Raw genomic sequence first — 121896 nt, forward strand, 5'->3', positions numbered from 1 at the left:
TTCATCGGCCTTATTTTACTTTATAATGGACCCAAAGCACAGGAGTGGTGGTGCTGGCAATTCGGATATGCCAAAGAGAAGTCGTAAGGTCCTCCCTTTAAGTGAAAAGGTGAAAGTTCTTGAGTTAATAAGGAAAGAAAAAAACCGTATCCTGAGGTTGCTAAGATCTGTGGTAACTTTTAGTATGGTACATTGTTATAACTGTTCTATTTTATTAGGTTATTGTTGTTAATCTCTTACTGAGCCTAATTTATAAATTAAACTTTATCACAGGTATGTCTGTATGTATAGGAGAAAACACAGTATATATAAGGTTCAGTACTACCCATGGTTTCCGGCATCCCCTGGGGGTCTTAGAAGGTGTCCTCCGTGGATCAGGGGGGACTGGCGTACTGCAGAGCTGACAAGACGTGACTTCCAAGGCTGCATCATGAAAATGCCAGCACTAGAGGTGCCTGTCCCCTCATGCCCCTCACTCCGGGAACCCAGCCCCCATGCTGTGAGGAAGCACAAGCAGGACGGAGAGGCCCACACGCAGAGGCAGCAGGGCCACCACCCCGACCCAGCCAAGCCCCAGCCGACAGCAACCGCCGGCCTCGCCAGCCGTGGGGCAGCCATCTGTAAGCAGCCCAGGTCGAGCAGCTCCAGCTGAAGCCACACGGCAGAGCTGAGCTGCCCCAGCTGAGCGCTACCCAAACGGCAGACTCCTGAGGAAAATATATGATAGTTTTGTTTTGGCCACTAAGTTTTGAAATGGCTTAAACAGCAATATATAAATAGAATAATATTCTCCTCAGGAAGTTGGAGAGTAATACAAGATCCTCCTTGTCGGGTTGCTGTGACAGTTCCGGGAGGTAAAGTGTGTGAGTGCCAAGCCCAGCCCCCAGCTCCTGGCAAGTCCTGGCAGACACTCGTCCCCTCCCTTCTCTCCCCTGCCCTCTCCGCCCAGCCCTCCAGGACTCCTGTGTGCAGCCACCCCTGAGTCCACCAGGCTTGACTGAGGGGGATTCTGTCCTAGGACAAGATTCAGACTGTTCTGCCCTGGGCCGGTTAATAATACACCCTTGTCTTTCAGAGACAGAAAGATCTCGGGGATCTCCAGGCCGGTCAGCTGACCAGCTGCATCAGAATGCAGTTTCCTGCCCAACCCTCACAATCAGAACCACAGGAGGGCTCAGGAATCTGTATTTTCCATGAACCCCTCCCACCCGCAGCAACTCTGACACGCTGGCTCCCAGTCTACCCTCCACTCAAAGCCGGGTGGGCTCAGCTGTGTCAAAATTCCACTGCCCTGGGGCCACCTGCACTGGGGCCCAAACCCAGAAACAGGGAGGAGCATCTGGGACAGGTCAGGTGTGGTGACAGCCCAACCCTGGAGTCAGGCCAACCTCAGCTCAAAACCAATTATGCCACATGATGTGTGTCCTTAGGCTTCTTGGAGCCTCGGTCTCCTCATCTGTACACTGGGACAATCCTCTTGGAATGCCCATTAAATGAGGTAATGTGTAAACTTCCAGGCTCAGAGAGGACGTCCAGCAGATACTGGGGTCTCTGTCCCCATCTTACAGGTCTCTTCAGACTCTTCAGAAGACTGGTCATTCTAACGATCCCTGTTAGCAGCTTTGGCAGACAGGCTTGTGTCTACCTCTCTCCTTAGAGCCGAGGTTCTCAGCCTAGCTGCACGTTAGCATTCCCTGGGCTCTTTGAAAATGCCACCACCCAGGCCGACCGCAGACCAAGTGAGTCAAAGCGTCTGAGGAGGTGGGTGGTAAGGGGGGGCGTGGTCTGTTTGTGAACACTCAGGTGATTTTAATGTGTCCCCAGAGTGACCCTAAGCTGTGACTGGTAAAGAGCAGTTGCACAGTTTGTTCACCCTACATGGCTGTGCTAAAGCTTGGCACCACAGTCGGGGCCGCCTAACCAGTTCTGGTCAACTATGGGGCGGGTAGAGCACGGTGTCCCTGTAAGACTAATTAGTACCACACAGCCTAGGTGTGCATAGGCTACACCGTCTAGGTGTGTGTAAGTGCACTCTGTGATGTTCGTACAAGGTGAAATCCCCTAATGGCGCATTTCTCAGCACGGTCCCGTTGTCACGCGATGCATGGCTGTGTATACAAAAATAGTAGCTTCGATTAGCTGGGATCAGACGCCAGTAGGTTAGAAAGCTGTACGTTCCCAGCGCTCTGTAGAGGCGCCCTTGGCTTCCTGCGGGTCTCAGGCACTCCACACCCCGGCTCAGGGGACCTGAAGCCGCCCCTCTTCCCTGCGGCCAGTGTGCCCCGGCAGCAAGGGCTCTCCCCGTGGGTCTGCAGTGCTGTCCGCCCAGGACCCCACACAGGGAGGCAGGCCGCCAGCCTGGGCCCAGGCGGCGCTGGGTTCTCCCGGCGACTGCGGCGACCACACGAGGACACCCCCAGCCCCACGCCCGCGGCCCCGGCGTCCGCGCAAGGAGCGCCCCGCCCCCCCGCCCCCACGCCGGGGGCCCCCGAGTCCGCACGAGGAGCGCCCCCACCCCCATCGCCCGCCGGCTCTCCTCTCGGGCCGTGGCCTCGCCTTGAAGCGGACCTAGGAAGAGCCCAGCGAACAGCGATGGCCGTCCTACCCGCTTCCCCTTTCCTGTGGGCTCCGGCCCGACCGGAGCACCTCTTCGCGGGCATTGCGCCCCCCGGAGCGCGGGCGCTGCCCCGTGGTGGCCCTGAGACGCTCCTGCGCCCATCCCCGGACCCGTCCGCCCGTGGCCGCCTGGAGGCTGCTGTGTGGGGCACGATGGCAGCGCCCAGGTGGAAGGCTGATCAAACGCTTTGGGCCCCTGAGTGACCGAGAAGGATTGTCCCCCGGTTAGGCCACCGTGATTGGATGCAGCTTTAGCACAGAGTGTTTCCCTAACTCGCACAACCCGGCCGCCAGCACCAGGGTGAACTGGACTGGACGGTCAGTCCCTGCACGGGGGTCCCGCAGCCACCGGCACAGGCCTCACTCCTGCGTGCCCGGCCGAGTCTTCCCCAAGGCGTCCCGAGGACTGAGAAAAGCAGGGTCGGCCTCTTGAGCGTAGAGGATGGGGCGGGACAAGCTCATAGGTGTACAGGAGTCGAATGCTTCTGGAAAGGCCGGGAGGAATCGGTGACCGGCACGGGGTGGGGGGGGGGGGGGGCACGGCGGGACTGGCCTCTCCTCGGCCTTTCCACTGCCCTGCGCTTCTCCTCACCGGGGCTGGCCTTAGCCACTCCAGATAAAACAAGTACGTCTTTTAAACAAGCAATTTCTAATATAAAATATATAAAAAATATATTTTAGAATTTTTGAACAATAAGAAAATCTACCATTTGAAGGAAGTATACAATACATTGTTCAGTAGAACATTTTAAAATAAAGGGCATGTGGGAAGAGATGGCTTCCCCACGTCTGCCCCCACCCAACACCTGGAAGCACTGCCTCCAGGCAGAGATCCTGCCCCAGCCCCTCCCGTGCCTCCCACCAGCGCAGCTGTGTAGACCCGGCTTTTCTCGCCTGATCATCTCAGACGTTCAGGGCCCATTAGCACATCCAAGAGCCATTTCGTTCATAGAAAAAACATCCTGAGATTCTGGGCTGTGGCTGCACATAAGCAGGACTAAGTGTTTACAGCGGCTCAAGAACTAAGCACTTTCTACGTAGTACCAGGTCCTCTTGTAAGCACTTTACGGGTATTAACTCACGTAATCCCAAACATCCCCAAACCGCCGATGGAGGAAACGGAGGCACAGAAAGGTTAAGTAATGTGCACGAGAGCCCACAGCTGGTGAGAGGCGGAGCCCAGCTCCAAACCCCGGCCCAGGCCAGGGCCCACACTCAGCCGGCTGGTCACGGGTCAGGACCGTGATATCGAAGTTCAAAGATGCCTAAGTAGATGAAAGGTGAGGCGGACATGTTCAGGATCTCCAGAACCTCACCGTGCAGCGTCCTGGTCAATAATGATGAGCTCTGTTTAAGTCTCATCTCCATCCGTGAGTAGCTATGGAGCCTTGAAGTTCCTCAGCCTCTCTGGACTTTGGTTCCCTCATCCATGAAATCGGAAGTATGATAGATACCTAGTCAAACTGTTGTGGGAACTAAATCAAACAAGGTCAGGCATGAAATGAGTCAGCGTGGTGCCGGCACACAGCAGGTGTTTAATGAGTGCAGGTTATTTAGTGTGGTGCCTACTGTTTTCAAACAGGAGCTGTTATCTGTGTCTAAGAAGCTCTCCCCCAGCCAGAGAGCCCACGTGCTCAGAGTCGTGGGGACCCTCAGCACTGCCACAGGCAGCTCAGCCTCCACACGACAGGGCAGCAACAGCGTGCAAGCTCTGGGTGCCAGGCAGAGGGAAGAGAAACGAGGGGCCTGCCAAGCCAGAGGAGCAGCTCTGTCCCAGCAGGGGCTCGCCAGGCTGGCTGGGCTGGGCGTCCAGGCCCCCAGGGGCTGCCAGCCACTCCTTCCCTTCTTGCCAACATCCCACCCTGCTCACGGCTCTGGTGGGGCTGGAGTTCTGACCCCTGTGCTGGCACTGCCCACCCTCCTCAGGCCTGGTCCTCAGACATCGGGGAGGATAAACAGTCACCCACATGGGCGCTCTGGACGGGCCTCAGGGGACAGCTTCCCTGGACTCAGGGGCCTGCCCAGGCCTGCAATGAGCCGCCCCTACACCCGAGCCTGGTGGTCTGGGTGCCCATCCCACTCCACGCTCATCCCCTGCCCCCACCCCAGGGCTCACTTCCTGGGACCCGGCAGGGGTTCCCTCCCAGGGGTGAGCACCCTCCCATGGGGCTCTCCTCCTTGGATTCAGCAGGGACACACTCTTGGGCCGTTGTCAGCATCATGTGTTAGGGTCAAGGACCCATCATCCCCCCACCCAGGCCTGTCTGAACTGGCCCTGGGCCCACAGCTGGGTCCCAGGCCCTCGTACGTGTTTGGGATGAACCCCCGCAGGATGAGACACCTTGTGGACTGGAGAAAGAGGGAGGGGGCAGCGGGGCCCACCAGCCTCTCACCTCAGAGCCCACGGAGGAGACATATTGCACCGTGGATGGGGGAGGGAGCACAGAGGGAGAGGCCAGACTGCATTTTCAGGGTGACATGCACACACCCCGAGGAGAGGGAGGTCCCCCCTGCACACTCACCCTGATATGTTAGCAGCCGGCCAGGCCCTTGATGCCTCCCAGATTCTGCAGATGTCAGAACGCTGTTAGGATGGAAAGGACCCCCCTGAACTGTTCTAGAGAGACAGCAGGGCAGCAGGAACCCAGGCCAGGCTCCAGGGGGCTGGACAACCTGCATGTTCCTCCTCCACTGACAGGCGGGTCCCTGGGGTCCGTGATGTCATCTAGGTCTGGGAGCACTGTCCTCTGCTCGGCATCCTCGCCATGCGAGCCGTCAGCTGTCGGGGCTCTGGGGCTCACAGGCTCACGGAGCTCCGTCTCCCCAGGACTGCCGCCCCACGGAGGTGTGGTGTGGCCCTCCTCTGTGACAAACTAGGCTGGGAGGGGGGTGCAGTGCTCCCGGGGACGGGGACTTGCTGATGGCCACCCACACTACCTACTGAGTCCACAGCCCACAGCACAGCCTGCGCCAGCGGCAGACGCGGGAAGGAGAGGAACAGCACGTGCACACATGTGAAAGAGGCCCAGAGGGAGGTGCAGGAGGAGGGGCTGGGGACGCAAGATGGGTCCCAGCAACCATGTGGAGTGTGCAAAGCTCAAGTCATAAGGTGGCACAGGACAGTGCTCCGGCCTGCCCCCAGCAGCCCAAGTCAAGGGAGCCTGCCTGAAGAGGTGACGAGACTTGCCAGCACTGAAGCAACTGGAGCGCCCAACAATACGGGCTGGTCAGGATGCTGTCGTGTGGTCCTGGGGGGAATATTATGCAGCCTCTAAAATATTGTCTGATGAGTCCTTAATGACACAGACCATGCCCCTTCTGCACCCCACACGGCCTTTCCCCACAACACCTGGCTACCGGCTGTTTGGAGAAAGACCTGAGCAGCATAGAGGGAGACCCCAGGATCCCTCCTGCCAGCCCTGCCCTTCCCCGGACCCTAGTAACATGTCCCTCCCCCGGAGTGAGCCACAAGCCAGCCTCCACGGGGCTCAGGGAGGGACTGTGCAAGCCAAGGCTGTCCGGGGCTCCCTCCAGCCCTCAGACCTGACGACAAGGCTGTGAAAGCCGGGCCCACTGGCAGAGAGAGCAAAGCTCCTCAAAGGCTGCTGGGAGGTGTTCCTGTTCGTTCCCACCACATGGCCAATTAAGTTCTATGTAACATCTTTCCAGAACATTCTCTCTCTTGACTGAACAAAGCTGGAGCTGTGCCATTGTTCAGAGACAGGCTGGGACCCAGCCCAGGGAAGGGGCGCAGGCAGCCTGTGCCCCAGACCAGGCATGGACGGCTGCCCGCTCCAGATTGCAGCTGCCGGCTCCAGATTGCGGCTCCCCGCAGGGTGCAAGGAAGGGAAGAGCAGGATGTCCTCCCCCAGCGGTCGTTTTGTTCTTCCTTTTCTCCTCTTCCTTTTCTCCCCCTTCCTTTTCTCCCCCTTCCTTTTCTTCCTTTTCAACCTTCTTGGAACGCATTGGGGTGGAGAGAAAGGAGCGCAGCGACGGAAGGCACTAACTGCCCTGCCCCAGGCCCAAGCTCAGGTAGAGGCCTCCACACGGCGCACGGTGGACACCCCACAACAGCCCTCCTGCCTCCTGGTCCAGCCACTTTCCCGTGCCTAGGATGGCACCCCCCAACTCCAGGGGGGTTTTTATTCAAAAGGTGAGTCTTCACTCCTGAGCAGAGGCTCAGGCGCCTGGTCCCACCACTCGCCTGTGACAAGGGACAGCTCCTTATCCACATCTTACTGGACCCTAAGCAGCAATAAACAAGATGGACCCCTTCTTCCTTCTGGAAGCACACTGACCACACAGACACACACACCCCGCCCCGGCATCTGGAGAGCAGATCTTCACAAAGCTAACGTGCTCAGCCAGCTGCTGGGAAGACGGCTCAGAGCTGCGTCTTCCACCGGCAACTGCCCCCAGCCCCAGAGAGCCACTCCCCCAACCCACACCCCCTCCAGGGCTGGTCTGCAGGGCAGTCCTCCTGATAGGGAGGACCAAAGGCTCAGCCCCTTGCCTCCATTTGGGACAGCTCTGAGGGCCGTCCCTGCCCCAGAGTGCCCTCAGGATGGGCCCAGGCCTCAGTTGCAACCAAGTTGCCATCAGCGCCTCCCCCTGCCCCCCTGGAATCACTCCCCAGTGGATATCCTGCACCCAACTCCCCAGTTCAAAATCTGTTTCTCGAGAACCCAACCTGAGACGGCTGGGGCCGGAGCAGTCCCGGGAGGCAGACAGCAGACAGGATTTTGGAGCCGGCTCTCGGTGGCCCTGGCCCTGGGCCAGCGCGGTGGCGGGTGGCGGGTGGAGGCCCTGCTGGGGTGCTGGCATACATGTAAGCCTGCTGGCGGGAACAGGGACAGGAGGTGTGCAGAAGAGGACACAGAGGCCAGGCAGTGCCCCGGGGCCCTTGAGAAGCTGAGAGAAGCGGTTTATACAAGGACCAGGGAGCGGGTGGCACTTGCTGAGGTCATTGATTCATTGAAGAAAGAAAATGAGAGCTTCAGGGTGATGAATTACCAACTCGAGGCAAAATGTGAGCGCTAAAGGGGCCTCCTCGGCAGCTTTTAAGGAAACTCTGATCTCCCGGAGCTGAGAACAGAGAGTGGAGACCAAGCTCAGCCGTAACTGTGAGCGTGCAGGCCTTCAGAGAGACGGAGTCTCAGCCCGGCAGGCCCCCAACACCAAGGCCAGGGCCCCAGTGTGCGAAGAACAGGACCCAAGACTCAGGAGCAGGATATCTTGGGGTGCAGCTCCCAGGTCCCTGAGCCTGCGGAGAGGAGAGGACGGGGCAGCCCACTCCCCTCTGAGAAGAAGGCGCCCGCCTGACAGAGGGCCCTGCAGCGGCTCACACCAGGTGTCAGCGCACAAGACGACGCCTCGAGCTGAGAACGTGCCCACCTCCCTCCTGGCAACGGGCCCGAGCGCCAGGACCACCGCCAGCACAGCCTGGCCAGGAGGGCACGGGGCCTGCTCAGGCAAGGAGGAGACGGCGTCCCCAGCGACTGCAGGGCCGGCCAGCAGCGCACAGCGGCAGCCGGGCTATGCGTGCGGCTGAATTTGGAGTGCCGGGTCAAGGACAGAGAAGCTGGATAAAGCAGGAAGTGCTGATACGGGAGGGCTTTCCTGGGCACAGGTTTAGCGCTCTGCTGAGGAGCTCACACCCGTAGCTCTGGAAGCTGGCAGGAAGCAGTGGCCCACACCTGGGGAAGTAAAAATGCCAGAGCCACCACAGCAGACGGTGGAGGAAGAGCATGAAGGACTCCAAGAGTGGGCCTGCTTGAGTGGACAGACTATGAAGGAAGGAAAGTCACCAGGTGCCCATGTCCCCAAGAGGGCTTGGGCACACCCCATCCGCTAGTGATGAGGACCGGGATGGCAAGTGGAGACGGCGGCCTGAGGAGCCCAGTGCTACCTGTCCTCACAGGCTGACGGGGCAGGCGACGCTGCTGCAGAAGGGGCTCCCTCGCAGCAGTGGAGAGACGGGAGCGCACCCTGACCGGGCCAGGTGGCAGCACCTGCCTGCCGTCAGGAGCCAGGCGAGCGTGTTAGCATAACAGACCACAAGACCTGAGGGGCAGCCGGCGGCGCCCACGGGCGGAGCGGTGCAGGTGGCCAAAGAACATGGAGTTAGTTCCTATGGGCAAGAGAAGGGCTGAGAACAGGGCTTGCTTCATTCACAGCATCAGAATACTTCAGGCTGGGGCATCAGAAGACAGGACGGAGGCTTCCCCAAAGAGCCCCAAGCCCTGGCCCAGGGCCACGTCCTGAGCTGGCTCTCAGTCTGGGGGCCACCAACTGGAGGAGAAGACGAGAACCCAGGAGGAGGCCCCGACACATCCGGGCTGGCATATGTACTCAGTGATCTTCCTCAGTCCCTCCCCAAAGGGCCCCAAGGCCGTTTACACAGTAACGGTGGCTGGGGAGATGGGAATGCCCAGGCCTCCCCGCTTTGTTAGACCGGGTGTGTAAGGACCGGGTACCAACAGAGTCCTGGCCCCACTCAGCTCACAGTTGGTCCACGGGGTCCCTGGACTGGCCTGTTGGTCTCCAACTCTGAGTGTAGGGGCCCCAGGGCCACTCCAGACCCGTGTCCTTTCTCTCCAAGCCCTCCGGCTCCCATCCAGGCCGATCTGTATGTGCTGATTCCCAAATATGTCTGAGCCCAGCCCTCCCTCCAGGCTCTTCCCCACCCTCACTGGGCCTCTCTTCACCTCTCGCAGGCACCTCCAAGGGAACACGTCCGGACTCTTCCTCCCCCCGCTGCACAATGAGCCGCAGCCCACGCTGTTTACCCCACGCTGCTTACCTCGCTCCCGCTCTGCCTGCCTTCCTAGACCAGGCGCCTCTGGCGGGGACAGCCGCAGAGGCCCCCTGCTTCCACACAGGCCCCTCCACCCACCCACCCACCCACCGCAGGCAAAGCACAGGCCAGACCTCATCCTTCCCTGGGGCCCCATCCAGGCGGAATGAGCTCCGAGGCAGGATGTGGCTTTCAAAGCCCTGCCTGGCCCAGGCCCTGCGGGCTCCGGAGCCCGGGGAGCTGCGAGTGCTGAAGATCCCGCAGACTGCCCTGGATAAAAGCCAGGTCCCCTGCCCGTCCTGGATGGCCACCTCTCCTCTCTGCTTCCTTCTTCTCCTTCTCAAGAGCCACACCTGGAAGGCCCACCTCTGCTTCTGAGGAAAGCCACCCAGGTGTGGGCACTGATGGTCTCACGCCCTGCATTGTAAAAGACACATAAAGAAAGCAATGTTCTAGCCTAAGAAAGACTTTCTAATGATGCGATTTCTGGCAAAAAGGCAGGGAGGGCCATGAGGCAGTCAAGTGCTGTCGGCCAAAGAATTGCTTCCATATTTCTTTCAAAGGGCAACAAACCAATATTTGTAAAAAGAAATAAAAATTTTTAAAAAACACACAACTTCCCTTTATACTCTCCCAACAAGCTGAGCATGTCTCTAGCACCATGCTATTTAAAAGTATCTTACTTGTCACCTGTCACCTGTCTTGCTCCCTTCCCTAAATTGCGAGCTCGCTGAGGTCAGGGATGACCAATTATTCTCTGAATCTTTAACTTCCAACTGGGTGCTGAGCAAGTGCCTGGGGATTGGATGAAGGGACAGGAGGAGGAGTCCGGCATCTCCGGGCCTCCCTCCCAGCCCTGCGCACACAATGGAATCCCGGGGCGAGTTTGCAGCTCACACGTCTGTCTCCCCCTCGTCCCTCTGCCAGCCTGTGAGCCCTCCGGGGCGGACTTGCCCAGGCCAGCCTGGCTTCTGCGCCAACCCCGGCCCAGGCCCTGGCACCCAGAAAGTGCCGGGTGAAGTCTAGCTGGCAGGGGCCCTACCCAGTGAGTAAGGAATTACTCCCTTCCCTGAGGCTTCATTTGAAAATACGTTTAGTAACTTCTAAACAAATCGCACAACCCTCCCAGTTTTATTTGTTTAGTTAAATTAATTCTATTTTAATATTTCCATTAGCCATTTAATTTATTCTAAAACCTGGCACTGCAAAGTAATAAAAGCTCTCAAATATTGACAGACAGTAAAGTAAATGTCGCCCAGCTACAACCATCTGTTTTTCCTCCAAATTCCTCAAGATGGAGAGTGCGCCGCCATCATTTATTTATGGGCCTTCCTAGGCCTGTGGAGTCTGCTCTCAGCTCTCCCCCACGGAACCGGGCTGCTGGATGTCAGGCTCTGGGCCTGGGCAATAGAGCCAGAGGGGAAGAGCCTGGAGGGAAAATGAGAAAATCTATACAGCAAAGAGAAATGAAGTAAGCTGGAGTGAAATTTAAAAGCTCACTCTCCCCCTGCCGCCTGCCCCCACATCATTGGCCCTCTGAGGTCCTTGGCGAGCTGACCCCTGCTGCCCATCTCTCTCCCCACTCCTCCTCGCCCTGCCCCAGGGATGACAGGGCTCTCTTCCTGCCCCCCGGCATTGGGTCCTGGGCCGGGGAGCATCAGGCTGGACAGCCAGCACTGGGGGCCCTCACAGAGGCGGGGTCAGGCAGGGCCTGGATGGGCTGACAGCTCGGAGCCCCTCAACTCTGCCCGCCTCCAAGGGTCTGCTCTAGCACCAGGGTTGACGATGGAGCCCAGCCCTGAGGTCATCTCCCCATGAGCCACATGCAGTGCAGCATGGTCTGAAGGAAAGTCCTCAGGCATGTCAAAGCACAGAGCCGAGTTCCCATCTTGGTCCCACCCATGAGCTGTGGGAGCTTGGCCACACCCCCTTCACTAGAGTAAGAGCACGGGATTCCTGGTGGGATCCAGGGTAGGTACACCTGGCAACACTGCCCACTCTCCAGATGCCCAATGTCCCTCGAAAGGAAGGCTGTGGGCTGAGCCACTGCTCTCTGAGCCATGGGTACAGGTCAGACTTCCCCTGGGGCCAGGGACCAGAGGGGGAGCCACACAGCCTGGCCTGGCACTCGACACACGCCAGTGCGTTTGAACGTACCTGGTGTTTCCACGGCACACATACTTACAATTCCTCTCCTGCTACCACGCCAAGCCAAGGCAGCCGCAGACATTCCCAGCCTGACGGGGCCCGCAGCCAGCCCGCTGAGCCCTCCCCTCCCTTATGGCCTGGTATTGCTCCCTCCCAGCTCCCACCCATGCTCCAGCAGCCTGGCTGCGTGCTGTGTCTTCAGTGGAAGACCCAGGTGGACAGGGGAGGGGGACGCCCCCCACGTCCAGCCCTGAGCTCCTGCTGGAGTCTGGAAGGGGATGGAAGGCCAGGCCCTTTGTTTGTCCAGCGAGCAGGTGTGTTGACTTGCTCCAGGACGCCACATGCCTGAAGGTGCCCAGAGCCCCAGCGAGAGAGACCAGCAAGTGAGGAGAGGCGCCTCCGTGTCCTGGGCTGAAGTAGAGTTTGTGTGCACAGCAGGCCCAGAGGCGCAGGGCCCAGCGGCGGGCCGCCTGCTCGGAGGAAGGAGAGGGATCTGAGGGAAGGCAGCCCCGGAGAGGAGGCCCGCAGGTTAGGAAGTGTTCCAGGGAGAGAGGGTGGCGTGAGCCAAGGGTCAGAGGAGCGGGCATCCCCGGTTCAGAGACACGCCCCCCCCCCCCCCCCCACCGCCGTCTCCGCCAGCTCTCTGGCTGAAGCAGCAGCAGTGAGGAATGAGCAAGAAGCCAAGACCCATGGCTAGAAAGAAAGCACAGACTCTAGCCTGAGGGCACTGGGGAGCCAAGGCAGGTTTTAGCCTTGGGGAGGAAAGCTCCAATTTGAAACCAAGACATATCGCTGGGGGCGCCGTGGAGGGTTGGAGGAACGCAGCCAAAGAGGAAATGCTGGAGAGAGTCGGGAAGAGCAGACTCGGAAGGGCCTGCAAGACTTTCTCCAAGCAAAGTCCTGCCCTGGCCTTAGGTCTGTGTGGTCCCACAAGCAGGGTCTCAGGGAGGCAGAGTTGGACAGCCAGCACCCTGCAGCCTGGAAGGACCAAGTCGGGAGGGAATGACCCCCCGACTCAGGAGGGCCCGGCAGCCTCAGGAGCCCCCAGGGGTTGTTGTCAAGGGGAGCGGGGTTCCTGGAAGGCCTCTGACATCTGGTGCCATAAATGTCATTGAGCAACGGCTGTGCACAGGCAGAAACCTGCCGGCCGACCCACCTGGAATGATTACACGGATTGCAGGAAAGAGAAGCAGGGTGCCCAGAGGACATGGGGATGAGTGACTCAGGCGGGGCAGGGAGGACGTCCCCCCCAGCCCTGGTCCTGGTGTCATTACAGACCCCCGACAGGCCCCAGGCTCGAGTGGCTCTTCCTCCCTGGGTTCTCGAAACCCTGCCTCCAGAGACCAAAATTATGAGTATCAGATAGCAACACTGACCACAGCGTCCTGCCTGCGGCCATCATTTCTCTCACTAAGCCTCCCGACAAGCTTAGGTGTGAAGAACGCAGGGGCAAAGGAAGGAGGTACAGAGATGCCAGGCACCTTGGGCAGGAACACACAGCTGGAAACAGTGGGAAGCTCCAGCCCAGATCCGCCGGGCAGTGCCACATGCTCTGCAGCACGTGGCCCAGCTCTCGGCCATAGGACAGCCGTAAGGATCCTGCGGCTCCATGGTGACGCCCCTGCCCTGCCCACAGCGCAGTCTCCCCAAGACACGTGTCTCCCCAGACCCACCTCGCCCCTCCCCACATGCCGCCTCCCAAAGAAACGCTGCTAACGTGGCTCGGCACCCCTTCCCCTTGTCTACATGGTGGTCATGGGTCATTGCACAGGTTCTGCGGCTGCCACCCCAGGAGCTGACCAAGCCAGGGCAGTGGCAGTCCCGAGCACAGGAGGAGGAAGAGAGAAGTCGTGGGTCCACGGCCAAAAGGAGCTCGTGAATGTCCACGGGCTGCCTGGATGTGCGTACTTTGTGGCCACGGCAAGGCTCTTCCAGCCCAGGAGGAGCAGGCGCGTCTGCAGAGAGGTGCCTCGTGGAGGGAGGGCGGCCAGTGGGCCCTGAAGGAGGGTGGGCCTGGGGGTGGCAAGCAGCGTGGGGAAGGGCTGGCAAAGGCCCAGGCGCGCTCAGCTCTCAGCTGGGTGTCCAAGAGTCACTCAGGAGCACCTGCACAAGTGACCTGCAGAAGGCGCAGGCCCCAGGCGCTGCCCAGGGAGGCAGGAGCCGCTGGGGAATCAACACGGCCTTCTTGCTGCAGCAGAAAGCTGGGGTCCTCCTGACAGGGACATCCGCAAGGCTGGGCTGAGGCCCCTGGGCCAGGGCGGCTGTGGGTCCTCAGGTGACAAGCACCCCATCAGCCACCCAGCTCCCACAGCTGAGCGCCGTGGGCATCCGCTGGCGGAGTGTGGCAGCTCAGAGCTCGTTCTTGGTGGAGGACCCCCAGAAGAGAGCCAACATCAGTCCTGCTACCGGGAGTAGAAAGCAAGCAAAGGAAGAGCCGCGGGAGAGTTCCTCAGGGCGCCCTGAACCTTTCATCGACCCAGTTTTCAGCTGGACACGCTGAGCTCTGGGCAGCTGTGACCTTTCTGATGGTGGAGATGAGTTTCAAATCCATATCTGATAGCCCAACACCCACATTCCCACCAACCCATCCCTGCTGCCCGGGTGACCATCAGGCAAGGGTGCTGGGTGGGTGCAGATACGCGTATTCATTTCACAGTTGTCCTCGCACGTGCCAAACATTTTACTTTAAAAGATCATGGAGGAAAGGTCTCAGAGCCAAGAGAAAGCAGAGCCTTGCTTTCCTGTGCTCTTCGTGCGGACAGGCAGCCACACCTGGGGAGCAATCTCCAGGGCAGGGCGGAGGAGTTTCTGGATCTCCCATCCCACCAGCCATGAGCTGGCCGTGACCCTGGACCACCAGGCTTTGGGGGCGCTTTCCAGCACCAGCACGCTCAGTCTGTCAGGGAGCTGCCCCAGAGGCCATGGGACCTGGGCGCCACTGCCCTTGGGCCTGCCGACTGGGGTGGAGACTCCGCCATCGCCAGATAAGGTTCCCAGCCCCAAGGAGCTGTGATCTGCCGAGAGGCTGTGGTTTCCTCATCACAGCTCCTGAGGCGTCTCAGGGTTGGGAAGAAAGCGGTCTTGGAGAGGGCAGAGAAGGACGCCCAGCGGAGGCGGCTCCTGAGTCCCAGCCCGCCCACCACCCATCAGGAGAGCTGCCCTCAGGACAGCCGAGGTAGAGATGGTTTAGGAACGGAGGGGTGGGGGACAGGGAGAGGAAGGAGGACAGCGAGCTCGACCCAGAGCCGCACTCAGGGACATGACCGTGTGGCCTGTCACGGCAGAGGGACAGGAGGACGGAAGCTGCTGCTGGGAGAAGCTGCGCAGGGAGAGAGGTTCTTCATTACCCTGCAGGTCAGCCTGGACGCTGGAGGCCCTGGAGGGCCATCTCGGAGGCCAGGCTGGCCAGAGGCAGGGGCTGCTCAGTGCACAGGCCGGCTTGGTACTAGATAGGACGCAGAGAAGTAAGATTCAATGATGGTGAGACCAGAGGAGCCCTGGGTGACCAGACCATGTCCGCCTGACTGTGGAACCACTGGCTGTCCGCTCCAGCTCTCCAGGACTGGCTCTCCTCGTCCATCCAGTGGAACTGAGAAGCCCTGGTGGGAGGATTCGAGAGCCTGTGTCTGCACAGGGGCAGACGGATGACAGTGTAACCCCTGGTTCCTGCAGCCTTCTCTGGTGGCCTCCTGCCTGAAGGCGCACGGGAGGCACTCGCATTTTACAGTTAAGACAACTGGGGTTCCGAGAGAGAAACCACTCACCCAGAGCGCGGGGCTGATAAGCGGCGGTCGGGCCTGGAAGACAGGTCCCCGGCTCCCAAGACTCTGCCCGTCGCTTATACCAGCCGCTTCTTCAGCACAAGCCTGTTTACTCAAATCTCCCCACAGAGATACTCAGTGGGGTCATTCTCAATCCTCACATTTTCATTCCTGGAAATTCTGAGAAATTCTTCCAAAACTGCAGCAGCGCAGACAGAAGGCTGGGAGGCCAGGGCGAGGTGTAGCCTCGCTGAGAAGGTGGCGCTCATCTCCCCAGATGTTCTCGGGGAGTCCCTCTGTGCCCCTTGAGCTTCCCCGCAGTCCCTATGTGCCCCTTGACCTTCCCCTCAGGGGAGCTGCAAGAAGAGAAACGTTTCATCATTCGGAGCCGCCTCCTGCCCAGCAGATCCAGGGCCGGCTCTGGCCTCTGGCCACCCCTGACCTCACATGTCGCCTTGAGGGGTGACCCCAAATCCCCTACATTCCTCCTACTCCAGGTCAGGAATGGCATTGGTTTTGCACGGGACAGTTTCAAAGGCTCCCCCAGGTTGTCAGGGGACTTAAATCACAAGTGTCCCAGACAGGGACAGCTGACAGGCGCCAAGTCCCCATCAAGCTCCCCACGGGACAGTGCAGGCTCCAGCTGAGAAGGATTTACGGGATGGGAGGGACGGGGGACAATGCCACCCCACCCAGGCCCCGCAGCAGCCTTTTCCCACGGTCTGGTGGGCTGTCCCTCATGGATGGGTCAGAAAGGCAGCTCACGGGGCGTTCACCCCCTGTGTGCAGGGGTTGTTTCCCCCGCAGCCCCTCAGGCCGGTGGGCTTACTGATGGCTTCACTTGCTTTTTATTCTCTTCTGTATGTGCCCAAAGTCTCTGCAGAAAGCGTGCGTTACTTTTTAACTCAGGGGAGGAAAGAAAACAGTAAGGTTGCTTTGTTTTGTTTTGTTTTGTTCAAGTTGTTCTCAAGTGGTAAGGCCCGAACAGGCATCTCCCGCCAGCCCGCGGGGCACGGACACCCAGCGGGGGGCCTGGACAGGTCCGATTTCCCAGGAAACCCACATAAAAAGCCTGTCTCATTCCAGAAACAATGCTGTGCCGGGAGCAGGCAGGAAGTCCCCGAGAGACCCGGGCGGTGCTCCGTCCCAGCCCAGACACACCGTGGGCCCCCCGCCCGCTCAGCCAGCCCCCTCTGCCGACGGCCCAGCAGCGGCTCTGCACCCTGGTCCTGTCTCCCCTGCCCAACAAGCGACAGACAGTCGGGGCCTGTTCACCGGCTCTGGCCCAGGTGGACGGGCCAGTGTCTGCCATTTTGCTCAGAAAAGTCTGGGTGCTTAGAGAAGGCCTTGACGGCCTGGGGCAAGCACAGGCGGGTGCCCCCCAAGCCCCTTCCCTCTCTGCCTGCCCTCCTACCTGCCCGCATGACCTTGGCAAGTGGCCTCCCCTCTCTGTGCTTCAGTTGCCTAATCTCGAAACACCTTGTGAGTGGAGTCAGAGACAAGTGCTCAGGCAGGCTCTGTCCGGTGGTGAGCGCCCCGTGCACTCACGGTTCTTGCTCTCAGGATGCACACTTTCCCCTCAGCACACGGCCCCGGCCGAGCCTCCATGCTGGAGGCAGCTCGCGCCTTCCTTGCTGCCTTCGAGTTACCCTTATGTTCTTGGTGTAGCGAGACCGGCACTATCCTCACCAGGTGAAAGATGGGAAACCTGCCCAGCCCCCACCTCCTCATTCACCAGAGCCTCTGCAGGGCCCGCCCCATGCCAGGCAGAGGGCCAGGCTGGCAGGACACAAAGCTGAGAAGGCCCTGCCCTGCCTCGAGCGGCCTCATACTTTAACACAAAACAAATAGGTTGTTTTTAAGTCAGAGGCCACCTGCAGCTGGTTGATCAGAGCTGCCTGGAGCAGTATGTTGAGAAGGATTGTGAGGCTGCCTGCCAGTTCAGAATGAAAGTGTTCTGTGGTGGATTGGTGATGCCTGCCTTGGGTACAGGAGAAGCCTAAAATAGAAAACAGATGGTGGTTTAAGGTGGAGCCAGAATTAGAACCCAGATCTCTTGACCCCAATATGATGATCACAGGCATGGAACCACCAGAGTGCCCAGAAATTACTCATTAATGTTTCATTTTTTCTATTTTGATGAAAAAGTCACCATTTGCTATTGACTGAATTGTAACCCCCCCACCCCCCAATTCCTATATAGAAACCCTAACCCTCAGTGTGACTGCATCTGGGCATAGGGCTTATAAGGAGGTAATTAAGGTTAAACCAGGTCATAAGGGTGGGGCCCTGATCTGTAGGTTAGTGCCCTTATAAGAAGAGACACCAAAGAGCCCTCTCTCTCTCTCTCCCTCTCTACTGCTGTGTGAAGACACAGTAAGACAGCAGCCCTCTGCAAGCTGGCGAGACACCCATCCCCAGGATCCCACCATGCTGGTGCCCTGATCTCGGACCTCCAGCCTCCAGAAGTGTGAGAAATAAAGGTGTGCTGTTTAGGACACGAGTCTACAGAGTCTAGTCATGGCAGCTTGAGCAGATGAATACACCATTTTTACAGGTTCTGAGCCATCAGAACCATGGAATGTATTCTCTAGGTCCGTAGCTCACCCTCCTACTGACGATTCTAACCTGTCCCCAGAAGTGAGCAGTCACTTCTCTGGGAAGCTGAGGGACGTCCCAGCCCCACCCCCACGCCTCCTGGCCTGCCCGTGGCCGTCCTGGGCAGGATGATGCCCTCAACAGCCTTGTTCTCTGAGAATCTCGAGGGAGGTCAGAGGCACACAGAAGCTTTGATATAGCCCCCATTTCACCTCTGCATCCTCACAGCCTCCCCTTGGGCTCCCAATCCCAGGCCCATCTCCCACCGCCCGCATCCAGGCTTTCAGAACAACCAGCAATCGTGAAGGACCCCACACACACACTTTCCCGCTGGAGAGACAGAGCTCCTGGCCTCCCCGGTGGGTGGGAAGATCGGCGGCACCAGAGGCAGCCCCAGTCCTGTGAGTGTCTGCGATGAGTCAGCCAATGGGCCTGGGGTGCTGACCATAACTGGCATCCAGCAACGGTCACTGAGCACCTAGTCAGGATAATTAATGCTAGCTCCGTCACTACCGCCGTGTGCCCGTGGGCCCCCACCCTCTGCACCTCACAGAGGCATGTTCCCTGTCTTCACTGGGGCTGCGCATGGTGGGCCCTGTTCTCTGGGCCGTGGGAGGATGCACGGCACAGACACGGGGCAGTGCCAGTGCAGGTAGGCATTCCTGATAAAAAGCGCTGTTGCTCTTGTCGTTTTGCACTCTTCACACACAGCCTCACTGAATGCTTGTGTGATCTCTGCAAAGTGGTATCATTAACCCAGGAAATGAGAAACCCGGGCTGCAGGTGGTCAAGGCCATACGGGCAATCTGAGAACCAGGAATGAAGCCCATCTCCAGAGCCCACTGGGCAGCACAGGGGCAGGAGGGGCGGCTGCCCACCCTCCCCGAGCCTCCACTGTAGGGGTGTGCCACTCAGGGGCCCGGGAGAGAAATGCGGCAGGGGCCGAACAGGAGCAAAGGAGGGTGTGGTGAGAATTAGGGAGACAGCAGCTGTCTCAGTAGACAGGGCAGAGTCCCTTACAGAGAACCTAAGTGCCTGGCCGAGGAGGGCGCAGGCCCAGGACCAGCCCTCACTGTGCAGGGCTCCCAGCCAGGAGCACAGGGAGCGGGAGGAGCACGCGTTTCCCTGGCTCCTGGTGCCAGGCTCTTCCACATTCTCCTTGACAAAGACACCATACAGCTGGCAAGGCAGGATGGAAGCTGTCAGCTTCCAGGCTGGGCTCCCCTGAGTGGCCCTCTGGGGGGAGTGCTGACCGCCAGCCTGCTGGCCCTTCCCTAAGGAGCTAGGGAGAGCCAGATCAGGCCATGGTCCCAGGGAGGACAGCGCCCGGGCAGGCAGGCCCAGCCTCCCACCACAGTGCAACAGTCTCCATACATCCTGGGGCTTCAGCTGCCACGCTTATGCCCTCCCGCCCAGGCCTCGGTCCAGCCAGCCCATGAACCATATACGAAGCACAGCCGTAAATGCTGCCTATGAACTCTGATCATTCAATATAGTCCCTGTTTTGAGGACATTTACCCCTTTCAAAGTATTTTCTCGTCTGCCTTTTCAACAGCCCTGTGAGGCGGTTTGGAGAAAGTGTCATCCTGTCCATTTGGCAGGTGGGAAGGTTGAGTACCCATGTATGGGTGCGCTCCCGTCTCTCCACTGCTGCGAGGGAGCCCCTTCTGCAGCAGCGTCGCCTGCCGTCAGCCTGTGAGGACAGGCAGCACTGGGCTCCTCAGGCCGCCGGCTCCACTCGCCATCCCGGTCCTCCTCACTAGCGGATGGGGCGTGCCCAAGCCCTCTTGGAAACATGGGAACCTGGTAACTTTCCTTCCTTCATAGTCTGTCCACTCAAGCAGGCCCACTCTTGGAGTCCTTCATGCCCTGCCTCCACCGTCTGCTGTGGTGGCTCTGGCACTTTTACTTCCCCAGGTGTGGGCCACTGTCTTCGGCGGTCCTTGGGGCCTTTTCCTGGACCCTGCACATCGTGCAGGTCAATGAGTGCAAATGTGGAGAACCGCGCAGGATGTGGTTCCCAGGCCTGAAGGGTGACATACCCCTCATTTCAGTGCACATCCCATTGGCCAAGACAGTAATGTGACCACAGCTTTAGTACAAGGGAGGCTGGGAAATGTAGTCCCAGTGACCCCAGGAGGAGGACCTGGGATTGGGCGTCGGGCTGGACCCCACCTGCCCAGGTCAGATGCCCAGGCTCTAGCTCCCCTCACACCACCACTCAGCTCCCCCTGGGTTCCCCCACACATGGCCTCTCTGAGTCTCCTTCTGCAACAGGGGCTGAACCAAGACTGCTCAAACTGAAGCGCCTACATGTGGCTTTAGCTGCAGGATGTTTGATCAATTAAATACCAGAGAAGTGTAGAGCGATGGGAAGACATTTCCACTCAGCTAAGAGGAAATTGCAAGAAGGGAGACTAAAACCACATTTTAATTATAGAAAAAATAATTGGCAAAGTTCCTGAAATCCAAGTACGTTCCTGTAATGAGTTGCTAGGAACGGAATTCTTCTCTCCCCAGCTGCAGAGAAAGGCGCGGCTGATCCGGGAGGCCTGACTTAATTACAATCTAGGTGAGTATTGAAGTTGCAGCCACTCAGGCGCAGCAAGAGTTGCCCAATTACCAGGTCTCAGGAGGGAGTCTAGAAGCAGGTTTGAAAGAATGTCTCCTACACCTAGTACCTTTCCACACGGGGCTCCTGGAATCTGTCCAAACGTTAATTAATGTCCCTTCAGGAGGTCCCAGCCGTGGGGACTTTGGTGATGGACAAAATTTGGAGTCTCTGTCAGCAGAATAGGGTGTGACTTGGACACAGAACCATGGGGACATGGGTTCAAGGTCCAGACTACAAAAGGAGAGGAGAAAGTAAAGGTGAGGCGGGTAGAGGGGAGTGTGTATCTCGGGGGGGCAGGGTGGGGTGGGAGTCAGGAGACCTGGAGGCCTATGTCCATTCCAGCCAGCTTCAATTTCCAGAACACTCTGTGTTCATGCAAAGAAGTGCCTCAAAATGAGTCCCTGGCAGGTGCCCTGGTCAGGATGTCTGCACAGCCCAGCTAGGACATCAGGACACAGCGAACTGGGCTAACGGCCACTGAGCACTAGCTGAGAGGCCCTGGGTCTGGAAGGAGAGCCTAGCAGGGCGGGAGGTAAGCTGGGGATGCAGGGGGTGGAGATGCGCCAGACAGAGAGGAAGGGCAGCAGGACCCGCTCGACCTCAGAAGGGAGGAGACACCTGAACAGGTCACAATAGCAAGCGGGGAAGGAGTGCTCCAGGGATGGGGGAAGCATCTTCGAGGAGCATCTGAGACAGCCTGGCCACTCCAAGTGCTGCACAGGTTTCAGGGTGACGAAGTGGCGGCAGGTGAGCGAGAGTGGTGGAGGCTGGGGAGGGGCTGGCGCTGGAGCATCAGGGCCTCAGAGCCAAGCCCGGGGGTGTGAGCTTCCCCTTACAGGGGAGACAGTCCCAGGACTAGCCCTCCCCTCACAGCCTCCCCCACTGTGGAGAAGAGCTGTGGCCCTGGCACCTGCTCCATCCTCACTCTCCCGTGACAACCTGTGACACAGGGCCCAGACCAGCTGCCAAAACTTCTCCAAAATCGTCACCTCCACTGCAGGCCGGAAAGTGTGCCTTCAGCTCCCACCCTTGCTGAAGGAAGGCAGGTCCCGGGAAAGTCTCAGCCCCCTGCCTCAGCCAAGCAGCGAGCAGTGAGTCGTTCCTCCCCTCCACTCCAAGCCTGACCCTCCCTCCCCGAACCTCTCTGCACACCTGTGCCTCCTGGCAAGCCCACTCAGATGTCCCTTTTCTGTGGCCTTTCCCCCAGACAAGACTTACAACACTTTCCCTCCTGCAACCTTGGCCTGCCCCACACAGGGCTTGTGCGTCTGTCGCGCCATGGGGCTGGAGAAACGTGGGTCTCTCCCCAGCACCCCATGGCCCAGGGGTGCACCCAGCAGATGTTGGGTGGATCACGTGGATGAACTAGGGAATTCACGGAGAGCTGGGAGTTTGGCAAACCCTCCTTCCTGATGCAGAAACTGTTTCACCAAAACACCGTTTTCTTCCTTCCTTCCTTCACTCTTCACTCAAACAATTTTTAGCTGCTGTCACTATGATCCAGTTTACTTAGAGCCGTGAGGCAGAGCAGAGCAAGAGAACATCAGGAGAGGAAATGGCCTTCATCTTCTCCAGCTGAAAGGACACGTGAGTGTACCACGGGTTCAAGCTGCTTCTGTGGCAAAACCATTTGTGCTGTCTACTACCATGTAACCAATTACCCCAAAATTAGCAGCTAAAACAACACATCTTTATTATCCCACAGTTCCCGTGCGTCAGCATCTGGACTCGGCTCAGTGGGAGCCTCTGGCAAAGGGTCTCTCATGAGGATGCAATCAAGACGTAAGCCGAGGCGACAGGCTCATCTGAGGGCTTGACTGGGGAACTCTGCCTGCGAACACTCTCGCAGAGTTTTGACAGGCCATGATCCCTTGCCACGTGGGCTTTGCCACAGGGCTGCTTCATGACATGACAGCTGGTACCTCCCACATTAAGTGATCCAACAGAGAACAAGAGAAAGCACCCAAGACAGAAGCCACAGCCTCTTCATAATCTAACCTCATAAGTGACATCCCTTCACTTCTGCCATATTCTGTTCACCAATAAATCCAGCCCACATTTGCAGGAGGGGATTACATGAGGGCACAAATCCCAGGAGGAGGGGGTTCTTGGGGCCATCTCAGAGGCTGCCTACCATGTTTTATTCCTGTGGCAATGTTATCTTTCAAAACTGGCTGCAACAGTGTCTCCCACCCCACATGCTCTTCTAGAACCTTGCCATTCACCTGTCAAGAGGTGGAGCCAATGTCCCTATTCTTTGCATCTGGATGAAATTTTGTGACTATTTCAATCCATATGAAGGGACAGAAGTGATGTGATGTGACTTTTAAGGCTTCCACCTTGTTTTCTGGATACGCTTACTTTTGGAACCCAGCTGCCCTGCTTTAAAGAAGCCCAAGCAGCCCATGGAGAGGAGCCGAGACCCCAGACCCACAGCCCAAGCTGAGCTTCCAGCTGACACAGCACCAACCTGCCGTGTGATTGCACCCTCTTGGAAGGGACCCCTCAGCTGACGCCATGAGCAGCCCTAATTGAAGATTCATGAGAAAGATAAATTATTGTTATTTTTAAACAACTAAATCTTGGGGTGGATTGTTACCCAATGATAGGCAACCAATACAATTCCCACAAGTCCCCTCTCAGTGGAGGGATGAACCTGAGGGACTCCCAGTCCACCACCCCCAGGCCAAGGTTGGCAGGAAGAACTCACAAGCCTGGCTGGGAAGAAGTGAGCATGTGGAGTCCCACGGGTGCCAGGCTGTGGCTCTGGTGAAGATAAGAGAGTCTGCTGGAGTGGAGAGTGAGACGTCCCCCAGCGTCTGCGACCCTGGGAAGTATGAGGCTGCAGCAGGGCAGGGTCACTCAGGCAGCAGTCTGAAGCCCAGAGGAAGGCCACGACAGGCGGCCCTGCCTCTCTTCCGGGGACTCATAACAGCTCCCCTGAGGACGTGTGCCCAGTGAGAGTGGGCAGGACCTGACTCGGAAAGCACGCTTGATTTCAGCAGCAGACAACCATCCCCAGACTCGCTGGCAGGAGGGGGCACATCAGAGTTCCCACACCGAGGGCACTACCCGGGGATGGCCACCACGGAGAGCAGCCACATTCAAGTGGGGACTGAGCCACAAAAGACTCCAGCTCTGGGGCTGAGAGGATGGGGTGGCGGCCCGAGCGGCAGCGCAGCCAGGTGCCAGCCTAGCCAGGCACGGGGGCTGGAGAGCCTGGAGTCCGGGAGGAGCTGCCGGTCCCAGGCTGCTTCACACAAGCCTCCAGCATTCCCTTCCCTGTAGGCGGGCGGGAAACCAGGTCGTATTCAGGAACCTTCTCACAGAAGGACCTCTTGTGACCAAACGCAGCTGTCCGTGGTGTCTTAACCCTGGGTTGTCTCCTGCCCATCTCAGCAACACACACACCCGTCAGAGACTTTGCACGTGGAAATGGCAAATCCTGCAAGAAAAACTCAGAAGGTGGTGAAGGCAAGGAAAGATAGTGGAGAGCTGCTGCCCTCACTCCCCAAATCCTCATAAAGAGGGGTCAGCAGGGTGGGCAGGTAACCAGCTAAAGAGGACGGATGCCCCCCATAGCCGGGAGGAGCGGCACCAGGCCACCCATTGGGCGCCGTGGCTCACAGGGTGCCCAGGGAAACTGCTGAGCCAGCAGATGTTGCTTTTCAAGAGCAACCTTTCCTATGATCACATCACAGGAGCCGGATGTCCAGCTCTGTCGGGAAGACCATACACACAGGCACACTCACACACATATCATCTTTGCACAGGAGTAATCAGAACCAAAATTTAAGAATTAGGTAAAAGTGAGTTTTTTAAAAAATGTTTTCGTTTAGCATTGCAATATGATGTCCCATGTAAACCCCTTTTTAAAAAATTTCCCCCGATCAAAAAATGGGCAGAGGATATGAACAGACATTTTCCCAAAGAAGATATACAGATGGCCAATAAACACATGAAAAGATGCTCAACATCACTAATCATCAGTGAAATGCAAATCAAAACTACACTAAGATATCACCTTACACCTGTTAAAATGGCTATAATCACTAAGACTAAAAATAACAAATGTTGGAGAGGGTGTGGAGGGGAGGGAACCCTCATACACTGCTGGGGGGAATGCAAACTGGTGCAGCCACTATGGAAAACAGTATGGAGATTCCTCAAAAAACTAAAAATAGAACTACCATACGACCCAGCCATCGAAATGATGCGGGGTTGGTGAGCCGAGGAGTCGAAAGAAAGATTTCTTGGACTCTCAAGATCTGGCAGTAGTGCTCTTTTTATTTAGAGAATAGTGTGGAATAGCATGGGAACAGGACCCATGGCCAGTCAGAGCTGCTGCTGCCCTGAGTTGACGGTTAGGACTAATTTTACAAGGCATGGGTACGTGACTTATTTTTACTGGAAAAAGAAAAGATGATGTAAAAAGTCATTAAATGATTTCAGTGCAGATGGGGTCTGGTTATTGTGCGGTCATATAACTTTTAGATACGAATCTGGTCATATAGATTGGCATGTAGCTGAGGATGCCCTGGGCTTCTCTCCCTGGGGCAGCCCTAATTCATACCATAAAAATCCACCGGGTCATATAGTTTGGCATGTAGGCCAGGTCACCTTGGGCTTCTCTACCTGGGGCAGCCTTAATCCACATCACCACTACTGGGTATCTACCCAAACAACTTGAAATCAGCAATTCCAAATTAACATATGCACCCCCATGTTCATCGCAGCACTATTCACAATAGCCAAGACATGGAAACTACCCAAGTGCCCATCAACCCATGATTGGATAAAGAAGATGTATATATATATACAATGGAATACTACTCAGCCAGAAAAAAAGACAAAACCATCCCATTTGCAATAACATGGATGGACCTGGAGGGAATTATGCTAAGCAAAATAAGCCAGACTGGGAAAGACAAACACCAGATGATTTCACTCGTATGTGGAATATGAACAAACACATGGACAAAGAAAACAGTTCAGTGGTTACCAGGGGAAGGGGGTGGGGAGTGGACACAGGGGGTGAAGGGGACCACTTATGTGGTGACAGTCAAGAAATAATGTACAACTGAAATTTCACAATGATGTAACTATTATGAGCTCAATAAAAAAAATTTAAAAAGAAAGTTATAAAAAATAATTAAAAAAAATATATATATATATACATTTGATTACATAAAAGCTAAAAAAAAAAAAAAAAAGTCTGCAGACCCAAAACTACTATAAGCAAAGTAAAAAGAAAAAATGTCCCTATGACATTTTGGTCCCTAAATTAAGTGATAGCATTTTCTATGGCCTTTTCCTATTACCCCCTGGAGCAGTACCCCACCGCCATCCCATCCAGCTGCTAGAGAGAGGCTGAGTGGTAGGGCTCCACCCCCCCCCACCTCCCCACCCCCATTCCCCTCCAGCAGAGGCGGTAGGGAAGATTCAGTAAAGCCTGGCAGGCGGATCAAGTTTCATCTGGCAACATTTAAAAAGACCCAGCCCCCAGCCCCTTGGGGCAGGACTAAACAGGAGCCTGGAGCCAACTGCTCTGCACAGCTCCTGACTTCCAGGCAAAGCCCGGCCTGAAAAGGAAGCAGACATGCTTGGAATTCCAAAAATGCACCCCTGTCTCAGGCCTCCGCCTCCTCCCCCTGGCCTGGCCTCCCGGGACTCAGACGGTGAGATGGGGAAAGCAAACCCAACCCCCACCCCTCCCGCTGACGCGGGGAACTCACACCCTAACCCCAGGCTAGCCTGGGGATTTCCTCTGCACACCCCCAAGGCTCCCTGTGTGCCCAGTGGGCCAGCTCCAAGGAGGAATGCTGGTCCCTGTCTTCCTTGATAATGCAGCTCAGGGACCCCACCCTAGGGCCGTGATCTTTAGGAGGGGCCCCCACCCAAGTGAGCCCCAAGAAGTCAGGGGCTGGTGGAAAGAGGGGTCTCACCCACCAAAAGGCACACGTCCCTGATGAACCCCCAAGAAACTAGTCTGGTTTTCGAAGTGGGAAAGAACAGATCTCCAAGAATAGATGATGTACCCAAGACCTGTCTGTACTACCTCTGCAGACAGGTGTGTCCCCACAACAGCGGAGAGGGGACAGCAGACAGGACACAACAGACAGAGGACTGCAGATGGGGGAAGTAGACAAGACACTGCAGACAGGAGACGGCAGACAGGACACGGCAGACAGGACACGGCAGACAGGGCACGGCAGACAGGACACGGCAGACAGGGCACGGCAGACAGGACACGGCAGACAGGGCACGGCAGACAGGACACGGCAGACAGGGCACGGCAGACAGGGCACGGCAGACAGGGCACGGCAGACAGGACACGGCAGACAGGACATGGCAGACAGGGGACAGTAGACAGGGGACAGCAGACAGGGGACAGCAATCAGGACACAGCAGACAGGGGACAGCAGACAGGGGACAGCAGTCAGGACACAGCACACAGGGGACAGCAGTCAGGACATGGCAGAAGGGCACAGCAGACAGGACACAGCAAACAGGACATGACAGTCAGGACACAGCAGACAGGACACAGGGGCAGACAGGACACAGCAGACAGGACATGGCAGACAGGGGACAGCAGTCAGGACATGGCAGACAGGGGATAGCAGACAGGACACAGCAGACAGGACATGGCAGTCAGGACACAGCAGACAGGACATGGCAGACAGGGGACAGCAGACAGGGGACAACAGTCAAGACACAGCAGACAGGACACAGCAGACAGGGGACAGCAGTCAGGACATAGACAGGGGACAGCAGACAGGACATGGCAGACAGGGGACAGCAGACAGGACACGGCAGACAGGATACAGCAGACGGGACAGGAGACAGGACACGGTAGACAGAACACAGCAGACAGGACACGGCTGACTGGACGACAGCCATGTTTCTGGCACCTGCACCTGTACAGAGACCACCTCTCCCCACGCCGGCCCCGGCCCCGGCCCCTGGCACTCTTCATCTGTGCCTGGGAGGTGGGACAGGAAAAGCTTGTGCACTGAGCTGACCTATGAGGCTGATGAGTGGTTTGAATGCAAAATGGTTTTATTTTTCCTCCAATCACTACTTTCAGCCCTGTGTGTCAAATCTCTCTTTGGGCACATTGAAGTATTAAAAAATCCAGTCCAGAAGAATAGTGTCCGTGGGTCAGTCTGGTTAAAACTTGTTGCACTCTCCCTGCTCTCCGGGCAGGCAGGGTGGAGGATTAGGGCTGAGCGAAAGGGCCTCCCTCACGAGGCATGGCTCCCCTTCTGCAGAAGGGCCCAAGCAAGGCTCCTCCCGGGGTCTGGCTGCTCTCAGGTGGGGTGGTCCTAGGGGATCCTAGGGGATCCCCCTGCCCTTGTCTACCGGTCTGCTCCTACCGGGAGCCCAGCTCTCCTGGGTGGGAGTCCACAGTGGGGTTCAAGGCCAGCCACACTCTGTGGCACGCTGACTCACACAAAGTCAGGCGCCCCCCCCTCTCCGCCATGCCAGACAGGCAGTATCCAGGGGCCAGCCCCTCGTTAATCTTCTTCCTGCTTAGGGAAGCTTGGGCCAATGCCTCAGCCTGCTCAGCCAAGCTCTGGAAGGCCCCTATGCCCTACCTGTAAGACCCTCCAAGTTCCGGGAAGGACCCTCTTCCCCTCCCGGGGCACTAACCATGGGGAGGCTCCAACAATTCTCTCTCCTCTTCTACCTGCCCCGAGGGTTCAAGCAGCCACTGCTATCCACACCACCTGGTTAAAGGGCTCCTGTCACAGTGTGCTCCCAGGGCCCGTCTCAGTCAGCCCCAGCTGGGGGTTAAACCACAGACCGTTCTGGAGGCTGAGACGTCCAAGATCAAGGTGCCAGCAGACCCTGTGTCTGGTGGGGGGTCGTCTGCCTGGTTGGTTCATTGATGGCTCTCTTCTCACTGTGTCCTCACATGGCAGAGCAGGAGGGGGAGAGAGAAAGAGCATCTCCTCTTGTCTCTTCCATAATCTTATTCATAATCTTATTCCTGAGGGCTCCACCCTCATGCCCTAATCGCCACCCAAAGGCTCCACCTCCTAATACCAGCAAGTTGAGGGTTAAGATTTCAACATATAAATTTTGGGGGACACCAACGTTCAGCCCAGAACAGGGACAGACATCCACGGTATCGTAAAAATTATGATGGGCACAGTACTAACGATAATGCATCACACTTGTATTACCTCCCGCACACCCAGCCAGGCTTTGCGCAGCCAGCCGCCAGCCACCGGGGTAGGAGGCTGGGCACCTCTGAGGGCTGAGCTCCAGCTGCCTGCTTTCTGATGTCTTCCTCCCAAAGACCTCAATGAACTCCCATTGTCCCTATTTCACAGACAAAGAGAAGTCAAGTGACTTGCCCAAGGTCACTCAGCCAGTACCCACATCTCACTCTACACTAGTGATGCTCAAAGTATGGCCTGGGGACCCCTTTTCAGGGGGTTTGAAAGGTCAAAATTATTTTTTATAATATTGAGATACTATTTGCCTTTTTCATTCTCATTATCTTACTAATATAACCAGGAGTTTTTCAAAGACTAATGGCGGGCATGTAACACACCCTCACTCTGATGGCTGATGAAATGTACACTGTGTGTTCCTATGTTTCACAAGCTTCTCCATTTTAAATTGTACGATGGAGAACGCAGATCGATAGAACCATGGTGTGCTGGTAAATGTTAACCAGGTCTACAAACAAGAAAGCCCTGCCATGCAGCATTTACCCATTTCCAGGGTATAAACGTTCTCGCCATGGCAGATTTTCAGCTACCAAGGTAACGTCACTGAGCACAGAGTTGGAAATGTGTGCACAGTCAGCTCTCACCAGCTGGTGAGAGACAGCTCCAGCACAGCACACCACTGGAGCGGACACACATAGACAGGGCTCTTTGGGGTCTTCAATAATTTTTAAGAGTGTAAAGGGGTCCTGAGATCAAAAAGTTTGAGAACCACTGCTGCCCATCACCCCTGACGGAAAGCTGTGCAAAGCACTGCATTAGGCAGAATCGGGACCCGAGGCAGAGGACCCCACCTTCCAGAAGCTCCAAGCCGACGGGGAGTCCCTGGTGGAAGCCTCACACAAGTGAAGGGTCAGTTGGAGGGTCAGACAGAAAATGTGCAGGCGGGCTGAGAAGGGGTGGTGATTGTGTGGTCTGGAGAGGCAGGGGGCGGGCCCTCAGCGGGGGCTCTGTCATCAGGCAGACCGGGTTTCTGACAGGCACAGCCGTCCTGGACTACTCTGAGCCACATTCCTCACGGAGGACCCCAGGGCTCCACTGCCGATGGGCGTGCTAAGCAGAGACGCAAATGGAGCAGCAGGAAGCCTGGTGGTTTGAAGAATGATAAACAGGGGAAAGACTTCTCCAGAAGGTCACCAGACTGAGCCAAGCAGGTTAGACGTGAGTTTACGCGCTGAAAAGAACCTGTACACTAACACTAGCCTGCCGCAGGAGTGGAGCTGCCAGGCCCAAGGCCCAGGGGGCCCCATGACCATCCTCAGCTCACCACTGCTCACCAGGCTTTTTCCTGCCCAGCTCTGGTCTAGGATCTGGGAGACCCGAGAAGAAGAAGACTGCCCTGCCCTTAAGCTGGTGGGGAGACAGACAGGGAAACTCAGAGGGCAGGGAGGGGCCACAGGGTGCTGACAGCAGCAGAGCCCAAAGGAGGCATCAGCCAGTCCATCAGTCGGGTGCGGGTGGAAGGGGGCTCTTCAGGAAGGAACACGTGCCAGGATATGGCAGCGCAGCAGGAATGCCCCCGGTCCCCGGGGACGAACAAGTGCCCCAGGGCAGGAAACAGCAACGACTAGGATGTGAAACTGCCTCGGGCCTGTGAGGGAGGATCTCTGGGCATCCGGAGCAGGTCAGGCTAGAAAGGCACTGAGGATGAACCCACAACGGCCAGGCCCTGAGGGGCACCCTGTGTAGCAGACAGCGGCTACAGAGTGCAAATTCCTTTTGATCACTCAGCTAGAAACCAAGCTGCATGGTTTCCTGTCCCAGAAGGGCCGGATGACCTGGTCCTTGTTAGCCTCACATTATCTGCCCAGGAAGTTCTCCCGTGCCCCATTTCTAGTACCACTGGGTTGGGCGTGACCCTCCCTGCTCCATGCCCCCTCCCCTGCCCTGGGACTTCCTGCACAGTCTCTCCTTGTGGGTACTGGGGAGGGGGGCGGTAAGCCTGGAGCTGCTGAGATCCCTCTTCCCCAGCTCCAAGGAAAAAGTGCGAGATGAGACCAGCACAAGGGCTAGAACGAACCCAGGCCCCTCACTGAAGCCGCCTGACCCAGAGTCCTAGGTGGCCCAGGGGAGGGTCATTAAATGCCCTTTTTGAGCAAGCAGTGTGAAGGCGGTTTGGTTTCGGTGATCAGTAATTAAGAGTTACATTTTCATTTGCAGGAGCATAGTCAGCAACGGGGAAATGAGGAAACAGATCATTGAACAGCACGAATCAGCAGCTTTCAGGGTTGAGCGTGAATGAGCAAACAGTAAACGTTTGACATAGCATCACTCTCATCTTCGTCCTCATCACCTATCTACTGACTTTAAAATGTGCCAAGTGCCTTTCACGTAAACCATCCCATTTAATTTTCCCAAGCCCTGCAAGATAAGCAAGACTCACCCCCGATAAGCAGGACTCACCCCCCAACATATATATTATAATTGAGAAGACAAACGCTTAGAAAGGCTAAGTAATGTGCCCAAGGTCCCCCAGCTGGTAAATAGTGGGGCCAGAAGTTGCCCGAGGGCTGCCGGACTCCACAGCTCTCAGCCACCAAAATCTGGAGGGTGAGTGTGAGAACTTCTGAGTCACAGACACACAATCACAAACCACACTAATGCACCTCTAAAAAAGCTGAAAGATGGAAAAATAGAATGGGTTTCCAATTCCGCAATTACATATGCATTTCACTGATCAGGTAAAATAACACACTGCCGTCAATGCTTGTCTCAGGCACACTGAACTTTGGGAACCCTCCGCATTGTCCCAGGGCTGGGCAGTGAGAGGGACGGCCAGACCCCTCTCTGGGAAGGTGGAGGTGGAGGTGAGGGCCCACAGAGCAATGGACCTAAGCCCACCAGCCTTGACGGCCAGGAAAGGGAAGGAGGCATGACTGCCAGCTGCGCTCATATGCACAGTCAGCCCCCAGGTTCTCCTTCCTGATGCCAGACTCACAGGAGTGGAGTGGACACACAGGGACCAACATCTCAGTTTGCCCCCAGCTCCAAGAGGTGGAATGTGTGACATAGGCTGATCCAAACAGCATGTTCCATCCACTGGGCCTCAGAGACTCGTTCAGGTGTGAGAATGTGACCATCCACCTAGACGGACTCTCAGGATACGCCGGCAGGAATTCTCAGACACAGGTGCCTTCTCTAGCTCCCAAGCCTGTAACTGTGCAGGAGTGAGGCTTGGAACTGCAACAATCACTTTGCTACCATCACAGAAGTCAGCCTGAGGTGCCTGGCCACAGAATTGAGCACAGAAGGAGAATCACAGACAAATGAAGCGAGAGGTCGTGAATTTTACTTACAGGTGACAATGTGTCAGGGACCACTGGCTGCCTACGAAAATATCCATTCTTTCTTCTATTCTTCTTAGTAACACTTTGATTTTGCTCAACAATGTGCCCATGAGAAAAACTACATTTCCCATCCTCCCTTGCAACAGAGGTGACCATGTGACTAATTCTGGCCAATGGTACGCAGGTAGAAGTTCTTGGGCTGGACTTCCAGTAAAGCTACTTTGAAAAGAATCAACAGTGTGCTGAAGGTTCCAGCCAGGGCAACTAGGCAAGAAAATGAAATAAAAGGTTACCAGATTGGAAGGGAAGAAGTAAAACTATCTACTTGCAGAAGACATGATCTTGTACATACAATACCCTAAGGAATCCACACATGCACACACAAAACATCTATTAGAGGTAATAACTAAGTTCAGCAAAATTGCAGGACACAAGATTAATATACAAAAGTTAGTTGTATTTTTATACACTAGCAATGAATAATCCAAAGATGAAAGTAAGAAAGCAATTCTATCGACAACGGCAGCAAAAATAAAACAAACTACTTAGGAATAAATTTAACAAAAGTGTTAAGACTCGTACATTGAAAACCACAAAACATTGGTGAAAAAATTAAAGAAGACCTAAGTAATGGAAAGACACCAGGCATTCAGGGATTGGAAGACAATATAGTTAAAATGTCAACACTCTCCAAATTGCTGTACAGATTCAATGCAATTTCTAAATTCCAGCTGCTTTTTTCACAGAAATGGATAAGTTGATCCTAAAATTAATACAGAAATGTAAGGGACTCGGAATAGCCAAAATAATCTTGAAAGAGAACAAATTTGGATGACTCACACTTCCCAATTTCAAAACTTACTCAAAGCTACAGGCATCAAGACTATAGTACTGGCATAAGGGTGTATATAAAGATCGATATAATAGAATTGAGATTTCAGAAATAAACTCATACGTCTATGATCAAAGGAGTTTCAACAAGGCTGCCAAGACAATGCAGAAAATGGTACTTGGTCAATTGGATATTCACATGCAAAAGAATGAACTTGGATACCTACCTCACACCATATACAAAAATTAACTTAAAATGGATCAAAATCCTAGAGGCAAGAGCTAAAACCATAACAGTCTTAGAAGAAAATAGGTGTAAATCTTCATGACCTTGGATTAGGCAACAATTTCTTAGATATGACACCTAAAGTATAAGCAACCAAAGGAAAAAAATAGGTAAATTGGACTTCATCAAAGCTAAATCTTTCGTACATCAAAGGGCACTATCATGAGAGTGAAAAGACAAAGCATAGAATGGGAGAAAATATTTATGACTCATATAACTGATAAGGGTCTATACCCAGAATATAAAAAGACAACCTAATTTAAAAAGAGACAAAGGATTGGGGCTGGCCCCGTGGCCGAGTGGTTAAGTTCGCGCGCTCTGCTGCAGGCGGCCCAGTGTTTCGTTGGTTCGAATCCTGGGCGCGGACATGGCGCTGTTCATCAAACCACGCTGAGGCAGCGTCCCACATGCCACAACTAGAAGGACCCACAACTAAGAATATACAACTATGTACCGGGGGGCTTTGGGGAGAAAAAAGGAAAAAAAATAAAATCTTGAAAAAAAAAAAAGAGACAAAGGATTTGAATAGACTATTCTCCAGAGAAGATATGCAAGTGGTCAATAAGTGCATGAGAAGATGCCCAACGTCACTAGCCATTAGGGAAATGCTAATCAAAATCACAAGGAAATATCACTTCACATCCTCTAGGTTGGCTCTTATCAAACAAACAGACAATAACAAGTGTTGGTGAGGATGTGGAGAAATTGGAACCTTCATATACTGCAGGTGGAAATGTAAAATGGTGCAGCCACTGGGAAACAGTCTGACAGTTCTTCAAAAAGCTAAACACAGAGTTACCATTTGACTGAGCAATTCCACTTGTAGGTATATATCCAAGAAAAATGAAAACACATCTACACAAACACTTGTACAAAACTGTTCATAGCAGCATTATTCATAACAGCCAAAGGGTGGAAACAGCCCAAATGTCCATCAACTGATGAATGAATGAACAAAATGTGGTATATCCACTCAATGGAATATTGTTCAGCAATCAAAAGGAATAAAGTACTGATACTATGACACATATGAACTTGAAAATTTAATGCTAAATGAATGAAGCCAGAAGTCTTCTATTTTACATGAAACATCCAGAATAGGCAAATCCAAAGAAACAGAGAGTAGGTTTATAGTTGCCAGGGGCTGAGGGACGAAAGCAATGGGAAGTGACTGCTAATGGGTACACAGTTTCTTTGGGGGGTGATGAAATATTCTGCACTTAGTTAGTGGTGATGATTGCATAATTCTGTGAATATACTAAAAACAACTGAATTGTACACTTTAAAATGGTGAATTTTATGGTACACGAATTATACCTCAATTTTTTTAAATGATCCTTATTGTTTAAGTCAATTTGAGGCAGATTGCATTTCTTACAAACAAAAGCTGCCTCTGTGGTACTCGGTAGGACCGCCCTTCCCTGCTTTCTGCCTCACTCCCCTGCCAGGAAGGCAGTCTGCTTTCTCTCGGAGCGTGGATGGGGATGAGGCCTGGCTGTAACTGCCGAGGCCACTGAGACCAGGGACAGGCTGAGAGAGCTGTGTGCAGGACCAGAGATACCCCCCAACTCCTGAGATGGAACAAATTCCCAAGCTCTTGCTCAAGTTTCCTGGGTCTTGCCGCCGCGGGGTTGACCCCTCTATGGCTCTGGAGGAGCAGGGACTGCGGGGGATCCCATCAGATTGGCTCATGAACCACTATCCTCCCTCCAGGTCACTGGTCAGCCCCCGTGGCCAGCTGCCCATGTGCTACTAACAATGGCCTCCCCTGGGCCAGAGCAGCTTGTGCTCCTTTTATGAACAGAGGAGCATGGGACGCTACTGAAGCCATACAGATACAAGCCACACTGTCACCTCAGCTCACTCCACAACTTTATCCTGAAGAAGGCCCATTACACTGTTTAAATACATGACGGGGCGTGTATTGAGATGTTTCTTTGGCCTTGGGGCAATTGGTGACTCCAGTTTTAGAAATGTCCAGCCTAAGTCCCTCCCAGCCATGTTTCATGGTGGCAAGCTTTCAGATCCCTCATCCACAGTGTGGGAGCGCACAACCCTGGGAACATCTGGCCCACCAGCAGAGACATCCTGGGTGGCTCTGTCAAGGGTGGGAGGGAGATGTAGGTTCAGATGCGGAGCAGACTGAGACTCCCTGGCTTTCTTAAGATGATGTCAGCCTATCATCACACCGCTCAACATCTAAAGGGGGTGCCTTGGCCTCTAGTCGGCCAAGCGGAGGAGCTGTACTTCAGGCTCTCACCAGAGAGCAGACCTCAAACTCTCTGTTCTCTAGCTTACATCAAAAGAATATTATTCCTGGAGGACTGCCCAGAGAACACACATTCCATGGACTCCTAGAGGTCACACCCAAACTGCGTGGTTTGGCCCATAAGGATTGTCTGCTGAGCCGTGCTGAGGGCTGTTAAGACAGACCCACGAATCCAGCGTTTTGTCACTATTACACTGTTGATTTCTTGGGTTTTTAAAAATCTTTTTTAAAGTATACATTTACACAGGAAAAGGCACAAAGCAAAAAATGTGTGATAATCTAGTAAACACCCATGTAACTACCACCCAGATGAAAAAATAAAACATTGCCAACTCCCCAGAAGCCGCAGGGCCCCTCCACGTCACCGAAGGTGACTTCATTTAAATGGAATTAGACAATTGTACTCTTTTGTGTCAGGTTTGTTTCATTCAAGGTTACCCTTATGAGACCTATTCATGTTATTGCACGTAGCCATAATTCATTAATTTCCATAGCTCAGAGTATCCCACTGTGTGAAAGAACTGTGAATTGACTTTAGGGGCCATTTCCTGCTTGGGGCTGTTACAAATAACGCTGTTAGGAATGTTCTGTGCATGTGTCCTGATGTGCACATTTACACACATTTCTGTTGGGTATATTCCTATAAGTGGAATTGCTGGGTCATTGGGGATAGGTCACTGGCAGTGGAGGCCTTCAATTATGTAGAAAATATTAGAAATAGAAATAATGCCAAATTGTTTTCCAAAATGGTTGTCCCAATTTACACTCCCCCCAGCAGTGTGTGTGAGCTCCAGTTGCTCCACATTCTCCTCAACACTTGGTATATCAGTCTTTTTAATATTAACCATTCTGGTGAGTAAAGGTGTTATATTAGTTACCTATTGCTATCTAACAAATTACCCTAGAACAGCAAACATTCATTATCTCAGTTTCCGTGAGTCGGGAAGTCAGGAGTGGCTGATCTGGCGGCTCTGGTGAGAGTCTCTCACGAGGTTACAGTCGAGATGTTGGCGAGGGCTGCGGTCATCCGAAGGCTTGCCCGGGGCTGGAGGATTTGCTTCTAAGATGGGGCGCTCATGCGACAGCGGGAGGCCTCAGTTCCTCACCACATGCGCTTCTCCATGGGGCTGCTTGAACACCCTCGTGACATGGCATCAGGCTTCCCCCAGGAAGTGATCCCAGAGAAAGAACGAGAGAGGTCACGTCGTCTTTTATGACCTAGTGTTAGACGTGACGCACCATCACCTTTGCCATAACCTCGCCATTCAAAGCGAGTCACATAAGGCCAGCCCACACTCAAGGGGAGGGAAATTAAGTTCCACCTGCTGAAGAGAGCAGTACTAAGAGTTTATGGACGTATTGTAAAACTACCAGTGGTATCTCATTGTGGTTTTGATTTGCGTTTCTCTAACTAATGAGGTTGAATACCTTTCCATGTGTTTACTGGCCATTTATGGATTAATTCTTTTATGAAATACCTATTCAAGTTTCTTGCCCAATTTCCTTTTGGGTGTTTGTGTTTTCTTGTTGATTTGTAAAAGTTCTTTATTTATTCTGTATATGAGCCCCCGCTCAGTTATATGTGCTGCAAATACCTTCTCCCAGCTTTAGCTTGCCTTTGGATATTCTTAATGGTATCTTTGATGAACAGACATTCTTAATTTTAACGTAGCACAATTTATCAGTCTCTTTATGGTTTGTGCTTTTCCTATCCTGCTTTAAAAACCTCCGGCCACCCTAAAATCATAAAGCTATTTTCTTGTGTGTGATGGCTTGGCTGGGCTGAACTGCAGTCCTCAGAACACCCTTTCTAGTTAGGCTTTCAGTTGGGGGGGTCCACAGGGGTGACAAGGGATAGTCTCTCCTGGGAGCTGGAGGACAGAAGAGAGGCAGCAAGCACGGAGCACTCACACCTTCCCCAGTTGTCCAAACGCTGGCCCGGTAGCACTGGGAAGGGATTCGCAGACGTGACTGAAGCCCCAAGTCAGCTAATGCAAAGGGAGCGTATCCTGAGGGGCCGGACTCGATCTGTGGGAAGGCCCTTACAAAGGAAAGGGCTCAGCCATTCCCTGCGCCACACTCCACAGCCACTGGGTCTTCCTTCCTGACCAACTGCCCGGCAGACTTCAAGACCTCAGACTTGCTTCTCCAGTCCCCACAACTGTGTAAGTCATGTGATAAAGACACACACACGCACACACACATGCACGCACATGACCACCTACTGGTCCTGCTTCTCTCATTGAACCCTGACTGATACACCCGTATTATCTTTTAAAGATGTGTTGCTTTGTCTGAACCCAATCCACTTGATTCTTTCGTGTCTGGTGTCAGATGGGGGTCAACGTTTGTTTTCTCCCATTTAAACACTCAATAATTCAGCTCTGTTTACTAAAAAGCCCTTCCTTTCCTACTGCTTTGCCAGCTTTGTCATAAAGGAAGAATGCATATATTCACGACTCTGCGTTTTCTAAGCTGATCTGCTTTGGCCACCATGAAATTCAGTTTCAAATTTGCTGCCCACTTTCAAGAATATGTCAGACTTGATGACATGATTTCTGAATACCAATTTACCACTGACTTTACCCTCTAATTCAGCCCCTTATTTTCCCTGCATTCTGGTGCCCAGTAGATGCTCATTAAATCTCAGTTTCCTCCCTTTCCCTTGCTGTGGAAAACAGAGAGCCCTGGAACTGAGCTACAGGACGGCTGGCTCTCTGTGAGGGGCACGGGGGTAGTGAAGTGGTCCCACAAGCCCTTGTGACTTTGTTGGGAGAGGGATGGGTGGTGGAGGTAATCTGAACATGAGACCTGTCACAGTGCACACTGTCTGGGTGGCCATGAAGCAGGCCACACAGACGGGGCATGGAGGCGCAGGGCAGGCACAGTCCCCATCCCACAGGGACAGGGGTCAAGAGGGTGGGCATTACACATGTGCTTTACATTTTAACATGTAGCTTGTTAAAATTATAAACATGGTATAAAAACATTCCTTTGCTATCTTGACAACAGTTGCTCTTGAGCGTGGGTAGGACAATCCCCCAACCTAAGCCAGCATCGTTTCCCATTCGTCTGCGTCCTGTCGGATCCCGTCCACACAAACGTGGGGTCTTTTCCACACGGCGTCACCAGCCGAAGCGATGCAGCCAGTCCTGCTCTTCTTCCTGCAACATCATAACCAATGGCCTTTGGCCCCTGCCTCGTTCTGGACCTGGCCACAGCACTGGCCCGTGGGGGGTCCACCCACAGAAGTTTGCAAGACTGGACCCATCACTGGTTAAGTAAATTATGACTCCTCCATACCGTGAACTACAATGCAACTCCAAAAACGGATATGCCCCGACACCAAGTGGACTCCTCCGTAAGACTGTTGAGTGAAAAAAGCAACGTGAGGAACAGTGTGTAGCGTTCACTGCCGTTTCTGCAAAAATTGAGGGAAAGGGAGATTTACACACATATTTGCTTGAATACACAGGAAATATCTCTGGATATACATCTGAAAGGACATACAAGAAACGTGATACTGGCTGTGTAGGGAGAAAGGGTGGTGGGGCCGGGCACGAGTGAGCCTCCACCCCAGCCTTTGACAGCTCTCGCCATGTGAGCCATGAGGAGACTCTGCCTTCTCACAAAATCAAAACAACTGTTCCAAGAAAGAAAGAAAAGAAGGAAGGAGGCGTCAAAGGCCTAAACGAGCACGGCTCCCCAGCTGGGCCAGGACCCGGAGACCTGAGAGCGGGAGGAGCGGGCTCCGGCACCCTGTGCAGGAGGCCATCGCCGCCAGCCTGCCAGCCCCAGGCCAGATGCACCAGCTCCCGGGCTCCCCGACGCTGCTCTGGCAGGAGCCCCGCCCGAGGCCCGCAAAAGGCGGCTGCCACGCTGCCAGCATCCCCGGGGCTTCTCCTCCCCTCGGCTGCTGGCAGAGGCGGCCCTGTTTCTTGGCAAGGCTCCCAGTGTGAAGAATGCCGTGGCCGCGGGCCGCATCTACATACAATGGCTCGGACATGGTTCGAATTAGGAAAAAGCTCTCTGCACCTCTGCGCGCCAAACCCCATTCCCTGCCGCAGCCGGCAGCCGGGCGGCGAGAGGAGCCCGAGGCCAGCGTGGGACAGGGTGGGGGGCACGCATGGGCTCAGGAAACAGCCTCGTGAGGGGTCAGGCGCCGCGAGCCCGTGGGCGTGGGTGTGAACAGGCAAGTGCACGCGGCTATGGGCAGGCGTGCATGTGCACGTGTGCACACCTGGGTACATGTGCGCATGTGGAACAGGCCCTGTGTGTGTCAGAGAAGCCTGGCCCTGCAGCAGGGTATGCAGCTAGGGGCCATTCCCATGGGCTTGCAAGGCCGGGGACAGAGGCCAGCGTGATGTGACCCACCTGTGGATTCCAGCCCCTGCTTCCCTACTTGCCAGCTGGATCTCCAGAAAATTCCCTGAGTGCTGAACTTCAGTGGCTTTGTCTATATAACACAGGTGAGCGGTGAGGACTCAGTGAAGCAACATGTGTGAGGGGCCCCACACACCTTATGGACACCGACACTCAACAAACGCAGCCCCGGTCCCTGGCCTTCCTGCCAAGAGTGCTCTGAGCGGCCTCTGTTTCTGGCTTGGACTCTGGACCCCACTGATGGGGTTTTCCGGTCCTAAAAGTACACGGCTTTCCCCACAGGCCAGCTGAGGTCAGAGCTTGTAGCCCAGGGCCGAGGGTAGGGCCTGGCGTGAGGCAGGTGAGAGGCCCCAGGCTCAGGGGACAACAGCCCAGGTGACCCCCTCTGGACTTGCCCAGCCCAGCGAGGACGACCATCCAGGCATCTGCGCTGAGCCCACAGAAGGCCATGCTCCGAGAAGGCCCCACCCGGCCACAGCGACCACAAGACCCTGCCTGCTCTGACTCTCTCTCCTCCTGGCCCCAAATGCTCAAATGCAGAGGCAAAGAGCCCACCTCTGGGCCCCAGGCCAAGAGAGCAGATCTGCAGGGAGCAAAGGACCAAGCAGAGACCCTCCCCAGACGTGGCAGCCAGCGTGCCAGCCTCTGCCGGCTGCCCTCCTGATCACCCCCCTCTGCCCACTGGACGGTCTCAGCAGGCCTCCTGTCACCTCTAGCCAGCGGGAGGCACCGGCGGATCTGGCAAACAGAGGTGGGCCGTTGATTCCGCCAGCCCCTTCCCTGCCGCGTCCCTGCAGCTTGGCGCCACCACTGGGTGCCCCCCATGCCAGATGCTGTGTGGTCTCCTATGGCTGCCCCCAAGGTTTGAAGGTGCCAAGCTTTGCTCACAGGACTCTGACCAACACACTGGCCCAGACCTCCCCCCTGAGCTCCAGTCACAGGACCAGCTGCCCACTGGCCATGGCCACAGGTGGCTGCCCATCGGCTGGTGTGAGCCCCCCAGAGGCTCTGCTCATCAGGGTACGCCAGACCTAAATGGTGATGGCAGGAAGCAGCCAGCAGACACTTGTCTGGTCTCCTTCCCTCATCCCACAGAGCCCCAGGCTAACCACATCCTCACCTGCACCCCCAGGCTGCATGGCCATCTTCCAGCTGGACCACGACCTACCGGCCACAGCTCCTACTTTGTTGCCCTCCCTACCCCGACGTAGTTTCCACACAGCAGCCAGAGGGACCTTTTGAAAGGGAAAAAAAAGGAATAAAACAGGAGAGAAAGAGAGTCGCTCCTCTGCTTAAGCCCTTCCGTGGCTTCTCTCCACTTCAAACAAAACCAAACTACTTACCACGGCCTGGAGGAAGGCCCCACAGGAGCTGAGCCCTAACCCCCTCCCTGCCGCATCCTTTCCCTCACTGTGCTCCACATCAACAGGCCAAGTTTGTTTGAGCCTCAGGACCTTTGCACTGGCTGCTTCCTCTGCCTGGTGATCTTTGAAACACTGCTCTCTGCTCCTCCTCATCATTCTGGACTCTCCTGAAACATCACCTCCTCAGAGAGAGGCTCCTGATTCCCTCCATGAAAGAGCCTGCCTCTGCCCAGCCTCTCTGAGCCTGACTCCACCTGCCGTCTTTATCAAGTGGATGGTGCACTGGCAGCTGGACCGACAGGGTCCAGTGACGAGCACCTAGTATTCACACAGCTGCTGGCCTGGCACTGCCCCAGGGGAGAACGTGCTGTGGACTTACTCTAGACTGGACCCTGAGCAGGGCTCCGTGCATGCTGACCGCACACAGCCCGACAGCCTGCACTCAGCCTGCTCTGCTCAGAGGGGATTTTTAAGTAGTCAGCATCATTATCTTTCTCAGTTGAATGACAAATAGGAGGGTGCCAATCTGGGCAGGGCCCTGGTCTGCCTGATGCTCTCAGGGGGCTTCTCAAGAAGGAGCCCATCCTCACAGGCGCGATGTGCGGGCTGATGGCTCCAGGCCTCCAGGTCTCAGGACAGGGGGGATGGGGGCAGGAGATGTGGCTCCCCACGCAGCTCCCACCTTGGCTGGCCCATTCCACAGGGCCTGTCTTCTCCTGATAGCCTTTCCCGGCTCCTGCTGCCCTCCAGCCCTGGCCTGGCCTCGCCTCTTGCCCCTCTCCGCCACAAGGGCCTCCTTCCATTGCTCAGGTGTGGCCCCGCCCTGCCCCCCTAACCCAGAGCCTCAGGGCTGTTCCTGGGCTGGTCGTGCTTCCTTACCCCACACCACACCCACTGGCCAGCTGCTCAGCCTCCTCCTCAGGAGCCCCCTGTCCCCACCCCCTGCCAAGCGGATGCCAGAACCACACATCTCACCCCCTCCCACCCAGCCCCACGGCAGCACCTCCAGTTATAGAGTTACCTGCTTCTCCCAGGAACTGTTTAGTGCTTGTCCACCCACCACCACCCCCACCAGACCCGGAGCTCAGGAGGACAGGAACCATGGCTGTGCATTCAGCATGAAATCCCCAGCACCCAGAGCAGATCACATGCTCCTGAAAGCTTCGTGGAAGGAAGAGACAGAAGGAGAGGAGGAAGGAAGGAGCCAGCTGAGGCAGAACGCCAAGTTCTTGTCCTGTTCTGTCACTAACCTGCACCCGATCCCACAGTCGGGCAGGAGGGACCCAGGATCCTGAGGAGAGGACCGGCAGGGACAAGGCGGGACAGGAGACCTGGAATCTTTCTCCAGAAGGTCCAGGTTATGGTCGGAAAGACATATCCCCTCAGCGGTAAGCACAGACCAAACCTCACGCAGCCGCTCCTGGACGCAGGGAGCCCGCGGTCTTGCAGGGGGACGCGGACCCAGCGGCCGCATGCTGCAGCCCGGGGCAGCCCACCCTGCGGAGCCTGGGTCTCCCCTGCTGGGGCGCGGGGCGTGCAGTCCTGCCCATCGCGCAGGCAAGGACGCCGTGTTCAGGGCTTGGCGCTGTCGGAGTGTGTTAACGCCGGTGTCCCCCTTCTCTTGGGATCCCAGCCCACCCGTTTACTCTGGCTGGAGGCGCTTCTCTGGACCCCAGAGGCCCTATCCTGAGGTGTGAGGCCGGGCCTCCATCCGAAGTGCCGAGGTTTGGGGTGCCCCTTCCCTGTGGAGGGGTCCACACATCTCTGCCAGAGCCCACCCCGCCGGTCAGTCTCCTATCCACCCTTCAGGGTCCTAGACACCGTGACACCAGCAGGGAAGGGCTCTGGGCAACTTGGGTACCTCCTGAAGATCCCCAAGCCTCCAGTGTCTCAGCCAAAGGCGGCCACCGAGCCTGCGTGAAGACCTTCCCGGGCTCCCGGGCGCCGAGGATGCCCAGGAGGGAAACCAGGCGCGGAGGGGCCCCTGTGAGCGCTCCCGGGAGAGAGAACAGTCACCGTGCGCGCGCGGCGCGTCCCCGGGTAAAGAGAGGCCCCCTCACCGCCCGCAGAGGACACCAAGTGGAGCGCCGCCGACGAGGACGCTGGACTCTGTGGGGCAACCGAGGGGCCATAGGGCAGGGGCTGGGGACCGCCACCGCCCCACAGATTTCCTTCTGGAGGGAGCAGTGAGGCCGGGTGCCGCCCGCCCCACCTCCGCTGGACACGCTCCCCACTGCCCGTCCCTGGAGCTCACACTCCTTCTCTCCCCCTCTCCTCGTCCCAGGTGGGCCGCACGCTCAGCCCTCCATTCTGGGCAGTAGTGGCTTCCTTTGCGTCCTCCTGCAGGGACCGGCGGACGTGGGCTAGGGTTGCTGATGGATGGTGATTGTCCGGTGAAAACTGAGCGCCCTGCGCCCGCAGGGAGGACGACGAGGGCCTTCCGGCCGGCCGGGTCTGGGAGGCACTCGGTGGGGCGATTGCCCTCGGCTCCATTTGGTAGTAACGGTAAAAATATCAGCCGAACTTGGCTCCCTACTTTAAAGAAACGTTAGACTCACTGACTAGACACAACTTCTCAAAGTTCGACATGTGTACGTGTATCATGAGCACCTTTTTAAACCCGCATTTTCTAAAATGCTTTTAGCTTTTTAAAACACTTTTACACTTAGGATTATATGGATATAACTGTGCTGAGAGAAGTATAGCCACTACTAATTCCACAGTGCAAATGAGAAAACGAGGGATTCACATCAAATAACCATGTGAGTGGGCACAGGAAAGACTGATGCTCAGGGAGAGGCCAGGCGTGCCAGGACTAGGACGCTCTCTACACTTGCTGCCTCGTCTAACTTTATCTCACGAGGACCCTTGGAAGTGGGAAGGGGCATGAGGCCCACTCTACAGACGAGGAGACTGAGGCTCTGGGGTCAGGAGCTCCCCCAGCTCTCACAGCCAGAGGAGAGTGGAGCTGAGCCACGGTTTGGTTTATGACATTGTTAAGCCAATTATTAAGCCAGTCGCCTCTGGGCTGTGAAAGACCACTGCCGCTTCACTCGGGGAAGTTCTGGCTGCTTTGGGACCTCCCTTCCAGAATGAAGGAACTTTCAAGAGTGAAAGAACAGATGGTACGGCCCGTCTCACGGAGACTCATGTAGGGACCTTAGAACCTGGGCATTGGTCCCATGCCCACCCCTGTCTGGCTGGGTCCCCTTAAGAAGTCCCCTCAACTTTCTAATCTACAATAGAATAAACATCATCAGATCGCGTGAGGGTCAATGGACACAACCGAGGTAGTTATGGGTCAGGTTGTCCTTCCAGGCATGGTAGGAGGCTGTGGCCCTGGCCTCCTGGAGTTGGGTATGCTTACATGGCTCACTTTGGCCAGGGAGCAGACGTGACCTATGTCACTTCCAGGAGGAAATTCTAAGAGCCGGTTCACAGTAGTCCCATGGTCCCTTTTGTCTTGCCTTGGTGATAACAGAGACAAGAGATGGAGCCCAGGTCCTTAAGCAAAGAAGCTCAGTCCCCAGCTAATCCACGACAGCCATGTAGTAGAAGGGAGCCATGTGTTGCTTTCAGTTGCTGAGATTTGGGGGATGTTTGTTACAGCAGCAAACTCTAGCCTATCCTAATTGTTACAGTAATATATTTGAAAATAGTACATGTTCTAGACAAATGCTTCATTATAACATGTATTTGCCTCACTCTTCTCGTCTATAAAGTTGGGCTCATCCGCCCTGAGGACTAAATGAATAATACATATAAATGAGCACATACATGCTTGGCATAGAGTATGCGTTATATTTGTTAACTCTTATTATTAATGTTATTATCCTTGCTCTTATTTCTTTTTTGTCTTTTCCTCCATAAGCCCCAGCTCTTAAGCAGGACCAGCCCAGAGGTGTGTAAGAAAAGGTCACGGGCCTGCACAGGGTGAGAGGCTGTGGCTGAGATCCTGGCATACAGCGTCACCTCAGGAAGCTCCATTCTTGGTGGAAGGGCACATTGTACTGTGCAAAGAGGGATAACGAGGACCCTTGTCTGTTTTAGCTCAAAGTGGGGGAAAACGATCGCTGAGAATTTGTAAACTCAAGACTCACTTCACATAGGTTTAGGATTCAAATGTATTGTACCTCGTGGCCTGGGTACCACAGTGAAGAGTGTTCTTGAGATGAGCACAGCCCGCGGACACCCGGCTCAAGTAGATGCTAATCCTCTCAACCCAAGTCACAGAGGAGCAGCACAGAAACAGCCCCAGTTCACTGGCCAAATGGCAAAGCAGTTGAGGAAGTGGGTCCTCAGGAGCAAGAGTCAAAAGAAACGACAAACAGAATCAGGCCTCCACATACTTCATACGATGGGATTAGCTAATAAGGACTATAAAATGTAAAATTATTAAACACATGAAGGAAGAAATGGAAATTATTAGAAGAGCAGAGTATTGTGTAAAAACAGAAGGTGGTTGCTCAGATAAAATGTCATATGCCGACGTGTTGGCCTCAGGCACTTCTTGTTTCCCAGGATTCCTCTATCAGTGTTGCGTTTGACTGCAAGTAAGAGAAAACCCAACTGACAGCAGTGGTTGGTCAGACCAGGAAATTTTTCTCCCATCACCACAAGTTCAGAGGAGGGCTTCTGTTAGCACTGGTTCAATTACTCAACTGTAGCATCTAGCACCCAGGCTCCCATCTCTCCTCTTGGCTTCCCTTAATTCATTTTTTATCCTCATTCTTGCTGCCTCATGGTTACAAGACAGCTGCTGCCACTCCATATATCATGTGATTGAAGAAGGGAAGGGGGAAAAAATGTGAAGGGTGAAAACCAGCTACATCTGTCCTTGCTTCCTTAGAACCACCACCAACATCAGCATCATCACTACCCTCACCATCACCTCCACCACCACTTCCACTACCACTGCCACAACCACCATCACCATCGCCTCCACCACCATCACCACTGACACCAGCACCCCTGCAGACGTGTTAGCTTGTGTCTCACTGGTAGGAACCGTGACGTATGTCCACCCAGCCTCCAGGGAGCCGAGGAAAGAGCGTGTGCACCTGAGGCTTGGCGTATCACTGACTCAAACAACACTGAGATTCCTTTAGCAGGGAAAGGTGAGAGGGAAGAAAGTTGCTGAGGTAGGAAGCTGATAGTGTCCCACAAGCCCCCAGTTGGGACCCCCGACACGCACATATCGTAGCTTCTTCTGGTGATTGAGGTGGAGGGAAGAGGCATGGGGGTTCATATCGAACTTTCAGGAGGAATTTTTCAAACTACTCTCCCCACCCCCTCAACACCCACAACTCCACAATGCCCCCTGGGGTGTGTTCTCCACGCCCTGTAGCCTACACATTGAGTCACTGAGACCCCGAATGTGTGGTGCCCCTCACATGCGCCAGGGCTGGCGTGAAGTTCAAAGCTGCGCCCTGGGACAGCCAGCCCAGGGGGCTACGGCCCAGGCCCTCCACGCCGTCCTCGGTGACCTCCCCCGCACACTTCACTCCATCCTGGACTCTTACAGATACCCTTCTCTGCTCAGGGGCACTTGCTTCCGGAAGACTCCCGTGTGGCAAGAGCGGTTGGGCAGGAAGCTGCTTGACTAAAGGTGAATTTAGAATCTTGCTAAAGAAAGAAACAGCATTATTAAAGATAAAACAGCAGGAGGGAATGTCTAACCAGCTCCAGAAAGCACACTCTTTGATCATGTTCCCAATCGCCATCAAAGCACAAACTTTATAGGAGGTTCATTCAATTACTATAGAAAGGGGAACTGAAGATAAAATTTCTGGTGAGAAATCCTCTGTTGGCTATTAGCTTGGGAAGTTGTCCTTATTTGAAAGTAATAAAATTTTATAAATAGTTAATACTTCAGGCTTGTCACAAATGTCACCAGAATTGGCTGAAAGTCACAAGGTTTTGCTGACTCTGGGGATGATATTAAAAATCACCATGAGAAAGTTCCAGAAGCTGGGCCACAAGCATCACTGGTGGCACAAGAGCTGTCCACGCTAACCTCGTGTCCAGGCTGTAGCCATGGTGGGGTTTGACTATGAAACCCAAGGCTATTTTGAGCTGTGTGGGAGCGTGAAATCTGCATGGAATTAAGCGATGCGCCAGTGGGTCGTTAACGGCAGTTTGATTTTTTTACAACGCGCAGAGCTAGCTCTTATTAAAGGCAGGACAGCAAACGAAGTTCACGTAGGAGCGTTCACTTGCTGAAAATGCCAGAAGTCTGTATTAGAAAAAACAATACAACTATATTTGCTGGCTTAAATCCACTAACGATCCAATTCCTTACTAGTTCCACTTTTTAATATAAATTTCATGGTATTCCAGTTGGTGATGAGTTGAATTTACTTTCTTCAACAACTGAGAGCAATTAAGACAGTTACTCACTTTGGATGCCGGGGAATTCCAAGAACTGGGGGCTTCTCTTCCATGGCAGGTGGTGCCAGGGCTGGTGAGCACACAGAGTCCTGCCCACTGCGGGAGGCACGAGGGACGCACAACAGCTCCAAGCTGATGGCAGGATACGTAGTGCTGCCAGAGAGGGGCAGGTAGAGGGAATCTGAGGAGTGAGCAGAGAGGGACTGAGGTACAGGTGGAAATGAGGACGTTGGCCTCCCAGGGTTGGAACTGGTCTTAGGTATGGCCCCTAGGCACCGGGGTAGTCGTCCGGGGGCCTGAAGGGGTGGGCCAAGGAAGAGCAACCTGGTGCGGTGCCCTGACTGCCGTGTCCCAGCCCCCTTTCCCTAGGCAGCCTGTCCTTTTCCCCACAGAGGGCGCCTCCCCATCGCCCCGTCCCAGTCTGCAAGAGGGCCTGAGGGCGGGCTGGGGACCTACTCTCAGACATCTGATGGAGTGCAAGGGGCACAGATAGTCCTGGCACAGTAGAGCTGGGTGACCTTGGCCAGGGCACCTGACTTCTCTGAGCCTCAGTTTCCTTATTGTAAAATAGGGCTAGAAACATTCCTTAGCACACAGTGCATTTGTGTGGTACACAGAGAACCTAGCTAGTATAATTATTATTGTTAGCCTCATTTACAGAGGAGGAAACTGAGGCAGATAGCAGTTAAGTGATTTGTCCAAGGCCACAGGGCTAGCAAGTGAAATCCAGTCAAATCCAGGCTCTGTGCTGCTTTCCCTGTGGCGGGGAGCATGCATGGGGTGCCTCATGGGCCCTGGAAGCCTTGTGTCCCTGCTGCCTCGGGACTCTGTCAGTGGCTGGGGTACAGAGGGAAGCCCACAAGGCCCGGGTGAGCAGGGCAGGTGTGGTGGCTGTGGTCCCACACATACTGACTCTTGGATCCCAGGCTCACCTGCAGCTGGGCTCTGGGGCTGGCCCAGGAGGCGCCCTGGGGAAGGCCAGTGGCAAGCACCCACTTCCCCATGACCCCCGGCTCACCTCACAGCAATGCGCTCAACTGTGCACAGTCCACATTCTCGCACAAAGCCACCACAGGCCAGCACCTCATGACAACACTCGAGATACAGGCTGTGCATGTGGGCCAGTCACTCCACGGCCTCAGTGTTCTCCTCTCTAAATGGGGACAACAGAAGTTTCACCGTAGAGGGTGCTGTGAGGATAAGCTGATGCTCTTAAGGCTGCCGAGCGCAGAGCCTGCCCAGACTAGGGCTCAATAAATCTCATTCCAGCTCCCTCCATCATCTCTTGTGTCACCACCTAAAATACTTAGGTGCATTTCCCCAATTTTCCTCCACCCAGGGCTTTTCCAAGGATTCCCATAGCTCAGCGGGGTGCTGGGGGGGGGGGGGCAGGTTCCACCAAATGCCTCCAACCAGTGAAGAGGACATGGCCAGAGTGAGCAACCATCACTCCCCTTACCTTATGGTGTAGACATTGCCCCCAGTGCCAGTGGCCAGGAGAGGGGTAACAGGAATGGCACCTAGCTGGCGAGTGGCTCTGTGGACTTAATGAGCCGGACCATAGAAAGCCCTTGCTCAAAGCTTGTTGGCTAGGATGTACAAGGCCTGCCGTCCGGAGCAGACGTCCACTGCTGTGCAAGGCACCGGGGCGTGCACGTGCTCAGCGAGCCTCCTTCCCAGCCTGTCACAGCCTTTTCAAAAGTTTGTGTGTGTGTGTTTTAAGATAACCACGTGCTTTTTCTCCTTGCATTCCTAGAATAAATCCTATTTTGTCATGGTGTAGTGTTATTGGATTTAATTTTCTACTATCTAGTGTTTTTACATTTATATTCAAAAGTGAACTTCATCTCTAGTTGTGTGCTTGGGTGCATGCATGTTGTGTGTGTGTGTGTGTGTGTGTGTGCGCGCGCGCACATGTGTGCATAGGTGCCGACTTTATCAAGTTTTGGCATCAAGAAAATTCTATGGAAAACACTTACTAAAAGTTTGGTGGACTTTGACTATAAAATTGTTTGGAGCAGTTAGACAATATAATAGAAAAAGTATTATATTTATAACAGCAATAAAAAATAAATATCTAGATATAAATTTCCCTTCACAGGACTGTTCTTTTGAATAGATGTATCATTTACTTACAACAAAATGCACCTATCTTCACTTTTTAGTTGAAGAATTTTGACAGGTGCAAACACCCTTGGCCCCAAGATCCAGAATAGGGGCCACCCCATGGCTGAGTGGTTAAGTTCCCTCGCTCCGATTCAGCAGCCCAGCGTTTCACTAGTTCGGATCCTGGGCACGGACCTAGCACACTGTGGTTTTAATTTGCTCTTTCCTGATGACTGCTAATATTAAGCATCTTTTTATGTGCTCATTGGCCATTTATATATCTTCTTTTGTGAATTGTCTATGAGTCTTTTGCCAATTTCTAGTTGGGTTGTCTGTCTATTAATGATTTTTAAGAAATTCTTTACAGATTATGAATATAAATCCTTTATCAGATACCTGATTATGAAGATATTTTACTCTTCTGTGTCTTGCCTGCTCATTTTTTCTTCATAGTATCTTTTGATGAGTAGAAATGTTGCTCTTTAGGATGCACAATTATTATTTTTTGATTTATGTTTCATGTTTTTTGTTCTAATTTGGTCAGTGTTTTTGTCTTCTGCAAAATTGCAAATATTCTTTTATTTTCCTCTATAAGATTTTTAGTTCTAGGTTCACATTTAGATGAGTGATCCATCTTGAATTATTTTCTTTGTGGTATTACTTATTTTTTATGCAGATATCTAGTGTGTTTCAGCATCATTTGTTTAAAAAGTGTTGCTTTCCCCTATGAATTAACCTGGTTCCTTGACCAAAAATCAATTGAAAGGAAGACACATCTGGACTCCCGTGTGCACTGCAGCATCATTCACATTAGCCAAGACTTGGAAACAACCTCAAATCCGCCAACAGACGAACAGATAAAGAAAATGTGGTGGGGCTGGCCCAGTGATGTGGAGGTTAAGCTGGCGTGCTCTGCTTCAGTGGTCCAGGGTTTGCAAGTTCAGATGCGGGGCGCGGACACAGCACCGCTCATCAAGCCTTGCTGTGGCAGCATCCCCATAAAATAGAGGAAGATTGGCAACAGATGTTAGCTCAGGGCCGATATTCTTCACACACACACACACACACACAAAAGAAAATGTGGTATATACAATGGAATATTATTCACTCTTAAAAAAATGGGGAAATCCTGCCAATTGCGACAACATGGATAAAGCTGGAGGACATTATGCTAAGTGAAATAAGCCAGACACGTAAATACAAATACCACATGACCTCACTTATATGTGGTATATTAAAAAAACAGCCAAACTCACAGACAGAGAGTGGAATAGAGGTTACCCAGAGCTGGGGCATGGGTGAAAGGGAGAGATTAAAACACTCAGCTGACCATATTGTGCAGGTTTATTTCCCGGCTCTGCTCTGTCGCGCATCCACTTGTCTACGCTTATGGCAGGGCTTTACCGTCTTCGTCATTGGAGCTGTATTAGAAGTCTTAACACCAGGTAGTGCACTTCCTCCATTTTATTCTTTTTCAAAGTATTTTGGCTCTTCTATATCATTTACTTTCCCATATAAATTTTAGGATCAGCTTTCTTCAGAAAGACCCCTGAAATTTTGTTTGGGATTTTGTTGAATCTATAAGCCAACTTGGAGAAAATTGACATCTTCGCAATATAGTCACGTCTCACTTAATGACAGGGATATGTTCTCAGAAACGCATCTTTAGATGATTTCGTTGCTGTGCAAATGTCACAGAGTGTACTGAAGGGGAACAAAATTTGCCACCCCACAAATGCGTCCCTAACGTGAAGATTATTTTAGGCTGATTTCTAAGAAACAAAAGACTCAAAGTTTTTCTTTTTACCTCCCCCTTAACTGCCAAAAAGAATTCAGCTAAAGAAGCCTGTCTCAGGAAGTGAGCTATCACCTTAGCTTCACATGAACTAGGTGGTAGACGGGGAGGAACCTAGGACAGTCTGTTTGTTGGGCTCCCTCTGTGTTCTGTTTCTCTGCTCCCAAACACTTGTTTTCCAAACATTTGCTCCATTTCACCTCCCTGTGAATTGCCTTCCTTCCCTTTGAAGTCCCTGACTCTCCCCACCCCAACAGCTGCTTTTGTCTGTAGCTGAGGATGGTATTTAAGGTGAGGGCCTCAGCCATTTTGGCAAGTTACTCAGTTTTCCTGGGATTCTCCCAGGTATACATGTTATTAAACTTTTATCTTTCTCCTATTAATCTGTCTCACGTCAATTTAATTCTTAGACAAGCTAGCAGAACCTAAAAGGGTAGAGGAAAATTTCTTCATCCTCGATAGTACTTACACAAACCTAGCTGATATAGCCTACTACACACCTAGGTTGTGTGGGTACTGATCTTAAGGGACCACCATCATATATGTGGTCCATCATTGACCAAAACACCATTATGTGGTTCATGACTGTCCTGTGAACGCCAGTCCATGAACATGGTGCATCTCTCCATTAACTTGGCTCTTAGTAATTTCTCTCAACAATGTTTGTGCAGTTTTCAGTACGGAGGTCTTGCTCATCTTTCATCAGATTTGTTCCTAGGTATTTTTAATGTTATTAATGTTATTTTAAAAAGTATTTTTGATCTCACTTTTGTAGGTTTTTGTATATCTCATTTATAAGATTGAAGATATTCTCTTCTATTTCTAATTAGCTGAGGTTTTTTTTAAATCATGTGTATGTGTTGGGTTTTATCAAATACTTTTTCTGCATTTATTGACATAACGACACGCTTTTTCTCCTTTAGTTGTTCAGTCTCCTCTGGTGGTGAATTACATTTACTTTGGAATTTTAGATGAACTTTTCATCCCTGGGATAAATTCCACTTGGTCATTGCATATTATTCTTTCTATGTATTGCTGAATTCAATTTGCTAGGATTTTGTTAAGAATTTTTGCACATATGTTTCTGAGAGATATTAGTCTGCAGTTAGTCTAGAATTTTCTTGTCAGGTTCTGGTATCAGGGCTATGCTGGCCTCATAAAATGAGTTGAGAAGTGTTCTCTCCTCCTCTATTATCTTCAAAGAGTTTTGTTGGCTTGGTACTAATTCTTTCTTAAATGTCTGATAGAATTTCCTGGAGAAGCCATTTGGGCCTGGAGTTTTCTTTGTAGGAAAGTTTTAAATTATAAGTTTAATATCTTTGATAGACATGGAGCTATTTAGACTTTCTATTCTTGTGTGAGTTTTAGTATTTGCTATTTTCAAGGAATTTGACAATTTCATCTAAGTTGTTGAATTTATTGGCATAAAGTTGTTCATCATATCCCCTCATTATCACTTTAATGTCTGTATGATCTGAGGTGGAAGGTTTTTTATTTTGTTTTTATTTCAGCATTTAATGTTGTTCCACTGTCACCTGCCCTCCATTGTTTCTCATGAAAAGTCAGCATACTTTGTTTTTCCATTGTCCCTTTGTATAATGTCTTTTTTTCCCTGTCTGCTTTTAAGATTTTGTCTTTATCTTTGGGTTTCAGTAGTTTGACTATGATGTGCCAAGGTGTGGTTTGATTTGTGTTTATACTGCTTGAGGTTCACTGAGATTCCTGCATCATGGGTTGATGTCCTTCATCAGTCTTGTTAAATTCTCTGCCGTTATCTCTGCTAAATATTTCTTCTTCCCCAATCTGTCTCACATCACCTTCTGATGCTCCACTTACACATATATTGGATCATTTGATATTGCCCCACAGATCTTGGATATTCTTTTTTGTTTTTTAATATTCTTTTCTCTTTGTATTTCAATTTGGAGATTTTCTCTTAACCTATCTTCAAGTTCACTGATTATTTCATCTGCTGTTCGTAAGCTCAGGAACTAACGGTTGCAGTTTTGACAAAGCGTTTTTCATTTCTAGAATTTCCATTTGGCTCTTCAATCTGGTCTCCATAACTGTTGGAATTCCCTGTATGTGTCCACAAGTTGTCTGTCTTTTCTGGTGCATCGTTTAACAGATGTGTCACAGCATATTAAAGTCCTTTTCTGATAATTCCAACATCAGGGCAATATCTGGGTCTGCTTCTATTGGTTACTTCCTCTCCCGACCATGGGTCACATTTTATTGCTCCTTTGTACGCCTCATCACTTTCCATTTTGGTTTGGTTTACTTTGCTTTTTGGGTGTGCCAGATTTTGTCTGTGGGACAAGCATCGAGACCAGAGTTAATGACCTCTGCTCCCCAGTCAAGGACGTCCCTGCCGCCATGGAGGCCGGGGCCAGGCCTGGGCTGCAGGCTGCTCTGGCTCACAGACAGGGGCCGACTTGCTCTGCAATTGGGCTTCTCAGCCTTCTAATCCACTCTACCAGCCCAGATGCTGTTTCCTTTTTACCCCATTTATTTGTTTTCTATTTTCTATGTATCTGTATTTGTTGTTCTATTTCACGTTTGTATTTGTGTGGCTGTTTTCTTCCCCCTCTCATTTATAGCAGCTGTCTCCCTCTCCCTACTCCACCAGGGATAAAAGCAGTTGTCAGCCTCTTCCACTTTCTGGAATTTGGTACATTTAAGTTTCTTTATAACTTTAGTTCTCAGGTAGCTTTCTTAAAACAATAGTTTTTGTAGCTTAGCAGCTTGTTCTCACAGTTAGGATGAATTACTCAATAAATGTTACTGAGAAAATTGACTTACAATTTGAAAAAAGTTAGCTCTATTCATATATTATAGCAAAATAAATTCCAGGTGGATTTAAATTTTAAATATTAAAAGAGATACAATAAAGGTACTAAAAGAATTTATAAGGTGACTTTCATATGATCTAGAGGTGTAGAGAGACAGTCTAAACACAACATCAAGATAAGAAAACAAAGTAAAATAGATGGATTTGACTAAACAGAAAATTAGAACTTATGTATGGAAAAAATAAATGAAAATCTGTGAGAAATTATTTCTAAAATCTATGGTACACAGGGGGTTAATACTGTTGACACAAATAATCCATAATCAATTTATAAATCACAATTGGGGTGAGTTTGTTATATGAGCCAGGTTGAGGCCTAGAGCCGGGAGAAACTACCTTCACCAAGGAAGGAAGCTCTCCAAAGAAGGGTATACAGAGTGTTATATACTGTCTTGGCACAAAGAACATACATCACATATGACAGGAATCTCTCTTTTACTGCTGTCAAAAGATGCTAGCACAGCAGGTCAGTGGTCACAAGATCAGCACCGCAGGTCGGTGGTCAGCAGGTCAGTGGTCATGAGATGAGATAAAGCAGGTCAGTCATTAATCCTTAGTTTTGGGGAAGAGATGCTTATCCTTAAAGAAATGCCGATATGGGAGGAGGCAACATCCCTATCTTTGAGGGCATCACTCTTGGCTCTGGGACATTGTAGATGTTTAAAGCAGGTGTGCAATGCACGCTCAACAGGCCACATCAGGCCTTTCCAGAAAAACAAGTTCAGGCCAATTGGTTTTAAACCAAATGGCTTCCTCACATACTCCAGTACATCCTATTGCTTTTCATTTATTTGTCAATCACATTAATATTTAAAGAACTATTAAAAATAAAGAGATAGACACCTCAATAGAAAAATAAATTAAGCAACTGAATGAGTAATTTGCAAAATAAGAAAAACAAATGGTCAAAAAGAGAAAAAAGTTCATTTTAATTAGTGACTGAATAAATGCAAATTGGAACAATAGTGAGATACCATTTTTCACATGTCAACCTCCTACAGCTTAAAAATAACAATAGTCGTCCAAGCAATGGCTGCCTGTTCAGCATCCTCCACACGCAGGATCAATGGGAGCTGTATGCAACCCTGGGAGTTGGAATCCAGAGGTGAATTGACAGTCTCTGCCCTTAGGCCCTAAGGACCTAGTGTGCGCGAGACAAGGTGACAAGTGTTAGGGAGAAATATAAGGGAAAGTAAGGTGGCTAGGAAGTAACAGGGAAGAGGGGATGGCTCTGTTCCCTAAGATGAACAGGCAAGGCAATTCTAATCAAACAGTATCTGAACAGAGACCTGAAGAAAGTGAGAGCTGTTCGGATGTCTGGGGGAAAACGTTTCAGGTGGAGGAATCAGCAAGTCAAAGGCCCTCGAGGGGAGAGCACGCTGCGCACACTCAGGACAACAGTGGGGAAGCCACCCCATCTGGACAGAGGGGAGCATGCAATGATAGGGTCAGAGGCCCGGTATTCCTGGAGACTAGCATTCTCACACACTGCTTGCAGAAGTATTCACTGGTGAACCTTCTGGAAGGACGACTTGACAATGTTTATCAAAAGCCTTAAACCACACATATCCTCTCACTCCAAAATTCAAAATTTCTGAATTTATCCTGAGGCAATAACCAGATGAGCGCACAAAGATATACATACAAAAATGTTCATCACAGCATTATTTACAACTTGAAAAAGGTAACCTAAATTTTCAACATTTGTGATTATTGAAATTGTGATATATTCATACAATGGAATTCTACACAGTCATTAAGAATAATGATATATTTGTCCATTTCTTGACAAGGAAAGATGGTCACAACAGGTTTTAAAATGAAAAAGTAGGTCATAGAATGGTATGTATTCTACAATTACATTTTAGCTAAAATGCTTGCTCACATGCACTTGCACACATAGAACCACGTCTGGAAAGACCAATACCGGGATGTTAATGGTAGAGTCATCTGGGCAGTGGGATTGCAGTAATTTTTATCTTTTTAATGAATAATGTGTTTCATTTTTTTTGCAATCACCATGTATTACTTATGTAATAAATAATGCTGTTGAAATCAAATGGCACACCAATGATAAAGGGAAATTTTTTTTAAAAACAGTAAGAACAGTCTTAGGGAAACGCAAAGGAAAAGAAGGCAGGGCTCTCTGTCTGCTGTTACGAACTTTTTTCTGTCTTTCATTTTCACAAGCTTAATTACAATGTCTTGACATGAATTTCTTTGGGCTTATCCTGTTGGTGGCTCACTCAGCTTCTTGAATCTGTAGGTTTATGTATTTTGCCAAATCTGAGATATTTTCAGTCATTATTTCTCCAAGTCCTCTTTCAGTCGCACTCTCCTCCTCCAGCTGGATTCCGATGACACATAACACAATTGATGGATCTCCTGTTGTCCCATGGGCCCCTTGTTTCTAATCTATTTTCTCCCTGATGCTCAGATTGGGTGGACTCTATGGTTCTGTCCTCAAGTTCACTGATTTTCTATCCTCTGTCGTCTCCACTCTATTACCGAGCCCAACCACTGGGCTTTTTTAAAAAACTTCTGTTATTGTATTTTTCAGGTATAGTTTTTATAACTTGTTTCTTTGCTGAGATTTTCTATTTTTTAATTTGTTTCAAGAGAATTTGTAATTGCTTGTTGAAGCATTTTCATGATGGTTACTTTAAAACCCTTGCTAGATAATCCCGACATCTAATTCATCTCTGGGTTGGCATTAATCGATTTTCTTTTCATATTCAGGTTGTGATTTTCCTGGTTCACCGTAAGATGGGCAATTTTTTGTTGGACTTCTGACATATTTGCTACTATGTCTGGAGACTGTGCGCGCGGCCATACGTTTTATTTTAGCAGCCAGTCACCAGTTGAGGGTTAGCACACAGGTTCTGGCCTGCTTTGCAGTGTGTTTCCGAGGAGAATCTCATTGTCAGGGCCTCACAGCATATCTTGGTCCATCTCTTGTGGCTGGGGCTCCCACTGGCCCCTGCTGATGCCTGCGGGGCAGATGGGATTCCCCAGGCCCAGCCTCCTGGTGCCTCTAGGTAGGTGGAGGGATTCGCCAACCCCCAGGGGAGGAGGCAGGCCCAGCAGGGAAGGAGAACACTGCCCCCGGCCACTTACTGCCGTCAGACCTCGCACCAACCCTGCTGCTGCTGCTGCTCCGCTCACCTGTTTTCAGCAGCACTGCCGGTCCACGGGGTGGGGGGGTGGGGCATGGGGTGGGAATGAGCCCGCCTGGGGCTCCTCAAGCAGCTCCTTGGGGCTCGGGAAGTGCCAGGCCTGGGTCCCTCCTTCTGTCAGGTGGGGTCTGCAAGCAGCCCTGCCACTGTGCTGTTCCTCCAGTCCCAGGGTCTCACGCCAGCATGCCGTCCTCTTCCACCTTCCAGAGTCCTCTGTGGGCCGTCTCCTGTGCCATCTCCAGGGTCCGTAGCTGTGCTCAGCAGGGAGGAGCAGGGAGGGCAGGTCTGTGCCACCTCGTCCAGCCCAGCAGTTGAAACACTGCTTTTTATTTCTCTGTCTGCTCCAATCTGCTCGGACAGACCCGTCCAAGGGTTACCACAGACAAAACCCGAGAGTCGCATCCAGTCATTCCAGTCTGACCCAATAATTAAGGCTTTATTTCATTTCTCAGCTTCCGTCTATGAAAAGTTTAAATTCACACAGAGGTAGAGAGGGTGGCAGAATGAACCCGCAGCCGCTCCTCCCCGCATCAGCAGTTAGCAGCCCTCGCCCCACTGGAGCATTTTAAAGCACATTCCGTAAGTGCTTCAGATTTTGTCCAACCAGGAGGGATCTTCAAACCCTCTCTTTGGACAGCCCGGTCCCTACTTGTACAGATCAAGTAAATGTTTGGCCTTTCAGGATTCTGAATTCTTTAGGAGTCCAGAGGCCCCAAGAGCAGGAGGGCAGGTGAGAGCCGTGAGAGATGGGCTGGCTGCCGGGCGTGAGCTGGCCGCTGCCCAGTATTGCCGGCTGGTAGAGGCCGCGGGCATGCACCGGCAGAGGCCTTGCTGCAGCCCCCAGACCTGGCTGGCAAGGGTTTAGCCTGGTGCGGGGGCGGGGGGCCAGCACACAGGGAGCCACCCTGCCCCAGGATCGGTTGAGTTCTGCGTCCCTACTTGGGGCACAGCGAGCCTCTGGGCCCCATCTTAGCCAGCAAGAAAGCAAAGCCTGCCTGGGAGAACACACAGCCCGTCCACGCTCCTGACCGTGTGGCCTACCATGTCTGTCCTGCTGGGGCCTCCCTCTGTGGGCAGAGGCTGCCCTGCAGAGCAGACTCCACCCAGAAGCTCCAAGGGGGTTGGGCCACCACTGACAGTGCTGTGTTCAAGAACTTCTATCTTCAAATGTTAAGAGAGAAAAGATCTAGAAAATCTTTGACTCTCAACAAAGCCTGCCTTTCAAGCCTACTGGCCAGGTGCAAACTCAGAAGGCCTGATTTGGAATTCTGAAGCTGAAGGTTCGCTCGTGCAAGCCCAAACCACGGGGGCGAATGGACGCCTCCAGCAGGAGAGGGAGTGGCCAGGCTGGGAGATGCAAATGAGACGGTGTACTAACATATTTCAAAAAACATTACTCCCACAAAAAAGTGAAGAAGGCTGTGTGAGGGAAATAGGGAGCTTAGAGGCACAGGCAGGAGGGTCCCAGGGTGGGAACACAGAAGCCCCAAACCCTGCCAGGCCAGGGAGAGTCGGGCCAAGCCAGGGATAGCGGAGGCCTGGACTCTGCCCCAGAACTGGGTTCTCAGGTTCCCCAAGAGCTGGGCTGTTGGGAAGAGGGAGGGTGGAGAGGACCCTCAGTCAAGGCTCTCGCCAGGCAGGGGACAGTGTAACCTTGGCCAAGTCACTTACATTTGCTCAGCCTCAATCTCCCCACCTGTGATGGGGGAATGATGCCCAATGGGCAGCTGAGAGAGCTGAATAAAATAATGCCCAGAGGAGCCCAGCACAGGGCTTGACGTTAACACAGTGCTTCCTGCGGATCAGCAGTATCTTTAGCCCTTTACACGCGCCGGCTCACTTACTCCTTACGCTCACCTGATGAAGCAGTCCTACTATGATCCTCATCTTACGGATGAGAAAACCGAGGCTCAGAGAGGTTAACTTACCGCTAACTCACACAGCTGGTTAGACAGAGCTGGGATGGGAACACAGCACCCTCCCTCCCAACAGCCCCAGGAGTTGCTGTTTCGTGAGGCCGAGGCCCAGACTCTCCTCTTTGGTCCCCAGCCCAGGTGAGCTTCAAGGGACCAGCGTGAGGAGGGAAGGAGCACCCCAAGCTCCAGCGACCCAAAAGCCAAAGTCAGGCAGCAAACAGCCACACGGAGGCCCTGGCTGCCCGTGGTGAGCGGGGCACTGAAGGCAGCTCAGAGCAGCCCCTTCCCCTACCCTCTCCCCCTGGAGGCAGAGGCCTCCTCCCCCAGTGCCTCGCCCCCAGCTGGCCCCCAGGCCTTGGCAGTGACGTGGCCTCCCTGATCTCGACTTCCTCATCGGTCAGGAGGGGCTGCAAGCAGAACTGCCCATGGAGCCAATTAAAGCGCCTGAGAAGCCCTTCACCAGCACCAGCCAGGAGGCTGGTTCTTGTCACAGATGAGCATGGGGCTCTGCCTGAGCTGGGCTCACCATCCCACTGCCCAAGGGGAGCCCCCTTGCCAGAAGCCATGCGGACAGGGCCACAGCAGGGCCTTATAACCAGCCCAGGCCGTCAGGCCAGTGGACACCCTGGTGTACCCCACACTGCAGTGTGATGTGCCCCATAGCTGTGGGATTGAAGCAGCTGTGCTGCCGTGGGCAGCCTCCCTGCATGCCACCACCCTTCTGTGGAGCCCAGAGAGCTCCCCCACCCCAACCCGCTGCTCAGAACCCCAGGCTGTCCGGGCCTGCGTCTAGTCACCACAGAGGGTCCTCTTTAAAGGCGGGAGGTTAGAAGAGATGGGACAGAAAGGAACAGCAAGAACATTCCCATCTGGAGCAAAGAGAAATGTGGTCACTGTAGAGCTGGGAGAAAGCGCCGTGGCCATCCTGTGGTGGCCAGCCAGGTCCGCAGGCACTGGGGGACGGGGACAGGGACGGGGTGGGGGGCGGAGGGCGCCTTCTAGGCCCTGGTCTCCAGGACGGACAGCCCCTCCCCACAGTGCCGCTGGGGCAGGCAGGTCACACAGGCAGAAGCACTGGGGCCGCTGGCGCCGGGACCCCCTCTGAAACCAGGCCTTCTCCAAAGCCGCCAGTCCCAGCTCCGTGCACCTGCCGGGGCCCGGACCCCCCTGAAGGTCCTGTGGCCCTACCCAGGAAGGGCACTTCTGTCAGAAAACCAACCGACGGGTGCGCCGACTTTCACCTATCAGGAGGGCGAATCTCAGTAACAGTCAGGAGGCATGAGTCAGAGTGGGGGTGCCGGGCGGCTGTCTTCCAGGAAGGGCTGCAGTGGAGAAAAGGGGGGAAGGCACCGGAGTGAGTTCTAGAGAGAAAGGCGTGGACGGGGCAGGACACCCGGGAGTGGGACCAGCTGGGGACAGGAAACAGAGGAAGAGGCATGAGGTGGTCACAAACCCCAACAAGGAGCTGAGGCTGCTGACCGCGCCCCCACCCCCTCCCCCCAGCTTGGAAAGGCATCAGGGCCCTGGACGGGCCCTCCTTCATCCCACAGCCTGGGGCTTCAGGGAGCCAGGGCGGGGCAGCGGCAGCAAGTGCCCAAGGCCCTGGCGGCTTACGTCAGTCTGTTCCACCCAACCCCCAAAAGGGTCCTATTCCCCCCAGGGAACATTCCCACCAGTGCCTCTTCCTGAAGCGCCCCCACGGCACTCCCTGGCAGCTCCCCCCACCCCAGTGGGTTGGGGCCCTTTCTTGGCAGATAAAACAATGACATAGATCTGGGGTGAGGTCCCGCCGGGAGCTGGACACAGCACAGACACTTCTCACCTCACCCTGCCTGTGACGCAGGCTCAGCGCCACGGAATTTCTGAAGGCGCGTCCCCGAGAAGTTCCGCGATGACGAGGAGGGCACTGCCCTCAGGACAACACTGTGCCCCTCCATGCAGCCCCAAGCTGGCAGAACCCGCGCCTGCCCGTTCCGGCCCTGCCCTGTCAACAACCTGGTCAGCAGGGACGCCCCCGGGGAAGAGGCTGGCCTTCACTGCTCTCTGCGTCCAGGTGGGGAGGGGGACCCAGGACACGGCCTCCACCACAGCAGGAGGGGTCCCCGCCACCCACCATCAGCCCCCTTTACACAGGAGGCACGCGGGCTAGAGAGGGCCAGGCCGAGCTCCGAGGGGTGAGTGGTCACCCAGGCCAGGCCGGCCACACCAGTTTCCCCATGGGCCACAACTGGGTCCCACACCTCAGCTCTTGGGGGGTGGGAGATCAGAGCCACGCTGTTTCCACCTGAACTGCTCAGGTTCACTCATCTGTTGAGACTCCCACCTTCTTCCCAAAAGGATGCAAGCAGGCCTTACAACCCAGCCGGAGAGGACAGGAAGAGCGAAGAGGAGAACAGCAATGGGGCCAGAGTGCTCAGCAAGGCGCCCGCAGGGCCCTGCTCAGGGTGCTCCGCAGTCAGGACAGGCAGAGGGAACGAGGGACGGCCGGCCCCTCCACATTCAGGAGGTAGGGCAGCAGGCGTCCCAGTGGCCCTGGTGGCCTCTTCACGCCTGAGTCCTTCGACCCACGGACGGCTGCTCTGGGGAGACCTTGGGCAGGCCTCTGTGCGGGGCCGGAGCAGAAGAACGGGGCCCCCCGCAGAGCCTGCAGTGCCAGCGGCTGCTGCGGGGAGCGGCCAGGCCGGGGCGCAGCTCTGCGGTGGGAGGGAGCGGGTGGGAGGGCTCCCTGGAGGAGGAGGCCTCAGACAGGAGGGCGGGGCCCCCCTCGGACCCCGGGGCTGGGGGGGAGGAGGGCAAATGCACGAGGCGGCAAGCGCGCAGAGCCCAGGGGAGATGTGCTCCTCCGGGCCCGGCCCCGCGGGGTCAGGGCAGCCGCTCGTCCCCAGGCGGCCCCGCGGGCGTCTAACCGCAGGCGACGCCGATCCGCCATCCGGAGTCCCCTTTAAAAGTTTGTCCTTAAACAAACCGCTCTCCGCCCGCCGTAGGAAGCGGGGCCGTCCCCGACGAAGCGCTGAGGACAGCGGGCCCCGCGCCCCCCACCCCTTCGGAAACAACAATGGGCGGCCGGCGACAGAGAACCGGGGCCCGAGCATGGAAACCCCCCGCCCGGCAGTGTCGGCGGCGGCGCGGGCCCGCTGCTGCCCCCGCGCGCCCCTCCGCGGCACTGCGCGCCCGGCCGAGGGCGCCGCGGTTGATCTCCTGGTTCTCAGACCCTGAGGACGCACGGCGGCGAGGGCGGGAAAGCTTGCGTTGGGGTTCTGAGACTATTTTCGGTTCAAAGGAAATTACATGTCATTCCTAAAGCCGAAATCTTATCGTGGCTTGCACTTTCCCGAAGCAGAAGCACAATGACTTGTTTTTATGTGATCATCTCATTCTACCACTAGCTATGTTCTTTTCTTTTTCTTCCACATGGAGTCAGAGATCATAGCTAAAGAAATTATGAAGTGGATATTCAGGGGACAAAGACAGTCACGGAGCAAAGAGCTGCGATTGCTTTTTCCTGGACTCTGAAATCACTCAGGGCTGGGCCCTGCCTTCACCAAACAATTGGCCCTCCTTATATTCACATACAAACTTAGGGCTGTGGGGAGCCTTGGCTCCTGGGCAGATCCAGTAGGGAGAGGAAGGAAGCACAGAGCAAAGAGGACCTACTGAGTGCCAGGTGCTTGGCTGTGCTCTGCCCTCACTTGAAATCCACACCTGCCCTATACTGTGCATGTTTCCGCCAATTTTTTGCGGGAGGACACTGAAGGCCCCACACAGGGAGCAGCTTGAGGAAAGCTGCCCAGCCAGCAAGGGGTGGTCTGCATTCCACCCTGCTCCCAAATGTAGACTGCCTCAGTGAAGCAGCTTGACTCAGGATTCGTGCTTCATCTGACTCGACTTTGAGATACAAGAAGCTCACCTAAAGCCATGGGGTCTCACAGTGCATGCGCCACACTTCAAGGGGAAAACTGAATAAAGGCCTGTAGCCAACCAAGAAGATTTTCTTCCTTCTGAGAGAATTCTGGAAAGAAAGGGCTTCCTGGCTAACTAGGGGTTCCCTAGCAGCCGTTCTGGCAGGTACGAAGCTGGATTAAGCCGCTTCCCTGGGAAAGCCGTTTATCCCCCGGTCAGGCCGCTCTGGCTCCCCTCAAAGCCCATGGAAGGGGCAGCCACCGAGTGGGGTCCCTGTGCTAGGCCCTGCTTCCTTGTCTGGGCCTCAGTTTCCCCACTGGGAAAGTGAGATTGTCACAAGACAGAGCCACAGGCCGAGCAGAGATGGTTCTGGCTCAAGCTGGCCCTTGAACAGCCTGGACCCACGTTCCTACCTGGCAGCAGGGATCTTCATCCAGGCCTTCTCACTGCCCCCGACCCCAGCCTTGGCCGCTGGCCTGGGGGAGCTGAGGGGAGTGCAAGCGTGGGTGAGGGCCGGCTCTGGAGCCAGCCAGCCCAGGATCAGAAGCCCAGCTCTGCTGACCCATGAGTGAGAGGAGCTGGGCCAGCCCTGGAGGGCCCCGTGGGCTCCAGCTGGGCCCAGACACCCAGGGCCGAGGCAGGGTGCCCACTGGGGAGGCTCCTGCTCAGGCTTCATCCACTCTGCTCTCGGGGCAGGAAAAGGAAGCACCAGAGGGAGGGGACCAGCGGCCAGCCACACGACCTTGGCCAGGGTCTTCGCCGTCTGAGGCTCAGTTCTCTCTTCCATACAATAGTTATCACAGTCTACCCCAAAAGCCTGCTGATGGGAGTGGAAATGGTGCAGCCACGATGCCTGGCACCCGGCAGTTCTGGGTAAAAATGTGCCTTAATTATGATTTACCACTCCGTAGAGGATTGTCATCTGGGTAAAGACACTTAAGGGGGTGACCCAGGGCAGCTCTGCCCACCAGGTCTGGGCTGCTGCCTCAAGGCCCATGAAGGATGACAATCCCGAACTCAGCCGGAAAAGGGGTTGAGCGACTGCAGGCAGAGGCGGGCAGCTCCAGGCACAGGGCGTGCCAGCCTAGTCCTGGCAGAGTGAGTCATCACTGGGAAGTCCGGCCTCCCCAGGCCAGGGACGCCTTAAGGCAGCTACAGGCGGAGCTTTGGGGCCCTAGGGCACACGCCTGGCCTGCTCTGGGTCGCCCCCTCCTGCGCTCAGGGCCCTGTGCTCCCCTGTCCACAGTGGGTGTGCCTCAGCCCCTTTTGGAAATGGCATGCTCCCCTCTTGGCTGGGTTTTGCGGTGTTAGAGGTCGTCTTTCCAGTTCTCCAGGTTTGCTTCCAGGAGGGCTTTCTGGTGTGATTTTATGTATTTTTAACAATTATAATTGACACGATAAACCCTCACAAACCCTCCCCTACCCCATACTTTCAGGACCCCCAACAGAAGGAAACCAGGGAGCCCCTGGCAGAGGGTGACGGGGGCGTTTGAACCCAGGCTGTCAGCCGGCCTGCCTCCCAGAGGCCACTCCAGCCTGCGTCAAAATACTAAGATCCCCTCGCGCCTCTGGCCCCTCACGTCAGGGCAGGGTGGGGTCAGGGCAGGGTGGCGTGGGTACGGGCCCCGGACCTTCTGACCCAGCCACCAAAGCCAGAAGTGGGAATTTCTTTGTGGACTCTCACAATTTCAAATACTATTGGCTCCAGTTTCATAACTTTTTCATTGGGGTTATAATAAACACAGACAAAAACCGCACATTGGCTGAAATGACTTTCAAAGAAGGAGGGACCCCATACAGCCAGGCCGAAGGCCTCTGCGGAAACTTCCGCTTCTCCCCACTACGGGCTCGGCGTAGCTGCGCGCCCCCGACTCCCCCTCCCTGGCCGGCCGCGACTGCTCCCGCCCCCACCGCCCCCAGGGCCCTGCAAGTCCAGCCGGGCCCCCTCGCGTTTGGAACTTCCGAGCGCCCAGTGTGCAAGGTCAACGCCTTTCGGGGTTACTGCACCCGCAGCCGGGACGTGGGGGAGGGGACCCGGGCCCCCAGAGGCGCCAGCCGCCGCTCGCCCTCCTCCAGCCCAGAGGGCCCGCCCGCGCCGGCTCAGCGTCTCCGCAGGCCTCCCCACGCCTCTGCGGACGGGAATCCGCGCGCGGCCCGCCTCGGAGAGGCCTCGCCACGGCCCGAGACCCGGCCCCGGCGCCCAGCACCGGCCTGGGGCCCCGGGCTCTGGGGAGGAGCCGAGGGCCGGCGCGGGCGGCGACGGCAAGAGGCGCCGCGGGGGCGGGCCGGGGGCGGGCCGGGGCGGGGCGGCGGCGACTGCGGAGACGCGGCGGCGCGCGGGGCGGCGCAGAGCGTTCTCGGCGCGGAGCGGAGCGCGGTGGCCGGCGCGGGGCCGCAGGGGGCGCGGGCCGGGGCCGGGGCCGAGCCGGAGCCGGGGCCGAGCCCGGGGCGGCCGGGGAGCCGGGGCCGGGCGGAGAGCAGCCATGGCGCCGCGCAGGGCCGGGGCGCGCGCCGCTGCGGGCGGCCAGGGCGCCGAGTAGTCGGGCCGGGCCGGAGCGCGGGCGGCGGTGGCGGCGGAGGCAGCTGCGCCCGCGCCCCCCGCCTCCCAGGCCCCGCGCCCGGGCTGCCGGCGATGGTGACACATGCGGCGGCGGCGCGCCGGCGGCAGGACCATGGTTGAGCGCGCCAGCAAGTTCGTGCTGGTGGTGGCGGGCTCGGCGTGCTTCATGCTCATCCTGTACCAGTACGCGGGCCCGGGGCTGAGCCTGGGCGCGCCCGGCGGCCGCGCGCCGCCCGACGACCTGGACCTCTTCCCCACGCCCGACCCGCACTACGAGAAGAAGTACTACTTCCCGGTGCGCGAGCTGGAGCGCTCGCTGCGCTTCGACATGAAGGGCGACGACGTGATCGTCTTCCTGCACATCCAGAAGACGGGCGGCACCACCTTCGGCCGCCACCTCGTGCAGAACGTGCGCCTCGAGGTGCCCTGTGACTGCCGGCCCGGCCAGAAGAAGTGCACCTGCTACCGACCCAACCGCCGCGAGACCTGGCTCTTCTCCCGCTTCTCCACGGGCTGGAGCTGCGGGCTGCACGCCGACTGGACCGAGCTCACCAACTGCGTGCCCGGCGTGCTGGACCGCCGCGACCCCGCCGCGCTGCGCACGCCCAGGTGAGCGCCCGTCGCGTGGCCGCGCTGTCGGGCCGAGGTGGTGGGTCCCAGCTCGCGGCTGCTCCCCCGGGCCCGGCCTGCCCTCCCTGCCCTCTTCTCCTGCCCTCTTGGGCGTCCCCCCCCCCCACCACCTCCCCGCGCCGCAGAGCCTCTGGACCCACTCCTGACCTGCTGGGCGCCCGAGGCCCCCAGTTCATCTCCTTGGGCCCGCTGTCACCCCTGCCCTCTAACGTCGCTCTCACCTCCTCCGTGCCTCTGCTGTCCCCACCGCCCGCCAGGCTCCGTAGTGCCTGGGCTGCCCCCGGTCACCGCCCACTGTCCTCGGACCTGCACCTGCCGGTATGGGTCCGGGCTGGCCTTCGGTGGTCTGGCGGGAAAGCGGGGTCCCGTGCGTGTGTAGGCCACCTGGAGCGTTCGCCTCCCTGCGCGGCTCCCTTACCCAGAGCGGAAGTGAGGGGAGGGCTGGGCCTCGCCCCCTCACCTGGGGCCCCCGCGGGGAGGAGCTGCCGGCGCAGGGGCTGGCTCTGCCCGCCGTGTGCGCAGGTAGAACAAAGGCCGGAGTGTGACCTGGGGCAGGGGGAGGCAGAGCTGCCTGCCGTCGTAGTTGGGCCAGAACCAGGTGCAAGCCTGCTGTGAGAGAGGGACGAAAGCCGGCCAGCAGCAGCTGGTCGGGGGCACCTGTGCAGCCAGACACCTTCCCTGGGGCTCCCTTGTCTGTGCAGGTGGGGCACAGGACTGTCTCGTGTGTGAGGCAGCTCTCTTGGGAATCACTTTGTAGCCAGAACCGGAGCAGTGCTGGGTTTCGGGTGGTTAAAAGTTGGGGTTCTTTTCCTCTTGGCGGCGGTGGTGCTCTATGGGCCCTCTCCCGAGGCTGGCTGGGCTGCGGAGGGCCGGAAGGGACGTCTTCTGTGTGCCTCTGCTTTATCTTCTGTATTGGCCTTAGCACTGCATCTGCAGACAGGCTGGGATTGGGGGAGCTGGTGTGACCCACATCCTGGTTCTCCTCACCGCCACTGTTTGGGGTCAGGAACGTGCAGGGTCTCTGTGCGTTTGTTTGGGGGATACAGCTCAGGTGTCTGGCCAGTTCATAGCTGAACGTGGTCCGCGGCGTTGCTGTGCCGGCTGAGCCCTTTCCTGTGGTCTTTCCCAGACTGTCAGGAAATTGAGGCCCCACAGCTGGGGGTGGGGGGGGCATCCCACTATGCCTTGTTTCCCAGCCTGCACCCTGCCCCCACCCCAGCAGCTCCCAGCCTGAGGGTGATGTTCCGGGTCCCCCTTAAGGCCACAGTGGTTACAGGTCTGCCTGTCCAGCACCCTTGAAGTATTGCTTCCTGCCCAGGACTGGGTCTGCTCCCACAAGCCCTTTTCTGGTTTAACGCCATCTCTGTTGTCTAGCCACTCTGAGCTAGAATGTGCTGGACCTGGGGCCTTGCAGCCGCCACCCACTCTCCTGCCCACCAGAGCTGTAGGTCTTTGGAACTGGGCACTGACCAACCCCAGTAGGCAAAGTGGGTGCCTCCCTGCCTGCAGGGATGGGTGGGGGGGCACCATCCTGTCTGTCAGAGGGAATTGGTGCAGGAGACCCAGTAGGGGAGAGTGTGCACAACCTGCTCTGGGGGCTGCCAGCAGGCCCAGAGCCTTTGAAGCAGGCTGCCTAGCAGAGGTGGCCTTGGCCCCACTTTTCAGCCATGCCACTCTTACTGCACCCCTGCCTCCTGGGGCTGGTTTTGTCTTTGGGTCACTAGGGGTGAAAGGCCTCTGGCCACCATTCTCTGGAATTTGTCCACCTGAGTAGGAGGCCCAGCTGCCCTCACAGCCAGGAGAGGGAGGACCAGGTGGGGCAGATGGGGCCCCCACCCAGAGTGGGTGTCTGTAGCAGGAACAGAACACGCCATGCCTGGCCAGCCGGATGCCTCTCGCCCCAGGCCTGGAAGTTGCTGAGCTCAACAGCGTGAGGCCAGGTGGAGGAGGGGTTTCCAGGGTCCTCAAGAGACCCTCCCTCTGCTGGCCAATCTGGGAGTGGGGCTGTGCACCAGGCAGGTGACAGAGCTCTGCCCTCTCTGTCACCTGCTCCCACTCTCTTCACTTCTGTTCCAGGCACTCAGCGGGTGGTTTTTGAATGAGCTTCCTCAAGAGGCCAGGGAACCTTGGCTTCGTGCATTTATAAGCCTGTCTGCACTGAGTTTACTTGCTGAATGCTCCCCTAGTCTGGGGCTGGGGCTGGGCCTGGGTGCTGTGGAGGTCCCATCTGCCCAGGGACCCAGCACCTCTCCAAGGCAACAGTGGTAGTGCCGGCATCTGTCTGCTGGATGCCTGGGGTTGCGTGGTGCCTGGTTACAAGAGTCTCAGATGTCACCCTCGCCGTCCTTCCAGCAGGCCCAGGTCCTACCCTCCCCCAACCGTGTGGGTGATAGAGTGACCGCCTGGCTGGTGAACTGAGAAGCAGGTGAACCCGGCTGCGCTAGCTGCCCTGACGGGGCCCTCTGCAGACTGGAGCTGGGGCGAGGACCCTTTCTTCCTCCTCCCTGTGTTCCCGGAGCCAAGCACGCTACGGGGGCTTCAACAACGCCTCCCTGCCGTGGGGGCACTTCTGGAGCCTCTCCACCCAGCTCTCCCAGCTCGGCCGTATTGGGGGGCCTAGGAGTGGGGGGCCTTGTGGTGCGGGAGGTGAGGGTTTTCATGGGGTCTGCGTCTCCGCGCCTCACGTGTCAGCCTAGGTCGTTCTCCGCTGGCCATGCCTTGAGGTGACAGGTGGAGATGGACGGGTGTTCAGCGCCTTCCCGGATCGTGGTTTGGAACTCCTTGCAGCTGTTAGTGCTTCCTGACTTGGAAGTATTGGTAGGTTCCTCTTTTCTTCTGTGTCCGCTGAGGGGGCTGCCACACCTGCTGGCATCAGCTTGTAAGGCCCTCCCCAAGAAGGACTGGCCTTGGAGAGGTGGGGCTGCCCGCGGATGGCCAACTGTTGCAAAGACCCCTCTGGTTAGTGTCTCAGCACCTTGTGCTCCCTGTTGCTGCAGAGTCAGAGGGGTGCTCCCAGAGCCACAGGGTCTCACCCTCATCTTCCTGTCTCCCTGCGGGGGACAGAGAGGAGCAAGGTTAGGGTCTTGCCTAGATTGCCCTGGAATGTCCCTGAAATCGTGTAGCTTTCATTTGGAGCCGCCAAGGGCATTTGGGACCTGAGTGTGGCTTCCAGGCCACCTTTGTTGGAGTCCTGGTCTCAACCCGTGTCTTCTCTGCAGCAGGGCCCCCAGCATCTGTGATGGTGCCCTGTAGAGACTGTGCTTCTTGCAAGAGGCACAGAGCCAAGGAACCCTGGCGTGGATGGCATGTGTCCTCTCAGTCCTGCAGCTTTGTCTCCGGTCTCGCACCCTCTCCACCATCCCGAAGTCCTCTCTGGTTCCAGAAATCTGTTGGTGCTCTTGGCTGAGCCTGTGCTGTCCCCTGCCCAGCATGCCTGCTTCTCCTCCCACTGCTTTGCCAGCTCCTCCTCTCCTTTCAGCCTTAGCTCTGCTGCCCCTTCCTCCAGGAAGCCTTCCCTGGCAGCGTCCTGTTGCCTTAGGTGCCCTTGACTGCTCTCCATCTGCCATCCTGGCATGTCCACAGCGTGTTGGCACTGGCTGGATGCTGAGCGCCTGCTGCCCACATGTTGGCACCAACCAGAACATTTTCCTGGTCCCACAGCCTCTCCAGGAGCTGCTCTCAGCCCCTTCTCCCAACATGTCTCTGGCGAGTCCAGGTCAGGGAGCCAGCCTTGAGTGCAGTGCCAGTCCCAGAGAAGCTTGGGGACTCCGACCAGGTTGGGGCTGACTTAAATTGGAGCGTTTCTGTGGTGCTTGACAAGTTCCAAGTTGCCTTCGTGATCACTTTGTTCTGTACGCTCGAGGGACAAAACCCGCATTAGACCGCAGAGAAGCAGATGTTACAGAGCCCGCGCCTGGGACCCGGGAGCAGGCCCGGCCACCAGAGGGCCTGGTTGAGGTGCCACCATGGCCTGTTTGTCCTGGGGAGGCCTTGGGCTGTGATGAAGGGAATCTGAGGTCAAGCTGTTTAGAATTAGATTTTCAGTAAAAACAAAAACAAAACGTCTTGTTTTTAAGCAAATGCATAAAAAGGCAAGCTTTCAAATGGCATACTGACCATCACTTTTTTATCTGTGCGTGTGAGGAAGACTAATTGAGCTAACATCTGTGCTAATCTTCCCCTTTTTGCTTGAGGAAGATTGTCGCTGAGCCAACATCTGTGCCGATCTTCCTCTTTTTGCTTGAGGAAGATTGTCACTGAGCCAACATCTGTGCCAGTCTTCCTCTGTTTTATGTGGGATGCTGCCACAGCGTGACTTGACAAGCAGTGCCAGGTCCATGCCCAGGATCCAAGCCTGTGAACCCCGGGCTGCTGAATCAGAGCACATGAGCTTAACAGCCACGCCTCCAGGCGGCTTTGCCGAGCGTTGTTGAAGTGGTGCCTGGCTTGTGGGATCCTCGTGCTCTGTAACTTGTGTTGTCTTTACAGCACCACAGAGCTTCCTGTCCTTCCAGGCACTTCACCGGTCAAACCTGGGGCCTCGCACAGGGCGCTGGACCACTGGACCGTGCCGGCCAGCTCTGCTCTAGGGTCTTGTCTGCTCCTGGGTCAGAGAGCCTTTCCCAGTGGGTATAGCTCGCAGCCCTGGGACCCAGGGGCCAGTGCAGCCCATCATCTCTGGGTGGGAGGTTTGAGAGAGCTGGGTGCTGCCCTTGGGGAGTGGCAGATGGTGCGTGAGGTCCTAGCTTTGTCGTCCTTACAGGATCCTGAGTCTTTCTTTCACATCTCTCCCCCCCACCCAGTTTATTTGTTATTGTTGTAAAGTAATGATCAGGGTAGATAATTGGGAGGAAAGTGCAGATGAGAAAAGCAAAGTCACTGTATTCTCCATGCATACTTTTTTTTTTTACTATAAAATTGAAACCATAATATAAGTTCTTCGTAAATGCTGTACACGTCATTAAAAATTCAGTCCTTGAGTGGCCGCGGATGCCGCCCCCTTTGGGAGCGCTGTGCTGGCTCTCTGAGCACGCAGGTCCCCGTTTCTGGCTCTGAGTGGTGCCGCAGTGGACCCCTGGAGTGGAAGGATCTGCGTAGCCTGACTTCTTCGGCGGTTCCTGGGAGCGGGATTCTGAGCTGGGCGCCCTGAGTGTCTCATTGATCTCCATGTCAGCGCTGAACTGCGCCTGAAGGGCTGCGCCTGGGGCGTCCGCTTGTCCGTCCCAGCAGCGCCCTCCTTGCTAGTGCATGTTGGGGTGGGTTTTAAAAGAGTTTACTTTCTTAAATCAGCAGAACATGTCTATCTGTGGTTTTTATCGGAAAGTCCCGCCTAATGAGTGCACTCTTGGAGGTGGCCTGTCACTGTAGAGGGGTTTGGGAGGGGCTGTGCCCGGTCCCCCCAAATGCCTGCCCATCTGGTCACGGGAGTCTGTTTCACCCCCACCCAGGGAGCAGCTCTCTGCCATCTGGGGTCTGAAGGAGACAGGTGACCGGCCATGGGGGCCTGAGGTCCAGAGAGGGGAGGGTGCAGACGGGAGGCTGGCTTTTGTCTCCTGAGTGCTCTCTGGGTACTTGGAGTGGGTCCTCTAGTTTGGCACCACCACCTCCGCAAGGCAGGTGTGTGACAATTGTCCCCATTTTCTGCACAAGGAAGTCAAGACCCAGAGATGTTGGGGAACTCTTTACAGAGTCCCTCAGCCTGGAGAGCCGGGAGCTGGCATTCAAGTCTGTCAGTCCTGAGGCCTGCGTGCCCCGCCTGCGGCCCACCCCCCAGCTGAGGAGGCTATCCATGGGCGAGAGCAGCAGCCAGCCGCTGGGTCGGACCTGCCAGGCTCAGAGCGTGCGGGCTCTCGAGACCCTGGGCAGACGCAGGCAGTGTCATGCATGGACCTGTGTCGTCGGGTTTGCTGGGAACATCTGGCAGCCTTCACTGAAGCGGCAAGACGAGAGCCAGGCCACATCCTCCTGACTCTGGCAAGGTAGCACCCAGGCTTTGCTTGTGGCGGCACTCGGGGGCTTCTAGCACTGTGTGGTCGGTGCCCCCCACCGCCTCTCCTCTCCCGGGGGGTCGGGTGGCTCTCAGGTGGTCCTGAGGGCCTGCAGCCGCCAGCCCCCTCCCCAGCCCTGTCGGAAGGGTTGTGTAGTTTAGGCAGGAGGTGCTTCAGCTGGTCTGCGGAGCAGAAGCAGTCAGGGAGGGGCTCGGGCCCTCCACAAGATGGGTTTTGAGCACTTTCCTCAGGGATCGTCTCTGGCCACGTGGATGCTTCCTGGTGGCAGCCCTGCGCCCCTTTTCCTTGAGGCTGGTACCTCACCTCGCTTGCCAGCACTCACAGGTGAAGAGATGTGTTTGCAGGTTTTCGTGTCTCAAGACTCTGTTCTTGCTTCTTCCAGAACTCAGTTGGCTCTTTCTCTTCCTATTAAATTTTTGCTGTCTGTTTGAGGTTTTATTTTTGAAGGGGGGCCTATAATGCAGGAAAAAAGTCCTGAATTTCCAGGGCCCCATGGGGTGAGATGCTGCCCCAGCCACAAAAATAGGCAGGCGTGTGAGTGCTGACAGCAGGAGGTACGAGCTGTAGCACCTGAGGGGCTGGGAGAAGCTGCCTCCACACAGGGTTTTGCAGGATGAATAGGAGTATAGACAGGAAGTGGCGCTCTGGCACCGCAGTTGTCTGAGACCACAGTCAGTCACAGGGACAGATGAAAGCAAAAGAGGGCAGTGGGACGGGGGACAGTGTGAGCAGAAGAGGGCTCTCCCAGAAGGGCAGACAGAGGCCCGGGCCTTGGTGTCCAGTCTGCCCCTGGATGCAGGCCCGTCACTTTCTGCTGTGGGATTTGTGGCCCCATCTCCGTGTTCCTCCCTGGGTGAAATGCCCCATTCCTGGTGTGGCTTTTCCCAAGTCCCCAGCCACACGACCTGTTATTTTGGAAAAGCATGATATGCACATACCCACGCAGCAGAGAGAGTTCAAATGCTGATCCCAGGCTGCCCGACCTGGGTGGACACTGTTAGAGGACGTCAGAGTCAGCCGGGCGGGCATAGGAGGCTGTCCAGCCACTGGAGACTACACAGATCCTACTCCAGCCTCGGCGTGGGCCTGGGGCCTGTTTTCCTTGAGCGGGGAGCAGAAACCAGCCAGGGCATCCTTCTCTCCCACTGCCCCTGGCTGCGCTGGCAGGGCTCCTGGCCAGCCCTGTGGTGCTGGGAGCATAGCCGAGGACCCGTGGCCATCCCCACAGCCCTGCCTGCCTGCACCCTCTCGACGCTCCTTCCAGGGTGGCAGGGCTGTTGGAGGCCCCACCCCACCCTGGCTGTTGGTCAGTTCCTTCGCTCAGCCGAGACCCTGGTACTGCGGCCTCAGCTCACCCAGGGCTGCCTGTAGAGACGGACACACCCGAGTCCCACAGGAGCACAGGAGCTCGTGGGCCCCTGGTGTGGATGGGGTTCTGAGACTCCAGGGGAGGCCTGAGCCGTGTGGGAACTTGGTCCCTGGGTTCCTTTCTGGAGGCAGGCAGCAGCTCTGGGCCTCAGCAGGACCTGGAGCAGAGAGAGGAGCCCCCTGGGCAGCCCCTCTCACCTTGTGTCTGGAGCCGATGGGTCTCAGGCATGGGGGAACAGCTCTCTGAGCCTCGGTGTCCCTGTCTCTAAAATGGGGATCTGGAGTTTGTCATTTGATTCTGTAGGGGGACTAGGGACTGTTACCCGTGATCTCCTGTGACACTGTGGTCCCTCCAGCCCCAGATTGTGTCCACGTCCTGCAGAGCTGTGGCTGCTCATAACCTCTAAGAATTTAGCAATCCCAGGGTGGAGCACAGGCCTCGCCGCCCCAGAGTGGGGTCCAGTTCCTGATCTGTAAGGCGGGCTGCGGTGGTGGGGATGAGCCTGGTGCACGGGCTCCCCAGCAGCCGCGCATCTGGCGCATGGCATGTCTGTGAGAACCCAGCGTGAGCAGTGCAGCCGCCTTGGTGTGTTTCCATGGGACGTGTTTACATGGGGAACATCAAAAGGCCCAACGGAGGGAATCAGAGCAAATCAGCCATTGTCTGGGAAGACAGTAACTAGAGAGATGAAAGCTCTGGAGTTAATTGCTCACAAAGCTGTAGGGTCAGGGGGTCAGTGTCCGTGGGGGATCCACTCCCGTTGGTCCCAGGAGGAGCTGGGGACCCCAGTGTCTCTGGAGCCCGCCCATCGCCACAGGTCCATCGGCGGAAGTCGCGCTTGCCCTGGTGCCCTAGGATGGACGTCTGAACAGCTCTGCTTCTGAGTCAGACCAGTCCAGGTTCCAGCTCTGGCCCTGCTCCACACCGAGGCGTGCTCACAGCTCTCTGAGCCTCGTTTTCCTTACCTGCCTGGTGGAGCGATGGGAGGACTCGGCGAGAACATGCCAGTAGTGAGCTCCAGAAGCTTCCCTCTGTGCTCCACGGCAAGTGAGGACAGAGGCTATCCACAGGCAGCCCGGCGGCGAGGATGCCAGCCTGGGTGAAAACAGCACCAAGCCGATGGGAGAGCAGGAGCAGCGGGCAGCCGTGGCCCACCTTGGAGCCGGGGGCCCTGGGACATATGAGGGAGCAGCAGCAAGCAAAGGTGGGGACAGGGAAGGGCCCTTCTGAGCTAGCCAGGAGTTCAACTCCTGTCCCCACTCTGAATTGTTCAGCTCGAGGACCAGCAGGACGCTTCCTGTAAGCAGCTCAAATCTCCAGACATCACTGGCCTTCCGACGTAGTGACCTGGGACAGGCCATGCTTTGGCCTTGGGAGCTCCTATTCTCCCTAGGCTGTGGCGTTGAGGACTCCTGTGTTCCCTCCTGTCCATGCCGACTTGACAAAAGGGCTTTGCTGTGTTTGCTCCCTGCATCTCGGAAGGTCCCCACCCTGCTGGTCAGCTGCAGGTGCAAGGGGCGCTGTGATCATGGCCTGTGGGGCCAGACAGTTGGTCTAGTGTCTGTGGCCTGTGTCAGCAGCTTGCTCACCTGTCCCTCTGAGAACCCTCGAGACCCAGCCACTAGGAACTCGATGTTGGGGGGAGGAAGGGGTGAAGATGTCAGGTGACTGGCCGTGCACAGAGAGGCCTGCCTGGACAAAGTCCTGTGCTTTGTCCTGGGAGCAGAAGGGAGGGTGTTTCACAGACCAGCTGAGTCCTGAGTCCTTGCTCTTCTGTCCCCCCAGCCCACAGAAACCCAGGCATGTGGTGCTCCTTACCCTCCCTGGACCCCCGTCTGCCCTGGGCCCAGGCTGTAGTCACCCACTGAGGGGCGTGACAGGGCAGGCTCCTCTTTTCACTGGTGCCTCCCGTGACCTATGTCACCAATACCTCTGCCCCCACTGCAGGCTCAGAGCTTTGCACGGGGGTACACACGAAGCCCTGTGGCCTCCCCTCTGCCCCCCCCAGCCCATCACCACGCTCAGCGTTTCTTGTTTCTCCTGCACCCTTTTCTGTGCTTCCACTGCAGACACGGGCAGCCCTTGATCAGTGCATAGCACTGTTTGGATGGTACGTCCTTTCTGGGACCTGCGTCCAGCAACACTGGACCTTCTGCAGCATGCTTTCTTCGCTCAGCCTTGTCGTTGAGGTTTGTCCATGTTGGTCCATGACGTGCGTGTCTAATTCATGGCCTGCTGGATTTAACATCGTTTGTGTAGACACATCTCTTTTATGCATTTTGTTCTGGGAGCAGAAGGGAGGAGTGTGTCCCAGACAAGGTGCCAGTGACCCAGCTTGCCCACCATCCTCATGTGTCCCTGGGAGTGGGTGGGAGAGAGGATGGTCCTTACTCAGCTGTACAGGACGTGGCCAGCGCTCTCAAGACTGGCTCCTCCACCCCCCACACAGTGCCTGAGGTTCCCCATCATCTGGCCTGTCAGGCGTCATTTTCTCTAGGCCTATAGCTGTGAGATGACCGCTGTGGTCTTGGCGCCTTTCCCCCTGATGGGGGAGACAGGCGTCCTTCTGGGTACTGGCCACTGAGGGTTCCTGTTCATGTCTTTGGGATGTTTTCCCCTGTGAGGTCCTCGTTATGTATCCTGGGACGAAGTTCTGTGGCTAACATGCTTGCCAGGCGTCTCCTCCCGACTGTCCTTCCACTTTCTGACACCTGCACTGGTAGGGGACAGTGGGCCAGGCTCGCCCCGTCCTCAGCCGACAGCACCGAGTGCACACGCAGGGAGTGGAGGGGAGTCTGCCTCTGACCCCTTCGGGACCCCCTTGTGGTGGGGGCTCAGCCAGAGGCCTGGAAGGCTGAGTGGGTGGCAGATGACTGGCTGACTGGTCGCCCTCCCTGCAGCAGGAACACCTCCCGGGCCTTTCTCAGAAGTGTCAGCAGCGCCTAGGGTGGCAGCTGCACTAGCTGGGCCCAGAAGGCCAGACAAGTAGCTGGTCCTTCTGCCCAGCGTCTCACACCCATCATTTGCTGGGGTCCCCGTGAGATTGGGTTAGAAGAAAGGATTCTGCAGCCAGAGCCCGGAGCCCATTGCTCTGAGGTCACAGGACTCTCCTTTGCTCCAGAGGGGAATCTGGGCAGGGCTTTCTCAGAAGAAGGCCTGCCTGGGTCACCCCTCAGCCTGGCTAAAGAGCCAGACGCTGCTCCCTGGGCCTCCAGCTGGTGCCCAGCCCCCTGTCTGCTGCAGCCACACCCAAGGGCTGCCCTCATGGCCCTCCTCTGTGGGCGGAGCTTCCTGCACTCTCCAGGAGAGGAGCACGGGGCAGGGTGCCTGTCCCCCCCTCAGCCATGGGGTGCGCCCCCAGCCCTGTGTCTGCAGCATTGGCTTCTAGACCACCCCCTCCCCACTGGCCTAGGAGGAGTGGCCCAGAAATGACTGTCCTTCTGAGAACGGGACAGCTCTTGCTGCCGCAGCGTTCACAGGGCCCAGAAACAAACATGGGCACACATCTGCCACCCGTGGGAGGCGAGGAAGCCTCTCCCCACTGGGTCCTGAGCTTTAAAGGCTCACGTGTGCATATGCACCTCCCTGGAGCATTGATGTCCTCAGGAAACAAGGGCCTGCAGACATCGAGGTTTTGCGTTGCATCACCGCGGCGGGAGGCGGGACAGGCGTGCCGTCTGGGAGCAGTGGCCGGGTCTGGGGTGCGGCATGGCACTTTCTCTGGAATCCAAGCGCACATTCCCTGTCGGGGGAGCCTTTGCAACAGAAGGAGGTAGTCCTCCAGCTAGACCCCAGCTGACGGGGGAGGGCTTGGCGAAGGTGCTGTCGGAGAGGTGGCACTGCTCCCATGTACCCCACGTATAGATGGGTGTGCGCTGTGCTGGGGGCTGGGCAAGTGGGGGTCCTGGCCTGGAGGGTGCTGTCTGGAGCAGAGTGGCCATGACCCACCGCCGCCTCACTGCTAGGCCATCCTTGCTCACACCCCACTGTAGGGGGCCCCACTTTGTAGTTGAGGAAATTGAGGCTCAGGGAGTCTGAATAACTTGTCACCAAGGTCCCACGGGGCAGAGCTGTGGCTCCAGGGTTTCCTGCTCTCACCCCTCCCCAGTGACAAGGAGCCAGCGGGTCCCCATCTAGGAGAGGAGAGCCAGGCGTAGAGTCAAGCCCGCCACACTGGCCACCTGTGGCCGAGGGTGACAGCCGCTTCAAAGATGGGCTTCCCAGCAGCCCACGTTGGTCCAGGGGTCCTGCGGGAAGCCCCTGAGTGACTGCCTGCCCACCCTCCTAGGAACCTACTGAAGGCATGGCTGCCAGTCGAAGACAGGGTGTCATTAGGTCTGCTGTGTCACTCCCCAAGGCCTGAGGGCAGGTGGAGCAGGAGGACAGCCCAGATGGCCTCCCAAGGGAGTTGGAGGTGTCTGATGCCGCTGTAGGGAGAGGCTCTGCCTGGGCAGGCCCAATGCCAAGGAGCGGCGGGCCCGGCCTGAGCCCCCCGGCCCTCCTGCCCACCCAGCCCACTGCAGCACCCCAGGGCCCATGTCCTGAGACGAGAGACCACAGCTCGGGTGCAGGCCTGACCCCCATTCCCTTGAGGTGGGCAGCTCCAGGCAGTTTGTTTTGCTCCCACGAGTCCAGACAGAAGGCTGATGTGGGCCCACCTCTGAACCCCACGGAAGCTCCGGGCCCCCAGAGTCCTGCTCTAAAAGTGTGCAGGCATTGGGGCCGCCTGGTGGCGCAGCAGTTAAGTTCGCACGTTCCACTTCTCCGTGGCCCGGGGCTCACCAGTTCAGATCCCAGGTGTGGACATGGCACCGCTTGGCAAGCCATGCTGTGGTAGGCATCCCACATATAAAGTAGAAGAAGATGGGTGTGGATGTTAGCTCAAAGCTAGTCTTCCTCAGCAAAAAAAAAAAAAGAAGAAGAAGAATGGCAGCAGATGTTAGCTCAGGGCTAATTTTCCTAAAAAAAACAAATAAAAGCGTGCGGGTAGGAGCCAGGGGCCCAGCCCTGTGTGGAGGGCTCGTTCTGCTGCTTCCCTGGAAGCTGGGCTGGCAGCGTGCCCAGAGGAAACACCGTTCTCATCCAGTAAACGGCAGTCAGGTTGCAGCCCAGTAGGAAGAAGGCGGCAGTGGCACCAGTGTGAGGCTGTTCCAGAGCAGGAGCAGATCCCCATTCTCAAGCAGTTGGTCACACGGGGACCCGGCAGGCGTCAGGCGGTGCTCGCTCAGGAGCACAGATCACATGTCAGGCTAGCGGAATCCTGGAGTATGAGAGCTGAGGAGGCCCTGGTGACCTGGGTGTCCTCCATCTGGCTCTCCCACAGCCTCAGCCCAGCCATCTCTGGTCGATGTGTCCCTCTGCTGGCCAGGCCAGAGGCAGCGCCAGGCGTGGAGGGTGGTCCCGCCTGCAGGACTTAGCACAGCCCTCACAGTGTGCCGCAAATGGAGTGGCAGGGTGAGGGGTGGAGCTGCTGCCCGGGCCAGCTGGCCGGCGGAACAGGGCCCTTGTCTGTTCAGCACATCATGTGAGCTGTTCCGGGTCACTCCAGAGGAAATGCTCTTCAGCCGGGTCAGCGGGTTACCACAGAGCCTGGGGTGGGTGACAGCCTACAGCTGTGCATGGATACTTGGTCACTGGCCTCCACCAGCCCGCCCCGCTCTGAGCCCTGGCTGCCCAGTCTGCTGGCTTAGGAGCCTGCCACTTGTGGGCCAGTGGCTGTTGCCTGCTGAGGTGACGCAGGAAACCCCAGCCTGGACTCTGCATGGAGCCTTTGGGGCCTTTTTCGTTTGTTTAGCAGGTTTTTACTGAGCCCTCACTCTGTGCAGTCCTGAGGGGCACTGACGTGGGATTCTGGCCCCTGCCCCTCCGCACCAGAGCTGCCCAGCTGTGTATGGAACGGGGGCCTAGCTGTGTCCAACAGGCAGCCCGGATGCAGGAGAGCCCAGGGGTCTTGGCCATCCAACCTTCCTTGGGTTGTGCTGGCAGCCGTCTCAAGTTGGCAGGGGCAGTATGAGGGCCTGGACCCCCTCTGGTGGCATCTCTGCTGTCCATCTGCCGAGGGCATGGACCCCCTCTGGCAGCATCTCTGCTGTCCATCTGCCAGGCCAGTCACTGGTTTTCTGCAGGGGACGTCAGGTCAGGGTCCTTTCACACGCTCCCTGCTCTGGCCTCAGGCTGGATGCAGCCAGGACGCCCCCCACCGGGCCTTGCCGGGACTCGGCTCTGGCCCACGGGCACCAGTGGCCTGGGCACAGGCACACTGTGAGGCGGCTCCACTCTTCTGTTCCAGATGGGGAAGCCGAGGCTCAGGGAGGTCAGACGACTTGCCAAAGGTCATGTGGCTTAGGCAGCAGACCCGGGACTTGAACCCAGGCATCCTGGAGCCCTGTCTGTGCCCTAACCACGCTTCTGGTGGCAGCCACTTGGCCATTGTCACTCTGGAGCCAGTCCTCAGAGGGGGCAGTTCTCAGGATGGGCCCCTGTGCTTCCCAAGGAGCAGCGACTTCCCAAGAGAAGGCAGGCAGCCAGCATCCTGGGCAGGGTCGGATGTCGCCCAGGCCAGCCCAGTTGGTCCCAAGCGCAGAGAAGAGGAAGCTCAGCGCTGTAGAAAATTCACTCACATATCTGAGAACTGTTGTGTAGACACTTACCTTCATTTCTTCCTTCCTCTAACACTAGCGCATGCTGCAGCCCAGGAGCCAGCCGGGGGTGCCGGGCCCATGCCTGGGACCCTCCGCGTGCTCCGCCTCTCAGACCCTCCGAGGCGGCAGCACCAGCTTAGAGCGCAGGGCCTGGCTCAAGTTCTCTCCACTGTGGCCACACCGTGTGCAGCAAGGGGTTAGGCACGCTGGCAGCCTGGGGGTCTCCCGATGCCCACCTGGCTTCCAGATGCTGGCAGGTGTTCCTGAGGGCCAGGCCTGGCTTTGTGGCTCGGGCAGGAATGCTTTCTGATTGATTGGAGCTTGAGTGTATCCAGGGAGAGAACGCTGGGCACATGGAGGGCCGGGCCCTCTGCCCTCCCTGCCCTCGGGCTGAGCTGGGGCTTCTGAGTGGTTCTGGTGGGGGAGGCAGAAGCCAGTATGCTGTCCCCAACTGCTCGGCGGCTCCCAACCATGAGGGCTGGTGGGGAACAGGCCACTCGGGCCAGCCAAGCCCCAAGGACCTCCTCAGCCACGGTTTCCACAGGTCCCAGGGGATCCCATGGGAGCCAGGCTCTGGCACGCAGGGCCACAGGTCTCGAGCCTGCACACGTGTCCCCAAGGTCAGGACAAGCACCTCCACCTCTGTCCTGTGCAACAGATTGTGGACACGACTAGCAACCACTGGTCTGATGACCACTGGGTCTCCACTGGGCTCCCAGCCCCCTCTGACCCCATGCCTGCCGTTCACACCACCCGGGATGAGAGGGAAGGTGGCTGCTGGTAGAGGGCCTCAGGCATTCCTGGGTGGCACATGGCATGGCTCCTTTTCCAGTTTGGAGGCTTTTTTTGTCATCTGCCCTCTGTCACTGCCGACCACAGGCCACCCTCCGCCTCCAAGCAGCAGCCCTGGGCTGGGGCTGACTTTGTGTGGTCTCAGGGATGCTGGCCACTTCCCTGTGAAAGGGCAAGGTGCCCCTCCCGCGAGAGGGCAAGAAGCTGGGGGGTTCCCGGGGCTGACCTCAGGCTATGAGACCCCTTTGCCCTCACGCAGCCACACCTCTCATTCATGGTCACACACACTCCCAGCAGCTGTGCTGTGGAGCCAGCCATGACTCAGAAACATCCTGGAACAAGAATTCCTTTTTCTCTTACAAGTGGTGGCTCTCTGGGACATATCCTCCCGGCTGAAATTCCTTCCCACCAGCCCCTGAAGAACTGAGCGGTTTCCCCTCCGTGGCTGGGCCGCCCCTCAGAACAGGCCAGGGCTCAGAGGAGCCCTGTTTTCAGGAAGATTTGCAGTGGTTGCACCAGCAGGAGGCGGCAGCCTGGAGCCGAGCCTGCAGCCCACACGAGGGATGGAGGGCGGGCTCTGGGCTTTGCAGGAGGCTGTCACGGGGGTGACAGACCAGACTCCTCAGACGGCTGGACCTGGGGGCACCCTCCCTCCCTCCTGCCCTTCCCGGAGAAGAGACCCTGGCTAATGACAGTGACAGCGATCCTCATTTCTTAGGTAGGCATGACGGATGGGGCGTGTTGGGCGCTCCCTGTGTCTGCCATCAGGCCGCAGAGGGGGGCCGGTAGCTGAGGCAGGTCTGGGGCTCTGGGCCCCCCCATGCTTCCCAGGGGCCTCCCTGTGCACCCTCATCCCCACAGCCCTGCCCTCAGCATGTGCCACGTGTTAGAGACAGGCCTGTGGTTCTGGCTGCCGGAAGTCAGGGTCGAAATCTACTTGGGGTCCCCCTTTTTGTGGCAGGTGCAAAGGAGGGAGCCCTGGAGTCCTTTTGCCTGTGACGTTGGCAGAGCTCCCCCGGCCCAGGGTCTGACGTCCCGTGCTACCTGGCCTGGGCCTCGGCAGAGCAGTCTGGGCGTTAGGTGTGCGAAGGACCCCGGCCCCAGGTGGGGTGCAGCCCTCTGCCTGCCTGGAGCCCTGAGCCCCACCCCCACCCCACGGCCTCTGTCCCACCAGCAGCTGGGGTCCCTCGAGATAGGCATGGGCCACTGCGACTTACCTGCATATCCTAGCTCTTTGCCGAGGCCTTGGCACAGAGCAGGGCGTGACCTTCAGAGATAGAGCCCAGCTCAGGCCCAGTGTGTGACCTCAGACAAGTGCCGAGCTTTCTGTGCCTCAGTTTCCTTATCTGTCAAATGGGGCTGGTGCCGCTCTCTCCAACTGGCCTGGGGTTGGGAAATGTGGCCTGCTGGGGTGCCTGGCCCCCAGGGCAGGGGTCCTTGAGGAGAGGGCACTGCTGTCTGTCCTATCCCAAGTCTGATGTCCAGGGAGCCCTGAAAGGACAGCCCGTGGTCCCCTGCCGTCCTGGATTGAGCTGGCAGTCCATGTCGCTTTGACCCCTGCAGTGGGTTGCGAGCAGGGGGAGGGGCTGGCAGGGGCAGAGGGCTGCTCCTGCTGCCGGACCTGTGGCCCAGGGCCCAGGGTGAGACCAAGACCGGAGCCTAGGTTTGCTCGTTGGAGAGCGGGGCAGCAGAGCACCGCCTCCCGGGCCATTGGGCATGTGAGGCCCCTGGCTGGCGGGTTTGGGGTCACTGGTACTGGCGTCAGGTGAGGCGTGGTGCAGGGAGTGAAGTGGGGGGCTCTGTGCTCCCTGTGCACTGTGGGAGGCAGGTGCCTGCCTGCTGAGCCCGTGCTGTCAAGCAAAGAACAGCAGCAGGGTTCTCGGCCAGGTCACCCCTGAGTCCTGGGCCTTGGCTGGTGCCACTGCACCCCCCTATCTTCTCTCGGCCCTGCCACTCCCTTGAGAGCCCCGCCCACCCGCATGGGGCCAGTTTAGGCCCACAGACTCCTTTTGTCCCCTGGTTGCTGGGGGCCCTTGGGGTGGCTGTGCCCAGAGTAGGGCCTTCTTTCTTGAGAAGCCCACGTGGTTTCGCTCTTGAGGACTTGCCCCGCCCAGGGCTGGTTGCAGACACTCATCATAGAAGGACCTTTTTTCTTTTTATTATGGTAATTTATACATGACATAAAACTTATTATTTTAACTACTTTCATGTGTACAGTTCAGTGGCATTAAGCACCTTCGCATTGTTGTGCAGCTACCACCAGCATCCATCTGTCCCCACTAAACACTGCGCGTTGTCCTCCCCTCCCCCCCTCAGGCAACCACCTCTGCTCGCTGTCTCCGTGAATCTGACGACTTCAGTTCGTCACCTCGTATCAGTGAATCATAAGTGTTTGTCTTTTTGTGACTGGCTTATTTCACTGAGCACAGTGTCGTCAGGGGTTATCCAGGTTGTAGCGTGTATCAGTACTTGGTTGCTTTTTAAGGTTGAGCCTGCCGCTGTGTGCATAGACCGCACTTTGCTTATCCGTTTGGCCATCGATGGATACTTGGATCGCCCCCAACTCCTGCTCTTGTGAATAATGCTGCTGTGAACATGGGTGCGCAAATATCTGTTGACGGCCCTGCTTTCAGTTATTTTGTGTATAGAAGTGGAACTGCTGGATCATACGGGAATTGTCTAATTTTTGAGGAACCACTATTCTGTTTTACATTTCCACAGGGTTCCAATTCCTCCGCATCCTTACCAACTTTGTTTTCTGGTTGGTGACTTGTCACTGGCCTGGAGCAGAATGGTCAAGAAGGCAGTGCAGAAGTGCTGGTGTGGGAGCTGCTTAGTGTCCCGGGGAAGTCTGGCAAAGTCACGTTCCGACTCCACGGGCCCAGAAGTTGGGAAGGCAGGGGTGCAGGATGGCACTTGGTAGAGTCGGGGGCAGGTGTCCAGCAGAGGGTCTGGGCGGGCACAGAGAGGAGTGGACAGGTCCCTGCCCTCAGGAGGCGTGGACCGCAGGCCTGCTGGCTCAGAGCTGAGCTGAGGAGTGGCACCTTTCATGGTGTGCTTGCCCCTGCAGTGGTCTCAGTGTCAGCCCCTGAGTGGGGCCAGGCCCAGCCAGCCCCCTGGGAATCCCAGCGTGGACACTTCAGCTTCTGCCTGGCTGAGCGTGCCATGCCATGATCTGAGGCCAGCTGTGGGACTGGCTGGGCCCCATCGTGGCTGCAGACCCCTGCTCATATAGCGCTCACTTCCCTGTCGCTTCCACCTCCAAGGTGGGTTGTTAATTCCTCAGCTCCCGTGGGCAGTCGGGAAACTGCCATATCTGTACTTAGGTGTGTGACTCGCCTTCCTTCCCTGGTGCCCCAAGGCCCCGTATGCATGGACTCTGTGTGCCAGGCCACCCTGACGTTTTCTGTGCCTGTCTGTCCCTACAGGCCCCGTGCAGTCCAGGCTCGGGGAGGCTGGGAGTGCGTGTCGAGCTGTCTCGACCCAGGGACCCTGGATTCATGAGGGATTCCTGCGCGGGGTCATTTGTGGCTCTGGGGGCTCCTGGGTCTTGGGCTGTAATAGACTTAATGCTCCCCTCCCGGGCGTGGGGGCTCCAGACAACAGGCAGGATGCTTATGGTCCAGCTGGCACCATTGGCAGGCTTGCAGCCTTCACATTCCTGTTTCCTGATTCCCACCAAGATGGGTGCCATCTTGGGGACAGTGCAGGGGCCTTTGCCTCTGAGGCCATCACTCAGCAGCTGAGGCCCTGGACACAGAGGAAACCTTCTCAGGGGCAGGAAGGGCCATGGCAGACCCTGGAGGGCTGGAGGCCATGTCCTTTGGCTGAACCTCCAGGCACAGTTGGGCCACGTTTTCATTACCCTTTGTGAGAAATCTCCGAAGTATGTGTATGTATGTGTGTTCCCGCATCTGAGCCCTCCTGGGGCATGGCCAGCTTGCCAGGCAGTGAGTCCCCCCTCTTTGTAGACCCAGAGCCCCAGGCACTGAGGCTATGGCCTCAGCCAGCAGGGAGGGTCCGTCCCCAGGTCCCTTGGGGCCCACCGTTTGCTGCTGCTGCTCCTCCTTCAACCTGGAGAGGCCCCTCCTCTCTCAGAGCAGGAGGAGCCGTGGTTTCCGGGAAGTCTGGAAGCCCTCCTGGCCTCCCATGTTCTGTGTGAGGAAGTCGCCTGACAGGCAGGCGAGGGCCACCAAGGGTGCCCCACTGACTGCCTTTGCTGTTGGCTTTATGGAGCGAACATCGTGCTCCTCGGTCTGTTTCGTTCTGAGCCTCCAAGCCTCAACCATTCCCTGAGTCCTTGCTCGGCCCAGGCCCCGTGCTGGCCCTGGGGACTCGGGTGGACGAGCCAGGCTAGTGGGAGATGGGCCAGGAGAGGGGCAAGCACGTGTCATGTGACATGCCCATGCTGAGAGGCAGGCCAGTGGGGAGGGTCAGAGAGGAAGGAGAAGAGGAGAGGGAGGTTCTCAGAAACAGGACTGGGAAGGAGGGGGGTGTGCAGTGGGCACTGGGCTGCCTGGACAGTGCGGGGCCCCCGCTGCGTGCATAGCAGGGCTGGCTGTCGGAGAAGGAGAGCACGCTGTAGAGGGGAGCAGAGCAGGGGAGCAGCCCCCCAGTGCCTGTGGAGATGGAAACCCACATGCTGTGTGTAGTTGAGGGGCCTGCAGCCACACAAAGGACCCCAGACGTGGGCCTGGGCAAACATCTGGCGGTTGGTCTCCAGGGCCCACTTGCAACAGGACTGGGAACAGAGTTGGGAGGGGCAGGCATTGTCCCGGGGCCTGAGAGCACAGGAAGGTGGCCAGCCTGGACTCGGAGTCCTCAGGATCCCTCCCCTGGAGGCCCGGCCCACAGAGGGCAGCCATTGGCCTTGCCAGTGCAGGCAGGGGTAGGTCCCCCCCAAGTCTTTCAGCCCTTGCTCCCGAGTGGTGATAGGGGGCTGAGTGGGCACCTCTGGCACAGGCTGGGACCTCAGTCCTGACAGCGGCATGTGTATTCAGATAGCTCACAGGACCCCCAGAGCCCTCTCACAAGTGCTGGGAGGACCTGGCTGGGGCTGGGTTGGGAGGGGTGCAGGTTCAGCTGCACCCGTGGAGGGGGTCAGCGGCAGAGGGAGTGGCCCTCCATGGACTCCCAGCTCCCAGCGGGCGGGCCCACCAGGACCCCCACAGACAGGCCTTGGCCACGGGCTTTGCCAGCCCTGAAGCTTAGGGACAGGTGTGCCCAGGTGGGAACCTTGGCGTGGCCGTGTGTGGCTAAGGGAAGGAGATGATGGGACCTGCCATCTGGGGAGTGATCTTATGCTGCTGCCTGGCTGCTGCCTGAACCAGGGAGGGAGCCCCCAGAGCTATGTCCGCTGCCACCATGGGACGGCAGGTGGTCAGCCTGTCGGTGCTGGGGCGCGTCCTCTCTCACAGGAGGAGCGCTGCTGACCAGAGGCAGCAGAGGCCTGCCTGCAGCCCCTCTGTCTCCCTTGCACTGCCTTTGTCAGAGTCCCCTGTGTCCCAGGCCACTCCTGTGTGAGTCAAGCCATCTTTTCCAGCTGGAGCCCGTCAGCTGATGGCACCCCGTCTGCCCCTGAGCTCCCACTGAGTCACTTGCACCACTTGCCCTGGCCTGCAGCCCTCAGAGCATCCAGTCTGGGGCGCGCTCACTTCCTCAGTTGCTGCTCCCTCTGCTTCAGGGCCCCTCTGTCCCTACCTGAGTGCTGGCTCCATCCCGCAAGATGGCCAGGGCCTCTGCTTGGTGCCTACAGCCAGGAGAGCTCAGGCCCCACCATGCTGCCGCTGACCATTCACATGGACATCTCCCCCACCCTGTACTCAGGGGTTCCCCATTGGACTGTCAGCCCTCCCCCAAGGGTAGGGTGCTAGACTCAGTCCCTCCAGCTTCCTCCCCATCACCAGAGCCTGGGAAGCGCTGCTCATGGCACTTTCTGCTTGCTTTTCCTGGGAAGCATGGTCCTGAGTTCCTGGCGCAGAGCACACCTTCACCTCAGTACAAGGCTTGAGCCCCAGGTTGTTTCTGTGGCCAGGCTGGGATGGGCCTGCACCTGCTGCTTCCTCACCTGCACGTGGTGTGGGTGTCCCTGCCCCAAACACTGGGCCTAAGTATGTGGTCAGTAGATGGGCTGGAGCCTCCAGCCCACCTACCATTTCAGGAGCCTGTCCAGGCCAGTGTCCTGCTGGGCTTGGAATCCATGGAAGGAGCATGGGCAGCTGGCGACAGTCCCTCTCAGGTCCCACCCCTTTCACCCAAGCTGATCCCTTTGATGGTGGGTGGGCCTGGGGCTTGCTTGGCCCTGCCCTACTCGCCTCCTGCCCCTGCCCTCCCTGCCCAGTCCATTCCCCTCACCACTGCCCAGCACAGCCTCCCCCAGCTGGCTCTTGCCACCCTGGACAAGCCCAGGCCTCTCTGCCAGGCATGCAGGGGACTTCTGGGCCAGACCCTCTCTCTCTCTTGCAGCTACCCCGGGGATCGAGGAGCTGGGCAAGGGTTTGCCTGGGTGGGGCTCGGGAGGAGTATGCATTTGGAGGACCCTGAGCCTGTGAGGGAGTTGGACGGAGAAAGGGGAGGGCTAAGAACCATTTACAGCAAGGGGCGTGGGCCCCAGCTGATCAGATGGAGGTGTGAGCAGCAGCAGGGCCTGGGCCAGAGCTGTTAGCACGTGTTCCTGTGGCGATGTTCTCCTCCAGGTCCGTCCAGGGGCCTCCGTCAGGACCCTGCTCGCCGCCTGTTTCCTAAGCACACCCAGACCCCTGCAGACAAGAAGGGGCCCGCTGAAGCAAGGCAGCAGGGTGGGTGCCATGAGAGTGAAGACACTGGCCCCACACCCCACCTCCAGGTGTACCCTCCCCATCCACTTTGCTCCAGGCAAGGCTCCAGCCTCTGGAGACCCCCGGTCATGTAGCCAGGGGCAGGCACTCTGGCTGACGCACCTGCTGAGCTCACCTGGGGCCTGGGGCCCTCCCTGCCAGAGCCCCAGCCCCCAGGAGGCTAGGCGCGGGGATGACGCAGGCTGATGAGGCCGCTGCTTCCTGCTGCTCCTCCCGTGGCATGGCTGCCCCAAAGATCCAGAACCCCTGCCCCCTGAGAGCAACCCAGACCCTTGCTCTTGGACACTCTGGGCACAGGACATGCAAAGTAGTTCGCTCCCTTGGGCAGGGTTATGAGGGTGAAGCTCCAGCCCTGTGCGTGCACGTGGGTGCTCAGCAAAGACGAGATGGACAGACAGACTCCTTCCTGTTGTTTAATCGTTCGAGCCGAGACCCCGTACAATGGAGAGCCACAGCGAGGAGAGTGGGCATCTTTGTCTCATTCCTTGTCTTAGCAGGAATGCGTCTGTCTGACTCCTCCCTGTGAGGACCGAGTTGGTTCCAGGTTATTTTGGATACCTTACCAGGTTACGAAAATTCTCTTCTGTGCTTAGAGTTTTCGTAACAAATAGGTATTTAATTTTAGCAAATGCTTCTTATGGTCTGTTGAGACCTATCATCTGTTGCTGTGATCACTCGCGTATGTGGGTTCTCTCCTGTTAAACCATCCTTGCATACCTGGGCTAACCTGCTTGGTCAGTGTCATGTCTCTTATGTGGTCTACTTGATTCGATAAGGTTTTTGTTTGGGATTTTTACATCTACATTGGGAATGAAAAGGGCTGTAATTTTCCCTTCTTCCCATGTGTTCATGTGATTTTGGTGTTGGGGTTATGTTGGTCTCATAGAATGAGTTGGGGGGAGAGTGTGCATCTCTTTACTGTTGTCTACCAAGGTTGCACAAAGTTGGGTAATGTTATTTTAAAATTTGGTAGAAATCGCCTGGCAATTTGTTTGTAGGAATTTTCCCCGTACTTTTTATTTTGAAAAATGTGAAACCTACAAAGTAGTTGAAATAGTAGTGCACCCTTACCCCTTACCCCTAGAGGCAGTGTCAGCCTGTGCTGTTTTGGCACCCATGCCCGTGCACCTGTGGGTGTGTGCTTAGGTGTGTGCATATGCCTTTTTTTCTTTCTTTCAAGCTTTTTGGCAGAACTCTTTGAAAGTAGGCTGCAAGCATTCCTCAATGCTTGAATACTTGTAGGGAGATTTTTAACTACTTCTTTGATTTTTTTTTTTTTTTTTTTAAGCTTATAGGACTGCTTATGAATTCTATATTTGACTCTTGGCTTTCCTCTCCAGTGTGTTCCCTGTGGCCCCTCCTCATGGCTGGTGGGAGCAGGGGGTCACTCTGGCTGTTTTTTCTCTAGTGGCTCTCCTCTCCTTCCCTCATGGCTGGGTGGGGGTCCCTGGGCTGGGCCCCCCTCATGTGGGGTGCTGTGCTGTGGACTCTAGGACGTGGTGTCTGTATCATGCAACAAAGGAGCAGAAAGATGCGAGAGACTTTCCTTGGGTTGCTCTCAGGGCTACACTGCTGCTAAGTGGCAGAGTCCCTGGCAAGTTGGGAGACCTGTTTCCTGGTGCCAGCAGCAGCATGCTCGGTTCCCACGGGCACCCTACCCCAGCTCCTCTCAGAGACCCTGCGTCTGGGGTTGATCAGTGGCAGGCACACCAGGTGTGGATGCCCCTGATAACTGGGAGATTTGGGCCAAGGAAGGGTCTTGTGAGCCTCAGTTTGTCCATCTGCGGAGGGCATCTCAGAGTGGTGCCTGCCCCAGAAGTTGTAGGAATAAAGCGAGTGAATGCCTTTTGGGACCCCCCCTCACACCAAGCCCCAGCCCTCGTCTCCCCCCGTGATGGACTGGCCCCTGAAGTGGCCTGGGGCGCCCGGTTCTGGAAAGCCGCCCAGGACTGAGGCTCACTGCTGAGGGACTGCTCTCCCAGCTCCTCAGCCAGGGCACCTTCCTTCCGCTGGAGAGCAGAGCTGGGCCAGCAGGGACCACAGGACAGGAGAAAGTGGGGCATTGCAGCTAATTTAGGCATCAAATGGCTTCTGTCTCGAGCATGCTGTTTAGGCTCTGAATTTCTGTACTCAAAGAGCCTGCGAGGCCATCATTCACTGGCACCCTGTGCTTGTGTGGGTGGGTGTGTGTGCATAGGAAGCGAGTGTCAGCTCCCTCCCCTGTTAAAAGCAGAAGAAAAAGTTTCCCAGGGCTCCAGGCCCAGGGATGAGCCTCCTTGGCCTGTGGCCCGAGTTGCGTTTCTGTCCCGTCTTTGTGCGCAATGTGTGTGTTTTCCAGAATGGCATCAAGTTGTAACAGGAGCTTTGCTGTGGCGCTTCTGTTCATCACACGCACATGAGCGTGCTCCTGTGTCTGCAGAGCCTCCAGAAGGGCTGTGCGCCGGGTGGCCGTGGAGTCACCAGGTGTGGGTATCAAGTTGTGCACCCCTGAGCTCACGCAGGCCCTGCGCTGTCTGTAACCTGGCATGGCCAGTGTCTCCCTAGCTGCTCATGCCGCAGGGCCTTCTGCGTTCCATCTTGGCTGCGTGTGGGATGTGTCTTGGCACAGAGAGACCTGGAGGCTGGCCTTGCCTGGCCAACAGCGGGAGCAGGTTGAGTGGGCGTATCTGCAGCACACCCTGGCAGGGGCCACCGCTGCCTCCAGCCTCTCCCTCCTTGGGCCCAGGCGGCCATGGTGGGTCTGCAGCTGCAGGCCGTGAGGACATGGGATGGGGGAAGTGCCTTAACAAAGGGCTGGAGGTAGAAGAGTGAGCCCAAGAGCTCTCGGCCAGGATTCAAGCTGGCAGCAGGAGAAGACCAAGGCTCCAGAGGCAGATCTCAGTGATTCAGCCAGCACACGGCTGCCCAGGGAAGGAGCGGGCACCCCAAGGTGTGAGTGTGTGTGTTCAGGTGGACGTGAAGTCCTGTCTGCGGGTGTCAAAAGGCAGAAAGGGCCAGGCAGGTGGGTGTGAGATAGGACTGGGCAGCCATTGTGCACAGGTGGGGGCACGTAGGCCCTTGAGTCCTGGCTGGGTCCAGCTCCTGGTCAGCGCCCACTTAGCTGGAGCACTGCCCACGTGAGGCAGACCGGAGCCTGGCGGAGGGAGGCTCACGAGGAGGGGCTCTCACTCCCCCTGCTCTCGCAAGGCCTGAGCAGAACACCTCTTCTGAGTCTCAGTTAGAGTCCAGCGTGGGGCCGACCCTAGCCATGGGGGTTTGGGGACAGCAGGCAAGCTCCCAAAGCCATCTGCCAGTCCTTTCTCATCGGAGACAGGGTCTCTGGAAGGCCTATCCTTGGGTTGATGGGACAACCCCAAGCCTGACCTCGGCTGGGAGGACGTTGCCAGTATGTCCTCCTGTGGCCCCAGCCCTGGCCAGGGCTTACAGAAGCCCCAGCAGTCACAGCTTCTTTGGTCACCTGCCAGGAGGGGGATCGGGGCCTGGCATCCAACCTCCGTGCCTCAGTGTCAGAGCCATCAGAGAACAGCTCCCCGGCCCGAGGCCTGCTGTGGGTCTTGTGTGCCCTAGCTGTGAGCAGCAGCACCTGTGCCTGCATGGCGGGGAGGTGTCTCCAAGGAGGGGGCCTCACCTACACCCTCAAGGGCGGAGCACCCGGAGCCCTGAGTCCTGGACGTGTTCACTGAGATGCTCTGGGAGAGGGATCACCCCGGTCAAAAAGGGAGTGAGCAGCACACAGGCTGAAGCCCAGAGGGCAGACCTGTGCTGGGGGCCTGGCAGGAGGCTCAGGCAGAGCCAGTCTGCAGCCGAGTCCAGACAGCTCCGCCCCTCATGCATGGCAGCCCTGGCTCGGGACCTTCCCATCCATGCCTGCGCAGGGGTGTAGCCTGCATAGCACCCCACAGCGCGTGTTGGCCTGATGGTTAAGTCACCCCTGCCCATGGGTATCCTGGGGGCCATGCGTAGGTCCAGTGGGATCATGAAGGTCAGGGGGCTTGGGAGAAAAAGCTCGGGCTTCCCCCAGGCATGGGGCTCCACTTCCTCGTCATTTGCCTGAGGGGGAAGCTGTGGGCTTCAGGCCCCTGCAATGCCCTCACAGGGGCCACCTGCTTTGGGGACCCCCATGCCATCCCCCAGCCAACCAGGAGCACGGCGCCTGCCCAGGTGGTGCCTCAGATTCTCCGTGTGGCGGAGTCAGGCGGGTGAGTTACAAGAAATATATATTTGGTCATTCAGGTGACTAAAATATCTTTCTCGTCTATATTTAGTCTTTGTCCACAGTTCCTGGCTCACAGCTCCCAAAACCATTGGAATTTCCTAGGTGTTGAATGGGATAAAAAGTGTCTTTTGTTATGTTAGTGAGGGTGACTTTGGACCCCTCCCAAGGGTGGGGGCTGGTTCAGAAGAACCAGCTCTGTTATCAGAGGGGTGGAACTTTTAGGCCCCATCCCTAACTTCCAAGGAGGGGCGGGCTCGGGGTTGAATCAGTGGCTAGTGACCAGTGGCTTAGTTAATTGCGACTGCGTAAGGAAGCCTCCATAAAACCCCAAAAGGACAGCTCATTGGTCCTTCTTTTTGGAGAGCTTCCACGTTGGGGAACCAGAAGCTTCCACATGCCACCATGAATCAGGCCCCAAGCTCCACGAGGACAGAAGCCCCTTTGTTCAAGACCTCTCCCTACGTCTCTCTTCACCTGGCCGTTGCTCCATATCCCTTGTAATAAATCGGTCATCCAGTGAGTAAACGGGTTTTCTTGAGTTCTCGGATCTATTCTGGCAAATCGATTGAACCCGAGGAGGGGTGTTTGGAGCCTCCAGTTTGTGGCCTGTCGGTCAGAAGCACAGGTGGCAGCCTGGCCCCGCGGCTGGCGTGTGGAGTGGAGGCCGTCCCACGGGGCTGAGCCCTCAGCCTGTAGAGTCTGATGCTGGCTCCGGGTGGAGAGTGTCAGAGCTGAGTTCAGTTCCCGGACCCCTGCTGACATTGCAGAACCACACGTCGGGGGTGAGGCAGCCTCCACACACACAGACATGTGTGCACTCGTGCTGGAAGCGGGTCCAGGGGCCTTTTGCAGGCAGCCTGCTGGTGTCCTGAAACTTGGCTGACCTTGTTAGTAAATCGAGGGAAGACTCTCATCCACCAGTCAGTCACTGTCGATGTTCTCGGGGAGGGGCCTGTTGAGGTTGTTCCTAAGCCTAAACTCCTAAGACTTGTTTTTCTTCAGTTTTTCAACAACTTGGAATTTTGAAACGAGGATGGAAATTTCGTTTTTTTCCACTGTCTAATAACAATGTCCTTTCCGTGTTGAAACGATGAGCTCCTTTCCTCCTCGCACGGACCTGTGCACGCAGATGAGCACCCTGTCCCCTCCGGGACCCACCTCCCCGCCTGGCCTGGCACCCCTCCTCTTGGTCCCTGGGGGTTTGTCAGGAATTCTGCCCCCCACCCCTCTGACCTCCGCCAGGCCGGCTCCTCCCTATCCTTCAGGGGTCCTCAGATGTCCCCCTCAGACCCTGCCTGATCCTAGATTGGAATTGGGCTCCTGGCACTTGCTCATCTGGGTATTTCATGGCCACATTTCCAGTCCTTCCGGATGCTGCTGGAGGACAGCACTGTACTCGGTCTGCACACAGCAGGTGCTTCTGTGAAGGAGGAAAGCAGAGTCAGACTGGAAGGGGCTGGGGAGCCAGGAGAGGGTGCCAAGCCCCAGGGCAGAGAAGTGAGGTCCCGGCCCCACTGGTTGTGCCTTCCCCGGAGCTGCGTCTGCCTGCGCCATGGGTACCTCAGGTCTGGATCCTCAAGCTGAACGGGTCTTTCATGTACAACTGTCACCAAAGGCTGCAGGAGCCTGGGAGGTACAGGGAGTGGTATCAGGCTCAGAGGGGCTAGTGACTCTCCCCAGGCCATGTGGTGGGGATGGTGGGGGTTGGGGGGGTCTGGCAGATTCGGCTGCTGGACCCGCCCCCTCCCTGTCACGTAGACGCCTCAGATCAGATGGGCAGGATGCGCAGAGCTCCGCACCCTCCCCCCTTGTTCCCATTACATTCCCACCCACTTACCGGGACAGATGTTTTGGGTCAGATAGCGCCTGTGTCTCCATGATGGCCCAGGAAGGGAGGGGCCTCAGCGCACAGTGCTACCGCTCTGTGGGGAAGGCCCAGGCCTGTGTCAGCACCAGGCAGCGATGGGCAGCCAGGGCCACCCACTTGGGTAGGGAGACTGCATATGAACCTTGAGGCAGGATTTAGCCTGGCCGGAGGGGTGCCTGGGGACGGGCCTTGTGCTGTCGGGAGCCTGCTGAGAGGCCCTCTCCCCAGGTCCTGCGGCCCCTGGTCAGACAGCCCCCTCACCCCGGCCTGCTGCCCTTACTGGGCCTGCTGGCACCTCCATGCAGGAGTCTGCTTACCATCCTTTTGTTCTGACAGACCCCTCCCAACAGCAAGGGCCCGGCACCTGGCTACAGTGCCACCCTAGAGGGGCAGGGGGCGCCCTGCATGCTGGGGCCACATCACCACCACCCTCCAAATCCTGCCCATCTCTTGAGACCTCGAGTCTCAGAGGCCCTGGAAACAGGGTGGTCACGGGGGCCTGTGTGGAGCTGTGGGCTCCTGTGGCCCGAACACCCTGAGCACACTTGGGCCTCCGGCTGGGCCCTCATCCTCTAGGTGGCAGTTCCACTGGGGCCTGGGAGCAGGACTATGTGGCAGGGGTGGGGCGGGATGGGGCAGGGCCACGGAGGCACAGGGTGGGGGGTTGCTCATGGCAGCCCTGCCTTTGCTGGGACACTCAGCCCTGGGAGTCAAGCCTGCCCCCCTTGCATGCTGCCGAGGGGTCTCCGCCCATCTGGCATCCCAGCAGGGGACAAGAGTGCCGCTAGGCCTCCACCCCAGCTTCGCACCTGCAGCAGTGTCATCAGCCATCTGCCCGGGAGGTGGGAGCTGAGCGGAGCTGTGCAGGGTCTTGCGCTACCAGAGGAGAGCCTGTCTGGGAGGCCGCCCTGTGTCCCACCCCAAGGTACCGCCTGGGTCGGGCCAAAGTCCGGGGCTCTGGCTCTGTCCCCTCCCCTTGACGGATACCCCAGGGAGGCCATGTCACGCTTCAGTCCACTGCTGGTGCATCCTCGCTGTGCGTCTGGGTCCGCTTTCTTTATGCGCATCACCCTGATTCTTAACTGACTCACTGTACTTCAAGGGTTTCAGTGAATTGTAAGCTGCATTCACAGCTTCTTTAAAAATACCACTGCTTCTGGCTGTGGTTTGGCAAGTGCTCAGCAGGTGGCTGGGGCCAGCCTAGCCAGGCAACACGTTTATGTGCCTTCCGGGGGCTGTGGCTCAGCGTCTTCATCAGGCAGGTTCAGTCTGGGTTCAAGCGGCTGGGCTCCAACCCCCACACCGCCACCAGCCAGCTCTGTGACCAGGTTTGCTAGTTAACCTCTCTGGGCCTCGGTTTCCTCATCTGTGAAATGGGAATATTTCCTTCCTCCAGGGTGTCTGTGAGTGTCCAGGATGACCAGGGGAAAGCACTGAGGGTTCACGGAGTTAGTTAGTTCAGTTATTGTTGAGCCCCTGATACTCAGGCCCCACCCCAGCCCGGGCTGGCCCTCTAGTCATGCCCAAGTCGTTAGTGTGTTGGCCTTGAATAGATGGATTAGGTTCAGAGACCAAAATAGGGCAGCAGTTTATTTGTCTCCCTTTGAAAAGGAACCCAGCCTAGGCAGGCCAGGCTGGTGGTGCAGCCACAGAAGGCATCAGGAATCCAGCTCTTTCTCTTGTCCTACTGTCCCCAGAAAGCAGGGCCTCTGCCTCACGGTCCAAGATGACTGCTGACGCGGCAATTACATCCACATTTCAGCCAGCAAGAGGAGAACAGGCAGAAGAAGGTGTCTCTAAGGACATCCTGATGGCCAGACTTAGTCACACGGCTAACCTGGCTGTAAAACGTTTCCTGGGCTTCTTCCTCCTCAGGGACTTCCACGCTGTTTCCTAAGCGTGTGGAGTCACCTGGGGGCCCACATGAGAGCTGCTTCCTGTGTCTGGACTCTCTGCCCACTGGGTGAGCCAAGGAGGCCCTCCCTGCGTTGCTGCAGGGGGGCAGGGCAGGGAGCAGAGCTGAGACCAGCCAGGCACCAGCCAGCCAGCCCTGCCGTGGCCCACGTGTACACACCCCTTGCCGGAGGAGCATGGCAGGGCGTGTGGGTCAGGGCCCTGAAGCTCCAGCCCTGCCCGAGGGCTTGGTACACCAGGAGATAGGCCTCGACAGACCCAGCTCCAAGCACAGCCCACCCTTCAGAGGCTGGGTGGCAGCCATCCGCCTCTCTGGGTGTCAGCCACCCTCTCTCTGGCCAGGACGATCATGCAGACCTGACAGGTCACCGTGCCATCAGTGAGGGGCCACAGGCTTGGTCAGACTCCACCCACCCAGAGCTTCCATGCTGGTGTCGGGCCAGGTTTGTGTCAGCTTCAGGCTCTACCTGCCCTGGGAGTCCGGAGGCACAGGGGGCTCTGGGAGGAGGGGCAGGAGCTGCCACACCCGTGGGCACACAGCACCTGACCAGTGACGCGGGGCTGCTCTCCCAACCCAGGTGTTTGGAAGCAGAGTCAGTGAGCTTGCAGCTGCTCTGCGGACACATGGCCCAGGAGGGGACAGCCTTACGCCAGCACTTTCTTCACTGTATTTGGAGAGGGGCTCCGAGCCTGCTGCTGCCAGCTCAGCACGTGATCATCTGGCCTCCTCCTCCAGGTGCTGGGGAGGGCTGCTCCCACAGCACGGGGTCTGGTGCAGGAGGGGAGTGGCGCCGAGCCAGTGGACAGGTTCCCTCTGCCAGGTGCTGGTTCCCCCCTGTGCTGCCGGGAACTGGTCCGCTTCCTCCCACTGCCAGTGCCCAGCTCAGCGGAGGCCCCGCCTCTCCCTTCTCTTGGCTTCCTCGCTCTTCCGCCTGCACCACTCACTCAGCCAGGCTCTCTTCGTGATGCACAGGAGGGTCCTGGTTCCTGGAGGGGAGGTGACACAGCGACAGCCAGCCGGACCCTGGCCCTGGGAGCTGTGCCTGCAGGCCCCTTCCTGTCACAGGAAGGAGGAGGCGGCGGCCAGTCCCAGACACAGGCACTCAGCTGCTTCCCCCTCACGGTGGGAATCGGAGCTAAAATCAGACTTCGGTTCTTTTCTAAGGCACTAAATCCGCCATCTGGATTCTGTGCTGGGTGGTTTTACCACGTGAACCTCGTTCCCCAGAGCTGACCTGACCCACATGCATCGCTTTCCAAGGCCACAGGGCGCTGCCAGGCCAGGGGCTTCGGGGACCCCCGGCGCCTGGCCTGGGTAGGCAGCAGGCAGCGCTGATGAGGGCTCCTGGCTTGGCCACCCCTGAGGGTGTTGTCTCCTTGCTGCGAGGTGGACCCAGGCCTTGGGGAGGGGCTGGCTCCCTCGCCTGTGATGCTCCAGGGCCCACCTCGGATGGGACAGCAGTCAGAGCCAGGCTTGGTAGCCCTCGTGCAGAGGCTGGCACGGTCTGCTCCCGCCCTCCTGAGCATCTGGGCCGGCTTCTCCATGTCCTCCCTCTGATCTCCTGGACACCTCTCAGAGGGCATTTTAAGAAACTGATCTGGATCCTGGCTTCAGGGTGTGGCCTTTGTCCTCATGACCCTGAGAGACCAGAGTATGCAGCTGGGGTGCTGGGGCTCGGGTACCCCTCACAGGGCTTCCCTTGCCACCCGGGGACCCCCAGAGCCCGTCCTAGGGGAAACAGTGGCAGTTCATTCTCACTGCCCTGAAGCCAGTTCTCAATGGTTCTTGTGACCCAGGGTATTAATTTTCTTCCAGTGACTGCATATCTGAAGTAATACAACAGTGTTTACTTAAAAAAAACAAAACAGACTTTGTAATTCTGATTCTGAGTAACAGTGTCCTCACTAGCAATTAGAGAGCTACAACTCTGTTGGCACTGGTAGAAAAATCCGCCTTGGTTTCTGCATCTGAGTGTAAGACTTGTGAGCTACACCATTGTTCACGAAACCCCTGCCCTGGGAGCCTGCAGTTCAGGAAAGAGGTGAGGGGGCGGCCCGGCCAGGGACAGGAGGTGAGGGTTCAGGGCGCCCCTTGAAGATGCTAGCCAGCTGGGATTTTTGTCTTGGAGGACAAATAAACACAGAGCTTGCAAAGCCACCCCTTTCTGATGGCTTCTTTCTACCCCAACACCCCATTCCAGGCAACAGGAATGTTTTATAACCTCTATTACCTTATTTCAGTTATTTAAATAACGTGTGCTCATTGCAGGCAATACAGAAAAACATAAAGAAGAAATCTTAAAACCACTCATTTGGGCACATGGGATTCACTGAACTTCCAACTTATCTGTAAGTTTGAAACATTTTATAGTAAAATGTTGGGGAAGATCCATAATTTCACCCCCTGAGACAGCCGTTTAGTAGTAGATTCTGCCCTGGGTGGTGGTGCCAGCGCAGTCATCACCTGGTGGTCGGCACGGGCACTTCGCCACTTCCCCACTTCCCCACGTGCTGGGTCTTGTAAGCATCCCTGCCCTTGGCTGCAGGACAGTCTGCCATGTGTCTGCGGTCCACCACCTCTGTTGTTTGCCTGTCTACCTGGGGGAGCTGACACTACACCAACACCTTGTGGGGGCTTTGCCACATTGCAGCCCTTCCCTTCAGGGCAGACTCCTTCCTGGAAGTGGCATTACCCTGCCAGCCCTCACCAAGCCACAGAATTGTGCTCCCACCAGCTCTGGGCTTCCCGTGGGCCTGAGCCACGTCTAGAGTCTTATTTCTGATCAGAGTCCTGGGCTTCAGAAGGAGGATCAGGTGTGGCTGGATTCAGCATGGGATTTGGGTCAAACCCACACTCTCAGGGCAGAGAAGGGAAAATGAAACCTCCTCCATGGCCAGGGGAGGGGTGACGGGCAGGTGCTCGTGGTGCAAATGCCGGCTTCACAGAGTAAATGCCTGCTCTGGCCCTGGATCAGTCCCCTTGCCTCTGCGAGCCCAGTTTCCATGTCACTGTTAAAGTTAGAGTGACAGAGGCCACCTCCCGGTCAGGACTGTGGGCTATGACTTGCTTGTGAGCACGGCCACCTCCCCGTCCTGCCCTGGAGCAGAGCCGGCCTCTGCCCTGCCCGGCCTCCTCTCCGCCATCGGCCCCTGTACCTGCAGGCTTTTCTTCTCGGCTGTGTGTTGTCAGGGGAGCAGGCTCCCGGGCCTGTGCCAGAGCTGGCCGATCTCGGACAGCAGTTTGGACCCAGGAACGACAGTCCTTGCTGCCAGGATCTTGTGTGACCACCATCATGCTGAACCGGCGTGCACAAGTGTCAGCGTTCAACAGAGCACAAGTAACTGCGGGAACGTGCACCATCAGGTGTGGCTGTGGCCATGCGGACTGGAGTCACTTCACAGCATGGCATTTCTTTGAAGTCCCATGTTTTATCTTTGAAATTCGTATGAATTTTGCACTCTGCCATTACCCAGCCAAGCCTGTTTTCCTGTAGAATGACAAGGCCCTTCTGGGTCCAGCCTGCCTCGCCACAAGCCCCCCGCCTAGTCACATCCCCAGCATCTCCCAGAAGCCGCCCGCCCACCCCACCTGGAAGTGGCGCCCCTCCCAGGGCCTTCCACCTGCCTGCTGTCCTTCTGGGTCCCAGCCTATCCGGCCCAGAGCTCTTGGAAACTGCATAACTGAGAGCTGTCCCACCTCTGAGCCTGGGGCTCATCCTCTGAGAGGGGAGCCATGCCTGTCCTGGGCTGTGCCCGCATGCTGGAAGCCTGTGGGCACTGCCCCCTCATGTCCTTTGTCAGCATTAATGGAGTACCTTGGGGTCTTCGAGTGCCTGGGCAGGGACCACTGGCTTCCCCCTCCCTCCCTCACCCCGTTTCCCTCCACCTGAACACAGTCAGTCCTGCTATAGATCTCCCTGTTCCCGGTGACAGCCCCCCGGCCCACTGTGTTCCGTGGCTGGCTGCAGAGATGGAGGCAGAGGGACTGAGAACAAGACGCCCCCTCCCTGCGCTCCGCACAGGCCCCACGTGGCTAGCCGAGGTTAGCCACCCCCCGGCTATGTGGGCACTGGGCACACTCCTGTGGCCCCCCCCCCCCAGCATGCTGCGGGCAAGTGGAGGAGCTGTCGTGGCAGTCTCTCCTTGCCTCTGCGGCCCTGGACCACATGGGCTGTCTCGGCTCTTAGCAGGGCACTGTGCTGGCTGGAGTATGTGGGCCTGCCTTCCGATAGCTCCCAGTCTGCTGGGGCGGGACAAAGACCCTGAGGATGGCGTGTGGTGGCTGCACAGATGGATGTGCACACAGCTGCAGGGGGAGTGCTTCTGGGGGGACCTCCCACCACTTCCCGCAACCACCAGGCATGCAGGGCGCTGACCGGATAGATGCTGCAAGCAGCCAGTGGTGCTGGTAGCTTCAGTGGAGGAGATGTGGGCAGGGCCTCCTCATCCTCCCTCTGGTCCCATGTGAGCCCCGCTCCCCATCCACCGGCAGGACAGTCTGGGCTGGGACATGCTCTCGGCAGTTTGTGGGGCCTGTCCCAGTGCAGAGCAGGCAGTAGTGCACCACAGAGACCTGCCTGGAGGCCGGGGTTTCGTGGGTACCCACAGGCCAGGATGTGGTTTAGGGCTGTGCTCTCAGAAGGTGCCAAAAGCTTGCTACCCTGAAAGAGCATAATTTGCCGGCCAAATCACTAAACAGTGTCTCTGACCTCTGTGTTGGGATTGGCGGCCGAGAGGGAAGCCCTGGGGTTGGGGCACCCCCTCGGCCCTCTTGGATGGGAAGCCAGCCACCATCCGGATGCTCCAGCTTGGGAGGAGCTGTGGTTCCTTCCCAGGGTGGCCACAGAGCAGCTGGCTCATTAACATGCTGTTAGTTCACAAGCCACAGGCCAGCCCCGGCTGACCCAGAAACTGGCCATCCCCACTGCCCCCAAACATGGTGCCCACGCGGGGCGCTCCTCCACCCCTCCGTGGACCCTCTCCCTACTCACTGGGGAGGCATTAGCATGTAGGAAGCCAGAGGGAGAGTGGCAGTCTCCAAGAAAGAGCTGGAGACTCCTGGAGGTGGCAGCACCAGAGGTGGGAGGTGGCATCGCAGGCAGAGGGAGCATTGGAGCAAGGGAGAGGGAGCAGGAGCAAAGGGAGAGGGAGCAGGAGCAAGGGAGAGGGAGCAGGAGCAAGGGAGAGGGAGCAGGAGCAAGGGAGAGGGAGCAGGAGCAAAGGGAGAGGGAGCAGGAGCAAGGGAGAGGGAGCAGGAGCAAGGGAGAGGGAGCAGGAGCAAAGGGAGAGGGAGCAGGAGCAAGGGAGAGGGACGGAGCAAGGGAGAGGAGATGGAGCAAGGGAGAGGGAGCATTGGAGCAAGGGAGAGGGAGCATTGGAGCAAAGGAGAGGGACCAGGAGCAAAGGAGAGGGACCAGGAGCAAGGGAGAGGGACCAGGAGCAAGGGAGAGGGAGCAGTGCGCTTGGGGACCCGAGGCTCCTGATTCCGCACGCATGCCAGTTGCCTTGCAAGACCAGCTGGGGCCCCTCAGGCTGCCCTCGAGAATCTTGGCTTTGTTAATAAAACTTCTTTAAAAACTGTTTCCCTTTTGGGGCTGGCCCCGTGGCCGAGTGGTTAAGTTCGCGCGCTCCGCTGCAGGCGGCCCAGTGTTTCGTTGGTTCGAATCCTGGGCGCGGACATGGTACCACTCATCAAACCACGCTGAGGCAGCGTCCCACATGCCACAACTAGAAGGACCCACATCGAAGAATATACAACTATGTACCGGGGGGCTTTGGGGAGAAAAAGGAAAAAAAAAATAAAATTTAAAAAAAAAAAAAGTTTCCCTTTTACAGGGTGCTTGAGACTTACAAAATGTACATGAGAAATAAAGCTTAAAAATAAATACCTGTGGGGGTGGGCCCGGTGGCATAGTGGTTAGGTTCGTGCACTCTGCTTTGGTGGCCCAAGGTTCACAGGTTCAGATCCTGGGCGTGGACCTAGCACTGCTCGTCAGGCCATGCTGTGGTGGCGTCCCACGCGAAATAGAGGAAGATTGGCACAGATGTGAGCTCAGTGACAATCTTCCTCACCAAAAAACATACCTACCTACCTACCCCCCCACCCACCCCACGCCACCCCTCACTGCCTGCCTTAAGAACGAGGACATGGTCAGTGCCTGGGAGCCACCAGGAGCTGGTGCCGTCCCCAGCCTCCCCTGCCCCAGAACATACAGGGCTAACCTCTGGCTCGGATGTTTGTGTGTGTCACCTCATCGCCTTTTTATTCTTAAATAACTTCAATATATATGTATATATCACCTAATAGTATTTTTCTTAGTTTTGTTTATTTTGGGAAACCTGATAAGCAGTATCATTTTACTCTATTACCTTTGCTTACTTTGCCTTTTTTCTGCAACGTCTTGTTTTGCCCAGCATCAGCTTACCCGAGTCGTTGTGAGTAGCTGTGGCTTGTTCGTTTTTGTTGCTGAACAGTGTCGCCTTGGAAGAACATAGCACCGTTTGTGTACACGTGCCGCTGTGGTGGACGTTGGGGGCTGTCACCAGCAGTGCAGCTGCCGATAGCCTTGTCCATCTCCTGTGCGCACGGACAAGATTTCCCTGGGATGTGTGCCCAGGAGAGGAGTCGGGGGTCTCAGGGAGAGCGCATGCACCTTCAGCTTTCCAGCAGAGACTCCATACCATCTCTCCCCCGTTCACGTCCCGTAAGCAGTTGCCGAAAGTTGGTCTTGTCCCACTTCTGTTTGGCCGCTCTGGTAGATGCCCCATTGTGGCTTCTGTGCCATTTCCTCAGTGATTAACCAGTGATTAAGCCAGTTTCCTCATTGTTTTCTTCTACTTTTGTTTTTTTTAGTCAAAATAATTTATACAGGTGATTAAAGACGAATAGTTCCAAGAAGCTCATGATAAAAACCAACAGATCTGCTTTTCCTTTCCAGCCTCCCCGAAAAACCACTTGTGGCTGTTTTCAATATTCTTCGTGTATTTACTTGCATATTTCTAGATAACTTATAGCGCTATTTCTTGATTTGTCGTTTCGAACATGGTCTTTTGACTTTCTGTTTCAGCAGATGGAGACTGAGTGATCTTATGCCCTCACGCATCCTTCATACCCCACCCGCCCTCCAAGGAGAGTTAAAGGTCACTTTTTATTAACCCACTCATCACTGTGTGCATTCCGATGTCCCTGAAACTATCGCTCACTTCTGAGCCGAGCCGTTTACTTCCTTTTCTTTTTTATGTAACTGTTTTTCTTGGAGTTAATGATCATTCTGTTTTTTCACTTGCTTTGTTTTCTGTGTTCATAGACTTAATTTTTTCCAAGTAATTCCAGAGATCTACCATGTGCCTGCTGTTTGGTTTTTCTCCACACGTGCTCTGTTGTGTCAGGGGATCTGTTCATGCCCCTTTTTTCCTGGAACCCCTGTGCCTCTGCCCCCAGGAGGCACAGCCGACATCCTGGACTTCTCTCCTGGGTTGGCTCCTGGCTCCTGCACATTTTTTTTCTTGTTTACTAAATGACGTGCATACTCCAGTATCTTCCTAAAGCAAGATTCATGGAAAATAAATTTCCTAAGGCTTTGCATGTCTGAAAATGTCTCTGCTCTCCCCTCACACTTGGTCGGTAGTTCAGCTGAGCATGACATCTACTTGGTCGCTTTTCCCCAGCATTGTGAAGCCGTTGCTCTTTGAGTTCTAGCATCTGGTGTTACAGAGAGTTGAGTCCTGCTCTGAAAACCGACCCTCTTTGTGTATTCTGGTTTTTTCTGTCCAGATTCTTCATGCCGCATTCATTTGCTGGGCTCTTGGCGAGCCATTTCACTCCAAGTGATTATGTACTCCAATTCTTGTTTCTTTCATCGTCTTCTCCCTGTTTCCTCTCTCCCCTCTTTCTGGAAACCTCATTGGTTAGCACTTGGACTACCTGGACGGACAGATCCTGCTGGAGAGTAATAGGCAGAAAGCCCCCGCTTTGTGGGGGACGCCACACGTCGCAGAGACCCTCCAGGCTCCTAGGGTGGGGCTCGGCAGGGATGAGATCAGCCTGGGGCAGCTGTCTGGGCACCTGAGGCCCGGGGCTGGGGACCGCTGTGAGTGTACAGACTGTTGTGTGGCCCCTGCCCAGTGGCTCAGATCTCTGAGTCATAAGAACACGTGTCCTGCAGGGAGCTGCCTGGGTGGAGGTTCCAGCATCTGAGGGGTCTTCTGCCCCCTGCCACATGCTGCCCTCTGCTCACTTCTGATCAATGCCCTTGCTCCCCCTTTCGGCAGACACTAAACCAGAGCATAAATAGCCTTGTCTCTGGTGATGTGTATAATGGGCCCAAGAAGGCAGAGCAAGGAGATGGCAGTCGGGGCTTCTGGGCAAAGGATGGCCAGAGCGCAGGCCTGTGGCCGGAGGTGCCTGCTGTGTTGTGTTGGCGGAGCGAATAGGGGCCAGGGCGGACGAGGTGAGTGGAGGTGAGGCTCGGGTGCACAAGCTCCCCAGGAAGCCGACAGACATGGCTGTGTGTGCCTGCAGGGGCTCCCGTGCCCTCCAGGCAGGTGCAGGCTGGGAGCTGGGCAGTGGCCTGGGGCTGCTGGCCCCACCAGCAGGTTCCAGAGTCTGCCCAGGCCCTTTGTCTTCACCACAGGCCATGTCTAGGGGACAGCATCGGGGACCCAGGGCATGGTGATGTCCTGTGGCCCGCCCTAACACCCCTCCCAGTCACCCCAGCCACAGCGAGCCCCTGCTCCTGTTCAGCCAGGCCAGCATCCAGAGATGCAGCAAGGAGAAGGCCAGTCAGCACCCGGGCGCTCAGTCGGCTCCTCTGGCTTCACCAGAGAGCGCCAGCGGGAAACTCCAAGGACCAGAAGGCTCGTGTGCTCTCCTGGAGCCTGCCAGATACAGACATCAGTGCAGACCACACCCTTAGTGACCCCTCCATGGGACCCCAGGCCTTCACACACCGGGAACTCTAACAGTTAGAGTCAGTCCAGTGATCTGAGCAGGCAGAGGGCAATCCTCACTATGGGGCTTCAGGTCAGCCAGCATGGACTCTGGCCTTCCTCATACCTTGCTGTGTGATGCTGGGCAAATCACATACCCTTTCCGGGCTATAAGCAGAGGAAGCTGGAAGACAGGTGGCCCTGTCCCTTGGGCCTCCCAGGTCCTGGCCGTAGGTCACTGGGTGACCTTTACGTCTCTGAGTTGACATCTATGCAACAGGAATGACTCATGGCCAAGGGCTTCTGTGAGTCCACACCTTGCCTCCCCAGGGTCCACAGGCACAGCAGTCGGGGGTTAGTGGCCCTGTCCCCCTCTCTGCAATGCCCAGGGTTCTGTGAGGGTCTGGGGGCAGCCGCTGCTCCCCGGACTCAGTGTGTTCTCGCCCTCAGAGCTCACATTTGGGGCTGGGTGGAGCTCCTCAAGGCCTAGGCTGGGCTGGCAGACAAACTTCTCTGTCAGTTGACACGTCCCACTCTGGTTTTCCATGCCCAGGAGAAGCTGCCACACCAGTCCATTTCCATGTGGAGGTCCGGCCCCGGACTGGGGAGGTCCAGGGAGGTCCCTGTGGGGTCTGGGGGTAGGATGCGGGCCCCAGCTGAGCACGGCGCACACAGCCACCTGCGTGGGTGGCGTTTGCTCATGCGCGTGTTCCTAGGCGTGTCCTTGTGTCTGTTGCGCTGTGTCTGCCTGTCTCTCTGGGCCCCTTCAGAAGCAGTGTCGTGGTCGGGTTCACAGAGGTCTTACTCTTGGTCTCTAGAAGGTGGGCTCCTGGGTGAACTGACCTCCCTCATCCCGGCCACACTAAGGGCTTTCTCACCACCAAACGGGGCTCCGCAGAGAGGAGCCTGGCCACCCGCCCACGCCAGCACGGAAGCCCCCGGGGGCCTCCAGGTGGCCGCCTCACCTCTTGGGCCTTGTCTCCTCCCCTGGGGGCTGAAGTGCTGTGTGAGGTGACCTCCCTGAGGCGCCTTCTGTCTTAGACCTTCTGACCCTCTCAGCCTTGTGCCCAGGGAGGCACCAGGGCTCTGCTCAGCACTCACACGGGGGCCAGCTCCTGCACACCCTCTCCCAACCCCAGGCTGAGATGAGAGGTCCCTGTGACAGAGGCCCCAGAGGCAGCATGAGCCTTCCCTGTGAGGTGGGACTGGCTAAGGTCTAGAGGACGAGCCAAAGTCAGCGATGAAGTAGAGGGAAGAGGACACACCCTGTGCAAAGGTCCTGGGGTATCTCTTGTAGGAGCCAGCAGGAGGGCCAAGAGGAGGTCACAGGGGGCTGGGAGGGCACAACGGGACTTTGTTCTTCTATCAAAGGCAGCAACAACCACTGAAGCATGTACCCTAGGAGCTGCGGGTTCGGATTTGGGCTGGAGGGCCCCCCGCACCTGAGGGACTGGAACACAAGCTGCCTGCAGAGGCCAGGAGCAAGTGGTCCCTGCTTGGGCTTGGGGGCACGTGGGGAGGATGCTTCCCGAGCAGACGGGGACCCGTCAGCCTCACGCCTGGCCTGGCCCAGGCAGCATCTGGGCAGGGGAGCCATGACCTGAGGCAGAGAGAACAGACAGCAGGACTCAGGCTGTTGGGGTGGGTGCAGGGCGTGGGGCAGGGGGCCAGGAGTTGGATGCCCGTCCTGCTCTCTACTGCTTGCTGAGAAGGAGGCTCACTGCCCACCCTTCAGGGCCTGCAGCTCCTGGGGGACCCTCTCCCCACCGTCTGCAGAGCCCCTCAGCGGGTGGCGCTTGGGTCCGCCGTGCCCTGTCCCCAGAGGCATGGTGCCAGCCCGTGGGGGCCACGGGGAGCGCCGGGTGTCTCTTCCTCAGGCTGTGCACAGCAGGACCAGCCTTGCCATCCACCCCAGGGGGCCGGCTGCCCCACCTGCTATGCCCAGGCCCTGCTGGGGGCCCCAGTGCCCAGAGCAAGTACTTCAGAGCGACTGCCCCTGCGGTTTTGTGGATGTGCCCCTGCAGGCTGGGGTTGCCTCCTACGTACCCGCCACCTTTGCTCTCACCGGTTAACATGGCTGCCCCCCAGGGCCCCTTACCCCCTGGGAGGTGTGGTCAGAGCCAGGCTCTGCCAGCAGACCCCTCAAGCTGCTTTGTGCCCCGCAGGTCTCCTAGAGGCCAGGCTGAGGGGTGGCGGGTGAGTTGGGTGCGCTTGTCGGGACCTAACGAGGGGGCCGTGTGGGTGCACTTTCATGTTGCCGTCTTGGGGGGTGCTGTGGGGCAGGGCCCTCCTGGATCTTCTCCCCCAAAGAGTGGTATGTGGGGCCCAGTGGGCCCCTGCTGCCCAATCTAAAGGACATTCTAGGCTGCCCACCCCAGGCCCTGGTTCTCTGTGGCAGGGCCCACCCCACCATTCACTGGGAGCTGGCTGTGCCAGCCCCGAAGGAGGGGCCCCCAAGAATAACTGAAAACCCCCTGGGGTCCACCCACCCTCAACAGGCCTGTCACAGCCACGTGGCCCGAGGTGTCCTGGTGCCATCAGGCCAGTCATCATAGTGTGCCCTGCAGGGACCTGAATCATCCTGGGCGCCTGTCACCCCGAGGGGTCCCCACTCACCAGCGCACTGCGGGCCTCCTCAAGTGCCCCCTCCCCAGTGCACACGCTCCCTCACACGCAGTGCAGGCCTCCTCGAGTCCCCTCTCCCCAGTGTAGACGCTCCCTCACGTGCAGTGCGGGCCTCCTCGAGTCCCTTCTCCCCGGTGTAGACACTCCCTCACGTGCAGTGCGGGCCTCCTCGAGTCCCTTCTCCCCGGTGTAGACGCTCCCTCACATGCAGTGCAGGCCTCGAGTCCCCTCTCCCCGGTGTAGACACTCCCTCACGTGCAGTGCAGGCCTCCTCGAGTCCCTTCTCCCCGGTGTAGACGCTCCCTCACATGCAGTGTTGGGGAGGTGCTGTCTTGAGTGATGCCTGACTACATGTGGTTGGGACAGTTCCAGGAGACAACATAAATTATGCCTCGTGGCCCACCGAGGGGTCCTGAGCTCGCTGGTCTATGCGCACCCCTCCCACAGTGGACCTCCCTGGGAGGGTGGGGTGGAGTTTGCCCTGTGCGAGCTCTGCCTGACACCCGGGACTGTGAGGGGCCCCTGGGCGGAACTGAGCCTGCCCCTGTGAACAGCTCTTTAAACCACTGGTTCCCAGTGGCATGGGCTCTGGGGCCACCCCGCTCCACCCCTGAGCCAGGGTAAAGTCGGGTTGTCCCTCCTGAGGCGCAAGCAGTCAGGAGGGCCTGCCTGGCGCTCAAGGGAAGCCCCTAGAGGAGGCCGTGGGTCAGAGTTCCGGAGGGTGCCCAAGATGGCCAGTGCCGGCCACTGTGGTGGTCACACTTGGCAGCTGTGGTGGCGGCTGGGTTTCTCATTCAGAAGTGGCCATTTTGAGAGCTAAACATAATGGTTGGTATCAGAGGTGAAGTTGCTTATCCGGGGTCCGTGGGGTCCAGCCCCTTCCCTCCTCCACCCCACAGCAGGCCCAGCCCCCTCGCGCCCTTGCCTCACCCCTCCCTGTCTCGTTGCAGGAAGTTCTACTATATCACCCTGCTGCGTGACCCCGTGTCCCGCTACCTGAGCGAGTGGCGGCACGTGCAGCGAGGGGCCACGTGGAAGACGTCGCTGCACATGTGTGACGGGCGCACGCCCACACCCGAGGAGCTGCCGCCCTGCTACGAGGGCACAGACTGGTCGGGCTGCACGCTGCAGGAGTTCATGGACTGCCCCTACAACCTGGCCAACAACCGCCAGGTGCGCATGCTGGCCGACCTGAGCCTCGTGGGCTGCTACAACCTGTCCTTCATCCCCGAGAACAAGCGCGCCCAGCTGCTGCTGGAGAGCGCCAAGAAGAACCTGCGCGGCATGGCCTTCTTCGGCCTGACGGAGTTCCAGCGCAAGACGCAGTACCTGTTCGAGCGGACGTTCAATCTCAAGTTCATCCGGCCCTTCATGCAGTACAACAGCACGCGGGCAGGCGGCGTGGAGGTGGACGAGGGCACCATCCGGCGCATCGAGGAGCTCAACGACCTGGACATGCAGCTCTACGACTACGCCAAGGACCTCTTCCAGCAGCGCTACCAGTACAAGCGGCAGCTGGAGCGCAGGGAGCAGCGCCTCAGGAGCCGCGAGGAGCGCCTGCTGCACCGCGCCAAGGAGGCGCTGCCCCGTGAGGACGCCGAGGAGGCCGGTCGCGTGCCCACTGAGGACTACATGAGCCACATCATTGAGAAGTGGTAGTGGCGGCCGGCCGAGGGGCGGGAGTTGGGGGGGAATCAGCCGGACAGACCGACGCCCCTGGGCCCACCCGGACTTATGGGGAGAGCCGCAAATTGGCGCCCCAGAAGGTAGCTGTGTCCTGAACGCAGAGGAGGGTGTGGGGCAGCGGTGGGCCAGGGTGGGTTCCCACTGTCTCCCAGGCCCGGATCTGAGAAGTCAACCTGTGCAGCCCACTGGTCAGGGGAAGTGTGCCTGAGGGCCGCCCCAGTGAGGTCTGCGCAGGCGCCTGCCCGCTCCCCCGGCCCTGCTCACTCTGCACAGCCAAGGATTGGAGACAGGAAGGGGACAGTGGAGTGGAGTGGGTACTGGGCTGTCGGGCCGGGAGCACATCCCATGCCCTCTGTGCACACACCCACTCCCCCCCACAGGCCAGTAGGGAATGAGACCAGCTCCCAGCATCTGCCCCAGGCCCAGGCCATCCCAGCAGCCCCTGGCCTCTGGTGGCCCCATTGCCCCAGGGCCTACGTGAAGCCCCTCCCTGGGAATACGGGCAGCCCTTTGAGGTCTCGTCAGGAATGGAGCCCCCAGTGTACCCATCTTCACAGTCAGGGACCCCCATTTCTGAAGCCAAGAAGATCTAGTCCAGCCCCTTGGGAAGCCCACCCCCATTTCCAGCCCAAGGTCAAAACCCACTTTCTGGCTTCATGCTTTGGGTCAGGAGATTAAAGCATACCTCCTGGGACCCCTCACCCCATATCCCACAGTCCGCAGACTGAGGAGGACTGTGGGGACGTGGGCCCCACACGGTGCTGCCCCCTTTCGTGAGCAGAGTACATCCCAGGTGTGGGAAGGCTGTGGCCACCTGTGTCTGAGCAGCCCCCAGCTGGCCTCCGGGGGTGACCAGCCAGCCAGGCCAGCTCAGACAGGAAGGGGGATGGGAACCGAGAGCATCCCCTGCCCCGTTCTCCTTTCTGACCCTCTGGGATGAGTGAGCGGACTGCCCCCAGCCCCAGCCCATCACTTGGACGTTATTCCAGGCTCCCACCCACTGTGCCACGGCCCCCGTACGAAGTACAGTCCAGCCCCTGTCAGCTGGACCCCAGCAGATGGCAGCTGCTGCCCGTAAGCCATACCTGGAGCCAGGGCAGTTCTGGGTGGCCAGGAGGGGTCCCTGGGCTTCCAGATTCTCAGCTAGGGTGCAAGCTCCCTGGTCCCCCTGCCCCGGCTCTCCCGGCGTCCTCCCTGCCCCCCCACCGGTCAGGCCCTGCTCCCGGCAGCCCCACAGGTTAGAGAAGCCATGTCCCACAGCCGTTGTAGACGCTCGTCGTGCACCGTCCCTCCTGTGCTCAAGCGGGCCGGGCCAGTGTCCCCTCGACTTGCCCCCCTGCGTGAGGCCCACACTTGGGTTCTGGGGCGCTGAGTGCGAGCCCCACACCTGAGGTGGATGGGCGCCCCGGCTCCAACAGAGGAAGCACACATGCCCGGACGCTGCAGGCTGGACTCAAGGAGGGCGGGGAGCACCATGGGCCCCCTGGCGAGGCGCCGGCGGGGACAGCAGTCTCCTGGGAGATCCCGCCAGGGGTTCCATGCCCCACGTGCCGCTCAGCCACCCCAGCAGTCCCACCACAGAGTGAAGGCCTGGGAGCAGGGAGCCTTAAATAGCGCAGGGAAAGCTAAAGTGTTGAAGGAGGGGGCTGCCCAGCAGGAAGCAGCTTTAGTCTCTGCTCCTCTGACATAAGGGCCCCGCCTTTGACCTTCCTGCTGGCCACTTCTGTAGTCCAAGGGCAGAGTGGTCGGCAGGCCCGAGCGGGCACCCTGCCAGCCCAGCCCAGGACCACCCCTCGAGTGGGCACATCGCGCCGAGGAGGTGAGGTGACTGAGTGGCTCTTTAAGGGGAGTGAAGGTCAGTGGGGGTGTCTGGGCCCTGAGGCTCATCGTTTGGGGTGCGTGTGCTCCAGGGAGGAGGCCAGGACGCGTGTGCGAGAGCCCCATGGCCTTGCACAAGCGTGCGAGGTGCCAGGAGCTCGCTGTGGCCTCCTGTCAGGAGCTGGCTGACTCCAGGGCGTGAGTGAAAGCCCAGCGCTGTTCTGCCTGAGCCCCTGGGCAGCCGGCCAGCAGCCTGGCTCAGGACCGCCCTCATGTGGGCCTGAGTGTCGGATCTGTTCTGTACATATTGGAATGTGTTAACTTATGGCCCGTTGTCCCACTTCACGTGGAAACACGGGTCTCTCCTCGGTTTCTTTGCTGCATCTGGAAAGCTCTCTGCCTCAGGCCAGCACCCAGGCGGAGATGCCCAGAGACAGGCCCTGGCTGGCAGAGCCCCCAGCCCCCAAGGCTCCAGGCCAGCTCTTCCCACTGACGGTTCCTGGGCCTGCGGCATCTCCTCGACCCTACGCGGGGCCCCCAGGCTCTTCCTGGGGTTGAGAGGACAGACGCCAGCACAGCGCGTGACCGCTTGTTCCCCACACAGGCCTGCACCCTCTGCTGGAGGAGGGGCCGGGGACGGCCGACTGCCCGAGCAACGAGTCTGTGAACTTTTTGGGAACTGGAAGTGTTTATCTTGAACCCAGGAGCGTTTAAAGCTTTATTTATTTATAGCTTCTTATTAAAAAAAAAGTGTTGAGAAGAAATCTTTTGGTTATTCATACAAAAAAATGATGATGGGAAAGCAAGTCATAATCATCTAATTGTTTTTGTCTAGGTCAAGAATGAATGTTAGCAGATGAAATAAACCCTGAAAAGGAGCATCGTGTGCTGTGGTCTGTGGTGGTTAAGGCAGCGTCCACCTGGCGCAGTCTGGCCGGGACCTTCCGGTCTGGCCTCCACAGTGAGCGTCTGTGAGCACGGGATGGGCACAGGCGGCCTGTGAGGCGGGGCTGACCTGCTTCTCCGCTGAGGAATGCCTGCTGGAAGTAGGAGAGGTGACTGTCTGCGCACAGAATCATTTGGTAGTCGTGAGCGACGTGCTTGGACAGATGAGCCCAGCGTCAGGCCGGCAGAGGGAAGTGCGCCACGTGCTGCCTTCCCGGCTCCCTCTCCCTCGGCTTCAGGTGACAGGTGGGCAGCGCAGCCCACGGACACTCATGAGTCTCAGGCTAGGTTAACCTGGATTAACCTCCTGTCGCATGTTAGCCTGTGCTCCCGCTGTCTCTGTACACACGCACACGCGTGCGCTCACATACATGCACGCATACACTGACATGCGGACATGTGCACGTTGTTCAGAAACAGCTGAAAATGAGCTGCGGTCCTGGAAGACTTCTAAGTACTGTAGCCTGTACCTCTAAGAATAACATTCTGCTGCAAAACCCAACTCTGTTATGTCCCCAAATTTAACATAAATGCAATAATATTAGGGGATACACAGGCCACATCCACATTTTCCCGTTGTCTTCGGAATGTCTGTGCTCCGCCCGCGGCCCGCTGTGGCCTCTCTATCCCCATGTCTCCTTTAGCAAGCAGAGCCAGCCCGCCTTCTCCGTCTGTCTGAGTATTGACATTTTAGCATAGGCTGGTTGACTCTTAGAAGGTCTACATGTGTCTGATTGTTTCCTCTGATCAGATGCGGTTAAACGTGTGGGGTGCAAATGCCCCCACGTGAGGTGATTCTGGTCACTAGCACTGATGGACTTCAGTTCTCTGTCCCAGGGGACGAGAGAGCCCTTGCTCAATTTCTGCCTCCTGCTGTGACCACAGGGCTGATAAAAGCAGTCAGTTCCTTGCTTTTTCTTCTCGGAAATGGATCTGTCATGCTCAGAGGTGGGGCTGGCTGCCTCCAGGGGCCCTAGTGTGCCAAACCCTGCACTTCTTTCTGCACGGGTCCTGGGGAGACTCAGCAGGCTGAGCTAGTCCCAGTGACTGTCACACGCAAGACTAACAAAGCCACGTTGGAGCCAAGACCTCAAGGGCTGAGGGGTCTCCTTTTCCTCTCCCTTCCCAGAATGTGTACCTGGATGGTCCTTCCTCATGCTGTCCCAGCCATGTGGGAGACAGGATAGGATGGAGGTGCAAGGTGGCTGAGCCTCCGCTCCACACCACCCCCCACCCCAGCTGCCTGCAGAGCGGAGAACAGGAGCCACGGAGGGAGCAAGCGAATGAAGGGCAGACCAGAGCCCAGGAGACTGGGCACAGGCAGGACTCACAGCAGCCCCAGGGGCAAAGGTGGCCGCTGCCGTCACTGGAGCTTCCCCTCCTGTGTGGGAGAGTCAGTGGGAGGCAGACACGGCTGCCCCTTAAAGCCCCAGCCCTCAGATCCGAGGAGGGAGAGCGTTATCGACCCTCTTGAGTGTGGGGGAGCGTTGCTCTTCAGTAATGAGGCAGATTCGTGAGGGAGGAGCCCCAGTGTGAAAAGACCTGTGCAGGCCACGCGCCGGCCCCCCTGGACATTGCATCCAGCCGCCAGCCTGGCTCTTCCCCAGGAAGGCAGGACGGAAGTGTCCTCCTCTCCATGATGGCTCCAGTCAGCTCTGCAGGGCCCATGTGACCGGATGGAAGGCAGTCGATCCTGAAAATACCTCCCCCTGAGGGGCTTCCCATCTGCCCACTGCTTTTCCGAGTTGAAGGCCACTTTCCAGTCTTCCTGAGCCCTAGTCCCTACCTGGCCCCTCAGCCCCCTCTCTGCACTCGCTGTAGTGCCCGCTGTGTGGGCCAAGCCGGCAGCCCCGTCCACCCCCATGGTCCCTGTCTTCCAGCGCTGCTGGGCAAGCCTGCATCTGACCTGGTTCCTCTGGGCTCTGGGTTCAGACAGGCACCCCCCTGCTTGCCTTGTCCCCTCTTCACACCCAGTGCTGCTGCGGCAGCTTCCTGGGGTAGGCCTGCCACCTCCACCCCCTGCATCCTCCGCTCATGCAAGCCCTCCGGGCAGCTGTCCTCACACAGCACTCTGGGCTCAGTTCCACGGCCCTTCTTGAGGGCAAGTAGTCCCAACTCACCCCGCCTGGGCACCGTCCCCTTTGCAGTGACCCGGAGAGGATCCTGTCCTCTGGCCCGCATGCTCCCAGTGCAGAGCAGTGGGCTCCCTGGGAACCCGTGGGCAGCCCCAAGAGGATGGGAGCCCACAGTCCCCTCCTGGGAGCATGCACCTGGTCTCGGAGACCTCCAAGACTAGGAGGACGCCAGGTGTGTTGATGTCGTGGGGACCCTTTGCCTGACACCTGCTTCTGGCTGACCAGGCCCCCTCCCCACAGGCTTCTGCCCTACTATATGAGGTGGGCACCCAACCCCCCTGACACAGGTGCTGTGGGAGCCTGGTCTTGGCTCCCCTCCTTGCTGCAGCAAGAGAAGCCTTTCAGGAACACAGCTTTGCTGTCAGATGGGGGTCTGGGCTCCGACTGGACCGCTGACCCACTGCCTTCTCTGTGAGGTGGGGGCTGCCGTCAGGGTCCACCTGCTTCTGGAGGACAGGAGCCAGGCCCAGGCGGGGCACACCACATGCTACATCTTCATGTCTGCCTCCAACCCTGACCACGAACAAGCACAGAGCGCTGACCCTGCCCACGACCCACTCAGTCACAACCACTGCGCTGCCCACCGTGGAGCACAGCCAGGTGGGCCCAGTCCCTCCTGTGGGCACACCTAAGGACTATCCCTCTCTTTTTCCTTTCTTGTCTTGCTCAGCCACAGCCTCCGGCTTCAGGGAGGACCTGGGCTCCTGGCAGGCCCAGAGGAGGGGTCTGAATTGACAGGGCACTGCCCAGACTTGCCCCCAAACGTGCCCTCTGTAAGGAAACTGCTCACTCCCTGACTCCCCGTCCCCATTCCCCAAGCGTGATTTGCTTTTCAATTTGTTCAAGTTCATAGTCTCTCCTAGATAGAACCAGTGTTGGGATCCCCCGTCCTCTGCTTCCCCTCCTCTTTGGGTGGCATCAGGGCCCAGGAGACACTCCTATCCCCCGGTGACGGGTGACAGGGTGTTCACAAAGCCCCCCTATGCTGTCCCCTGCTGCCTTGTCAAGAAGGCCACCAGGCCCCGGCCAGGGCGGCCAGCCTCCATCCTTGCCGGCTCCCCTGCAGTCCGTCCAGGGCAGTGGGAGCTCAGGGGCACCCTCTTGGCTTCAGTGAGCCCCAGAAAGCCCCCCGGGGACCAGGCTGCCCTTCTGATGCTCTGCTGACAGCCCGCATCTCAGCTCTCCTGGCCCTGCCACCCCTCTCTCAGCGCCTCCCCGTGCCCCCGGGACCCCCCACCGCAGGCAGGTGCGGGGTTCCCGCCCACCAGCCATGGGACGCCGGCTCTCCGTGGGAAGTCGCCACACCGCCATTTCTCCGGCGCTGCCGCTGACCCGGCCTGCAAACAGCCGGCCCCAGGGGCCCAGCAGCTGGGCGGTCCCTGCGCTTCCCCTCAGGCCCGGCCCTCCATAGACCATGAGCAGCAGCGTGGGGACCCACGTGCTCCCCTTCGCGGGGAGCTCGCGGCCTGGCGGAGCACTGGTGCAGCGCCCGTGCCCCCGAGGGCCTGGCCCTAGGTTCCTGCCTGGCAGCGGTGCCAGCCGAGCTCCCCGTGGCCCCTGGGGCTGTCAGGAGGGCTGTTGGGAGGGTCTCCAGAGCCTGGCCGGGGCCTCTGCCATCGGCACGGTGCACTCCACGTGGGAGGGGATTGTCCCCTCCAAATACAGCTCAGGCTCAGAGTAGAGCCTGCCTGTCGTCCCTTGGTATTTATCGCCTCCTTTGATATTATCGCCTCCTTTGTCAGCAATGGAGCCTCCAAGTATCAGCGGGAGCACAGCCAGCCAGGGTCAAGACTACGCTTCCCAGCTCCTCACAGTGAGAGATGGCTACACCATTCAACTCTGGCCAAGAATGCAAGAGAAGATGACACTTGCAGCTTTGGGAGACATCCTAAAAGGGAAGCAGTGGGCCCTTCTTACCTAATGGCTAGAATGGGGATGTGATGGCTGGAGGTCAAGCAGCCTTATTGCACCATGAAGTAGAAGCCTTGTGTCGAGGATGGGAGAGCAATAAGGTAGGTCTCTGATGACTATGGAACCACCCTACCAGCTTTCGGCCTCCTACCCCAAGACTTTATCCATGTAAGAGAGAAATACACATGTACTTTGTTTAAGCTGCTGCTGCTTGGAGTTTCTGTCTCTCTCAACGACACCTAATCCTAATAATGATGGACACGTGACATGGCCACTAAAGATGGCGTTCCTGCAAAGGAAACACAGCTGGAGCCCAGTGACAACCTCCATTCCACCACCTGCTGGGGACGTGCTGCTTGAAGACTGGCCGCCTGCGGCTCCTGGCTTCATACGTGCAGACCTGCTGCCGTGCAGAGTGGGAGCGAGGGCCTTCCTCCTGTCTACCCTTGGTGCCTTTGGAATTTTGAAATGAGTGAATGAATTACCTATTTGAAACATGGAGGGCTGAAAATAACAAAAGTGAAATTCAAGAGTGATCTTCTCAGCTGTCACAGCACAGGGAGAAGGTGGGACTCAGGCTGGAGGAATGAGGGGACCTCAGCTTTCTCTGTACCATGTTACGTGTTATAGTTAGAAAACAGGCAAATAAAGGAATAATAACTGTCCCTTGTGGGTGGTGGGGACGTGGGGGCTTGTCATGTTATTCTCTCTACTTTTCCTTATGGTTTTCTGTTTCTCAAAATCAAATCACTGTTGTCAAAAGCCTGCACTGAGGCAGGCGCAGAGCTCAGGCTGCAGGTCAGGCTTCCGGCTCCCGGCCAGGCAGGCAGCCGGGCCCAAAAGCGCCCAGGCTGAGACGCAGGCCCGGGGCCCTGGGGCTTTGAGCATTTGTTTCATGTCATTTTGCTGGATGAACCATAAAGTCATCGTGATGTTCTCCAGTGTGGCCCGGCCTCCCCTACACATGTGTCGTCCCCTTCTCCAGAGCCCCCAGTGTAGGGGGAAAGCCAGCTCCACTGGCCTCTTGACACCCGAAGTGGGGAGCTCCTCGTCACTGACACTCGGGGGGCTGATCGCCAGCCAGTAGGGACAAAAGTCCTGGCTCCCTACTTGGCCTCCTCTGGCATTCCTCACGGGGATGTGGGAGCCTAGTACAGTCGAGGCTCCCCGCCTGGCCTGGGGTGGCGTGGGGCCACAGATTTTCCTGGGGTGCTTGGCTGGTAGAGGGATTATTGCCTGGGAGTTTTCTGTTCTGCTGGGCTGCCCCCTCCCGCTCCTTCGGCTAAGAGAGCGGCTCTCTCGGGGCCTTTCTGTCTGTGCCCACTGGCGATGCTGGCTGCCGGCCGCTTCTCCTCCAGGTCCGGGACACGTGAGACCAAAAGAAAACCCAGGGACTCGCTACCATCCATTCCTTGGGTCTCGAGGTCCCTAGCTGGTCCATTTTCTTTTCTCTGCCTTTTAGAGTCTAGACAGATAGATAGATGATAGATAGATAGAGAGATAGATATAATATATATGTTACATATAATATGTATGACAGATAGATATCGATAGATGAATATATAACATGTACTATACGTAGGTCTATACAACATCCAGGGTTTTGAGCTTGGCTTAGCAGGAGGAGTGTGTGGGTCTGCTCCTCGCTCCCGGAAGCAGAAGCTCCCCATCTAGAGTTGGATTTTAACCACGCTGCCTTTGGACAGGGTTGTTCCCGACCCAGGACAGGCATCAGCATGTCCTTTGAGCGCCTGACCGAGGCTCCGTGCAGAAGGACGTCAGGCCCAGTGGCTGAGAAATTTGATGTGAGGCCAGAACAATGACCACTGCAAGTCCTTGCTACTCCCCTTCTACCAACAAACTCTACCTGGGACGGCGCCCGCGGCAAGCCCTGGCCCAGGCCCTCCTGACACACCTTCTTGGGATCCCCTCCTTATAGGGAGGAAGGGGGAAGCTTTCTTGGGGTCCCCTCCTTAGCACACCATTTGCAATGGAATCCTTGCTCTGGGTCTGCTTCCCGGGACACAAACATGGAGACCTTGATTCCAGGGCGGCCACCGGAAGTCATCTCCCCACGCTGCTTCCCCTCGAGCGAGCCACAGTGGAATGCGGGCAGGGAAGCCGGTACCCTCACTCTCAGCCTGGGGCAGGCCTGCAGGCAGCCAGAGGACTGGCACTGCCAAAAGTGACCATCTCACATGGCTCCGGGGGCTGGTACCGAAAAGAGCCTCCTGGGCCGTTCTCTGCTCGTGGCCCCATTACAAAAGGCCCCCTTCCTCATCCCAGCTATTCAGGCCAGGCCCCGGGACGGAAATAAAGGCTAGAGGGGGAGGGGTGGGGCAAAACAAGCCTGGTGAGACCCACTGGAAAAAGCTACTCCCACCTTAGGCCAGCCCACCCAGGGGAGATGTGCCTCATGGAAGGGTACACCACAGCCATGGGGTCCATGCTGTGCACATTACATGCCATATGCATGCACGTGCTGTGTCAGTTACATGCTGTGCGTGGTATATGCCATGTGCTTCATGCTCTATGCTACATGCTGTACATAGTATGTGCTCTGTTACATGCTATACATCATAGATGCTGTTACATGCTATCTGTGGTGTACGTTGCATAGTGTGTTAGTCACTATGCATGTTAGACACTGTGTATTATGTAGCATGTACTGTATTATGTGTTACATGCTATATGTGTTATGAATTACATGCTGTATGTTACACACAATACATATTATGTGCTGTGTGTGTTACATGCCATAATACCCATGGTGACACATGCTATATATTACATGGTATACATGTTATACACCGTGTTGACACATGTTGTGTGTTATGTGCCATACATGCACACATGCTATATATTGCATGTTGTGCGTGGCTTACACCATGTGTTACATGCTATACGTGTTATACACCATATGTGTTCCATGCGACTCCGCACAAACACTGACCAGTTGAGTCCAGTCTCCCTGGAGGAGGTGCCCCTGGCTGCTGCCGCCTGTGCCCCTCCAACTCTGCATTCGCTTCACTCCAGCCCTGCCCGCGGAGGCGCTGCTGCAGGCTTGCACGCCAGGCCCCCGAGCCTCAGAGAGGGGCCGCGTGTGTGACGAGCTGGGCCTGGCGAGAGCACGGCCCACAGAGAGGAGCTTTGCCCATTCTCATATCTGCGTCATATGAATTCACCGTAATTTCTTTGTCCATTCTGTCATTGTTGGACATTGGTTTGTTCCGAATTTTGAGCCACTTATGAATACAGTTGCTATTAACTTATTTATGTGGACATATGTTTTTACTTCTCTTGGGTAAATACCAAAGAGTGGAATTTCCGGGCCATATAAAAGTATGTTTTAGCTTTATAACAAACTTCCAGTTTTTCAAAGTCTTTGAACTCATTTCCCCCCCAGGCAGTGGTGACAGTGTCCACGGCTCCACATCCTTGCCAACCTTTGTTGATGTCAGTCTTTCCAACTTCACTCTTCTAGCAGTTGGACAGTGGTGTCCGTGACTTTTCACTTGTCTTACTCAGATAAGTAATGACGTTGAGTATCTGGCATATGCTTATGGGCTATTTGAATTTCCTCTTTCATGAAATGTGTCTTTCACTCATTTTTTTTTTAATTGGGTTGTCTTTTTCTTATTGACTTGTGGCAATTCTTTAAGTATTCTTGACAGGAACCCTTTGTCAAATGTGTGTATTCTGAATATCTTCTCCCAGTCTTTGGTTTACTGTTCACTCTCCTAATGAGCTCTTTTGATGAAGACAAGTTCTCAATTTTGATAAAGTCTATTAGTGTTTTTCGTGTCTTTTTGGCCAAATAAATGTAAGCAGAAATGTTATATAAGACTTCCAGGAAGCCTCCTTAAAAAGGATAGGACGTGCGCTTCACCCCGCCTTCCTCTATCCTGCTGCCTAGAACACACCTGTGATGGCTGGCGTGCTGGCAACCCATCTTAGACAATGAGGTGATCTTGGGAATGGAAGCCACAAGATGGAAGGAGGCTGAGCCATCATGAGAACACCTTACTGGCCCTAAAACTGTCTCCTTCCAGACTTCTTTTACACGAGACCGAAGTAAACTTCTGTCTTGTATAAGCCCGTTGTTCAGGACTTTGTTCCTTGTAGCTGAACCTAATCACAATGATATATGAAGAAAGAGCAAGTGGCAAACTCACCAATTACCTGCTGTTTTCGCTTCAGCATCAAACCCTCTCTAAAGCAGCAGGCCTCGCTTCCCACTGTCCAGCAGAGTCTCCCAGTGAGCTTATAAAAGGGGGATGCCCGGCCAGGCTGCGCCTGAGTGGGAGCCCAGCACCCAGGCTTCAGCCAGGAAGTAGCCCCCACGCCACTCCCCACGGGCTGCCGAGGTCGAGACCCGGTGCTTCAAATCAGCAATTACACAGGCATAACAGTCTAGGCGACTGAGCTTTGGCCTCTGGTGAGAAGCGGACCGATGCAAAGAGACTTACCAGATACAAATAGAGTTCTAACTCATGCCTTGAAACGTACGCAGAACCCGCCAGCCAGCAAAACAAACAAGTTAGCTTATTTGGAGCGCACGTGCAGTGCAGAACATGGAGCAGCAGGATCAGGAGCCAGAGGGTCTTGGCTCCGGGGGAATGACCCTGGGCCAATTCTATTTCTGTGAGCTGCAGTTTTCGCCTCTGAAATATGAGTTGATTAGATGTAACGCCTGCCTGGCCCCCAATTGTTGTGAGGATCAAATAAGATAATGGATTTCCCACGGCCTTGTATGTCACATTCAGGCAAATTTCTGCCATCTCTGCACCACGGGCGTGAGGAGATTCTGTCCAGCCACACCGCCTTCTGAAGGACCACTGCACAGCCTCGCTCCCTCCAGAGCTTTGCACGGAGCCACTGGACCAAGGCCCAGGCCCCCAGCCACCTGGAGCAAGGGTCGGTCCTTATCGTCCTTTGGACCTCGATGCCTCAGGGGATGAAGTGAAAGTTGTTTATCTTCTCCATGGAAAATGCAAAAGGCACAGACACACAACCCACAACATACACACACAACCTCAGGGTCCACTGTCACCAGGAAGCCCACTGTGAACTTAAATTGAGAACACCTGTCCACAGCGTGTCACCTCTGCTCAGGACCAGAGAGAGCAGCCACTCCAGACAGTGGGACTATGACGGTTAAGTAGGATGTGGCAGGGAACAGCCCAGTGAGTGATAAGCCCTCCAACTGAGATTACTCCTGGACACCTTGGGACAGTGTCCCCAACCCTCCCTTCTAACAGGAGGCAGCTCTCCACCCTTGGTGCCTGTTACAGACTGAATCGTGTCCCCCCTGAAATCCATATGTTGAAACCCTAACCCCCAAAGTGACCGTATTTGGAAATAGGGCCTTTAAGGAGGTACTTTATGTTAAATGAGGTCATGAGGATGGGGCCCTGACCCAATAGGATTGGTGTCCTTATAAGAAGAGGAGGTGACACGGGGGATGTGCACCCACGTGAGGACACAGTGAGAAGACGGCCCTCTACAAGCTACAGAGAGAGGCCTCGAGGGAAACGAACCCTGCCGACACCTTGGTCTTGGCCGTCCAGCCCCCAGAGCTGTGAGAAATAATGTCTGTTGTGTAAGCCGCCCAGTCTGTGGCATTTTGTTATGGCGGCCCGTGCCGACTGAGAGAGTGCCCGCGGCCTGAGGTCGGCCCTGGGCGGC

The 121896-nt window shown here is 56.5% G+C and overlaps 1 protein-coding gene and 1 long non-coding RNA gene across 3 annotated transcripts; one reads left to right on the forward strand and one right to left on the reverse strand.

The window, feature by feature from the left end:
• Nucleotides 1-55240: 55240 nt before the first annotated feature.
• LOC139076730 (uncharacterized) lies at nt 55241-66948 on the reverse strand. 2 transcript variants are annotated; one of them, XR_011528624.1, is made up of 2 exons: nt 66739-66948; nt 55241-60749 (listed from the first exon to the last, which is right to left on the reverse strand). It is a non-coding gene; the product is annotated as an uncharacterized lncRNA (long non-coding RNA). The 2 variants fall into 2 exon arrangements; XR_011528625.1 differs by lacking the exon at nt 66739-66948 and adding an exon at nt 61250-62596.
• HS6ST1 (heparan sulfate 6-O-sulfotransferase 1) lies at nt 65829-112095 on the forward strand. The gene is made up of 2 exons (XM_070580961.1): nt 65829-66496; nt 108664-112095. The coding sequence occupies exons 1-2, from the start codon at nt 65970-65972 to the stop codon at nt 109370-109372; spliced, it is 1236 nt and encodes a 411-aa protein (XP_070437062.1). The 5' UTR covers nt 65829-65969; the 3' UTR covers nt 109373-112095.
• The last annotated feature ends 9801 nt before the right edge of the window (nt 112096-121896 follow it).

The sequence above is a fragment of the Equus przewalskii genome, chromosome 17 (genome assembly GCF_037783145.1).
Source record: "Equus przewalskii isolate Varuska chromosome 17, EquPr2, whole genome shotgun sequence".
Lineage (NCBI taxonomy): Eukaryota > Metazoa > Chordata > Mammalia > Perissodactyla > Equidae > Equus > Equus przewalskii.

Coding starts and splice junctions, on each gene's coding strand:
- HS6ST1 (XM_070580961.1), top strand. CDS start 65,970: ATGCGGCGGCGGCGCGCCGGCGGCAGGACCATGGTTGAGCGCGCCAGC. Junction 66,497..108,663: donor GCCGCGCTGCGCACGCCCAG/GTGAGCGCCCGT, acceptor GTCTCGTTGCAG/GAAGTTCTACTATATCACCC.